The sequence below is a fragment of the Centruroides vittatus genome, unplaced genomic scaffold (assembly GCF_030686945.1).
Source record: "Centruroides vittatus isolate TY-2023 unplaced genomic scaffold, ASM3068694v2 contig_549, whole genome shotgun sequence".
Lineage (NCBI taxonomy): Eukaryota > Metazoa > Arthropoda > Arachnida > Scorpiones > Buthidae > Centruroides > Centruroides vittatus.
Window position 1 is genome coordinate 6,562,033 of NW_027122325.1, and position 144,179 is coordinate 6,706,211.

The 144,179-nt window shown below is 31.7% G+C and overlaps 6 protein-coding genes across 11 annotated transcripts; 3 read left to right on the top strand and 3 right to left on the bottom strand.

Annotated features, from left to right (window-relative positions):
* Nucleotides 1-12,227: 12,227 nt before the first annotated feature.
* LOC136978762 (WD repeat, SAM and U-box domain-containing protein 1-like) lies at nucleotides 12,228-39,297 on the top strand. The gene is made up of 10 exons (XM_067274585.1): nucleotides 12,228-12,282; nucleotides 19,835-20,137; nucleotides 21,542-21,687; nucleotides 24,027-24,226; nucleotides 24,911-25,094; nucleotides 25,591-25,624; nucleotides 25,721-25,761; nucleotides 25,835-26,160; nucleotides 35,403-35,561; nucleotides 39,126-39,297. Exons 2-10 carry the CDS (start codon nucleotides 19,859-19,861, stop codon nucleotides 39,266-39,268), a joined length of 1,512 nt encoding a protein of 503 aa, XP_067130686.1. The 5' UTR covers nucleotides 12,228-12,282; nucleotides 19,835-19,858; the 3' UTR covers nucleotides 39,269-39,297.
* A 153-nt stretch (nucleotides 39,298-39,450) lies between these two features.
* Pldn (Pallidin) lies at nucleotides 39,451-62,885 on the bottom strand. 2 transcript variants are annotated; one of them, XM_067274402.1, is made up of 6 exons: nucleotides 62,755-62,885; nucleotides 49,733-49,941; nucleotides 46,633-46,738; nucleotides 46,474-46,561; nucleotides 41,765-41,851; nucleotides 39,451-39,892 (listed from the first exon to the last, which is right to left on the bottom strand). In XM_067274402.1, the coding sequence occupies exons 2-6, from the start codon at nucleotides 49,926-49,928 to the stop codon at nucleotides 39,773-39,775; spliced, it is 597 nt and encodes a 198-aa protein (XP_067130503.1). In that variant the 5' UTR covers nucleotides 49,929-49,941; nucleotides 62,755-62,885; the 3' UTR covers nucleotides 39,451-39,772. The 2 variants fall into 2 exon arrangements, with proteins under 2 accessions (XP_067130503.1, XP_067130501.1); XM_067274400.1 differs by having other exon boundaries at nucleotides 46,633-46,741.
* On the top strand, nucleotides 55,808-56,506 carry LOC136978625 (protein GVQW3-like). The gene has a single exon (XM_067274363.1). It carries the CDS (start codon nucleotides 55,808-55,810, stop codon nucleotides 56,504-56,506), a length of 699 nt encoding a protein of 232 aa, XP_067130464.1.
* A 1,847-nt stretch (nucleotides 62,886-64,732) lies between the features above and the next one.
* Nucleotides 64,733-102,394, top strand: LOC136978763 (glutathione synthetase-like). 2 transcript variants are annotated; one of them, XM_067274586.1, is made up of 13 exons: nucleotides 64,733-64,856; nucleotides 70,696-70,876; nucleotides 72,253-72,328; nucleotides 78,631-78,773; nucleotides 82,310-82,352; nucleotides 84,548-84,621; nucleotides 87,590-87,754; nucleotides 91,252-91,318; nucleotides 95,929-96,120; nucleotides 97,805-97,886; nucleotides 101,792-101,981; nucleotides 102,064-102,199; nucleotides 102,274-102,394. In XM_067274586.1, the coding sequence occupies exons 1-12, from the start codon at nucleotides 64,739-64,741 to the stop codon at nucleotides 102,185-102,187; spliced, it is 1,455 nt and encodes a 484-aa protein (XP_067130687.1). In that variant the 5' UTR covers nucleotides 64,733-64,738; the 3' UTR covers nucleotides 102,188-102,199; nucleotides 102,274-102,394. The 2 variants fall into 2 exon arrangements, with proteins under 2 accessions (XP_067130687.1, XP_067130688.1); XM_067274587.1 differs by lacking the exon at nucleotides 64,733-64,856 and adding an exon at nucleotides 65,405-65,524.
* Nucleotides 102,395-108,706: 6,312 nt separating this feature from the next.
* Slimp (Seryl-tRNA synthetase-like insect mitochondrial protein) lies at nucleotides 108,707-110,220 on the bottom strand. The gene has a single exon (XM_067274403.1). The coding sequence runs from the start codon at nucleotides 110,213-110,215 to the stop codon at nucleotides 108,806-108,808; it is 1,410 nt and encodes a 469-aa protein (XP_067130504.1). The 5' UTR covers nucleotides 110,216-110,220; the 3' UTR covers nucleotides 108,707-108,805.
* Nucleotides 110,221-120,293: 10,073 nt separating this feature from the next.
* On the bottom strand, nucleotides 120,294-136,633 carry LOC136978753 (F-box only protein 22-like). Of its 4 annotated transcripts, none has more exons than XM_067274561.1 (4): nucleotides 136,622-136,633; nucleotides 136,153-136,349; nucleotides 128,740-129,043; nucleotides 120,294-121,297 (listed from the first exon to the last, which is right to left on the bottom strand). In XM_067274561.1, exons 2-4 carry the CDS (start codon nucleotides 136,333-136,335, stop codon nucleotides 120,477-120,479), a joined length of 1,308 nt encoding a protein of 435 aa, XP_067130662.1. In that variant the 5' UTR covers nucleotides 136,336-136,349; nucleotides 136,622-136,633; the 3' UTR covers nucleotides 120,294-120,476. The 4 variants fall into 4 exon arrangements, with proteins under 4 accessions (XP_067130662.1, XP_067130659.1, XP_067130660.1 ...); XM_067274558.1 differs by having other exon boundaries at nucleotides 136,153-136,365; nucleotides 136,524-136,624; XM_067274559.1 differs by having other exon boundaries at nucleotides 136,512-136,624.
* Nucleotides 136,634-144,179: the final 7,546 nt, after the last annotated feature.

The window sequence follows — 144,179 nt, forward strand, 5'->3', positions numbered from 1 at the left end:
ATGTGTAAATAATAACATTGAATACAATGTTATTTATGAACTAGTAATTGTCACTTGTAATTCTGACATATTAGCCTTCCTAACAATGAAATTTTTTTCATGAGTATCCCTGATGATAAATAGTATAGTTCAAAAGTGCTTGGAAATATTTTATTTGAATTTTATCTCCATTACAGCAGTTTTGATTTTAAGTGGAGTTACTTTACATTTTTCATTACACTGTTGTCTAACATGATTTCCTATTAATATTTAATCAAATATCTTATGGATATTTAATGATCTATTTCAAACATTTGTTTTTACTTACTGATTCAAACTTTAATCCAAATTATTCATGTTTTTTAAGAACTTTATCTTATTTCTACATTATCAAATAATCAAAGTATCTATTCATAAATAGCATATCATCTTTAAACATGTATCAATCAGGATTTCAATTTGTTGCATCAGTAAGTGCCTAGTCTTTGAAAAGTTATCCTTATTATCAGAGCCATAATAGAAAACTGTAGAGTCCATTGCAAAATGTTTTGGAGGCCCTTTCACTTGTTGGAGATCCAAAGACCATCTTTAACATAAAAAGACACATAAATGCAACTGATATAGTTTTTAATGGAGTCCACTTATATATATATATTAATAAATATAATTTTGTATTACTTTTTTTTATTTTTAACTAGTTGCTGTGTCAACCATACTTAGAATTTTAATTATTTCTATCTGCAAAAAGCAAATAGGGCTCACAGTATGCAAAAGTTAGTTTGGGAGAATAGCAGAGCTGTTTTCTTTCTGTTTCTTGTCCCATATTTGTTTTAGATGAATAACATACAAAGAATATTTGATATCAGAGTTTATGAAAAAAAGGATCTTTTGGTCTGCATCAAGGTCTAGACATGATACCATGATGCATAACAGCAGTTGCCATTTTAGATCAGTTTCAGGTTGTGTACAGTATTGCTAGAGGGAAGCTGATTGTTTCTTTTGATCTCAATTAGTTGAATTTCTTATTATATATATATATATTAAATGGTTTGTTATTCAGCACAGAATTGTAAAAATTCCACAGTAAAAGGTATAAGATTGTTTCGTTTTCTATCTGATAGATCCAGAAGAGTGATGATTTAAAAGTTAATAGAAGTAATGGTTTATTAATGATTATATACAGAAGAACCAAATTAATTAGAATTGAATAGTAATAAATTTTTATCATGAATAATTGAAGAAATGCTGCCTTAAAGATATTTTGTCTCAAAGTGATATTTATTGTTTGATAATGTACTCAACTTTCTTATTCCATATTTGTACATTAAGGAAAAAACATGATTTGCTTACATTTAAGAAGCTTTTATTAACAAATGTTTTTAGGACATTAAACATTGCTTTTTCAGATTTAAAAAAAATATTTATCACAGGAACCACATAATATAAGAAATATTCACTAATTAATTGTTATTCAAAAACATTTATATTTACGAGGGTGGATCAAATATAAACGGGATTTATTTTATGTTTTAAAATTATTTATTAAAAAATAAAAAAACATTATGATTTAAGAAATCAGCAAGCTCAGCAAGTAATTAGGTGTTTGTGTATTATTATTGGTAAATCTGCTGAGGAAGTAAGGATCATTATGATTTATTTTTCTACATAGCTTCTTGCTATAGAAATACATTTTTCTCAGCTTGAAGGAAGGTTTCTTATTCCAGTATCGTAGAATGAAGTTGGTTGTGTCAGGAGCCAATTGTGCACGAATTCCTCCACTCCTGCATCATCTTCGAATCGCTGCCCTCCTATAGCTTCTTTAAGTGGCCCAAACAAATGAAAATCGCAGGGCGATAGGTCCGGGCTGTAGGGAGGATGATCAAGTGCAGTCCAGTGCATTTCGTTAAGTTTTGAGACTGTTAGAGCTGCAGTATGGGGCCTGGCATTGTCATGGAGGAGAATGACATTTCGATTGCTTGACAGCTTCCATAACTTATTCCGACCTTCTCTGTAATTTCACAAACTCCGATTCATCTCTCCTCTTCAATAATGTCTTGAACCGCTTGAATGTTTTCGCTTGTGATTCTGGTCCAAGGACGGTGATCGTGTTTCTGATTTTCCACTTGTGTCTGTCCTTTCTTGAACTTTTTGTCCTTGACAGTGTTTGATCCCCAAACTGTGCAGTCAATCTGCAAAAAATTTCTGTCGCATTGACTCCTTCACGAGCAAGAAATTGTATGATTATGCATTGCGCAACAGAGGGGTGTACCTGTTGCTCCAACACCGTGAGCACTACTGACGAATTGGTTGAAAGTATGGAACAGCCAGCATTCCCCACTCCTAATGACCCTACCCAATCAGACTAGACCCGTGGGCCCTGTACTGCCAACCTTAGTTGCTCAGGAACAAAAATTCTGTTTATTTGATTCACCCTTGTAAAAATAGTAGTAATAATTATTTAATTATTATTATTATTACTATTTTTACATTATTATTATTACAATAATTATTTAATTATTATTGTGTAGATTTCTGCTGTATGAGATTTGTAATATAATAATAAATCTTTTAATAAATGATTACTTAGAAGACTGTAGAAAATTATGTTCCTTTTCTAGTTGATGTTTTCCTTTAGCAGGAACATCAGCCTTACAAGATTGCTTGAATATATTCAATAAGAAACATTCAACTGAAATTTAGTGCATATTTTATAAATTCATATTTTGATAGAAATAATAATATTTGCTGCATGTACTGTCATTCAGTGTGAACATGTGGCATTTTTTGAAGTAACGGTTCTAGTGAAATTGGAAAATACAGTATCAGGTTACTAATAGAGATTTCTTTTAAAAATATAATGTTATATGAAAACAAAAATCCAGTATATAAACTGCTTTAATATTTAACAATTATTCTAAAATGTTTGCAATATGCATCATTTAAGTGCTTTTAATTAACCATGTTTAAATTACATTAAAACAGGTTCTCAAATCAGTACTAGTCTTTAGACTGGTAAAGTTTTACTTTTCTGACAGGTTGTATAACAACATTATGTAATTTATTAAACAGAATAACAGAAACATTAGTATAACAGATTTATTAAGGAGAATAAATGTTATAATGTTTGTGGACTAAAATCACACTTTAAAATTTAAAATAAAATATAGTAATTGAAATTAAAACTTTCAGCCATTTAAATAATAATTCATAATAATTGAGAATAATGTAACATACTACAAATTGCATATTCTAATGAGTAATTGTTGCTTCATAATCATTTTATTATAAAATAAACAATAAATAAAGTTGTAGTAGATATTTCTATTTTTTCTCTACTGTTTAATAAATTTTTATAAATATACTTATTTATTTCTCTATAAAAATAAATAAATTTAGCTTGTATGCGTAAGAAGGTTCCTAAATAAAGGAAGTTATTATCTCTTGCAGTACTTTTGAAGGTTTAATGTACTGTACATAATATGTAAAGTTTCTGAGAATGGTTTTCTTTTCTCTTCATCTAATTTTAATTTATAAAAATGTTTAATCTGAGTTCCTGTTTGCAGTTTGTGTAATAATGTAAAGTGCACGTGAATATAGAAAACTAAATATATTTTTATTTTAACAAATATCTCCAAATTTCTCTAATTTTGCATTTCAAAACTAAATAAATTTATCCATGTACTGTATCATATGAACCATTGACATAGCTTTTTATTTTGAAACCTACTTTGAAAATACTACTTTTGAAGCCTTTAATTATATGTTAGAGTAACCTGTAATTTGAAATTACAAAAGGAATTCCGTGGCTCAAACTTGAAGGAACATGCAGTTTATAGCATGAAATCTATACTGTGACCTTGGAACTGCTGATCCAAAATGGTGGCTCCATACGGAACTTTGGTGTCTTGACCTTATGTTTATAAACCTTGTCTGCATGATCCTAGATTTAAAATTTGTTTTCATGTATTTTCATGAGTAATATTGACTGAGTACACAATGCATGATCAGAAGATAATATATAAATCGAACTCACTTGTGCCTATTGACCGGTGTGAAATAAATAAATTCAATTCAACTTCAACGAACGTTTTCTGGACGCCTTCCGTGTCCTTCTTCAGGTTAACTGCTGGATTCTATTATTTTTAAAAAACTGCGTTCCGATCTTTTAAGAACAAATTCAAATGAAGATAGTTCGAAAGCGCGATGACCATCGCGCATGCGCTATATCTGTCGTGCTCCTTGTCGTACTGTATCATATTCTTTTTAATCTTTTTATTCTTTTTTATCTTTGGGTCACATGATTTCATGTGTTATCGGACCCAAATAAATCTTTATGCATCCTCTTGTAATAAAGTTTGCCAAGCAAGCGAAAGAGTTATCTCGTCGCGTGAATTAATGCATGTTGTTTTAGTTTGCGCTTTATGTATCTCTATCGCTTCCAGCCATTTGAGGTGTTCCATCCGAGTCGTTTTAGTTATTAGCGTGGCCCCCGCGAAGTCCACATTAATGCCCGGTTCAGAAGCGTACACTGCAAGCGACGTGGTAGCTCTGTTGTATCTTATATCCGCCTCGTGTTCTTTAACCCTGACTTCCATAGAGCGTTTCGTTGATCCTATGTAGATCAGATCCCTATTAAATCTCTCGTCCTTTATCGGGATTCGGTATACGCCTGCCATTCTATTCGGGTCCGATGGGTCCTTTCCGTTACGTAACAAAGTGTAAATGGTTGGGCCTCTCCTATAAGCAACGGTGACCTTACGTCTCCTTGCGATAGACGCGTATACGGATTTCAAGGTCGGGTTATATGTGATGGGTATTCTCTCCACCTCCGTATTTTGGTTGTTACTTTGTGCCACTGCAGGTGCGTTTTGGCTCATTCGTGCTCTTTGGCGTTCCGCCATTCTTGGAATAATGTTGCGGTAGCCGTGTATATCCGCAATCTTCTCAATATGTTTCAACTCTTTCTTAAGCGCTTGTTGAGTGGAAGAGTGCGTGTATGCCCGTCTGACCAATGATCTAAATGCTGCTATTTTGTATTGGATCGGGTCGCATGAGTCACTCGGGATGTATGTGGGGCTTGCACATTGTTTGCGATACACAGAGGTATGGATGTTGTGCGAGTCAATCCTGATATCCACATCCAAAAAATGCACATTGGTATCACTATGTTGCTCAACTTCGATTGACAGACCATACGTGTTATCATTCATCTTTTCTACGAATTGCGCCAAGTTCGGTGTTGTCTTCCATACGATGATGACGTCATCTATATAACGTCTGTATAGTAGGATATCGTTGGTGAATCCCGGGAGTGTTTTGGATTCGAGTTGTCTCACCACCAACTCACACAAGTCCCCTGACAGTGGACTTCCCATCGGGACACCCCGCGATTGTGTGTATGTTACATTTTTAAATTGAAACACCGACCCGTAACACATGAGGTGCGCTAATTCCAACACATTCTGGTGGAGGGCTGTGTCATTTACTTTCGTAAACAGGAAGTCTCGAAGTGCGCAAAAGCACGGTGCTATCTTGATGGAAGGATACAATGATTTAAAATCCAGCACCGTTATGTAAGCTGGGGAGGTGATCTGTTTCAACTGAATGATTAATTCTTCCGGATTAGAGATGGTGAACTGATATCCGCTCATGTGTGGAACAATTATGTTGTGAATCGCTTTTTCCAACTTACGGGTGGGAGCCTTGGTTTTATCTACAACCGGACGAAACTGTTGGCCTTCTTTGTGCGTTTTCGCGAACGCAAATAATTTGGGTACGTCCGGGGTATCCATTGTGATGTTCTTTAGTTCTAGCGAAAACGCACAAAGAAGGCCAACAGTTTCGTCCGGTTGTAGATAAAACCAAGGCTCCCACCCGTAAGTTGGAAAAAGCGATTCACAACATAATTGTTCCACACATGAGCGGATATCAGTTCACCATCTCTAATCCGGAAGAATTAATCATTCAGTTGAAACAGATCACCTCCCCAGCTTACATAACGGTGCTGGATTTTAAATCATTGTATCCTTCCATCAAGATACCACCGTGCTTTTGCGCACTTCGAGACTTCCTGTTTACGAAAGTAAATGACACAGCCCTCCACCAGAATGTGTTGGAATTAGCGCACCTCATGTGTTATGGGTCGGTGTTTCAATTTAAAAATGTAACATACACACAATCGCGGGGTGTCCCGATGGGAAGTCCACTGTCAGGGGACTTGTGTGAGTTGGTGGTGAGACAACTCGAATCCAAAACACTCCCGGGATTCACCAACGATATCCTACTATACAGACGTTATATAGATGACGTCATCATCGTATGGAAGACAACACCGAACTTGGCGCAATTCGTAGAAAAGATGAATGATAACACGTATGGTCTGTCAATCGAAGTTGAGCAACATAGTGATACCAATGTGCATTTTTTGGATGTGGATATCAGGATTGACTCGCACAACATCCATACCTCTGTGTATCGCAAACAATGTGCAAGCCCCACATACATCCCGAATGACTCATGCGACCCGATCCAATACAAAATAGCAGCATTTAGATCATTGGTCAGACGGGCATACACGCACTCTTCCACTCAACAAGCGCTTAAGAAAGAGTTGAAACATATTGAGAAGATTGCGGATATACACGGCTACCGCAACATTATTCCAAGAATGGCGGAACGCCAAAGAGCACGAATGAGCCAAAACGCACCTGCAGTGGCACAAAGTAACAACCAAAATACGGAGGTGGAGAGAATACCCATCACATATAACCCGACCTTGAAATCCGTATACGCGTCTATCGCAAGGAGACGTAAGGTCACCGTTGCTTATAGGAGAGGCCCAACCATTTACACTTTGTTACGTAACGGAAAGGACCCATCGGACCCGAATAGAATGGCAGGCGTATACCGAATCCCGATAAAGGACGAGAGATTTAATAGGGATCTGATCTACATAGGATCAACGAAACGCTCTATGGAAGTCAGGGTTAAAGAACACGAGGCGGATATAAGATACAACAGAGCTACCACGTCGCTTGCAGTGTACGCTTCTGAACCGGGCATTAATGTGGACTTCGCGGGGGCCACGCTAATAACTAAAACGACTCGGATGGAACACCTCAAATGGCTGGAAGCGATAGAGATACATAAAGCGCAAACTAAAACAACATGCATTAATTCACGCGACGAGATAACTCTTTCGCTTGCTTGGCAAACTTTATTACAAGAGGATGCATGAAGATTTATTTGGGTCCGATAACACATGAAATCATGTGACCCAAAGATAAAAAAGAATACAAAGATTAAAAAGAATATGATACAGTACGACAAGGAGCACGACAGATATAGCGCATGCGCGATGGTCATCGCGCTTTCGAACTATCTTCATTTGAATTTGTTCTTAAAAGATCGGAACGCAGTTTTTTAAAAATAATAGAATCCAGCAGTTAACCTGAAGAAGGACACGGAAGGCGTCCAGAAAACGTTCGTTGAAGTTGAATTGAATTTATTTATTTCACACCGGTCAATAGGCACAAGTGAGTTCGATTTATATTTTATACACCCCGGTGTGTAGGATGAGGACAGAAGATAATATTAATGTACCGTACTTATTGCTGTAGGCCTTTTGTTGTTTTTATTTTCTAAATGAACTGTAGGTGTACTCCTTTCCAAATTTTCTGTAATTTCTTTTGTACTGTTTTATTCACATTTATCCAGCTCTTGCATTTTCAAAATCGAGTTTTTTCAGCTGTTGTCCATTTGAAAAATTAGTCTAGTTTTGGTATTTTTTTTAATTCTTTTTTTTTTCAAATATTCTCTTCTAAAAACCACTTTAATAGGACTCATTTTAAATTGTGTGCCATAAAATAAATAAAAATACCAAGTTCTCTGGTGTAAGAAAGTAAAAATATTTTTATATAAAATTTATTAATACCAGTTGTTCTTCTAGAATGCAGGAAACAGTTTAACTTTTCAGTAACTTTGTTCCAGCAATAGTTCATTTCAGTTCACACAATTTAAAATAAACAATAGTTCAAAATTCTTCAAGTTTAAATTCTTGTGATTCTGGATGCATTCAGACAAGCACTTTGCTTTTGTTACCAAGTAAAAGCTGTATTTCAGTCAAAACCCAGCAGGTTGTGTTCAATGTGCTGGCCACGTGGATGAGTTATCAATCATTCATCTAATTTTGAAAATTTTGTAAAATCAGAAATTGTAATTGAATATAATAATTATATTTCAAATATTTCTTACATTTTCATATACATTTTACAAGAAATTAACTAGAAGTTCTTAATTAAAATTGCTTCACAGTCTGGTGGTTGACCAATCAACTTTTATTCAGGGCAATGTTAGACTATTTTAGTATTGGTTCTATGTTACAATGTTATAATTTGTGTATTAAGATGTCAAATTTTGTGCAGATAGTTTGTTATTTGTTCTACTGTAGTAAAAAATGTCATATGGTTGTCAGTTTATTTAACCTGGGTCAGGATGCAACATCCCTGCTGTGACCTTTGACACTCAACTGACATTTTGATCATGTGTTGGGAAGGGAGGTAAGAGTAAGAGTTAGTGGTCAATCTTTTCTGTGTTGCTCTAAATCATTGTACTGTGTTCAGTTCACTACTTTGTCCTTATATTTACCAATGTAATTAGGTGCAATAAACATACTTAAGTTGGGTGTAACAAAACAAAAATATCTTCCAGTTGTGGGCTCCCTGCATTGTGGGTTCTGCAGGGTAGATTGTTACAAACCTGTTTATCATAGCAAATTCAGCAGCTATTTCTCATACTATCTATCAATAGTAATATAAATGATAAATGATCCTGTGGAAAATACATGTTTATATAACATTATAAATATTATACTATTCTTCTCAATGCTTTTGATTTTTTAATATTCATAATAGTTATAATTCCTTCCAAAATAATCTAAAATCATATCTTAAACACTCAAAATTAGTGCTACTCAAGTTATCTGATAAAATAGATAGGCAGGATTTTTTTCAATGTGCTAGTAACAAATATGTGAATTATGTTGTTATATTATTTATGTAAGAAATAAGCTATGTGAATAATATAATTATGTGATATCTTTATTGATGCTTTTAACAAATAAAGTAATAAAATCTAACTCTGTACATTATAAACGTTTTTTTTTGTATAAAACATGAAATTACTACAAAATACCAGAAATGAAACTAATACTACAAAGAAAGAAAACGTGTTCCAAACAACAAATTCGGATGAGATAACAATATAGTGTTTTTTACACTATATTGTTATCTCATCCGAATTTGTTGTTTGGAACACGTTTTCTTTCTTTGTAGTATTAGTTTCATTTCTGGTATTTTGGACAAGAATAATGGCAGTAGTAGTAGCATCAATGCATGCTTACACATCTTGTACAAAAGATTCTTGGAACTTAGTTTGGACTTTTTAAAAAATAATGATCAAACAAACAAGTGGGTCTATTTAAATCTTTATCCTTTTTAAAATTCGATTCAGAGAGAGATGGTTAACAACTTGAAGATAAAATACAGTTCTTTGTAAAAAATGACCGATGATATGACATTAAAAAAATACTTAATACATTTGATGCCAATCTTGCAGGATCCAACACAAATGACACACATTACTAAAAGTTTTCACAATATCACACAGGTCACTGTTGTATTTAAACACCATCTTAATTTGGTCACGTCCAAGGTCATCAATTGATTGCCCCTTCGAAACCCTACAACTTTTGTCTACACTTTTTTCCAAAATAATGAGATCCAATTAAGATATTTCATCGTCTCAAGATAAAAAACTCACCCTGTATACTTATACGAGGGTTGTCCAACAAATATTGCAATTGATTTACAGATAAATACATATAAAGAAATTACAAGTATTGTTTTTCAATATAGTCTTTTACTTCTAGGTATTTTTTGCATCTGTCTACCAGTTTTAGTTTTCTAGAACCATTTGTAACCATGTTTACAAATTGTTGCAAAAGAAATATATATATCAATCAATACAGTGTAAAATAATTTTTGTATGGGAACGTAATCAGTAAATGCCAAAATCATCATCTACTAGACTGAGTGCACTCTTGATTTCAAAAAGGCTTGCCACCCCTACTTTAAAGTTGATGTATTGTAAGTGTTCTGCAGAAAAAAAAGTCAAATGTTCCCTGACTTCAAAAGGATTGAGAACCACTGGTATAGAGGAAGGTTGTCTTAATCAGGGCTGGATTTACCAATCCAGGGGCCCTGGGCACAAATTCGGTGGGGGTCCCCCCTTTAAGAGTAGGAAAATTTGATGATTTAGAAAATTTACACAAAATACTATACTTTCAATTAGATTTGAACTAGGAAGTTGTAAATTTCATTTAAAAATAAGGTTATTGTAAACATACATATATTTTATTGTGTAAAACTAATTATTTTAATTTAACTGAAATACCTATGTGAAATTTTTTCCCGAAATTTTCCGATGTTTCATAGGTTTTTTCCCGGATTTGGTTTTCTCTGCCTGTTGCCCTCATGATTACGCCACACTAGGCTGTCGTGGTAATAGAAAAAAAATTATGTTTAAACATAATTTTTTTTTAGTTTTGTGGGGGCCCTGGGCACAGGCCCCAAATGCCCTTATGTAAATCCGGCCCTGGTCTTAATGCCCACAAGGAAAAAAGAGTTTAAAAAAAATAAAATGACAGTAAACAATATACAAGGTGGTCATATAATTCTCACCAAAACCTAAAGCCTGGTGTTGGAAAAAATTCACTGTTTTCAAGCTCCTCCAGTCATCTGTCAGTTACCAAAATGTTAGTTTCATCTACCTGTTCTAAAGCATGCATTCAGTGAATACTACTCATGATGACTTGGCTAAAATTGTCTCGTGTAGCAAAATTCTGTCTTAAGCAGATAAGTTAGGAACATTGCTATGATAATCAAAACTTTTGAAGTATCCTCATAACAAAAATCATAAGTCTGGTCATGGTGGCTATGCTATTAGAAATTATCAACTAATCACTCTTTTATTCTTGAAGTGTTGATGCCAATATCAGAGAGTACTTCATCTTCCATAAAGATTATGATATACAAACAATTTCATGCTGAAATGCAGGGAAAACAAAATTTTGAATGTGTGTCCATATCTAGTGGCATTGACAGAATGGCCCAGATGAAGTGTTTTCTTCAAAAAAATTAATTTCCTCATTAGGAAATTTTGGAAATAAACTTTTTATCTATAAAATCAAAATTCCATGATCAGAAAAGTATGCACATCAAATTTGGTTGCATTTGCATTAATAGTTCTTTCTACACACACAGCTCTAAACACCTCCTATTTAATTATAACCACTCTGTATAATAAATACAATTTTTCAAATAAATGAAAATTTATGATTATTTATACTTTAAATTAATAGTTAATTTTATTTTTAATTAATACTGTATTTGCTTAAATTCAATTTATAAAAATAACAAATACAAATTTTAACATATTACTTAGGAAATACCACATAGTCTTGATATGAAATTAAGTTCCAAAATTAGTTTTTATTTAAAAAATTCTATATTTAACTTAAAATATAATTTAAATTAAATAAATAATTTTGTAACTTTTTCTTTGTTTGATTATATAATAAAATCAATTAAATTTACTACTATAATAATAATTATTATTATACATAGTAGTGTAAAACTAATATCATTTGTTGATTTATAAAAACATTGCCATTTTGTAAAGCTATTAGTTAATAATTATATATGCAACATATAATTTTCAAATTGAGAATTTCAATGTTATATATACATATATGTATTAATAAAATTATTGATTTTAACAGGAAAGATGATTGTGGACTGCTGTTGCCAATGGTTACTAAAACTGTTTACATTACTTGCAAATGGATAATATAATATGAAGAGAATAATATAGTATATTATATGACTTGATTAGAACCTGTCAAAAATTCAGTTTCTCAAATGGTAAAAATTACTATGAAATACTAGTGATATATTTATTAATCTTGGAATAATTAAAGGTAAATAATTAAAAGTTTCAATTCTAAAGACAGTTATTTGCTATGATATAAACATATAATAATTCCATAATCATTTTTGTTAAAGCTTTATTGATTCATTTATATATATTATTCATAGTAAAATTAACTTAATAGTTATGAGTTGAAATTTCTTAACTATATTTAAGAATTGTCTATATATTACAAAATAAAATTTTTTTTCCAGATATTTCTTTTTTCCTAATAAAAAAAAAGAAATAAAGATCAGAACTCCTCTCCGTTGTTAGGTAAAATATTAATGCTTTATGAAATATGATTTAATACATAAACTTTTAAATATGCATTCAAACATATCTTAATACAATAATGTTTTGAAACAAAAATTCTGTGGAATATTTTATATTTTTAAATGTTTAAAACTATTCATAAAATATTTTAATGGATGAAATACTAACTAAAAATGTTTTTATGGTATATTACAAAAAACATGTTTAATCCTAAATTGTGAATATAACATTCTTAAATGTAACCTATATAATTACTAATTAGCGTGTTTGCTACCAGTTGACATGATTTTGTCTTGTGACCTTCACATGACACAAAATGATGACAACTGGCAGAAAACATGTTAAGGAAACTAAAAATGAACTTAAAAAGAGTTGAAAATGTTTTGTAAATAAAAGATTTTTGATTACCTTAATTAGCAATTATATGAATTATGTTCATATATGGTGCCAAGTTTCATAGATGCAACAACATTTTTAGTTAATATTCACAAACAATTTTTTTAATGCTTTGCATTTTAACTGATTTCAGAAAATCAATTATTGGTCATGAGTTTAAAGTAACAATTTTCAAATTCAGTTCTATCAAAATATTTATTTTATTAAAAATGAGGACCTTATTTCTATATGGACATAAGTGCATATGGAAATAAGAAACTACAGTAGAAAGAATATGTTTTTTATTAACAATCTTGAATTAGATGCTATTTTTCATATTGTCTATAGTTTTATATATATTTGACATACAAACTTAGTACATAAACAGTAGAGCTTGCAATGAGTAATATTATGGCTATAGTTCAAATATCACAAATTTGACACTTAATGTCCATTTTGAACTAAGCTCCCCAAATAATTAAATACTAGCAGGTAAGCCCGGCACTGCTAGCCCAAGCAAAAAGTAAGTACAAACATTAAGATTATTAGATTATTTCATAATTCTAACTAAGGATGCACTGATAAGCAAAATGGTCGATTACTGATTAATCGGTCGTGCATTATCGGCCGATACCGATTAATCAGCCGATTGGTGTTAATAATTTATTGTGTTAATGGTTAATTATATTATGATTATTGACAAGACTATGGCTTGTTTATAAAGTCATACTGCTTGCTGTCTTATCAGCTTAGAGGTATGAAGGAGTACATGTCAGGAGTTGAAATTTGGCAGAGTATTAGGTGCCCAAATTATGCACACATAAAAAAATTAGACTTGTAGGTAGTCAGGGCCAAGAACCGAAACACAATAAAATACAAAATGGCAACACTCTCTACAAATAGGCAGTAGTGCAAGATTTGTGTATGCATTGCTTGTTGGTAAGTTGGAAATACGAATATTGTGAAATCGAATTTTGATAAACACGTTCATTGGAAAGTTTGAAAAGCAAATGTTGTTAAATTGAATTTTGACGAACGAATCTTTGAAGAAAAACCCATTTACCTGTCCCATGTTATTCCCCACATATTTCTGGTCGCCACGTGCTAACCTTGACCGATTGACCGGAGATATCTCATTTCATCATCAGAATTTTTTAAAACTAGATGGCACGATGTTATAATTTTATATTAAAACTAACTTCTGAAAGAGAATTTTTTTTTCTTTTACATTTTTTAATATATATATATTAATATTTCATGTGTACAAAATAAAAAAATAATTGCGAACAATACAATAGCCACCATTATTTTTTTCAAAAACGGGAAATTTTCGCATTGACAAAAATTCAACCTGGGGCGTCATGCAACGGAGAGAAATTTCAACATTCGATAGGTTAATTTCAATGAAAATGCATTGTGGAAGACTTCGTGGTCGTGGCTGTGGCTGGCAAAGTTTGAATGATCACGCTCAAAACCAGCAATACCAAAGATGATTGGAGAATGAGACCCGCCTTGAGCATCGAAGTGATCCGCTTAGTAGTGAGTCTCTGAGACATAGTCTTGTTCCAAATACGGTCTTGCCATTTTACTTGTTTTTATTACAATGTTTGTCTACAAGGACTAAGGTTATTAATAGGACATATGGCACTTGTGTTTTGGTTTTTGCAAACCGAGGAAAAACTTATTCAAAGAAACAAACAATCTTTATTTTCACCTTGTATTATGCCCGTGCACACATTCTTTGTGTTTCGGACCTTCAGGTCCCTCCTCAGCATGTTTACAAGAGCATGGTGCTAAAACAAAATTTATAAAATTTAAAATAGTATACAACAAAAATTACCTGACCATAATATATAGTTATCAAAATTTACAATTTTCTTATCGTTAATTACTTTGATATGTAAATAAATACACGGAAGAATTCCCATCACAATATTACAAAACTTGTATAAAGTTAAAACACATTTATAAAATATAATGTACCAAAATTTGCATTACAAAGATGACCTGACAAATGTTGTTCAGATGTTAAAATGACTTACAATTTCTCCATTGTTAATTACTTTAATATATACATAAATACACTGAAAAAACCTTATCATGATACTACAATACTTGACAAGGAGAAAATTAAAAATTTGTATGTCAGAGCAATAAAAGGTAATTATGCAAATTTGACAGTAGCAGATCATTGTAATAAAGAGGGTTGTGAAATTGCTATAGATATGATAAAAATAAAGAAAAAAGAAGAAAACAATTTTAAAAGACAGTTATATGAACATATTAACATAAAATGTCAAACTAATAGAATAAACAATAATTTGGGCAGAGTATACTCAATAACAGGAGCAATAGAGTAGAAAGTTTATAAAGGTGTATGCTAAGTTAAAAACGTTATTTATCATCTGCAGCTGCAAGCATAGCTCTGTGAGTAGAAAATCCTTTTTATACGTTTTATATGATTATAATTTTTACAAAAAATTTTTAACCTTACACAGGTATTGAAGTATCATGATAAAGTTTCTCTGACATGAGCAACATGTTCATCAGTTGAAGTGATGCTCTATCAGGACATCAATGCATTCTCTGCCTTCCTTGAATAACTTGTACCACTTAAAAACTTTTGTTTTTGATAGACAAACATCATCAAAGGCTTTTTGCAATATTTTAAACATTTCTGTAGCAGTAATTCCATTGCTATCACAATATTACAAAAACAAAATTTAATACATGTTTTTTGCTCATTTACACTTGACATTTTGAAAAATTACTGGCACAAAAATTTATTACATACAAAACAAGTTATAGAACATCAAAAAATAAATGCAAATAAATGTTTTCATTTGCAAATAAATGTGGTATTACATGGTGTGGCTAGAAAATAACTAGACTGTGATTTCCTGCATGCAATGGTTGCACGTGGGTCGAAGTGAATGGGTGAGTAAACGACCTCAAATAAGTTAGAACAAGCACAGCAAGTCTCAACTTGCTACCTCTATTAGATTGCTGTGAGTGCCTGCTGCAAGTAGACGTGTTGTTAGCGCACATCGGAAAAATGGCCAGCTTGAAAGAGGAGCAGCATATGAACCTGAAGTTTTTAGTGAAATTGAAAAAACTGCCACTGAATATTTGCACTTGCTTCATGAAGCATACGGAGATGCATGTTTTTGTCTTGCATCTGAGTTTGAATGGCACAGATTTTCTGAGCGCCAAGAGGATGTGAAAGACGATGATCATTCTGGATGGCCCAGCATGTCAAAAACTGTGGAAAACACAAACAAATTGTGAACCAATACTACTGCAAAGAAGTTCTGGAATCTTTGTGGGAAAGGGTCAGAAGAAAGCAACGCATGTGGCAAAATGGTTTCATCTTCCATCAGGATAATGCACCAACCCATTCCACTCTGTCAGTGAAGCAATTTTTTGCCAAGAAGGGAGTCACACTCCTTGAACACTCACTGTATTTGCCTGACCTAGCTTCGTGTGACTAACTTTTCTGTAAAGTCAAGTCTGTTCTGAAGGGACACTGTTTTGATTTGGTTCTGCTGTCAAGAAAAAATGATGGAGCTTCTGTATAGTCTTACAGATGACCTGTAGCATTATTATGATGAGAATGCAGTGCTTTGTGGAAGCAGAAGGATCATACATTGAAGGTGAACACAACTAAAGTGATTAATTATTATGCCTTTGTGTCCTTTTTTAACTCTATTTAAAATTTATTTTGTATACTAGTACTTTCTATATATTAACAGGACTTATTATACTGGAAATTATGGATGCAGATATTTAGTCTTACCGATCAAATGTTCTTTATTTATTTGTAATGTTCTTTATTTAGTTCACAGGTGAACTAAATAAAGAACATTACAAATAAATAAAGAACATTTGATCGGTAAGACTAAATATCTGCATCCATAATTTCCAGTATAATAAGTCCTGTTAATATATAGAAAGTACTAGTATACAAAATAAATTTTAAATACAACTAAAGTGAGTATACTACTCAAGATTCAAAGTTCCAGCTTCAGTCTCATGATTTTCTAGCCACACCTTTTATAAGTAAATCTAAAATTAAAATGAGAAATATTGTGAAATTTAGAAATATTGTCTGGATTTTTTATCTTTACTTTATAAATATGCCTCATAAATTAATGAAGGAGCTACACATTTTATAATTTACCTTTATAATTATCTTATTTAAAATCATATGACGACTAATTAAATTTTAGATATTTATGTCTAATTGATTATTATATTTGTCATGAGAGAAAAGGAATTTATTTTAAAAACTAATTTTACAATAATTTCAGTAACAATAAACAGTATTTGAATTACAAAGGGAAATGAAAAGATACATGGCAAACCCCTAGGAAAGAGATAATTGCAGAAAGCCTCACACAGCATAGTAACAAATGGTTAACAAATTATGGCAAACTTCACATATGTTGATATAATTTTTCAACATTTCTATTCTTTTTTGTATATCTTGGCATTATATCTGTCTTTAACTCTTTAAACACGAAATCAGCCTAAAACTGCCTTACTCGTTCAAAATGAAATTGGCCAATGGAAAAGTAGTTTCACAGGTTTTTCTGTACAAGTTCCCCTTGTAGCCCAGGGGGTAACTGGGCTACAAGGGGAACTTGTACATGAATAGAAAACATTGAAAATGTTTTCTATTCATGTACAGTACCTAAAGACTAAATTGTTAAAACAAATTTTATCTAAATCTATTGAAATGATAAACCATTTCAATTGAAACTTTATTGAAATCACAGCTTTATACAAAGAAATGAAACTATTAATATTACATGTATGTTGAAAGAAATGTATTACCAGGGTCAGTTCATTCAGAAAATATGGTCAAACCAGAAGAAAACAGAATTGATGCAATAATAGAATCTGCTAAGGGGAAGGTTTATGTTATGACTATTTAAAACATTCAAAAATTATTGGTAGAAAAATAAGCTGGGAAAGCTGGAAATGCTATTGAAAGTAAACCAAATAAATTCAGAAGTAATAGCGAGGTTGCGGTTGACGTTTTCAATGCAAAAATGTGTACATTGGACATTCAGCGCCACCTCCCTGTAAGCCTAGAGGTTTGACAATGGCATTTGGAACGTCAGTGGAATCATGCTTGACGTTCCAAATGCTGCCATAAAACTTGTAGGCTTACAGGATGGCGGTGCTGTATGTTGGACATACAGCACCGCCATCCTGTTTATTACACACAAAACAAGTTATAGAACATCAAAAAATAAATGCAAATAAATGTATTACATGGTGTGGCTAGAAAATAACTAGACTGTGATTGCCTGCATGCAATGGTTGCACGTGGGCCGAACACAAACGTACACATTTTCACGTTGAAAACTTTGGCCGCAACCTCACTAATAACACAGATGTAAATTCTGAAGTTCCAAATTTTACAATAAAAAAAAAACCATAGAGAAAGACAATATCTGCTGAGCAATTATAATCTTATTTTTGAATGCAAATTCTTTGACTGGAGGAATATAGAGTTTAAAATAAAGTTTCAAAAGACTTAGCTTCCTATCACAAAATTTACAAATATCTACCTATCAAAAATAAACAAACCCAGATTATTGAGTTTTTTAAAGGGAGCAGAAGATACACAAAATCTAGATGCTACAGAAAAAAGTTCAGAAGTTGATATTCTGCAACAGAAAAAACATTATGATTTGATTATGCTTTAGCAATAATGAAGAGAAAGTAAATTAAATGAATGTATATTATCTGATGTATATGTATCATAATTTATAAGACATTTATTCATCTATTACTATTTCTAATAAAAATTAAGTCCAGTAATTATAAAAATAAAATCAGATATGTTTGTTAATTTTTGGAACGTAATCCTTTTTAAATGTACAGGTTTAGTTTTATATAACACAATTTCACACTACAAAAAATTATACAGGAACCTAATTACTGTTATACAAGGATTACTGTATTTTCTTGCATATAGTCCACTAGAACAAAAATAAAACCGTTGCATAACCTGCCTCACCACATACTCCATGACTATAGAACAACCATTAGTATGAGTTTGTAATTGCAATTTAAGGTCAGCATATAACCTGCCCCATTGCATAACCATCATTTCTTTAAAATTGGCTTTTAAAACGAGATAACTTGAGAATTTTGTACATGAAAACATGGGTGCCAATATGAGTGACAAAGTTAAAAATTTTTATTATTTAACTTTCAGGGACCAATTACCACTTAAAATATTATTGTGGTGCTAATTCTCAGGGCCATAACCCATTCCGCTTCTTAGATTTGGCACCCATGCATTCAAATATGGTAATTTTTAAAATTATTTGTAGAATAGGTTTTTGTATGTTGAATATTTTTAATTTTATCAAATATATAGCTTTTTCTTCATTAATTTTTCAGAGACATTGAATTATTAATTATTATCAATATAAAAATGTAAATATTGACACCAAGAATTATATTATTTATTTTTGTACTTATTACATGTAAATTGTTTACTATATTAATAAAAACTGAAGATTATAGGATTAGATTGTTTATTCATTAAAATATACAATCAAAGTGATAGTTTTTTCAATTGAAAAAATACAGTCTAAAAATTTAATGCATTCCAGCATTTAATTTTTGGACTAATTCAAAATATTAAAGATTTTATTTTCTTATTGATCTGAGTTTTGAGATTTTTTGATGGAAACTTGAAATTATGGCAGATGAAATGAAAGGAGTTATTTCGTATAATTTTCTAAATTTTATAGATTTTCTTATAATTAATTAATTATTAATTTATAATTAGAAAATTATAAATTTTAACAAATCTGTTTATTTTTATCAATAAACAATAACTCCAAATTATCATTAAGTAGAGAAAAATGCTTTTTAAGGCAATATGAAAAATAATAAATGAATAAAAAATGATTTTGTTAATGATATTATTTTATTAATGTACTGTTTTTAATGTTTCATTAAAAGTATTTTTTTACTTAATAAATCTATATATTAGTATTTATTAAAACTTTTGAAAGTTTATTTATTTATTTTTGCTTAAATTTGATCATTGAATTATTAAATCTTTTTAAATTTAAATATGTATTTATATATAGACTTAAAATAAAAATAAATATATTATTATATTATATTTTATTTGACTTCAAAATAGGTTTTGTAGAAAGAAAAAAGCAAAATGCCAATGACTGAAAACATTACTGCTGTAGTCATGCAGATGTTGGAAGGACATTTAAATGATATCACGTCGTGTGATTTTTCTGGAACCACTTTGGTTACGGGTTCAAATGATAAGACAGTAAGAGTATGGTCTAAAATAAATGAACAATATAAAGAAATATCTTTTTCACCTTTCCTCGGTCATACATATGGTGTTAACTGTGTGCGTTTTTCACCATTTGGAACTGTAATAGCATCTTGTTCAACTGATGGTGCTGTTATTTTATGGAATGCAGAGGTAAAATTATTATTTTAACTTGAATATCTTTTCCTTACACATTGCAAAAATTTTTAGTATATAAATATTACTACCTGATTTAGATAACTTTTACCATCAAGCTTGGTGCAGCATGGTGAAATGAACCTTCTGCCAAAAATAATTAAACCAGTTAACCAAATGAATTAGAAAAAATTAGCTGTTAATAGTGATATTCATTGCTATGCAAATTAATTGGATTTGTACTATTTTCATAGGAAATGCAAAATTCAAATGTAATTTATATACACTTTAACTGTAATTATTTTTTTAATTCTGAAATTAAATGGAAAATAGTAATATACTTTTCGTATATTCACTTTTTATTTATTTTATTATTTCATTTTACAATATTTTAATTTTCTTTTGTTTAAAAATTTCATTCTTTTTTAAAGTTATTTATTTATTTGATTTTGGAAGTCAATATTAATTCTGATGAACAGCTCTGGAAATGATTATTTTTATATAAAAAAATGAACAACTTTTTTGATTTTCTGTTGCTTACATTAACATTGATTACTGAAAATTTAATAGTACACATTAGTAATTGATTTTATTTATTCAAACATGATGATGATGATAATTTGATATACTTTCTGGATTCAAATCAAGTGACATAAGTACTGTTTGCCTATCCAAACATGTTTTTGCCCAAAAATTTTATAATTATTTGTATTATAATACAGTATTTGTAGCATGTAAACTCGATTAAAAGTCTGTGATATGTTTTTATAGAATGCGTAATTGCAATTCACTATATACTTATGTATAATAAATACAATAAATTTTTAAGTGTTAATATTAAATATTAATTACTACTGTATGTAATATTTTATTTTTTAACTTCATATATTTCTTGAAATCTCAACTTATATGTAATTCAAACATTCGCAATGTACAAAACACATGCACTGAAAAAGTCAGCAAGTACACAGAACTTGCCCAGGAAATAAGGCATCTGTGGAGGATGGATAGGGTGTTTATTGTACCTGTTGTTCTCTCCTTTACAGGTGTCATACAACACACACTACGCAAAAGCCTGGGCACATTACAATTGAATAGAAATACATATATCACACTACAGAAGGCCACTATATTGAATGCATGTCATATTGTGAGAAAATTCCTGAATACAGACACACACACTGATACACTTCTTTAATTTTTGTTTTGGTTACTATGCTTTGACTTTGGTCCAGCATAGTACACAGCCACCAGTGTTAACCGAGTATATCTCACATAATAGAAATAATATTGATTTTAAAAAATTTCATTTCATTCTTGTGATTAAAATTCAAAATATTTAATTTATCAGCTTTACAAAATTTCTTTCCTAAAATAAATGATTTTGCTATTTTTAATCTCAATTTTTAAATTTATATTCAGACAGGTGAACAAATTACACAGTTACAACATCCAAGTCAATCAGCAATTCGTACTTGTTGTTTTTCTCCTTCTTCAGCACTTCTTGCTACTGGTAGTGATGATGAGAATATTGTTTTATGGGATATAAGTACAAGATCAGCCATTAGGTACTACTTTATTATATACAATAAATATTAAAAAACTAAACTGAATTAATTTTTTTACAATTTTTATTTCAGAGAAATTGATTATTATTAAACTTTATATATATATATATAATTCTTTATTCATAAATAGTTAATAATTTATTGTTTAATTTAAATGTTATAAATATTTGAAAAGTTTTTAATAATAAAAATTGTCATAATAAATATAGTAGCATCCCAATTATCCAAGTGCCAGTTAATTGAGGTTGTACTGTATATTATCTGGGGTAAACCTGTAAGTGAATTAATTCTAATTTACTTATACTTTATTTCATAAGAGTTTTCCATGAATGCACAGAGCATGTAAATACTGTAGTACTTTAGATTAGATAGAGGGAATGGGTGACAATGCAACATTGTCACGAAGAAGGGAGAAACTGCTATAAAACAAAAACCCAAACACTTTTAAAAGCTTTTTTTGTAGCATCTTTAAAAAGTTGCAACAAAATGCATTACAAAATGATTTGTTCCTGTTATCTTTTATCATTTATCTTCAACATAAGACAAACAATTCATATTAAAATTATCTACAATTGTACACATTTTTATTCTTAAAACTATTGTGTTCTGTATAATTTTCATCATTTGCAAACAAATTCTTCAAGTGTAGTCGAGTTTCAAATTTTTCTGCTTCTTGAGTTCTGAAGTAGCTATATAATAAATGCTATAAAAATGTTGTTGTTATAAATTATTGAATTTGGTAAGGTATAATCTGTATGGTATGTAAATCTTTTATATTTGTAATTTTTAATCCAAAATGGCTGTGGCCATCCATTTTATTTGCGTTTTCAGTTATCTGAAGTAGCCTTAGTCCATATTACCTTAGAACATTGGGATTTTCAAACTGCAAATATTTACATTCCCACTGTTGTCTGTCTTTTATCTCAAAAATAGAGTTAGATAGATGAAAATCAAGATCAGATATACCTTGGAGGCTGGAAAACCTCAATACCTGTATTGAGGTTTTCCAGCCTCCGTGTATTGAGTTTCCCAAGAGTGGAGTTAGATAGATTACCCAAATGATTTGATTGCCATCAGAAGTAAGGTGCACAGGAGCAAGGCATTACTAAAATTCAGAACATATATGGAAAGCTTAGGAGCTGGATTAACTATATACAAACTTAGTATAACTTAGTATTTATTTAGTGTAAATTTTACAACACATATTAAGATGGGAATAGGATAAAATAAAAGAATAAATTAAAAGATGCACCACTTGTGCTTTTGGCGTTAACAAATCACGGAAAGCAGATGCCTACTTTGGTCAACTATATTGATTACACTTGATGTTTCAAATAGTAGAAATTACTGTAATCTGTATAATTATGTTTGCTGTAATTAAATTCTGAAAGTAAATTTAATTTGTCAAGTGTGAATGAAGATTTGTTTTAAAGTTAACAAACAATTAAAGACTATACAATAAAAAAGTCTTCCCTTGTCCTTCCTTACTCACCAGAAAGAAGTTTTGTAACGTTTTGCATAATGAGGTGGACAAGCAGCCTGTCAGACTTTGGTCGACTTTGCCATAAGACTGTTATTTTCCTGAGGTGTGAGAAGGAACAAGGGAAGACTTTATTGTATAGTCTTTAATTGTTTGTTAATTTTACAATTACTGTCCTGGCAACTTTATTTTATTCAAACATCATCTGTCAGAGGGATCTTAACAAACTTACAACATTAGCAACAAAGCTGTGCTTTAAGATACTTTAAACAATACATTTAGTTTAGAAATGTGGGGTTTCTGCTGCTTGTTTTATTCACTGAAAGTGACTCCTGATATTAACGAGGTTGAGGCCAAAGTTTTCAACACAAAAACATGTACGTCAGATGTTCAGCGCTGCTTCCCTGTAAGCGTAGAAGTTTGGCAATGGCATTTGGAAAGTCAGTGGAATCATGCTCAACATTCCAAAGGCCATTCCCAAACTTCTAGGCTTACAGGAAAGCAGGAAAGCGGTGCCAAATGTCCGACATACGGTTTTCGTGTTGAAAACTTCGGCCTCAACATTGCTATTGATGATGATATAGTGTCTGCTTTCATTGGTAAATGCACAAATACCTGATAAAATGGCTTTAATATCTGAAAACTGATGTTATGTGAATGTTCTTGCTGATTTTTGAAATGTAGCTTTCAGAATTGAGAAGGAACCACTTTTATTTTCCCAGGGGTAAAAATAATGTTGATTAGTTTAATTTTTATCTTTATGAATTAATGTTAATAAATTCAAAAATTAAATTTAGATTTTATATAATTTTTATGAATATAATAATTTAGTGTTGTTATATTTTTTCTTTTTTCTTAGAATTTTGGAAGGACATGAAGCAATGATAACATCGTGTGCTTTTTCACCAGACAGTACTTATCTAGTGTCAGGTTCAAGTAGAGGAGAATTAAGATTATGGGATGCTCGTTATGGTCATGGAAAATGTTTATTTTCTCAGATTGAAGCTCATGATCTTGGTGTTTCTTGTTGTGATTTCAATCCTCTCTATGAAATAAACAGTAAATATTCTGTCTTTTGTTAAATATTTTCAATGAGAAATATAAATTTAAGGAAACAAAGTAGAGAAATAGAGAATTTATTTAGTACAGACACCATAATTATGGATAGTTTTTAATTTTTAATTGTAAAAATTTGTATTTGAAATAAAATATATTTCTGAGCTTAAAATTAGTTTAAGTATTTGTACATTTTAAAATTTCTAAAAAATTATGTATCAAATATAAAGTAACTGATTTTATTATGTGAGGACATTAAACACTCAAATGCAAAATCAATAATATATTTTTATATTGAATTTTTGTATTTTCTATATATTTTTTTTTTCTTCTTTTCTATTTTTACAGAAAACATTCAATTAATTCATGAAAAAAATTTAAGTAATTAAGTGTTGTTAACAAAATTCTTTAACATTTGTTTTTTTTTTATTTATAAATAAAATATTCATTCCTTATAAGTAAATTAAATGAACTTATTTGCTTTTTGTTTTAGTAACATGATATAGAAAAATAAAATTATACTACAGTATTGACATTAAATAGTAAAATATTATCATCAAATTACAAATTTTATTTCATGTGAATAGTATTTACTATACATTTAATTAATAATTAATACACATAACAAGTATACACATATTTTTAATTAATGAATTTTACATTAAAATACAAAATTTATATTTACAGCTGGAAGTGACAACATGTCAACAGTTTATATTGTTGCTTCAGGTGGAAATGATGATTTAATAAAATTGTGGAAAATAAAGACTGGCATAAACTGTTCTATGCATTTATGTATGACATTAGAAGGGCATTCTGCAAATGTTATGTGCTGCAGATTTTCTAATGATGGATCTCTCCTTGCATCAGGGTAACATTTTACTGCAGTATAGAATTTATTTTAATAAATATAAATTTTCAAATATAATAAATTACTTTCTAAAATATTCAAAATTAATTAACAGTATTTCCATCATCATATTTTCTTTTTCGTAAAATATAATCCAATAATATTACAGTAATAATTGTATATTACTAATGTATTGTTTTCAAGAAATCCTGAAGCTTTTTTTTTTATTATTAAAATATATCAAAATGCTTTATGAATAATAAGGCCCTTTTGTTCTGCTAAATACAGATAAATATATAAAAGTTTAGATAAATTTTACAAATATATATATTCCACCTCAATATTAAAAAAATATGTAAAACTAATGCAACACTTACTCAAAATATCAATGTAAAGTATTCTTTATATTAATATTGATAATGGTCTAAAATAATTTATTAAATATACCTTTAATAATTTATATTGTTTCATCAACAAATTTAATAACTAATGTTAATAATAATTTTTTATCCATTAGTGCGGGTGATAAATCTGTAATAATAAGAGATGCTGTAAGTTAAATATGTTTATGATTGTACTGGATTCACTTATTAAAATATATGTAAACAATATATGTTTATAAACTTATAAAATATATTTAAATGTAGCAAACTGGAGAAATATTGACCCAATTAGAGAGACATAACAGGTAATATTAAGGCAGTCTGATTATTTAATGTAAACAAAATAAATCAAAATAAAAATGAGTTTTATATTTTCAGATATATTACATGCTGTGCATTTACATCTGATAATAAATATCTGGCAACTGGATCTAATGATAAGACTATTATTTTATGGTCTTTGATTAATTCTGAAATTGGTGATGAAAGTCCAAATGCAAATAATTTGAGTACATCACGTATTTGTATCGGTCCATCAAATCATGGAGTTAAATCTGTTTCCCAGTGGTCTGTAGATAATGTATGTAATTGGTTAGAAGGATTAAATTTAAAAGAATATGAAGAAACATTTCGTAATCATGCCATTGATGGTAAAGAACTTCTACATTTAACACATGACAATCTCTCAATATCTATGAAAATAGGTAAGAATATCATTTAATTACAATAAAATAATACATGTGGTATATATGTTATATATTTTTCCATTTCCTGACTTTTAAATATGAGAACTCATGGGTATTCTGTATCTGCTTTCAAATTGACTTTTATATACATGTGAGGTTAACCGAGGGTAGGAGATGGAGGATGATTCCTATCTTCTCTACCTCTTAACGGCACAAGACCTTGAGGTCCGACCTCGGTTGTCGAAAGGATGATTAAGGCTCGAGCGGTCAATGATTAGTTACGGGTTTGGGATCGTAAGATCCCGTTTACGTCAGGAACTGACACCAATCTATCAAACTTCTCGCGGATAGATACGCGTTTTTCGGAAGCATAAGATGCCGATGATGAGGGTAATGGAGGAAGAAACGCACACTCTTCTAATATTAAACAAAAATACCCGTTTATTTTGAGATTAATAGGGAATACATCGATTAACATATTTGGAATAATTTATATCATCGAATCGGATTATTAAACCGAGTCTCGAGTAATCGGAGAGAGAGAGTTTACAAAACATCGCGAGCAGGATAAATACCTTAGTGATCCGGAGATTTGTGATCCTGAGATTTGCACAAAGTCCGAGGAACGAGAGTTCGCTTGAAAATAAGAGTCAATGGACTGTAGATAGATGGGATGGACGGCTTCAACGGCGGGAGATGATAATCCACGGCACACACACACTTGACAGTTGTCGAAACTCTTTCTATCTCTCTCTCTCTCTGTCTGCGTCATCTTCGTTCGTTTTTCCTTTTATTTCGGGATCTTGGGTTCGAGATTTTGTGAAGTACGTCAAGGGTGGAAGTCCTTTTTGACCAATGGTGAATTACATGATATAATTATTTTTCAACAGTTAACTCATCTTCTACAAGGAAGTATTACCGTGGGAACGATAGTTTATGATTAATTTTTACGAGAAAATTTGTCGGTGTTTTTTCCGTTTTTTTGTTTCTGTTTTTGATTTAACCCTAACTGTCGAAAATCAGTTGGCAAATAAAATAAAAATTCGTTATTCTTATATTCGAACCTTCACATCACCGCGGGCTTTCTAAAATCAAGCTTACTCCTGACGAGCAAGCTGGATTTTTATGAAACGGATGAGTTAACGAAGTTGTTCCGGCTCTCTCTCTCTCTCTTTATATATATTGTACCGCGTTACAGTATTATTTCCCGTTGTGTCGGAAGTTATTGACACGTCGCGATTACGTTGTTAACAATTCGTTGTTAATTACTCTCTCTCTCTCTCTTTTTCTCTTTATTTAATAACACTTTATTTAATTTCTTTATTTAATTTAACACATTTAATGTCTCTTTTTTTTTTTATAACACGTTTTTGACATGTTTAGTGAAACGCTTAGCGTGATATTTGTTTGTAAGAAATTACGGTTTAAAGCGGTAAAATATAGTTTATTATTATGCAAAATTTTCAAAATTAAACAAGGTTATTGGGTAAAGTTAAATTTATTGAGTTCATTATTGCGTTCCCTCTTCGGTTTCTTGGGATCCTCTTTTTGTGATTTTGGGAAGTTGGCCATTATTTCCTTCTTTAATTGGGCTGGCCTTTCGTTTAGGAATTCGACTTCGTTTAGGAAGTGGGAGGACCCAAGGTCGATCCTCTACTGGGCCTCGACTCCTCAAGGCGTAAGATGTAGTTGGTTGTTCCTCGATAGAGGGTGTAATCTCTGTTTCTTGTTCTTCCTCAGATTCGGATTCAGATGAAGACTCGAGTTGAGATTGTGCCATTTCTGCAAAGATAAATTCGTCCCATGGATCAATGGTGGAAGGGGGTTCTTCCGAAAGGGAAGGTTGTTGGATAGTCGTGGTAGTCGAAGGTTGGTTTACAAGTTCTTTCTGGTCGAATTCTTGTCGAGCAATAACATGTTTGAGACGATTGGCGTGCACTTGAATTTGTTTCTTTGTATCTATATTTTCGATGATAAAATTGACGGGACTCAATTCAGTTACAATTCGAAATGGTCCTGACCACCTAGGTGCTAATTTACGTTTTAATCCAATAGGTATGGTAACCTCGTCGAGAAATACTCGGTCGCCTACATGATATGTGGGTATTTTGTGAGTTTGTCGATGGTGTATTTGTCTTTCTTGAGCAGCTTGCTCGGCATGTTTCTGTGCTACCTGATGAGCTTCAGCCATTCGGCATCTAAGTTCTGATGCGTAGTTGTCGGTGACGTCATATTTCGTTCGAGTGGGGCTGGTTACAAGGTCAAAGGGATAGGTTGGATCTCTCCCATATAATAAAAAAAAAGGACTGTCGTTGGTAGATGCATGAATGGTTGTGTTATAGGCAAAAAGGGCATAGGGGATCCATTCATCCCAGTTTCGCTGATCCTTAGCGACGTAATGGGCGAGGATGTCGATTAAGGTTTTATTGAATCTTTCTACTACTCCATTGCATGCAGGGTGATATGCTGTAGTAAGAAGTCGTTTGATTTGTAACAATTCGCACACCTCTTTAAACATTTTAGATATCAAATTAGGTGCTCGATCAGTAAGTAGTTGAACGGGAGTTGAGTGTCTTAAGATGATATGAGTAACGAAAGCCTTGGCTATAGTCTGGCTTCGAGTATCTGCTAAAGGTATAGCTTCGGCATAACGGCTGAAATGGTCTATAAAGACGAGTATATATTTGTTCCCTTTGGTAGTAATAGGTAAAGGACCTATGATATCCATAGCAGTTCGTTCAAATAATCGTGTTAAAGGAGGAAATAATTGTAATTCCGCCTCTTGTCGCTTGTCCTTTCTTTTTTGTATAGCGCAACGTTGACAGCTTTGACAATAAATTTTGATATCTTGTTTCATAGTAGGCCAGTAAAACAATGACTGGAGTTTTTGTTGCATCTTCTGAGATCCTAAATGACCTCCTATAGGTGTATCGTGATGGATACGTAGAATGTAAGGGATCAGTATAGATGGGATAACTAATTGATTTACGAATCTTCCTTGTGGGGAAGGAAATTCATGATATAACACTCCTTCTTCGTCGAGGAAATAGCGTTGTATGTCTTTTGCGTCATCTCCGTCTTCTAGACGTTGAATAATAAGTTTCCATTTCTCCTCTCGTCTTTGGAATTCCCCGATTTGTGATTTTGAATAAATGGGGTCAACATCGTTGACTGTAGAAATATGTCGGACAGGGATTCTGCTTAACGCGTCTGCGTTTTTATGACAACTTCCTGCCTTATGTTTAATATCGAAATTAAATTCTTGTAAGAAAATGATCCATCGGGCTATTCGCGAGTTTGTTGAAGAGTCCTTGTTGCTAATTAACCATCTCAATGGTCGATGATCTGTAATTATTGTGAACTTTCTCCCATATAGGTATGGTTTGAAGTATTTTGTAGCCCAAACTACAGCTAAGCACTCTTTCTCAGTTGTGCTGTAATTCTTTTCGGGTTTTCGGAGTATCCTACTAATATAGGCTATAGGTTTTTCTCCATTTTCATCCTCCTGGGATAAAACTGCTCCTATCGCTTCGTTCGAAGCATCTGTCGAAAGTATAAATGGAGTCGCAAAATCAGGAGATTTTAAAAGCGGAGCTGAAGTGACTATTTCCTTTAGCCTTTCGAAACTACGTTCCTGTTCTTCTCCCCATTGAAACTTGGTATCCTTCTTCAGTAGATCAGTCAGTGGTTTTGCTATTTTAGCGTATGAATCGATATGTCGTCTATAATATCCCGTTAATCCTAGGAAAGACTTAATGTCGTGTACATTTGTTGGCCGGGGAAACTGTAAAACGCATTTGATTTTATCTGGATCTGGTCTGATCCCTTCCTCCGAGACGTCGTGTCCGAGGAATTTTATCTGTCGCTGAAGGAAGTGACATTTTTTTGGTTTTAGTTTTAGTCCTGCATCTGCGAGTCTTTGGAAAATCTGTTCTAGACGAATCAAGTGAGTTTGGAAGTCTGGACTGAAGGTCAGTATGTCATCCATATAGACCAGACAAATTTTTCCTTTCAGACCGTGTAGTATAAAATCGGCAGCCCGTTGCCAAGACGCGGGGGCTCCGGAAAGTCCCATTGCCATACGATTCCATTGGTAATGACCGTCCGGTGTTGAGAATGCGGATTTTTCCTTGTCTCGTAACCCCAACTGCCAGAAACCAGACAGGGTATCCATGGTAGAAAAGTATTTCGCTTGCCCGATTAGGCTAAGTGCTTCTTGCACGAGTGGTAAGGGATAAGGATCTGTCTTTGTTATTTTATTTAATTTCCTATAGTCTACAACGAGACGCCATGTTTGATCACGTTTTTTCACCAGGAGAGCGGGAGCAGACCAAGGTGATTTCGAATGTTCAATGATACCTTGGTCTAAAAGTCCGTCGATGATTTTATTCATTTGTTCCCGTTGAGCATAAGGGATTCGATAAGGTGGCTGATATATGGGTGTAGCGTCTCCGGTGCGTATTTCGTGTTCCACGATCGGGCAGTATCCCAAATCATAGTCGTTGACGGCAAATACATGTTTATATTTATATAATAAGTCTAATAAAGGTTTCTTTTTGTCCTTTCCTATGTTGGACCAATCGAATAACTGTCCAAATTCTTGCTTGTTTAGAATTGAGGTAGAGGGTTGGGCGTTAGTGATTGGGTTGATGTTCGGAGGTTCTGTTTCTTCTACTGCCTCATGGAAAGTTCCAATGCAGTCCCCTTTTGATAATTTTTTTGGTTGAGTAGATAAGTTCGCTATTCGAACTGGGACTTGACCGTCCCTTGTCGTTTTAACTACAGAATCGACTCCCACTACATCTTCTCGATTGTTTATTTCTGTTTCTATAATTCCTATTTCACCCTTCCGTTTTATTCCGGAGATCCTTGCTGTGACAAAAATCTCTGATCTGGGAGGAATATTACAATCTGTCAATAATATTACTTGTCGGATTAGTCCCTCCTTGATGGGGTTCGTTGAAACGAGAGGTGTTGTTTTCTCATTTTGTGTGGGTGATGTAGAAACAACTTGGATTGGTTTACCTCTGCGATTTCGTTTTTCGCGTTTCCGGTTTGGCGTTATCCTTTCTACTCCTGCCTTCCGGAAATCGATTTCCTCTCCTCCTCGAAATAATAGTTTTTTCCGTGCCAAATCTATAGTGAGGCCTTGAGCTTTGATTATGTCTCGTCCCAACAGGCCATCGAACGGATAAGGTATTTGATCTTCTACCACGTAACATAAGTACGAAAAATGCAAGGGTCCTATTAAGAAGCGGAATTCCATGGCTCCATATGTTCTGATTCCGTGTCCTGTGACGCTTTGAAATAATACCTTTCTTTCCCTCTGTTCGAATTTGTGTTTAGTCGCTCGTTGAGCGAAGGATCGAGATAAAAGGGTTACCGTGGAACCTGTATCTATGGCCAGTCGAGCCGGGTAGTCATTGATTGAACAACATAAGCTAGGTTCAAAGTTTTTGGCCACTATTCCTACTCCTACTCGAGGTTTACATTCTCTGTGCCTACCGTTGCTGTTTGTAGTTTGTGAATTCGTCCGGGAGGAGAATGAGGAACCTTGTCCAACATTCCTGCAGTTTCCGCCATTTCTTCGCCAGCTCATTTTGTTAATTCTCCCTTGCGGTAGGGGTCGAGATTGAGATGGAGTCTGTCGTGACTGAAATTGGGTTGTTTGTTCGCTTGAGCTATTGTGGTCTTCCCGTCGGGTTTGTTGCCTTCCGCCTCGTGTACCTCCACCATAAAATTTGGGTCGAACATAACCGCGTCCTTCTGATGGGGATGAGTAATGTTGTCTCCCTCTATTCGCCGATTGTATTCCTCTCCGCCGCCGATTTTCCTCCTTGTATTTTAGATCATTCAATTGTTTTTGTAAATGCGCTATCGTTGCGGTTAGATTGCTATTTGTGTGTTCCGGATTATTAATCGTTCTAATTATTCCTCGAGGGGTTTCTGTTAATTGGAGCACCGTCTCTTCCCAAATGGCCGCTTTGACTGCATTTTGAAATGTTTCAGGATTTTTAGACATTACGGTACGTTTTATTTTGTCATTAAGACCGTTTACAAATTGGACGAGTAGTCTCTCGTCTCGTTCTTTAGCCTGACATCGCTTGATTATTTCCGTTTCCCGCGCGTCGGCCCCTGTCTGTTCGAGTATCGTTTCTGAAACTAGGCCTTGCAGCCGAACCGCGTATGTTTGTACATCCTCATCGCGTTTTTGTATACATGCATAGAATTTTTGCAGTCTAAGTGCATATGGCTCCTTTTCAAATCTCCGCGTCATCTGCTGTTTGAACTCATCATACGTGTCGATCGCTCGCATTCGCTCATCTTTCCACGCGAAATCTCTTGCTATGCCTGTCAGTTTTAGCTTCGCAACTCCGAGACATTGCGCTTTTGTCCATCCTGTCAGTTTTGCTATTTCATCTAGCGAGTCAAAGAAGTCCCTTATACGCAACCCTGATGTGTCTCCTGAAAATGTGGGAGTTAGGGGAATCATTCCCGACATTCCGGAGAATGCGCTTCCTCCTGGATTACCGTCTCCAGTTGTCTCCATTCTCGATTCTTAGAATCGCCGGAAAAGATGTATGGGGGTGAGATGTCGGAACGAATCGAAACAGATCCCACTTCTGACCACCAGTGTGAGGTTAACCGAGGGTAGGAGATGGAGGATGATTCCTATCTTCTCTACCTCTTAACGGCACAAGACCTTGAGGTCCGACCTCGGTTGTCGAAAGGATGATTAAGGCTCGAGCGGTCAATGATTAGTTACGGGTTTGGGATCGTAAGATCCCGTTTACGTCAGGAACTGACACCAATCTATCAAACTTCTCGCGGATAGATACGCGTTTTTCGGAAGCATAAGATGCCGAGGATGAGGGTAATGGAGGAAGAAACGCACACTCTTCTAATATTAAACAAAAATACCCGTTTATTTTGAGATTAATAGGGAATACATCGATTAACATATTTGGAATAATTTATATCATCGAATCGGATTATTAAACCGAGTCTCGAGTAATCGGAGAGAGAGAGTTTACAAAACATCGCGAGCAGGATAAATACCTTAGTGATCCGGAGATTTGTGATCCTGAGATTTGCACAAAGTCCGAGGAACGAGAGTTCGCTTGAAAATAAGAGTCAATGGACTGTAGATAGATGGGAATGGACGGCTTCAACGGCGGGAGATGATAATCCACGGCACACACACACTTGACAGTTGTCGAAACTCTTTCTATCTCTCTCTCTCTCTGTCTGCGTCATCTTCGTTCGTTTTTCCTTTTATTTCGGGATCTTGGGTTCGAGATTTTGTGAAGTACGTCAAGGGTGGAAGTCCTTTTTGACCAATGGTGAATTACATGATATAATTATTTTTCAACAGTTAACTCATCTTCTACAAGGAAGTATTACCGTGGGAACGATAGTTTATGATTAATTTTTACGAGAAAATTTGTCGGTGTTTTTCCGTTTTTTTGTTTCTGTTTTTGATTTAACCCTAACTGTCGAAAATCAGTTGGCAAATAAAATAAAAATTCGTTATTCTTATATTCGAACCTTCACATACAATGATCCAGGTTATCTGCTGATTTTACCCTGCAATTATGAATTCATCCAACAATTTTCCTTTTGTTTAAACTTTAAAGAGTCTTTAAAAGCATGAAAAATTCTTTGCATGAATGCTGCAAACATTTATTTACCATTTAAATTTTTTCTAAAATCACTAAAGACGAGGCATTATGCACCTTTAGTCTTTTTATCTTTAATTTTAATTGTTAATACAAAAATGAATGGAAAACAGCTTTTATTCACTTTCATATTTTGGAATTCTTGTTCTGCACCATTTTCTAAAAAATATTTTCTTTTAAATCAGATATTTTTCATGTTTTAAGAGAATTTAAAAAAATTTTTGGCAATCAAATCAGACTGAAAGGAAAGATCAGGTCATCATGGGATGTGTTCCAGAACGTGAAAGTGGATAAAAAGTTACTTTTTTCGATAGACAATTTTTTATTAAATAAAATCAGACAAATAATTTTGGATGGTAATTGATATTGTTAGACATTTCTACTTGTAACGTATCACAAAAGTTGCCAAGTTTCTGTAATTCCTTCTTTCTATATAATCTCACTGTTGACTATAAAGCAAATAATATTTTGTTTCTAACAGGAAAAAGTGATTAACTCTCAAAGCTGTGTCTTTGGACATAATTATTGATATTAGAAAAAAATTTTTTTATTTAATTGTGTATGATACTCAATTCGTTTGAAATATACTAGTAGCAGTTTAGAAGGTATTAACTGTTGTTTTTTTTTTCAATAGTTATTGGTGCAGAGTATACTACATAAAAATTATTAACATGCACCACTGTAAACAATGAAGAAGATATTTTTTTTTTATTGTCAAAATATGTTGTCATACTTGTGTGACAACATATTTTCCAGATAATGTTTTGCTCACTGGTTAACTCTGCAGAGCAATGTTATTATTAGTACAGGTGATTCAAATAACTTTTACATATATAGTTTCATATTGTTTATTATAAAAATGTTTTCACTTAATGTAAATTTAAGGTTTATTTTAAAACATAAACAGTAAAATAGATACTATCATATTATCCAATTTGAACAGTGTTACCTATATTTACAGTACTTGAAATGAGCTCATTGTAACAAATTTTTGTATATCTTCTTCCCCCAATTGAAATAAAATGCATGTAAATGATTCAATGAATGCCAATCAAGAACAAAATTATTCTAATCATAAGTGAAATAGATTGGAATTCCCACATGTTCTAATTAGATGGCTCTTGGGTTCCAGCTCCATTTTCTTACATTCACATTTTTCTATTATTTGCTGCAGAGTAATGCTGTTTACTAGACTGCGCAACTGTTAAAACAAACTTTGTAGTCATTGATTAATTTATATTACAGATCCTTCTATTCTGTTTTACTTTATTTTTATTTAATGGTAAGGAAAAAAAAAATTTTCACTATTTTATGTCTGATAGTTATACAAAGAGATCATTTAACAACTTATAAATGAAATAACTAGATTAAACACCTATTTATGTTAAATACTTTATTTGAAAAACATGCTGGAACAAGTTAGATTTTGATGTCAATGGAAAAATCTCATCCCTATTTGAGGTTTTCAGGAACAAGACACATTAAGAATGAAAATAAGTGTAACTTTGATTTATGTCATATGTAATACAGTAATATTTCAATAATCATTTAATTTCAAATGGCAAAAAAAATTTCTTTCAGATATTTTAGGCCATCGAAATAAAATTCTTCGAGGTATTCAAGCACTTAAAAATCCCTTATGGCAACACCAATGTCTTTTGGAAGAAAGTGCTTTAACTCCAGAAGAATTTTTTTGTCCTATAACACATGAAAAAATGATTGATCCTGTTGTAGCCATGGGTAAGTGTGAAATAACTAACTGATTGAAAAGAAATATATGAAGACCTCAGAGCAAGAATGATCCATGTCAGTAAATCCTAATTGAAATAATTGGGAAATATTGTGCAAAAGCTTTTGTTATAATTTCTTCTTTTTGGTCTTGGGATTTAGCAACAAATTTGACTTTGATCTGTACTGCATTAGATATGGAGTCTGCTTAAAAGCAACTGCTTTATGCTAAGGCTATAACACCAAAAACCAGATTTGAAATCACTTGCTCTGAGATTTTCATATATAGTTTTGTAAAAATAATTGTAAATACTGAAGCTTTTACTCATTATTAGCAAAGGTCTGACTCCCCTCAGAGGGGGTCATGTGTCCTATTTTATCTCTCCATCCAGACTTTTAACAACCAGAATTTAATAGTATCATCCCCAATACACAAACCTCCCTGCAAAATTTCAGAAAGCTTTGATGAAAGGAACAAGCATTAAGAATTCAAATTAGATTTTTAAAAAATCTTGCTCCCCATGTATAGGAAAAATACCCCCAACTTTTTTTGTATTTCTCAATGTTTGAAGGTCTTGAGTCCAAAAATGTAAAAATCTTGAGTGTCATTTTTTAACTAATTGCCATACTTTCCCAACTGTTACATAAAATGCTTTCTTTCCCTGTTATATATAATCACACTTGAAATTTTTTGATTGTCGATGAAAGATCAAACCATTAAATTGTGTATTAGCACTGATAAAGTTGCATTATTTCATGTGTTTTCATGTTAATATAGACTGAAGATGACTGATGAATGCTTCAATCCCACTTTTACTGTTAATTAATACACTGCCCTCAATATTGGGCATGCTGATCTGAGTAGCCAACTCATATGTCAGTCACTAATACTTATTTGTAGTAGTGGTGCAAGGGACATTTGATGGCACAGTAATATATTCAGAAAATCCTGCATCCTCATGTGTTGCCTTTTGTGATAAGCTATATGTAAACAACCATTTCCCAGCAAGATAATGCTTGACCAAACAGTTTCTGAAAAATGTCTCCTTGTGTCCCATCTGGAGACTGGATAGACCAACTTCAAATTGTGAGAAAGGAATCCCATATCACATGTATCCAGGAAGGGTAGTCCTACAAGATAACTTAAAAGGAACCTATTGTAATTTCCTGTGAAATACTAAAATTATACATAGCAAAGAGAATTGCAAATTAGTGCAAACAAACAATGATAAATGAATCAAAAATGTCAATTTTCTTTTCTAACTGGCAGAATGAGATTTTATAAGATGGTCTCTTAAACAACACTTTCCGGAACCTTTTACCGGTGTTAACGGAAATTCAATTTCGATTTTCGTTAACGTTTTCGAACTTGGAAGTTCTTCTTCAGACGGTAAAAAATGAGGAACGCAGAACGAATAATCGAACGAGTTATTTTTAAACCGAAATCGAATGCTTCACGATGCAGCTGTTCAGACATGCGCATACGGTGCGAGTAGATGGCGATTAAAGGTCCGTGTCGACGAGGGTCTACCAAGCGGAGGACAAATTGAGTTCCTCTCTATAGTTAATGCAGGTGGTGGTGCGGCTGTGTTTGTAAATGGAGATAGCCTCCAACCATCTCAGATGTTCAGGGTGAGGCGATGCGATGATAAGCCTGGCTTGGTTGAGGGCCGCTTCGATGTCTGGATCGGTGGCGTAAGTTGAGAGTGCCGTAGAATTTCTCTCATGTAGAATATCAGCATTGTGCTCACATAATCTGATCCCCAAGGATCTCTTGGTTGAGCCGATGTAAACAAGGTTTCTGTCAAACCTGTGATCCTTAAGAGGAATGGAATAAACCCCCGGAAGCCTGTTGGGGTCGGGGGGATCCTTCCCGTTACGGAGTATGTCCAAGATGGTGGGACGTCTTCTGTATGCGATCTTAATACGGCGCTTGCGGGTAATCTTATATAATGTCACCACATATGGATTATATGTGACTGAGATCCGTGTCTCATCCTCAGGTTGATTGGCGTGACGCGATCGGATGTCGGAGATACGTGCTGTGCGACGGTGACGGTTAACTAATCTATTAATAAGCTTGTGGTACCCGTGGATGGTCGCTACGCGTTTGACATGCTCCAATTCGGTGGCCAGTGCTGCTGGAGTGGACGAATGCAAAAACGCCCTCTTAATTAACATGTTGAAAGCAGCGGTCTTGTATTGGAAAGGGTCACATGACCCAACAGGGATGTATAGAGAGGGCGTACCAGGTTTGCGGTAGACCAAAGTTTGTATATATGGTCCTTCGATGCTGATGTTTAGATCTAAGAAATGGACCCTAGTGCTGTTAGCTTGTTCCAATTCCACCGTCAAGCCATACGGGTTGTCATTAACCGCTTCCACGAATGCCGACACATCTGGCACATTTCTCCATAATATGATTGTCATTGATATACCTTTTGTATAAGATGTCAGGGAGATAATTGGAGCAAAAGGTCCTGCCACACTGTCTGATGCCCATCTCGCACAAGTCTCCAGCTACTGGAATTTTCATTGATTCATTTTCTATACACTAGCGCATTTCTTACTGATAATTTTCTTATCTTCTAAAAGCAAGCAGTATATTATAATTACGCAAGCCTTTTTACAAATCTGCTTAAATGGTCCTAAAATTTAAGTTTTTTAAACAAATTTCATAGATCTTAGTTACTGTATTATATGTAGTTGTAATCATCTGCTTGACCATGGAGCTGCAAGCAAGGGGCTTATTATCCCTCTACATGATCACAGGGTGAAATCATATCGCACGCTGGCAAGAAAGGTGACAGAAATGTGATACTTGGGTCACTTCATATTATTTTGCAAGATTTGAAAAAATACAAGTTATTAGAAAAGCAAGAAAAGTGACATAACTCAGACTTCACATTTGATGAGAGCAGAGCTACAGATTCATATTCTATAATGTAGTAATTATGGTAGACTTTACCACCATAAATACTTACCCGAAATTTTAAAACAAAGAATACTAAAAAGCAGCTTATAGTATTCTTTAAGTAGATTTTTCTCAAATACTGCATTTTTGAATTGTGTCACCTTTCTTGCCGGGATGCAATATGTGCAAATATATTGGAGCCACTGCTTGATACCTGAAAATTAGTATATTGATGCTCCTGAATCCTTTTCAGAAGGGTCTCTCCACAACCACACTAGATGAAGGTCGTCATCAGCAGCAAATGTAAGTTAAACTTGACAATGCTCATTTATTACACCATTGTGACACCCCAGGCAACCTCAAACATCTGGAATAATTAAATTATTCAATAATAAAGGTGTCAATTATAAGGAAATGGAATCTCTTGCAGCTGTGTGGAGGACATTCGAGACTTATGGGATGTTATGTATTTTATATTTTGTAAAAGTCTCTTTTTAAATGGTTAATGCATGTGTGTACATCGTGAAATACATGAGTTTATATCTGCATTCTTTGAACCTGAGGATGCAACTTTTTCAAAAAATATAAACAGAAGAAAACATTTTCTGGTTTATTGTTATTTGGTGTTAATTACATTGATTACAATTGATTTTTTTTTATAGATGGTTATAGCTACGAAAGAGCAGCCATATTGGAATGGATCAAAAATGGCAACAACACCAGTCCAATGACAAATGAAAAGCTTTCAACAACAGAAGTCATTCCTAATAAGACACTTAGATTAATAATACAGAAATATCAATAATTTGAAAATCTTGTAAACAGCAATGATTATTTTTATACGTTGTAGACTTTAGAACTATTTATTTAAGATTTATATGTACTATATTTTATTACGAAATTAAAATTTTTTTAATTATTGCACCTCAAATTTATATAATGTTATATTGTATATTTAAATAATAACATTTATCATTAAAAAATAGATTAAGGTTACTCAATTGTTTTATTGAATACTTCAAATTACATTGTCACATTAACAATAAATTTAATAAGTTAGTAATCCAGTTACAGCAATTATATTTCTATGATACATTAGTGGCTTTCAAAATCAAACTGAATATTAGATTATGAATTTTAAAAAATACACATTGAAAGCTGTACATTTATTGGATAAGATTTGTTTTATAAACAATCAATTCAAAATAGTCATTTTATAAAATTATTACACCGATATCTACATAAAAATGTTCTATTAACATTTATAGATGACCGAAGGGAAATTACTACTACATAGAAATTCAATTACTTATTTATTTGATGCCAATTTGGGTATTAGCTGTTTTTCATATTCTAGCAGGCGTTCCTTTTGTTGTTCTCGCTGCAGTGCCTCCTTTTGTTTTTGCTGTTGTAATTTAAGAGCCCTCTTCTGTTCAACAATAATAATAAATTTATTCAGATTATATATTGAAAATTAAAAAAAAAAAAACTTTCTACTGTAACAAACACTATTTCAAATAAAATCTTGGATATTACTAGCACTTGCCAAGTCTTGGTAATGCTTCCCACTAAACATGGCACAATATTAAAGATTATTAGGCATAGCTCAGGAAAGCAATCAATTCGAGCAGCCTTTCATATTTTCTTGCTATTCTAGATTTTGCAATTTTTTCAATAATAGTATTCCTATTATATTCATCAGATTCTACTTTGACAGTATGCAGGTATTAAAATTCAAAATGATAGCAAATTTTTGATGGGCAAAGATTGGACCAATCCTAGTTTTCTGAAAATTAGTTTTAGTCAGTCACATGTGGTTCTATATCCACATATGTTTTTGATTAATTTGCAATTAGTAAGTTGTACTAATCAGTTAAAATATTTTCTTTTTGATATGTTGAATTCATCTTTACTTACAAATCTTCCGGTCCATATATGTCAGATTACTACATATTTACTATAATCTCTAATCAGTACAATCAAATACTAATTTTGTCCAATGGGAACAAACCTATGAATATATGACTAGTAAACATTTTTGGTATTTGCCGGTTATTGAAGTTGCATTATCTACGTACTGTTGCCGGGTAAATTAGAATTTCATATGATTTTAGAAACTGTTCATTAGCTACGAAACCATTTTTGAGGTGTCAAGTATACATTTACAAAATATAAATTTAAAGTAATGATTTTGCAAAATGCAGTTTCGAAAATAAAATTAACAAAAGCATATTTGAATACTCTTCATATTACATATTGATAAACTTTGAATTATAACAACTTTAAGTAATATTCAATACTAAATTATTTGTAAGCCATATAACTGAATTTTAATTTTTACTTTCAGTAGTTCTGTAACATCTTAAATTTAGTTTGTAAAAAAGTTTAATTTTTGCATCTAATATTTTTTGTGCAAAAACTAAAATAGCTTAAATAAGACAAAACATTAAAAAATCTCTCTAAGCATAAAACGAGCATTTTCAATATTCTATCTGTAATAATTGTTCATTTAATACTTATTAATACATTGTTTTTTAATATGGCAGTTAGATGCAGTAAGTCCTTAAAGTCCTCATATATTTACTCAACAGTATCAATTTTATCAACTAATAAAAGCAGCAGTTGAGTGGAAGAAAAAGGTATTGATATTATATTGAAATGGCAAACCAAAAGTAATTTATTAAAAAAAAAAAAATCAATAAAATATTAAAAACTGAAGATTTTTTAAGAGTCTGTTGAAACTGAATCACCATTTATTCAATTCCAATGTTCCAGTTTTAGTTCTACAACTGAACTAAAAAACATCAAGTTCAGAATTCTCCCATAACAAGCAATGATTTAAACAAGATGTTTATTACAGATTAACTATCTGTTGAAAGTGAAGAACCACTTTGAAGTTTCCATAGTAAATAAAAGTTCTTTAATGATGCCAAACTTAGATTAAGAATAAACCAAACTGTTTTTTAGCATTAAAGTTGTTTACTTGACTACACACTCAACCTGAAGGTGACCAGTTTAAAATGTCAAAAGTATTTGTTTAATTAAAAACTTTGCATGCTGAAAGACAGTTTTGGTTTATCTGTTGAATATCATCATATTTAGATTTTTCAAAAATTGCATTACTAATAACTTATTATAGATTCAAAATAGATTACCAAGCAAAAAGTTTTAAAAAATTAAAAACATAAAAATATAACTTAAAAGTATATAAAAAACACATGCATTTTTTTCAAAGTATATTTATAATAGTAATAATTATTGGGATTAATTTCTCATTTTAATATTTATAAAAAAAAATTACCTTTAACTTATTAGTTCGTTCATGTAAAACTGACATCTCTTTCTTGATATTTTGAAGTTTCAAATGATAATGCTTTGCTCTTGCAAACTATTAAAATCAAAAATGTAACTGAATATGTATAATTACCAAGTTTAAGATTTACAATGTTATGTTTTAAAATTTTCATTATATGCAAGAAAAAAACCAGCAACAAGTTAAGATTTTTTTTCTACTTTTATTTAGTTGATAGAAAGTTTTTAAAACTAAGCAAAATAATTTAAAATTATGGAGAGAAAGTTTAATAAATTTTGCACTCAAAAAATTTGCAATTTGTCAATTTAGAGGCAAAATATATAATACAAGTCTAACATTTTAGAATGTATAAAAATAATATATTTAATAAAATTTGAATAGAAACTAATAAATATTTCATAATTATCGAGTATTTAAAAAAAAATAATTTAATATTAATATATACATATTACAATTTTGTGTGTGTCCCAAAAGTTTCCATACAGTGATACAAATCAAAGTGGCAAAATAACAACCATTGAATACTAGTAGTTGGTCACCATGCAGTGTTCTGGGTTTTCTTCATGTGTAACACCTAAACAGAATCCAGCTTCCACATAGGAAGTCCTATCAGAAGTTACCTCATTGGCAGATCACCCATGTGTTCCTGTTGCCTTACTCCATCAATCCACCGAAATCTTAATGCTGACATTTTAATATTTTATGAATAAACTTACATTTCACTTTTGAATGTATGGAAACTTTTGGCACATCCTGTGTATATACACACACACACACCTATATATAAAGCTGGGGGGAAAAAAAAATGGGCATTTTCTTTGTCACGGTATGCCAAAAACAGCCACTAGGGCACCCCTATCATTTAAATTAACAATATAAATTATTTTATATTTTTACAGTATAATAATCAGTATATTATTATTTTTATTTCTATTATTTGTAATTTAGTATGCCCGATACCGGCATTGGGCCTTTCGACTTACGTACATATACATGCATACATACAGGGACAATGAAAACAAAAAACAGCAGTTAACAGATAACACATTATCAGCCTTAATTTTATGATCAACTTTTTTTCCTTGCCTGATTTACAAGATGTCCCCCGAGAATAAAATAGACCTGTCCGAGCGATTTGCTTAAATACAAATCCAACTATCCAAAAACTGCCGTTTTCGTTAGTCTACCGCGCGTGTGGGGGTATTTGTGAGAACACAGGCTAGTGCAAATTATTTGATTAAAGAAAACCTGATTTTATAAATTAATTTCACCAAACTGGAACAGGAAAAGAAAATCTCATGTCAGAGAGATAACGTTCAGGAACTTCAGAACTTTTCCTCGGCAGACTGTACTTCCTCCATGAACGACACGGGGAAATAAAACCAAAGTCACAGATTAGAGCAATGGGCCACATCACCAAAATGGGCATTGGAATGCCAGGGGAAGACCTCAGATAAAATGGAAAAGGAAAGATGACAATATGAGTTGACCTGTCAACCTTTTTATTCCCCATGTGTGTTCATCCCTGCCATGCTCCACTGCCAATCCCTTTGACCTCCTGTTCACCTGACCTTAGCCACCTTTAACAACTGAACACTAACTGAACTGGACTATCCAGGATTCCAGACCCACTCCAACCAGCGGAAGACATGACACTTTCCCTTCATCAAGACGACCAAGCTGATTCTACTGATCCAGGTATTTACTGACATGTGTAGGAATTTGTTATCTCTCTCTCTCCCCCCCATGTGACTAGAATATATTCTAGACACTCCCATTTATGTTTTGTTCTTGTAAAGTCATTACATAAAATAAATTATTGTTAAAATGCATAGTGAAGTGCGTTATTTCCGGATCTCCCGTCTGTCTAACTTTACCTTTTCCATTTGCCCACATTCATCCCCATATGTAGCCACTTGCATGCATTCCACAATAAAGGGGGGAATCTAAGGTTTCTCTGCTAACCAGAAAAAACAGTGGTGTAAGTAGCATAAAATAGGGGCTGCTTTTCGAACTCCATAAAATTATTAAATTATATGCAATTGAAATGTTATTAAATGAAAATCATTCAAGTAACACATTTAAATAATCCAACATATATGGAGATAACTTGCCAATTACACTACTCACATCTTTGATCTTCACTTTCAGATCAATTTAGAAGCTATAACCATGCACTTACTTCCTACAAATGAAATTTAACAGGATGGAAACTTTAATCAAATATATAGATATTAATTTATCAGGATATAACTTGGCTAATTATCAAACTAATTTGATTATTAATTTGTAAAATTAAATATTTTATAATACATTTTAAAAAAATGTTCCTGTTAGAACTATACACAATACATTTTTTTAATGGAAAAAGCAATACTTGTGGAAAAGAACCATTTATTATAAAACTAGGAGCCCTGGGACACCCCCTAGTGGGCATTCTTTACAAATTTCATGATAATTAAAGATTATTATTTAGCATTATTAAAACATTCTATAAATACTTTAAAAATAGTTTAATTTGTTTATTTACCTTTGCTGGTAACATTTGCTAGGGCACCCCTAGTGAGTGTTAATTTAAATAATTTCAAACATTTAAATTAACAATATATGACACACAATATGTTTAGGGACACCTCTAGTGCCCGTTTTCGGCATACCATTACGCAGACGGACAGGCACGCGTTTAATAGGTCATATATATATATGAGTAAAAACAAAGAGTGTTTATTTGCAAACTAAATATGTAGGCCTATTTGTTGTAAAACTATCAATTAAAAAGATTAGTGATAGTGAGAATTATTATACAAACAACTGAAGTAATTTTAGAGAGCAATAAATTTAATTTTAACAAGTCTAAAATTAAACTTATATTTAGTATTACAAAAAAATTTATTTCACACTATTCTGCAAATAGGCAAGGTCAACAGATAATAAAGTGCAGATATTTTGCTAACAACAAAAAACTTTTTAAACAAGTTTTTAATCCTCTTAATAGAATGTCCTCGGTTTAAAATTCTAATTCAAAATGCATTATAAATAATTTTTAAAAGACATTTTCAATCCATTTAGCTGGCCATTTGCAAGCTTAAAATGTTTTTCACTATTAAGATGTATACTTCTACTTTTAAATTAAAATAAAATTTTCAGTTTTATTTTTTACATTTCATAATTTCACTCATCTGATTAAAATTTGAGAAATTTCAAAAGTGCATTAAACTTTGGATTTGAAATATTTCACATTAACTTTACAATTTTTTTTAATCTCTTAAATATAACTACTTCAAATAGCATTACAGAAATAACTGAAATGATTAAACACAGTAAGACCCCGCTTAACGCTGTTTCGGTATTACACAGTAGTATTGGAATTAACCGAGATCGCACGCAGTGTTGGGATCAAGGCATAATATCAAATTTTAAAGCTTATTATCTGCGGTGGACATTCTGACAACTGATTGATAAAACAGATTAATGGATTGTTTATCTGCTCCGAGATTTTTGGAAAAACTATCATCATGGCTGCTGTAGACAACATCAATCTTTCCTGGAATGAGGTGACCGAGAAATGTTTTGAAAGGAGTATGGAAGAATGTGTGGCCGGAGCTAAGCAAGGACATTGACACAAGAGAATCCATTGTTGATGACGATGAAATTGTCAAGCTAGCTAATGAAACAGGGTTGGATAATATAAATGTGCAGGATATTGAAAAATTATTGCAAGTTACAACTGGAGAAAGTTTTTCCAACAACGATCTTAAAGAATTAGTAGAACAACAGGTGCATGAAGATGACGAAATTAACATTTCTGAAGATGAGGAACAAAAGAAACTTTCAACGGATTTTCTAAAAAAAGTTTAGCCAGTATAACGGAAATAATAGATCAGTTTATACAAAATGATTTCAATTTTGATAGAAGTTCAAAGGCAAGACGAAGTGTCATGGATGCAATGTCTTGCTATAGACAACTGCTTGCTGAACGAAACAGGAAAAGGCAAACGACATTAGATGACTTCTTCACAAAGAAACAAAAAGATGTCAAATGAGGAAGAACCTTCCTCATCACAAACATAACTTCTTTACTCAAACTTTTTTTTTATTTTCATGAATGTTTTATGAATAAATTTCAATATTAGCAATAAATAAGTCTATAATTAATGTAATAAAAAAAGTATTTAACAATAAATGTTACAAAATAAAACAAAAAACTGATAAATTTTCCTATTATCTGTTCTGTTTCACGTATCCCCCTTATTTACATGTCAAGACGACCCCGCTTAACGCTGTTTCGTTTAGCGCTCTGTCGTCTAGGAACGCATCCCCCGCATTAAGCAAAGTCTTACCGTATAGTTGAAAATACTATTCAATGTAATTCATTACTATACAAAATGTCAAGAAGTCTGGCATCGTAGGAAAAAAGATGAATTTTTCTCTCTCATTCTACAGGCCATGTCGTCTGAGCAAAGAAACTAAAAATATTTTATTTTTATTTCATCTAAATTAATTTTTGTACTGAATTCATTTGAATTCATGTACTGTGCTTGTTAACCATGTATTGAAAACAATGACAAGCATACTGAGTAACTTCTACAACCAAGTTTTTGTTTTAACTTTAGTTTCTTTATGATGAACTTGAGACACTTTTCATATGCTTTAAAGTAACTTAAATGCAATTATTTTTCTGCTTTAAGATCACTTACTAGATCATCCAAATGGTACAAGTTGGTGCATTCTGTAAATCTTGTATTTTCTTGCTGAATAGTTTCAATTAATATACTCTGATTTCTCCTACAATTTTAATATTAAAAGTATCAGTATTTACATATAAGTTTACAATACAAAATATAATATATACTTACGTAAGCTCTGTTAAATTACTAGCTGTATTTTGCAAATTATCTACATAAATGGATAATAATCCTGAAGAGAGTTTGTTTATTGCATCTTTATCCAATGATATTTCATCATCTGTAACAAAATTCTTTAATACATTTCTTAATTATAATTCTATAATTTCTTTATATATGTACACACATTAAATTTTGTTTGTATTTAGTTTAGTTTATATTATAAAAATAGCTTTATTTACAAATTTATATATCTTTATCTTTGAGGTCAAAATGCAGAGAGAGTGATGGCCACTGAGGCCTCTAGTTAACAGAAGGACTCATCCTACCTACCACCTTGAAAAGGCACTTGCCAAGCTTCTAAGTTGGCTACCTCCTTCCCCTTCTTGTTATATCTTCCTCCATTGCAGCCAAAACACCTTTATCAGCTGCATCAGATAAACTGTCCCCAATAGGTACATTTTCTACAAAATGGGTGTTGTCGCTCTACCCCTCTACCTCAGTCTGAGGCAGTTATGCTTGCCAATACACTACTCATCAAGGAGTGCTTTTCAATGCAGCAAGTCAGATTTGCAAGGCTTTATGTTACCGAACAATTATTTTCAGTTCAGTGGGGAAAATATACCTGCAAAAACCAATGGGCTCACCACTGTCTGACATACTAGCAGAATTGCTCAAGAGAGGGTTTTTAGTTTCCCCCTCATGATAGCATACCCATCGATATATCTGAGATATCGAGACGATAATCTTGTAGCCTGGAAAGACAGAGGAGGATTTTCTCATCCTCAGATACTTTCTTATGAATATTTACTCTACTATTGACTTTACCTGGGAAAAAGAAAATGGGGGAAAAATTGTGTTTTTAGATCTAAACATCTCAAAGTCCCAGGGAGGTATAACATAATCTGTGTTCCATAAATTTAACAACATACCCCCTTTAATCCCTAACACAGCATACCATCTGCAGCATTACATAAATGCAACTATAGCCCCTTTAATTAGAAGGGCCTTTCTGTTGCCTTCCACACAAACTGCTATCAATATCGAACTTACTGCCATTCACTCAGCAGTAAATGTGGCAGGTTATACTAATTCCAAATGTAAGTATATCTTGAACAAGGTTAAAAGATCTTTTTCCTGCCGCCCACACATCCCAAAGGAATGCACAATTGTCTATCCCTCATTACTGTTCTGTGGTCGCATCACTGCCCACATTTGCCATATTTTTAGACAACATATGCTATTTCTGCTGTTCACTCCATGACCAAATCTCAGGAGGCTGCTATGCCATGACAGGGATGCTACTTCCATATTAGAGAAGTCCAGAATATACTCTATCCCATTGGAAAACACATCTGGTATTCACACCCACTACATAGAAGTGACAACCAGAATGTTATCTTGTCACATCTCTGAACACCAACATTCCATCAGGGCAGGCAGGTGTGACACTGAACTAACAAGGATGGTGTTACAAAACCACCACACCCTGCTGTGGGACCATGTTATGATGTTCAGGTATTGCAATCAGAGAAGCCTGGTGTATGTTTGGGGAGGCCTCCTTACCTTTTACTAAATCCATGCAACTCCCCCACGCTTGAGTTGATTGCTATGTGGGTCAGCTTGTATAAAAGATTAAATCATCATCTCTAGCTCCTTCTCAGTGTCCATTCAACATATTATGGCACATGCGCATTGTCACCACGCGCATGTTAATTTAAATTCTTTACGTTTAGTTGTTGTAAGTTTAGTTTGTTCTAAAGGATTAATGCCATTAGTTTTAATTTGAAATCTTTGTTGTTCAAAGAAAAAAAAAATTCATTTGAGATTGTCTGCCTGAGGATGTTTTATAGCACATCAAAAGTGCTTGCAAATATAGTGGTATTTATATGTAATTAACACCTGTGTGATAATTTGCTTTTCTCTTGCTATATCTTTATCCTCTTGATATTTCAGGGAGACAAGCATGTTTATAAAAAAAATACACTCATTTGCTTTAATAATCCACTATGTTTCTATTAAACTACAGAAGTATCAATTCTGTCATACACAGTTGGTTTACAGGAAATTTCAAAAAAGTTATCCCATTTAAAAAATGAACACTGATCATCCAGATCATCAACATATTACCATTTAATATGATCAATATGCAATTCCTTTAACTAAAAAAACAACTTTTTTGGATAGATTAAATACTGGTGAAGAAGAGGATGCTATTTAATAATCCTAAGAGAAGTCAATGGTTATCAGGAAAAACTGCCAAAGTCATTCCAGCCAAAGTCATGGAAGAAAATTCCAGCTATGCATATGATAGATTTTAAAAGTTTAAAATCTGGAGAAATGATTAATGCAAGATTACAATGTGAACAACTAAACTGTCTAAACACTGCAATCACTAAAAATATCATGCAATAGCCAACAGAAGCCATTATGATTCGATAATGCTAGACTATTGCAAAATTCTGGGAAAGAGAAGTTGCCTGGGAAACAATTCTGCAATTACCAAATTCCAGATATCTTATCAAATCTGACAGAAATATTGCATGTCTTTAAAACAAAAAAAAATTTTGCTTTATCAATTTTTATTATAAACATACCATCCTGGAATAAATCATTAAAGACTAAATAAATGAGAGTAAGATAAAAAAAAATTGTATATGAAAAAAAAAATGGCCAGTATTAGAGAAACTGCCTACATTAAACACCTTCAACTATCATTTTAATTTCATGCTTATAAAAACAGAAAAATTTAAATAACAGTTGTGGGCAATCATCATCTGTTAAAAATAGGTTTACATTATGAAATAAAGCAAGGGACAAGGATTAGGTACACAAAACATTAATACAAACAAGACAGAGATAAAGGTTGACAAATAATTGGCAACTTTCTTTTTTCCAGCCAGTACTATTAGCTGCAGTCCACATATAAAAAAAGTAACAGTAGCCTAAGTTTACCTAATGAAAGCAAAAGCATACATGCGCATATATATATATTTATTATATTTGAGTACTACACTAAACTGGACAGCTATTATATTTTCAGGGGGTTAGTCACTTCATAGCCCTCCTGCAGCTTTGGTGCTGTTTACACTCACTATATCAAATTACTTACCCTTACTGTTCAAATCAAGTTTTTCTTTATCAGATTTATTGATTACTTCAGGAAGAGAATCCCTTTTTTTCTCAAGATTACAAGCATTATTTAATTCTTCTGACAATTTTTCTTTTACCTCTTCATTTTGTTCAATAACATCAGTTTTATTTTTACAAATAATAGTAGGTGAATTGAAATCTTCAGAACTGTTCATTTCTCACCTTCCTCTAGTAAGTAAAATAAGTTATAATAATTTTAAAAAGTTTAATATACTTGAACGCAAATCAAATATAATAATGATTATATGTTGTAATAAATATCACTTTTTAAATTCAAAATCTGAGTACTAGTAATAGTTGTTAATAATTTGACTTCGTACAGTACAATAGATTTTTCAATACAATTTGATACAATAGAGTAGACTGTTCTATAAAGCAGTCTTAATAAACTAAAAATTTATGGCTGTACTTGACATCTCAGACTAATATAGGCTCTCTCATCTCACTATTTAGAATTTTAAAAATATTTGTCAACACCCAACATGATATTATTCTAAGCTAATAAAGATTTTCAATACCTTTCAATAAAATGCCAATAAAGTACCCTGAAAATTCCAAAACAGTTTACACTTTATTCTGTATTATCTATTGTCTTGCATCTTAAATGGTTTGATTAATTATATTCAAATTTTGCACTTATGACTCCTGTAAAATACATTATTGTATGCTTAAAATCTTAGCATTTTTGATAAAAATCTACAGCAGTCTTGCTAACTTCACTAAACTTTAAAAAGCTGAAATAAAAGAATCTGTTGACTTTTTGAAAATTATACTTTTACAAAAGTTCTTCTAGCCAATTATTCTACTCCAACTTTTAAGTATTCAACTAAAAACAGTAAAACAGCTGTTAGGTTTACCTAGTTCTAAAAAGAAATTCAGGTCTCTTGGAGCACTTTCAACACAAATTTAAAGTCATCCCAAAATTTTGAAAAATCAAATTTAGAATATTAAAAAGCTTTTTAACTTGAATTTTCTTGGTTTACAGGAAATTTAAAAAAAGTTATCCCATTTAAAAAATATGGTGTTACAACACCACCACACCCTGCTGTGGGACTGCTATGTGGTGCAAAATACAAACATGATTACCATGTTTGTATTTTGTAATAAGTGACATTGCTGATGATCCTGATCCAGAAAGTTCAAAGTACTCAGGACTTAATAACTAGCACTTGTTTTGATTGTTCTCATTTATTAGAATTTTATTTAAAACAATAATTCAACTCTGCTTGATATTTTTTGTATCTTATGTCTTTTCAGATACATAATGAGATTATTGTTGTAATGCAACATCATTTAACTGAAAGTATTAACATTGTATTGGTAAAAAAAGAATTGTATGAAAGTATATTATCAATCTTATTGTTGAAATACTTCATAAAACAGGCTTGTTCCAGTTCAAAAATGAAAACAAAACTAAAATAGAACTACATTCAAATTAATAGTTATAAATCTGATGAGGAGACAAAACTGTTTCAAAAATTATTTAATTTTGATTAAAATCTTCAGATTAAATATTTTTTCATTTCTACATTTTTTTTAATAAGGAATTAAATAATAATCCAAACATTTCTTTTTTGTTTTCTTGTTCTTACCATTTTCTTGTAATCGTATTCTTTCTGCAATTGTAATCTTACTTGTATTTAGGACTGACATATGAGCTGTTGATTTTGAAAGTGGGGCAAGTCCATTTTGTGTTATTGCTACAATTTGAATGAGTTTAAAAATATTCATAAGCAGTAATAGACTTATGAAATAAGAAAAAATATAAAATAAATTTAAATATACAATAATGGTTATCCGTGTTAGGTGGAAAAAAAAATCATGGCTTTGGTATGCACCAATGGACTTTCCTCATTTTCAAAAGCAATGATTTCAAAACCAATGAGCAACAGACAGAAAGGCTGTTAGAAATGCCTTAGGGGTCAAAACATCAACCTCTCTTAACTGAATGTCTAAATGTAAAAAAGAAACGTAACACCTGATGAGGGGTGCAAGTTAGACCAAAGATTGCACCCAAAATGCATAGTAAAATAAAGAATAACGAAGATAAAACCCAGTAGTCTGTTTCTGATGAAATGTGGTCCAGATAAAATAACAATTGAACTTATCGTTCTTAACTGTAAAGTTTCATCAATTATTTTTTTAAAAAAATATTTTTTAAAGAAATTGATTTTTAAACAATATAAAGAAGCCACACAATTGATATTACATATCTGTTACTTATAGAAAGCAATGATTTGTTGAAAACATTGATTTTCTTTGAATGGAATATAATTATAACAACAAAAAAATTAAATATTTATTTACTTTATTTTATTTCAACATTTCATACTTCTTTCAAAAAGCTACAATAAAACAAAAAATAAATTTAATTTTATAGGAAGAAGTGGATAAAATAATAAAATATTCAGTAATAAGTTGCATGCGTATAATTATAGATGATGCAGATTTTTAAAGTATTCATGATGAATAGGTGGTACATAAAGATATGGCGGATTTATTACCTTATTTTTCTTTAGAGTGGACTTGCCTTGCTTTCAAAATCAACACACAATAAATATCGTTGATGGTATAAATTACTAGTAACAAATTTATGCTGATATTAAAAAGATATTTATTGTGAATTGATTAAAAACATAAATTTTGTTAATTTGTAATAATTAGCTTTAACTAATTTTTTTACAAAATGGACTTGCCCCACTTTAAAAATCAATGGCTCATATGCAGTTCAAAATCACAGCTTAAGTCACAGCTTTTAGACACAGTAAATAGTCAATTTTAGTCTACTAATTACTTTAAAGCAATGATTAGTAACAAACAGGTAGTCTAAGCCACAATATAAGATAAACTTCATCCTAAAATCAGCTTAAGGAAATCTTAGGTACAATGAATATTTGATATTTGTTAGTCTGATTTTTGTATATAAGATCAAATAGGAAAAACAATCTTAAATTAGTGCATATGGTAACTTTAAAAAATTTTTCAAAAATATTACTTTCTAAAAATCATAAATTTTACATTAAAGCAATTTTTCATGTTTTTAAAAATTTATATACAATTTCAAGATTTCACTTACTATTCATCTTATAAAAAGAAATTAAGAATATTTTTTAGAAAAATTATAAAAGTTCTGTTTTTAAAAGAAGTACAATAAATCCATGGACAGGGAAAGCAAATTTAATATTAATCATTTAGTTACTGTAAAGGTAACTAAAAATTTTGCATCTCTGGAACAAACAAAGACAAGATCAGATCTTCATAGCATAACAGATAATGTACCTGCCTAATTTGTAGCGGTTTAAGATGTTCCTGGTGGGGTGTGTTGACCCCACCAGGAACATCTTAGGTCGCTAGAAACCATAGCCATCTATAGAGCTAGCCAGTTAGTCACATGCGTCAACCAAAACAAGGAGCCAAGTCTATCACTGGCCTGGCAGTCCCTATTAGATGCCAACCTGCAGCTACCTCCTCTAGCACACAACCGCGCATGTCATGCAGGACTGACTTTGTCGAAATGACATTCAATCCCGTTGAATTCCATACACTCTGTTCAAAAGGATTCCTAAGCTAGTTGACCTGAGGAAGAACTGCATGATACTTCGAAAACGTTTGTCACCTGCTTTATATCTTATACACATTACGTATCAGTAACAAGTTTAAGAAAGTGCAGATTTTACTCTAGTACTGAAGTTGGAGTCAGTTCTGTATTTACCCTCAAAATCTTATTTTTGTGTCATTTGATTTGGTTGTGTGTTATTGCAGACTTAATAAATTATATTATTAAAATACACTTTTGGCCTTATATACAGGGTGCATGGAAAGTTCTATCAATTTTATTTTTGTGTGTTTTTGGCATTTGTCATTGCATTTTTTGTTATTTTTTATGATTTTATTGGATTGTACAAAAAAGATTGTATTGGAAAGTGCTCTAATCATTTTTTTAATCTTTAATTATGCTAACGTTATGTCTCATGAAAATGAACGTATCATTGTTGTTGAGTTGCACAAGTTGGGAATGAAGACAGCAGACATTGTTCGCACGACTACACAAATGCATTGAAGCTGAAGGAGGCAATTTTGAGCATTATTTGTAAATTTTTTTTGCTTATTGTTATTGGTTAAAATAAAACTTATTGTTCATTTAGTTTTGTAAAATTTATTTATTTGTACAGTATTTTTATACTATTGAAGTATTTCAAAAAAATTGACAGAACTTTTCACACACCCTGTATACTAGTAATAGAAAAAAAAAGGGTGCAATTTTTTTCATGGCAATGATACAAAACAAAACCCACTATATTAGTGAGTTATGTCTGTAGATTTTAAATCAAAAAAAATGATAAACTTTCATATATATCAGCTTATTAAAAATATTTTGCAGCTCTTAAATTTTAAAAAAATTTTAAGACATTTATTAAAACCAAAAAGTATACTATTAATAAGTAACAAAATTTTTAAAAATTTCTGTAATAAATCCTATAAGCATTTAAAGAATATTTAATCTCCCATTTTTATTAGTGACTAGCTGTGTTACCTGTCACTGATGAGAGATACTCTTTAGGTAAGTAAATATAATTTTACAAAATAAATATCTGCAGAGAATTGTTACAGATTCATATCAGAATATTCCTATTAAAGATGTGGAATATTTTCTACATAAACTTGTATATCAGGAGGTTATTCAATAACATTGTGTTTTATCATCAGGGGCATAAATAAAACAGATTTGCAGCTACTAACATGAGCATGCAACAGAGTTGGTCATGTGAAAAGCAACTGCATCTGAGGTCAAGTCCTGCAATTCTCAGGCTTTGGCTGTTGACTTGTTAATGGTCATTGCAAAGCTAGACTGACTGGAAATTGTAGACATTTAAATTCAAATGGGTAGTTTGTTGGGATTAATGGTATGCTATTAAAATGATATCTGTCCTTGAATTTGGAATGTTGGCATGAAATTTCTTTCAAGTATTTAGGTGGCACCAAAACTTATCATTTGGAAGGCATTATTGTAAGCCCTAATGTACTTTAAGAAATGTTTAGTGTCATTTAATAGTGATAGAAGAGGTTCAGGAGGGCAAGATCATCATCCAGTTTAACTTTGCCAGAAGAGCAGCACATCCTGTGATTCATTTTTCCACTTCAGAGAACTACAGTACCCAGATAAGTTATCCATAAACACAATATTAGCTGATAATGAATAATTTAAAAGTGTCATAAATGAAGGCATTTTGGAGCTTTTTGCATCAAGGAATCATAGTACTCCTAGACGGAAATCCATCACAGTTGAATTTAATTAAATGTAAATCTTGAGATGTGATGTGATAAACCTCCTCCTGAACAAACAGATTCAAAATATGAAGTTTGGTTAAAATACATTCAGGTATTTTCCTGTGATGCAGCAACAAACATTTTGACTGCTAGTTTTATTTATATAGATATAAAGGGGGAAAAAACATGCCACAGATCCAAGAATCTAAATCTTATCTACTGAAGAAACTGATTAACACCAACTTACTTCTAGCAACTTAGCACTATACTGATTCATAAATCAGCACATGCCTTAATAACTCAGGACAATTTAATTGAAACTTAGCTCATGTTTTCAATGACCTTTAAACAGCCTTTTTAAAGACCAAAGCACACTAGACCACAAGACCACATTAGCTGAAAAGTTTCTAATCATCAGGCTGTAAAAATGATGGAACAATGGAATATTTGATTGAATCAAATGTTCCATTATTTATCAATCATCATATTAATTAATATCATATTATAATCATTTGATGTTTGAGTTTATGCATGAAAACATTGTTCCTTTATTTTAACAAGCTGATTATACACAGTGCGGCAATTAAATTCTGGGACTGAAGCTATATCTCAGCAACCAGTAGCGACATCTGTTTAAATTTTATGTCATATGAAGTTTGGACATATATGAACATAACCTAAAACTTTTATTTAAATCGGTTGACATTTATCATTGTTTTTGATATTTTGTTTATCAGTTTATTTTGTTACATGTCGGAAAACAATAATGGAACAACGTGCTGTTATTAAATTTCACGCTAAACTTGGCACAAGTGCCACAGAAACGTTCAAAATGATGCAAAAAGTGTATGGAAGTGAGTGTTTATCACGGTCAAAGACTTTTGAGTGGCACAAGCGATTTTTGGAAGGCAGACAATCACTGGAGGACGACAAACGTGTGGGAAGGCCAATAACAATTCGAACAGCAGATTCGATTCAAAAAGTGCAAGAATTTGTATCCAATGATTGCAATGCAACACTGAGAATGATGGAACAGGCATTAAACATTAACAAAGAGACAATACGACAAATTCTTAAAGAAGATTTGGGCAAAACAAAAGTCTGTGCTAAATTTGTTCCGCACACACTAACCCAAGAGCAAAAATTGATGAGACTAGAACATTCCAGAGAGATTGTACGAACAGCAAATAACAGCTCAACCTTCCTCAAATCAATTGTTACTGGTGACGAGACCTGGTGTTTTCAATATGACCCACAAACAAAACGTCAAAGTGCCGAATGGAAGTCAAAATCATCACCTCAAGCCAAGAAAACACGAAAAGTTCCATCAAAAACCAAGACGATGTTCATTGTTTTCTTTGATAGCAAAGGCATCATCCACCGTGAGTTCGTCCCACAGGGTCAAACAGTTACCGTTGCTTTCTACTTGGGAGTTTTACAACGATTAATGAGAAGAATTCGTTGAATTCGTCCAGAATATCGCAATTCTGATGACTGGTGTTTGTTACACGATAGTGCACCGAGTCACACATCATTGATTGTTCGTCAATTTTTGGCACGAAATCAAGTCTGTGTGTTGAATCATTCGCCGTATTCCCCCGATTTAGCACCATGTGACTTCTCTTTATTTCCAAAAATGAAAATGAAGTTGAAAGGACGCATTTTTAATGATATTGAAACCATCCAAAGAGTCTACGCACATTAGAGGCAATACCAAAAATTGAGCTTGAGTAGGCATTTGAATCACTATTGAATCGCTGTAAAAAGTGTATTGAAGCAGGAGGAGAGTATTTTGAATAATTTAATAAAAGGATTTAAATAAAATTGTTTTGTTTCATTTTTATAGATCCAGTCCCGGAATATAATTGCCGCACTGTGTAGCCTTTAAAAAAGGCCAAAAACATTAGCTAAACTTCAACGAAAGCATCTGAGATATTGAGGCATGTGCTGATTTATACAAGTTCACTAGAAAACCACGCAGAAGTTAGCACAACATCAGGAACAGATCTACATAGGGACTAATAAGGCTTAAGCCCTAGACCCACCAAGTGTCAACGGCTCACAAAAATTGAATTGAAAAAGTATTAAAAATTTACGATATTAACAATGAGCATTTATTGTATAGTAACAAATAGTTAATAATAATATTATAATAATTTATAGCATTACTTGTTTTATTGTAATCAATGTAAAAATTCTTAATCTAACAAAAAATGGGGCCCCATTGGACTTCAATAAGCCCTTGGCCCCAAAAAACCTAGATTTGCCCCTGCACAACATTCACATTTGTGAACTAGCCTCTCTCAGGTGTACAGAAGATGCACGTGAAAGTAGGAACAAATAAATAACAATAGTTGGCTGCAACTATCACATGATTTTGACATCACATCTCTTCAGCAGGTGCACTTCCAGATATCACAGATGTTTAATTACAAGTCATGTTTGACTAAAAATAATCCATTTTCTGTACAAATAAAGTCTTCTTAAATTAACAGCATCTTAGAATTATTATTATTTAACAAAACAAAAAAATTACAGTTGATCTCAATTCATAATTCAACTTAGCAACTTTGAAGTCATAACTCAAAATCAGCAAATTCAAATTCCTCCAAATTTTATAACCACATCACCAAATCATATAACTCACGTGCTTGGGATATTTACTTTTAACCTGAGTCACATATGAGCTGACACATGGGAATGTGTCAGACTACAGGTAGTTTCTTTCATGAAAATTTGAAAAACTCAAAAGTTAATATTTTCCTAACTTTAAATCAGAAAAATCCAATGTACCATATTTACTTGCATATAGGACAAGGTATGACTTTAAAGAGCAAATTAAAAAGAAAATTAGATTTATTAATACAATTCTAATTTTATTTTGTTTAATCAGAAATAAAATATCAAATGTATGTAAATGCACACATTGTCCCACAAAAATTACTGTTATTTTAAACTTCAAGGAAAAATCTTGTAAAATCAAGAACGTAATTTGTTCATGTAAAGCTGGACAATCGGGAACCTTTTTTGCCAATTCTTAATAGTCGAATTCACTCTTTGTCGATTACACTTACGAGTTTCTCCGAATTCTGATTTCCAAATAATTATCTGTTTTCACGTAGGAATGAATTAAAACTTATAAAATCGAGTTTCCATGTAATTTTAGAATTTAATTCAAAAGCTTTGTTTTTCCCATTGCTATTATCTTTACTCCTGACAATACACAAGAACGATTCAAATGACCCAGATAAAATACTTTTGTTTTTAAACACCGGGTGAGAATCCGGTAAAAAATGTAAATACACAGCCAGTAAATACACAGGTCAAATATTATTGCAAAAATGAAAAGAATCCTCTGCTCGCACATATAGAACAACCTAGGGTTTTTAAGCAGTGAAAAATGAAAACCTAGTCTTATATGTGAGTAAATACAGTACATTTTTTACACTACATGACTAGTTTTCAAGCAAAAAATAGCTAGATTCTCAGACTATGCAATTCCTTGCATGTGAAAAGAATGTGTGCCTGCTGAAATGTGCTTAAATATTTCTTTTGTACCTTACATGGTGATAAAGAGGAACAATATCTAAAAAACTGGGAAAGAGTGGCACAGAAGTCTTACATATAACTTCACATAATCTAAAAGAAAGGAATTAAATGCACAACTAACTTGGTATTTAGCAGATAAACATGGTTTCACCAAAATGCCAATATGAAAAAAACTTTGATTTTGTTGTATACATTTTTCTAGTAAAAAAAATCATACAACCAAATGGTAGAGAACAAATTTAATAAGTTTTTAGCTGAAGCAACAGAAGTACTAAGTTGTACAAGAAATAAAAATCTACTAAATAAGGAAACAGAATTGGACGACAACATATGTATAATTCACTCATAGTATTCAGTTGTTTTAATGTTATTTCTATCATAGTCAAGTGCATCAAAATTGATGAGGTGTCAACTGTTTCTTTTTCTTGTCAATCTTTTCCCCAGAAAGATTGGCTGTTTTTTCCCCCTAGCACTGTGCACTGTTTTGTTCTTGCCAGGTCAATTGCTCCCAAATCCTTCTTTCCTTTCCAATTGGTTCCTTCTGTCTCCGGATAGAAATAGACCCAATCGTGATACAAGAAAGGTCAAATCACAATGTTAATGTGACACTGCATCTTGATCTTGGACAATGGGACATTTAAACAAACTGAAACTTTTGCTTTCTTGCCTGTCAAAACAATTTTTATTAGGCATCTTACGATAATTTATTGATCAAAATTTTTTTAGCACAGAGTTCACTGTAATTTTGTCCCATTTACTAGCACCTAGTGAAAGTTCTTCCCGATCCAACACAAACTTAGGTAATCCAACAAATACTTCTATTATTTTTAATCTTCACATTGTGTTTATCTTTTGAAATTTCTTTCCCTAGTGGAAAGCTTTTTAAACAAAATTTAGCAAGAGGGATCAAATCTATCCAGAACATCACACTTATATAGCTTAGTATTCAGATTACATAACCGTTTCCTTCAGGCTAATATTGGAGAATGGACATCTTGGTCTGACTAATACATGTAGAATATAGAACATTTCTTTTGGCAAGATTTTGTGAAATGTGCAGACCAAAAAGGTTAGAAGAGGCACAGCTGAAGTGTCTGGATATAGTAACAAAAGAAGTGATTAGAATAAGAATTCTGAATGAACTAGGGGAGAGAAAAATGCAGAAGCCAACAGGTTGGGAGAAATTGAAAATGACAAGAAAAAGCACAAATTCACAAGTTATAATTAAAAAGGATAAAAGTCTCTTAAGTGAAGTAAAGTTTTCTATTTTCTTCTTTTGCTTCATCAAAATAAAACAGAACACAATCACTATCAACTGTTCTGCACCAAAACTTGTTAAACTCACCATGTATTGGATACATTTTCTTCTTATTAAAATGTCTCATGTGTACACTTGAAATTATTAAAATATAGTACCTTGTTCTATTGTTTATCTAATAAATAATTGTTGTAATATTACTGGTTGATTCTTTTTCCTCTATTACAATCCAACTGAAAATCCAAGCCTTTACTTTTTGTTCCTGCATGCAAAACACAAAAATTTTCAATCTGACTATAAATGCCAATTAAAAAAAAAAACCCAAAAATAATTAAAAAAAATAAAATAAGGATATCAACATTTTACTTAATGGAGATAAAATCAAGCAAGTAAAAACATTCAATTATTTGGATACATCAATTATGGTTGACTAAGTTGTCCATATTTTCCATAGGCTAGCAATAACATGGTTCTCATTTAATAAATTGTACAAAATCTGAAATACTAATAAGATCTAAAAAAAAAAAAATTTAAACTAAAGTAATTTACCAATATCATAATTCCAAATGCAATTCATGGTTCAGCAACCTGGATAATTATGAAAGAAGCCAAAAAGCTAGAAGCCTTTGAATTGAAATGTTTAAGGAAAATAAATAGCAAGTGGACTGACAAAAAGACAAGCATAAGTTTTATTTGACTTCAATACTCTTAGCTGTTTAGGTCATCGCTTATATTACATATATTTAACACAAACCCTGTTTAAGAAATCAACTATAGACTAAGATATAGCTTCTTTATATACAGGGATGCTTTCTACGAGTAAGACTGAAGCTAAAAAATATTCTGACAATCATAAAATTCACAAAAAGTCAATTGCAGTAGTAGAAACGTGTGGCAAGATTAACATCCCAGAGATTTCCAAAACCTACACTGTATGCTATAATTGGCAGTGAAGTGAAGAAAGAGGGATACTTGAAAAAGTTTTTGAAGTCATAGGGAACTCAACCTGAAATGGATGTATGAGTATCATACTGATATAGGGCTTTCCCAGCAAAATTTTTAGACTGACTACATTGTTATTTATGGTTTAACTTTTTACAACATAGTTTATAAAATCAGAGAAACATTGAATTTTAATAAAATATATAAATTAATAAAAAAATTAAAACAAGAAAACCATAAAAATTAATTACATAATTTTCAATTTAAAAAAATGAATTAGCTTTTATAAACCATTTTAATTGTATTAACAGTGAAGGATATTGACAACTAAATTGGTTCAAAATGCCAGAATTCCTTGAACCGATACTGCACAAGTTATTAGTAATTACCATATTTGTCAATAAATTCAGATAAAATGAATTCTGAAATATGATTAGATGACAACTTATTACCATATTATTGTCATATTAGTTTGTAACATGTATTACTTAACTTCTTATAGTAAGAAATTAAGAACTTTGGGAAAAACTATATTTAAAAAAAAAAAAAAAAAAAAAATTAATTTAATTTTGCTTGTGAATTTTACAGGATAATCCAAACTTTATGTATTTTAAAGTATTGGGTTGGCCCATAAGTTCTGGTGCTTTTTTTTTTTAAGTGAAAATTTTGCATGAGAAATAAAATGTTTTGGCAATGTGTTTTATGTTATTCAATAGAGAATTGTGTTCTCTACAAAATAGTGTTTAGTTTTTTTATACCTATATACTTTTTGTTCTTTTCAGGTCAATAATGGAGTGTCAAGTTGACAAAAGAGCATTTTTGACACCTTCCTAAGAGGCATGCTTCTTCTCCATACACTTCACAAATCTCTCGAGCAGCTACTGTGGCTTTGGCACCTCGATTATGCAGAAAAGCACCTTAGAAGTGTCAAAAATGCTCTTTTTGTCTACTTGACACTCCATTATTGACCTGAAAAGAACAAAAAGTATATAGGTATAAAAAACTAAACACACTATTTTGTAGAGAACACAATTCTCTATCAAATAACATAAAATGTTTTGGCAATGTGTTTTATTTTTTACACAAAATTTTCATTAAAAAAAAAAAAAAAAAGCCAGAACTTATGGGCCAACCCAATAGAAAACAAAATCAAAACAGTAAGAAGTATATTAAAATGCATTTATGGAATTCAAAACTGCCAAACAAACAATTTCCCTTTACAAGAAGGTAAGTTCAAAATGGCAATATTTCTATTTAGAACAATAAAATTTTCACAGGTTATGTTCCTAATATCTTTTAACAATATATTTTATATTCCAATCATACCAATGTAATAGGATTACTTTAAAGCAGTTTTGTCTAGATAAGTGAAAAAAAAGAAAACAAATTTATAAAACCTGATTTAAGAAATAAACAATTTTTTCTCAAGTCTAAAACTGACGTCCCAACTACACCCAGAGCAAGATCCAGCTGGTGGCCCACGAATATATTCGATACAATCACTAATGAAAAAAGTAACTACTTTTTGCATATATGGAATATACACAAAATATTTGTACCCACCTATCTATGATTTACATGTAATTTAGCCTGCCAATTGAAAAAATATTTGTACCACTGGTCTAAAAACAAAAAGTGTAATTGACTATATTTTTAATATTTAAAATTCTGCAGACATTAATTGCTGATTTTTGTCACAATTTAAGATTCAATTATTATTATTATTAAATAATTTATTTGTACATTGATATTTAAGAGAGAAATATTGAAAATCTACAAAGCATATTAACTAAAAATCCTAGTTATAATTTTTATTTAATAAAATGAATCCATATAATAGTAAAAGTCCATAAAAAACATAACATATCTTTAACTTTCCTAATATTAACAATTAGACCATAATTATTCTTAATTATTATGCTTCAGTAGTTATAATATTATGTATAAAAAGAATGATAACTCACCAGAGCGCAACTTCCAATGATTATCTACATAAGTCCCATAACAGGATTTAAATTCTAATTGATGCGATTCACCATTCTCGCACCTGATCGTCTAATGACGTAATGAAGTCTTCATTTAATCCAATTGGTTGCTCTCGTCATATGACATGGATATTACGTAATGTTGCAATGTACGGATTTTTTACGAACCAAATCTTTCATAAATTTTAAGTTTTTAAAACATAATAATAATAATAATTAATTAATAATTGTTTAGATTTTAAATAAATTTAGAAAAAATTTTAATTTTAAAATATTTGTTGTTTTAAAATAAAATTTAAATAAAAAGTATGCGTTTATTTAAATATATGGGACACTTTAATCATAATTTTCAGTATTTAATTTTCCATCCTTTATTTTTAAGATATTAAACTTTTTATTATCGTTTGGCGTTTAGTTTATTTTTGTCGAATTATTTTCTCTGTAAAATAGAGGGGGAAATATAATAAATAAATAATAATTAATATGGTGGCTGGATAGCCTAGGGCGGGGGTAGGCGACCCTTGATACATGGCGCGCCAATGATATTTTTTCTGGCACGCAACCCAGAGTTCATTTAAAAATAAATATCCAACTTCTTTTATGTTCTTCGTGTTTTTTAAAGAATTTAGTCGGTTTCTAAATTATGTATTTATGCGAATTTTTGATCATTTGAAAAAGGTTTCTCAATATTTAATACTTAAATCCCCAAAAATTTCGGTTGGCACGTTAGAAAATTTTGTATCGTAAATTCAGTGATTTTGACATGCACACTAAAAATGGTTTCCAAATTCTGTTCTAGAACCTAAACCAGGTATGGCTAACCTTTTTGAGTCTGCGTGCCATATAGCAAGCATTTGTACAGTACATTTAAAATGTTTATGCGTGCCATAAGTTTGGACTGATAAACGAATAAACGAATTAATTAGAATAAATATAAGAATCTGATTGGAAAACGGATGATCGGGTGATAAACCGAAAGGATGTTTGAAAAAGAAAGGTGATAAATCGAAATCGCATATTACGTTACGTGTTAGATGATTTTTCTGACGTGCCATAGGTTCCCCACCCCTGGCCTAGACAGTTAAGAGGGTTAGCCTACAACAGTGTTTCTCAAACTTTTTTGTCCGGTGGCACACTGAAATTATTAAACAAAATTCACGGCACCCCTATTATTATTATTATTATTATTATTTTATTTTATTATTATTATTTTTTTTTTTTTGCTTTTTTACAGTTAGTAAAGATATGAAAGATGAAAAGTCTTTGAAAAAAATAAAAGTTTTTTAAAGTAAGTAAGTTTATTTCCAAACAACACAAAAACATTCAAAGCAAAAGTTATTATTATAAAGGTATCTGGTGATAAAATGAGCTCTCAATTTTTTATGATTTACTAGTGCTAATTGATTCCTTAGCTTTGCTACCAGTAACCACTTCTTGATCATTAGAATCTTCACGTTTTCTTTTTTTAATGAAAAAATTATTCATGATATTGAACGACATAATTAACTTCAATATTTTATTATAAAATTTAATTACACGTTAATAATTTATTTTTTCTTGCTGTAAAGAAGAAAAATATTTTTATATGATGCTTTTTCGTTATTGTCTGAACATATAACAATAATAAAAACAATTACTGCATTCGACGCATTTATATTGCGCTTCTACTCGCTGCAGGAACAGAAGAACAGACAACTAGTAACTAGTTCGTTTTTTTTCTAGTATTTACGTATCGGCAATTACCGAGTCACTGAGACAAGTGACGACGTAACAAGATAAGTAGAAAAAAACCAATATTCATTTTTTATAATTGTTTTAATTATTTATTTAATTTAATACTCTAATTCCATTATTTTAAGTAATTTTAATTTAATTATTTAAAAATTTCGCAGCACCCTTGTGGCGTACTTGCGGCACCCCAAGGTGCCGCGGCACCCGCTTTGAGAACCACTGGCCTACAACTATGGAGCTTCCGGAATCGAATCCGAAAGATCGAAAAATCCAAGACGATCTGTCGCGGATGTCTGACCCTTCCTTCACTATCCAGTGCTCCATTGTAGACTTGGCCCAACCCACAATGGGTATTATTAATATTTTATAGCATTCATTAACTAAACAATCATGCGTTTAACTACTACTATAGCGAACTCTCGTATCCAATACCAGAACGTGACGCTTCCATAATACTATTTATAATGGCAGTGACGTGTTTAACAAATGAAGAAACCGAAGTAACTTGTCACAATTAAGCGATCAATGGATGATGCTCATTAGTTATTACCCAAGTTGATTTTTACCATAGACAAACTATACCTGGCTACAATAGTCACATTCACAATTCCATTTTGTTTCGAAATACCTAAGTGAGCGGGATTACAAGCTGAGCGTCATTGTCCAACTTTTCCCTAAAGAAAAAATGTTTGCAGTGTAGACATAAGAAAAAGTTTATAGGCCTATATTTTTTTAATTAATTAGTTTTAGTGCATATATGTAGTTTTAGTATCTTAAAGAAGAAATATACAATAAATAAATGCATGGACGCAGTTAAAACTTTTTTTAGTTGGCTATAAATGGGCGATTTATTTAAACTAAGACAATTTCAAAAAATCGAACATGTGAGGGGCGCTGTAAAACATGTGATTTTGATAAAGTAAACATTGTGAAATGGAGGTATATTTGAAGACGAGAATTAATGAAGAAGAATTGAGAAATTTATCTCGTAATGCAAAAGATTATGCTTTATTGCATGGTGTGTGTAAATTATATTTATATTATTTTATGTTTTAATACAGGAGTTTCCAATCTTTTTCATATATCGATCCCCTTCAATATTGTATATATATTACATATTATATAATAATATATGCAATATTATAAAACATATATGCAAAAGGCTCCTGCATACTTTAAAGCTATCTTCCTACATTTACTTGAAAGCGAAAAAAAATGTGTAAAATTTTTAATATTTTAAAATAACTTTTTATATTTGCAAAGTTTTATCGACCACCTCAAACTTTCATGGACCCTAAGGGGGTCAACCTGGTGCTTCTCACAGTTGGATTTGTAACGCTGTTACTCAAGGGTGAGGGCCAGGCCTGCTGTAAGCGGGCGTGCAAAGTGTGCACCGCACGCGGGTGGCAAATTGGTATTGCTGGCAAGCTCAGTGTAGGTAGTCGTAGTTAAACAGGGGAGGCATAATCGGTATTGCACACAGGCCCTCAAACAGCTAGCAGTGCTGCTGGTGAGGGCCATGTTCACTGTACATATTTTCATATTCTAAATAATTTTTCTTGAGAAATTTTGCTAAGATCAGGAAGTTTTTTTGTGAATAATACACATTTTAATGTTTATTTTCCTATACTTCAGTTAGAATACATTAAAAATAATTTTGATATAGAAACAGAAATATGATACCTGAAATTATTGTTAAACTTAAATTTCTATTCATGTTCTGTTTAGTCTGGAGTTTTGAAATTGCATTGTTTACAGATTGTTATTATATAGTATTTGCAGATTGGTGCAGTATGCTACATGTTACATTCTTGGATACTGTTTTCCTATTCTTTTTTGGGCAATATGCACATTTTCATTTTGATACTGATGTTGTCTGTGGAGGATTTGGTTTCTTTCTCAATACTTCCAGGATTCTCATACGGAGATACTCATTCTTGTCTGCAAGGAATTTTCTTCCTCAGACTCCTCCTCAGGCCATTTTAGAAACATTTCATCACGTTTTATGAAAGTACATATATACAATATCACTTCACAATTAGAATTGTACCACTTTGAATGCAAAAAAAGACACAGCATTACTTGCGAGTGAGTGCCATCTAACTTTTTTCAACCTTCAGCAGATTGCTTCAAAATTTAAAATATTGTAGAATGGAATTTAAGTTCATTTGTTGCCCAGGCTGTAAGTTCTTTGTGATTGAGATGCACTTCAGATAGATACTTCTGAAGTAATTTTTTTTTTATCAGAAGATAACAATGTATGCTTCTCGTCTATCTTTCTCATATCTGAAATATAGTAATCTATTAAAATGTTAGTTATGAAGACTGTTATATAATCAAAGTGAATAAAAATGCATTTTTAATTACACTAAGATAATGCTTATAGCCTTTCAAAACAAAGTCAAAACTAATACACATAATGTTGACTTCATCAAGTGTGACTTTATATAGCATTGTAAATACAGTGTAGATAGGACTAGATTAATTTATAGTCCTGTCAGTTTACAAACTTTACAGAGATGTGATTTTAACATCATTGATTTGTATGGAAAGGGGACTGGCCATTTTGAGTGATTTTAAGAGAGGATGTGATGTTTTAGAGCAGTATTCTGCAACCGGTGTGCTGTCACAAGGTGAATGGTGTGATGTGAACTTTTACATTTTCTATTAATTGTCAAGTTTTATTTATATATTTTTATCACAGTTGCTGTGTTTCTTATGCTTGTGTTTTATTCTCTGCCAAGGAACTGATGAAATAAGATGATGTTTGTTTATTCTTTATTACAAATCATGCATTTTTATGTATTCTGAGAAATTAAATGTAAAATAAATTTGCTCACAGGTGTTGATATCTGTTTAATAATAATAATAAGAAGAAGAAAAAGAATAAGAATGATAATAATAATAGGTTAATTGCATTATGTAATTTTATTAATAGTATCATATCATACGTATTTTAGGGTAATAACATTTTCAGTGGCGTGCCGTCATTGGAAGCGATGGAAGCACCGATTCCACCTTCCAATGACCTTCCCTTGTATTTTATAAAATATAAATTTTCATATTTTAACGTACTTTGCATTAATTAAAATTAATATTTTATTATAACTGCATTATGTATCTTTTACAAATTTCTATACTACATGTGAAAAAAACAATAAGATTGCTATTGTATATTCGAATAATTCAGTGGTGGAAGGAGTGTCAAAACCAGGTCAGTTTCCAATCAGCCAGATTATATAGGCATTGGCACATGCGGTTTACAGAGCACCAACCTCACCCGGTTTAGCTGGTAGAAGCAACACACGCATAAAGCTTCTAATTTTATATCTCGGACCGGTTGTGGGCTGTTAGCCGCCTGCCTGCTAGATATTCGGTTGCCCTCGCCCGATTATGTGAATCACGAGTAGACTAGATCAACGGCGGGCAAGCCCCGGCCCGCGGGCCAGCTACGGCTCGCAAAAAGTTTCTATCCGGCTCACAAGATCTTTAATAGATTATTAAATTGGAAAAATATCAAATTCTTTGTAATTTTCGAAAACGATAAGAGAAATAAATGTAGTAATTAACTTTTTATTTATTTATTTCATATTTGCAGACTAAAAAATTACGAGTCACAAGAAGGCGTCAATTAACTACTACGGCCCGCGGAAAAAATGTAAAATTTATTCTGGCCCATGCTATAAAAAAGGTTGCCCACCATAGACTAGATTTATAACTTAACCCAACCGATAGGAGTTTACTGGCATGTTTTTATTAATAGTATCATATCGTACGTATTTTAGGGTAATAACATTTTCAGTGGCGTGCCGTCATTGGAAGCGATGGAAGTGCCAATTCCACCTTAGTTCTGTATAGTTGACAGGAGTTAAAAAAAACTCCATTAAAATATTTGATATATTTATTCTGCGTTTATTCTGCTCTCCCATCTTATATTACTGACGGATTTCAATGTTAAACCGGTGATATTACGATTTAGTATGTCCCACTGTAAGCGGATCCAGAAAAAACGTATACAATTCTAGTAGTGTTAAAAAATTAACTGTTACTTTGGCAGTATCGTTTACAACCAAATTTAATGAATGAGACGTACAATGGTGCAAAAAAAGCTCTAGAATTTATTTTCTTTAAATTTACGATTTATGTATCGGTTGTCATAAAAATTTCTTTCCCAAGACTACAGATATTCAAGTACAAAGTAACCGGTTTCAACTTTTTTCTACTTAAGAAGTAGGTAAATAATTACGCGATTAGGGAATTAGAAACATAAATAAAACCCCGATGAAAGAGCCGAAATTTTACTTAAACAGAAGCTTAACTGAACCAATCTCTTGCCGAGTACAGTGGGGTTTGATCTCTTCATAATATTAGATGTAATAAAGACAGAAATTTTTCCAGTTCAATGAGAGTGACCGAAAAGTTGTAAATTTTGGAAATTTCTGTGAACACTTGGTCCTAAAACGAATTAGTTAGAAAACGAACGACGGACAATCTGTTAAGTTTAACATATTTAGATTTTTACAGCTATGGTGAGAAACATTTAAAATCTACAACAACCCTGTTGCGTCCTTTGATATATACTAGTGATGTGACAAAAAAAGCATTTGACATTGACCGGTATTGGCACCCTCGGGATTTGGCAACCTGCATGCATGCACACGCCGCGCACCTACCAGGATGTCTCTGATTCCATTCATTAGCCACTTGTAGGGAGCTATTTCACTAAGTGGATTGTTTTAAGATTTAAAAAGTCAAGAATATTTTGTTATTTTTATGTACGTTTCTTCACAAAGTTATATTTAATTATAAGTTTCTTTAAAAGTATATTCATACGATTGAAGAATTTTTTGTACTAGGCATGTATATTCATCACACATTTTGTTTTACCAAGTAAGTTTTTCTGATAATTTTAATTTTAGCCCTTATATCGTGGCTAGTGATTCAAAAATTTATTTTAAAAAAGTTTAGGCTCAAGACCGTATAATGAAAAAGAAAACATTATTAAAAGAGAAAGACCAATGCCTAAATTAAATATAAATACGTTGACAAAAAAATTTCGACATTTTGACGATAAAATTTATGACGAATGACGATTCTTTTGTAAAATTGAAGCAATTTGGAAATCAAAGCGGAATAGAATTTAACATTGGTAGACAATATAAAATAAATATTGGAAATTATAACAAGATAATTACGATTAATAGATATATCTAAATTAATAGATGTTATATGTTTTTTCTCAAAGCAAGAATTGGCATTTAGAGGGCATAGGGAATTTATTGAATCTAATAATGGAGGTAATTATATTGAACTTCCTTATTTATTAAGTACATCAGATAATCTATTAAAAATACATTTAAAGAAGTATATGGTTTTTACTGGCTTATCGAACAAACGAATAAGAACGGGCCCTAACGCGCAATTAATTGATTGCCCCTGTAAGTTGGCTTCTTACAGAAACACAGCTTCCCTATCATCAAATGTCACGGCATGCCACTGACATTTTTGTATGCGGTGTTGAGTCATGGGTGTGCTGCAAGTAGAAAAAGGTTGCAGAACACTGTTTTTTTAGAGCAGAGATGGGCAACCTCTTTCTATGTAACGGCCGCATTTTAAAAAACTTTTGAACTGACACAGACTGCATACAAGAGAAAAGAGGGGGGGAAACAGTAAACCACAATTATTTATTCGTATATAATTATAAATTAGCATAGGTATACTTTATTTAGCTTCTGTAATTGATTTAAACGTAATATGTTGGAAATATTTGGTTAAGTATTAGTCACTGCTAGTTTTAAATTAGTTTTGATGTGTCTGTTAGCCGATTTCTTGTTTTAATTTTTACTAAATTCATTGCAGAAAAACTATTCACATACATAGAAAATAACGTTTGAATTTTTGCTGTATACTTTCTTAAACTGGGAAATTGATATATTTATTCATATTTTATGCAATGTGAGCCGCAAAAAATATTAATGTGGGCTACAGGTTGCCCATCCGTTTTAGAGGATGACTTCAGGCATGTCTGAGTGAAAGAAGCCTGGTTAAGTTATTTTTAAATAGGTTGTATTTACATATATCACTATATATATTAATTTATCGAATATTTATATTTTATTTATAACACATATTTTATAAACTATTTGAAAATAAATATATTTTTCTACTGTTTAATATTTATTTTCACAGGAATAGGTATGCGTGTTAAAGATATACCATTAGATGCAGTTGTTCCTTTATCTTGTACACTTTTACCATCACCTTTTCCTGAATATTGGTTTGATTATGCTAAAAGCATTCAAATTGATTTAAATGCTGTAATTCATAATGTGGCTTATGATGATGAATTTTTAATAAAAAGTCTTAAAAGGTAAGATTTTAAAAAATAAATAATTTATTACAGTATACATAAAAGCACGAACTTTTTTGTAATGTAAATATAGATGCATTTTTATAACTTGTATTATAACCCCAACAAATAAGATTATAGTATGCTACAATCTTATTTGTTGGGATTAATTATATTTATGTATACCACACAACACATGTTTCAAACTCAACAGTCACTTCTTCGATTAGATGAGAAGTGATCATATGTTTCCCATTAGTAGTACAGTTTGCAGAACTTAGTGTAAATTTTATAGAATTACCGTCTTGGAGAAGTTCGGATATATCATTACAGCTTTCAGAAACATTGATGAAAACATTTATCATGAATTCCTATAGATGGTGTTGGTTGTTTACAAACAATTGATAACTGCGCATATTGTTTTGCACGTCTAAGAACAATGTTTGTTCCAGTTTCTCTTTCGTAAGTTGTCTGACTACAGTATGATTTGTGATTAAGATATTTATGCTTCTATTTTATTTATTTCTTTCTTACTTCAAAACTGACTTCTGCATTTATTAATTTATTACTTGAATTTCTAAATCTTAAAAAAAAATGATGTTTAAATAGAATATAATAAGTATTTGTTAATGAACTTTGAATCTGTTCTGTTCTAATTATTGCAAAAAAAAAAAAAGACAATTTAGAAAAGTTATATATATGCGGATTGTCTGGAAGATAGTCATGTGAAATTTCATAATTCGTCTGAGATCAATGGAGTAAATTTGAAATTGATTTGCCCCTGTACATCATACTCTTCCTGTTAGCAACAGAGTCCTGCCAATCATTATCTAACCCCTTTCAGGAAAAAATTTTTTAAATTGAAATAATGTGACTTCTGGTTTGCATCAGAAATTTTTATATACTTAATCAGGGCCTCCTGCCCCTAAGCTTTCTATATTTGGTCTTGACTTTCATGTATTCTTGAGATTAAGGAAGGACTGTGGACAGACGACAGTGGGAATTTATAGGTCTACAATTTTTTTCAAATTGCAACCCAATTAAACTTTACTTGCAATAGTTTAATGATCTTATGTCATAAATTACATCAATTGTTAAATATTTGATTCCACAATTAGATTAAATTTTCTAATTTGGTTGACAAAAATTCATAATAAGAGTAGGGGTTGAAAACGTTAGCAGTTGTATATAAAAATACTGGATTGTCAAGGTTTTTCGTGTAAGAAAGAATTAAGTTTCATCCAGTTTACAGGAAGAAGTATAGTTGTTATAATAAGAGTAATCTTACAATAAGCAAAATAAACTTAATCTTAGATGAATAATAGCCATAATTTATTTTGTTTTTATTTTTCATTTGTAATTTATTTGCTTAATCACGTTTAAATTAAATTTTGTAGTACTGTTACAGTGGATGAATTTACTGCAAAATTATTTGAGATATATCAGACTGTTCTTCAAGAAGGAACAAATCAGGTAAATTGATACTTACTATTTGGGTTATATATATATATATATTCAGTTGGATCAACAGTTCTTTTCAAATAAAAATTGTATAAATCATTGAAAATATTTGAAATTTTTTTAGTCATTACTAATTATATTGATGATAAAAAAATAAGTAAATAAATGAAGTTATTCCTTTTATGTCTAAATTTCACAAAACAAGAATGTAGTAAAATATTTGGTAAAGCTTTACTTAAAAGATACAAAAGATAAACGTCTGATTACTGAAATTCTTAATGAAGTTTTACAATTAAAATAGTAAAGATTTAAATATTAATATTTAACAGCTCCACAATATCTTTTAACACTGAAACATAGACAAATATCATTCAAGAAGCTGAATTTTTATAAACTTTGAAATAATTTTGAGGAACTGCAATCCTTAGTCTTATTCAATTTTAAAGCCAAATGATTGCAGGATTAAATCGGGCTGTATTGCCAATTCTATTAATAATTAAATATGAGTAATTTGGCACTAGAAGTAGGTGTTAGGTACCATCTCTTATTAAATTTAATAATTACAATTAAATTAATATTTATTAAATAACTGAGAAAATGCCTACCTATAGTGCCAAATTATTCATTATTTAATTATTAATAGTATCTGTAATATAGCCCAATTTAATATGTCAATTGTTTGGCTTAAATAAAACTATCAGACTTACAGATGTTTATTGGTGTATTATTCAATTTTGGTTTCAAAGAACATCAACAGACTTTTTGCTGGAATATATACAATCATTTGTTTAAAAACAGTAACACAAACATTTATTACAAAGGTTTTTCTTAGATTATTCCAAAATGCACTGTATTGAGATCCTCCATGGATCCCAACACACTGCTTTTTGCATTTTAGAATCTATATACTCATTCTTCTAATTGAAACTTTTATGTAAATAATTGCATAACTGTTAAGATTTACATGTGGTTTTTCTTTTACTGTAGTCACTATGCACTAAACCAGTGTTTCCCAAACTATGTTCCATGGAGCACCAGTATTCTATGAAAAATAATCAAAATTAATGAGCCTGGAATGGTTTTAAATGCTGCAACAACTTCAAACATGTTTGAAAATCAGATGCTCCTCTCTTTGTACTGTATTGTGCTATTAAGGCCAGTGTGCACTGATCTTCATTCAGCTGCTGGCTGACATCCACCTGCAGTTGATACTTCCAAGCAAGATCGATGTACAGAGGCATCCATTCTACAAAATGTGCAGTCACAAACTGTGGAAATGTGCAATCACAAGGATTGACAAATACTTATGCTGACACATCTATGATTGGAGAAGAAATGAAGTTGCAAACTGTGATTTCTTTAAAATCTAATATTAAAGATCACGTTTCATTTAAGAACAGACCAAAACAGAAGTATGATGAAAGTTATTTAAATTTTGGATTAACATATTGGCAATACAGATGCTCCTGATGCAATGTGTGTTTTATGTAATAACATACTAGCAAACAATTTTTTGGCTCCAGCTAAACTTTTTAGGCACTTCGAAATGAAACACTGATTACAAAGGAAACATTCCACCCCCTTAGACCATAAATCTAACAAAGAATTACAGTATATAGGAGTCACATGTCAGCATTTAATCACTCACCTAAAAGAACACTGAGCCGACATAGCCAAAGGCTTTTTATCAATTGTCCTATCAGCATATGCCAGAGATCCAGATGTTAAAGTCCATTTTGTTCGCACAAACATTCTACATAGAACAGCAGATAGATCATCTGGAGTTAATGGAAATTTACAAGGTAGCAGCACGAAAACAAGCCATCAACTATAAAAAGGAGAGCACAATCTCAAACCCATGGAAAATATATACATTCAACAGAAATCTCACAACTCACACATGATGATAATTATAATGTTTCCACCAATCAGTGACAATCAACTATCCTTCAATCAACAATGGCAACATAGAGATTAAGATTCATTCTAAATTGTGCAATTCCAAATTAGAACACCAGCCTGAAGATGTTCTTTTAAAAATAGACAAAACATTTACTTTTCAGCAAGTGGTTCTTTTGCTGGTTTCTTGGTTATTGAGTAGAACATTCATTAGTAATAATAACCAGTAATTTGTTGTTGTTTTTTCATACTTTAAAATATTTTTGGGAACTGCAGTTCTATTTTCAATAATGATATAGTTATATGCATTATAAAATACTAAACAGAACAAACTATTCAAATCCAACAATTTGAAATAACTTGAAAAAATATTATTAATATTTTAATGCAAAAATTAAAAATGAAGAAATGTAATATGAGCAAAAACATTATGGTGATTTACAGTTATATAATTTTTAACATATCATCAAGCTAATAACTTTTAAATAATTGTAAGTCTCAAGGAATTCTGTATGGCGTTTATCTGAAACATGGATTATGTTATGATACTACGAGGGTGGTTTTTTTCAAGTTCTGATGGTCCATAAAACAAAGACAAGTGTAAGTAACAAAATGAATTTATTACCAAAAGTTAGGTACAAACATGCTTACTTCACATATTAAAAAGTTTCAAGCTGGGTGGAAGTCTGAAAGGTGGACGTCTTCACCACCTTTAAACACCCAGCATATAGCCCCGATTTAGCACCGAGCAACTTCTATCTCTTTCCTGAACAGAAAAAGTGGCTAGGAGGGCAGAGGTTCAAGACTAATGATGATCTTCAAAACAACATTAGGGCCAATCTCAAGTCATTGGCAGCAATATTGTATGACAAGGGGATGGAAAAGCACATCCACAGGTATGACAAATGCCTCAATCTTCATGGTGATTATGTTGAAAAGTAACCATGTTTGTACCTAACTTTTGGTAGCAAATTCATTTTGTTATTTACACTTGTCCTTCTTTTATGGACCATCGGAGCTTGAAAAAAACAGCCTATGTATTCATACAGCTACAAAAATAATTGAATTTTGATCTTGTTATAGGGAATATTTTTATTTATTTATTTGGAGTTTCGGGTGTTATCTATTGAGTCCAAAGTAAACAAATGTTCACATTAAATGTTTCTTGCAATGTGTAACAGAATAACAACAAGAATAGCCTTCTTGTGATGTCATCAAATATACTCCTGAAGAGTAAACTTTGTTCCATCACTCAGTATTGATGAATTTATTTTTTAAATTAAATAGATAATTATCATTCCATTGCATTCTTAATCACAATTAAAGTAATTAGTTTATATTATTATAATCTCTCTATGCAAAAATTGCACCTGTTTCCATAAAATTCATATTTCTATCTATAGTTTGCTGCACTAAAAATATCATCAAACCATTTTTATTTATATGGGCTTTATATTATTTTGTCCTATCTGAACTAACTTCCAAACTACTCTAAAATGACCTTGTTTTTGTTTTCAAAGATCTATCTTGTTTCTGTATATAATCTTTTTTAAATCTTGAAATAAGGCTTTTTATTATTAATAGAAGAATCAATTTAAATGAGCTATTAGCTTCGCAACTGGACTCAAGATCAGTGGCTTGAGTTCTCTTTTCTATTCAAGTAAACTAACTCAGCAAAATGTAATTCAAAACACAACAACATCTTATGTTGCTGAGAAATTTAATAAAAACAAATGTTCTCTTTTCTGTTGATTCCAAATTTAGTTTTTAGTTTTAAAAATGATTCTTGTTATATTATGAAGTGAAAATGAAAAAAAAAATCAAATTATCACTCTACTAACATCAAAGACTATTATAAAGATATGCATAATATGATTTAATGATTTAGGAAGGAATTACATTTATTGGATGTAGTAATCTAAATTTCTTTGAAAGGATTTTTGAGTAAATTAATACAGTATACAGTACATTCTGGTTAGTTGGGATGTCGGTCAATTGAGACAAATGTAGAAAGACAAAAACAAAAAAGGCAATATAAGGCAAATTTACATTGTTTACGTGGGACATACTGCTGCTTTATCAGGACAGCTTACAGTTGCATTAAATCGTGGACAGCTGTGAGGGCAGACAGAAGTGCAGGTATGGGGTATTTCTAGATGTCTCATAAAGAATTTTTATACATTGATAAAAAAAATCTTTCATGCTACAATGAAAATGAGGATCATATAAATGCAATTATTGAACAAGTTGTTTTGGAAAAATGTAAACCTAAAAATGTAAAAATAAGGATAGTGATGGAGACGATACTTCTCATCAAGATTTGATGTCTCAAGCCAGAAAATATGTTCCTGAACTAAGATGACACACACACACACACACACATACACACATATATATGTTCAGCCCATAATAATATTAATTATACAGTATTTTTCAATAAATGGTTTTGTCTTTATTGCCCATTTTTCATTTAAGATTTTATCTGTTCCCTGAAAATTTGCCTTATTTGGACAGCAGCTTTATCAGGACAAATTAGTCAGGTCCTGATGTGTCCCAATTAAGTGGAATTGACTGTATATCTTTTTAAGAATATAGTTGATTCTAACTTTAATATTTTCATTCTCATCATTGATACTAAACACAGATTACTGTTGAACTTTGCTTATTCAAACATAACAACAACAGATTTGTAAGATGTTTCAGAAAGTCAATATGACAACCATATTAATCTCTTTGGAACTTTCCATCTGCTAACTATTACATTATTACTTCAAATTAGGGCTGCACTTTTTTTTCCAATTTTTAAGACGTAAAATTAGGGCATGGCTTAAATTCAAAGTGAATATTTTAATTTCTTATTTCTGCCAATCTCCTACTCCCCAACAATTGGGTCTTTGCTTTACGTTTTATGCAAGCACATAGTATTACAATCATTGATAGCAGTTTATTTGGTGGTTCCCTGTTCACACTTTTCTGATTTAATGCAGTTGCTGTTTGATAGCAGCTGTGTAGAATCAAATTTTAAATCTTTTTTATTACCTGTACTCACTAATAATGGAAAAACGGTTTTCCTAAGATGCTGAATTCAAAAATATATTGTTAATGTTTAATCATTTTCATGCATTCTTATTATTTTTATTTTCTGATTCAAAACAATTGCATTAGAGTAAAATATTATAAAAAGTGTGTTTATGATTATACCAAAACAATGTAAGTCAGGACTAACATTAGTTACATTGGATTACTTACTTTAGCATCAATTCTGGAATGATTGACTCATGTATGATACATAATTTTAATTCTTTTTGTGAAGAACAATTTATGATTAAAAATTGTTAATAATTAAAGTTTTTTCGTACTAATCTACTGACTAATCTCTCTATATATAGTTTTATATTATAAAACAGTTATATTAGGCAGTATCCACAATGTTTTATATTTTGTTATTTATAGTCTCCCAAGCTCAAATGTATGATGCAGGTATGTTTGTCAAGTGATGGAAGTTATATAGATGGAATTTTGTCTACATTGGACATGCATACAGAGAATTAAAATGTGACATATATCATACATTTTTGTATATGAAATAGCTCAAATATTTTTACTTTTTATGATTGGAGGAAATTACTTGGCTGAAATTCATTAGTGATTACTTGAAAGTAACTTATAGAATAATATGATATAGACTGCATTTTATGATTTGCTCCCAAAGTATCAGAATGTTTGAAATTGCATATTTCTTGTTTACTTTAACCTACTATTGAAACTTTCTAACACCTAACTTGCAGAATATGAAGCATTCTCCATGCAAAACTTTACACTTTCTGACTTAACCAGGATCATAACAAAGAAAATGAAATTAAAAGATGATTTTGCACTGACTGAAAGCTTTTCTAGATCTAGAAACTTCTAAGTTGTAGGAATTATTTATTGAAAGGTACACAGATTCTACAGGATTTTGTTAAATTTATGGATGATCATGGGTGTAGCCAGGGAGGGGCATGGGTGGGCACGCCCCCCAGTTAACCTAGTGCCCCTCCCCAGAAAATTACAGCTTCTACTAGGCCTCCCCATAACAAAATCCTGGCTATGCCAATGTATATGATATATATTTTAATTCATTTTATAAAAAAACTGTGAATAGTTTTAATGAATAATGATTCATTAAAACTAATAATCTGATTAGGTTATTATAAATGTATAAGATAATTTTATGTTGATGATGATGATAAATAAATATACTTAAAATCAGTTATTTCTTTTTTAAATAGAAATATAAATTTTTTTTAAAAAGTACTTACGTATTAAATAAAAATATGAGAAAATATTTTTAAAAAATGTTTCCATAACATAAATACAGTAAGTATTTAATAAAACAATATTTTAAAACTATTTTTAATTTTATTTTAATGTAGGGCATTAGTCTTGGATTACTTCGTTCAGATTATTTATTGAATATGAAAGAGAATGAAAAAGATTTAGGATTGAAACAAGTGGAAATAAATACTATTGCTTCTAGTTTTGGTGGATTATGCCCAAAACTACAAACTCTCCATCAGTAGGTAACATTAAGTTTTTAAAAATAATAAATATAAGAATACATTTTGATTTATTTTTTTCAGAATATAATCAATAAATATATATTTATATATAGTATGGAAGTAATTTTTATATAAAGAAAAGACTTGAACACTTTAAATTGTAAATTTGTGTTTTTTTAATGAGTTAATACTCTGCTACAGACTTAATATATACAATGCTGTTCATTGAAATTGTAATACCATAAAGAAAACATCAGATTGGGTTGAAATTTTATAGACAAATAAGTCATATTGAATGAGATGCAAATGAATACAATCTCAGCACATCCATATCTGGTGCTTGTGCAATGCTAGCTGAAACATGACTCCATAGGTATAAAAGATAGTTCAGCAAACAAAATTCCAAACAATCTGTCAGTGAAATTGATTGTAATAGTGCTGCTAGTATCCAGCCATGACGTGTTGCTGAAGGAGAGAATATTATGTGCATTTGATAAGAGTTTGATAAAAGAAAGAATTGTCAGAACGAGATGAATTCTGTTATATGATATTGCTGCATGTGTTCAGCAAAAACTAGTACAGTTATGCATACATGGTTAGAATGAACAGTAGAAAATTTTACACGGCATTGTGAGGGATCTGGAGTTTCATTGTCCCTGTCTAAAAGGGAAAGCAGGCACTTGTACTATGTGGTGGTGACAAATCAGAAAGTGATATCCACAGCATTAACACAGCAATGGAAGATGATAAAATGTCAGGATATCTTTGCTAGTATTGTTCACTGTTGATTACTGCAGAAATGGTCCATAGCTTGTGACTTTCCTTGATGCTACACCATAGACACGAGAGGCTTTAATGTTGCCAAGAACGAAGACACTGGACTGCCAAATGAAAGTGAATTATGTTTTCTAAGAATCTAATTCAATCATCTGATACATCATGACAGTCAGACTCTTGCTCACAGATACTGTGGAGATTTTACTCCTAAACTTTTACTACTGTAATTTTAGTGTGGGTATTTTACATTATTTATGAGCCCTATCCCCAGTGTGATTGCTTGGGGTGCTATTGAATTTCATTCACTCACTCAGATTCTACATATTGCATGTACCATGAACAGTCAGCAGTATATCAAGGACATCTTGGAAGCTGGAGTCCTCTTCTTTTTTGTAAATCCCTGATGGCTCTTTTAAAAGGACAGTGCTTGTCCCTATTACCTGTATTTTTTAGACCTACATTCTCACTATGTTCAATGTCCTCTTTGACCTGCTCATTAACCTAATTATCACCTATAGAATATGTGTTAAGGTTAAAAGATGTTTTGTTATGTGTAGAGTGTTGTTTAAAATAAAGTTGTTAATAAACATCAGTGTCTATGTGGAAGAGAACAGTTATGGTACACAGAGAAAACTATTTGTGCCTGATATAGAACATTAGTAGACTTAGTAGATACAAGTATTAAATATTAAGGGTTTATTTGCTCTACTCATCATTACAGTGTGGGATATCAATACACAAAGATTGTCCTGTCTGCCATCACCTACAGCCACCACTGACAAATTATGGATACATGTAGATGCTGTATGGAACAATATTCCTCAGACTTATATCCAGAATGTTTATTGCTCAATAGTGCACTATGTACACTATTGAGTTATATCCATGGGTACATAAATATAGTAACATTAGTTTGTTAGTCTACACTTACAAAGCTGTAACTCTGATCATTTATATGTTGTATTACAAGTAATTCACAAATAAATTTAATGGCTATAATCCAAGTCTTTAGTGGGTGTTGCAGTTTTAGTGAACAGCAGTGTATATTTAAAAATAAGAACCCAACTTTTACAATATGAAGTATTTTGTAAAGAAGTAATAAATTATTAGAAATCTCGCTATTTGATTGGGTTTGAAATATTAAATGATTATGAAAGAAATAATTTTTCATAAAATAATATTTTGTTTCATTTAAAATGGCTGACGGTAATTTACATAATAAAAATATAATGAAGAATATAAAAAAATTTTTGTCTTCACAATCTGCCATTTCAGTTACCATTGACAACCTTTTATTTGAGGCTGTGTCTCTGTAAAATTATATTTAATATATTTATATCGTTATATTTTTATTATGTAACTTACTGTTGGTCATTTCAAATTAACTATGTGTTTTAATTTATGGTATCATTGCCAGAAGATGTATTTTTAAACCAATTTACATTTTTTATGGAGGCGTAGCCTCAAATGAAAGGTCATCTCTGTAAGTGAAGATTTGTGTTTTTTTCAGTTGGCAATAGTGACTGAAATGGCAGATTGTGAAGACAAAAATTTTTGTATTTTTCATTATATTTTTAATATTTTGTTTACTTTATTCCATGTACCATTCTTTTATGAAATTTGAGTTTTATAATGATTAAACTGAGCTTAAATACCTAGAGAGGAGGCCACTATAGGGCATAGCACCTCTTAGTGAGGAAAATTGTGTAGTAGTGGCCACCATGTTTTTGAATGTCAAGGAAAGGAAATAGCAGTTGGTTTCAGTCTTGAGAAGACTATAGAGTTTCCTAATATTTATGTTTTTTATTAAATCTCATACACTTGCATTTTAATCAGGCCTATTGTATGTGTTACATATGATTGTACAAATCATAGCAATAAAACTTTTAGTATTTCTTATTTTAAATAAGTAATATTCATTTTACAATGACAGCTTTAATTACTTTTTTCGTAGTGCCATTAGAACAGTGATATTCAACTTTTTTCTTCTTGTATTCTGAGATAATCCCCAAGGTTATTAGTACATAATTCAAAGTATTCAGTTGACCCATATATAAATAAAATCCACGTATCCTCTTACATGTCCCTAGGGTATGCATACCCCAGGATTCATCACTGCATTAGAGAGTATTAATAATTTTTTTTAAAAGTTATTTATACATATTCTCTCTTAAGATAAAAAATTGACTAAGAAATGGGTGACTGAAGACAATAATGACCAAATTAACTGGATTCATTTTGAACGGCTTGTGGGTCTACGAGAAGAATTACTTTGTGCTAATAAGATCAGAAAGCAGCACGTTCAGTGGGAATGCCAGAAAATGAAAGTGTACCTAGTTGCTCAGACATTAAGTCAGTCAGTTGTGAAACATGGCAATAGAAACTTCAGTTGTCTTGAAATATGACAGCTTAACAGCCTCTCTTGGTATTGTAGCTCTCTGGATTAAACATAAAGTAAAATTTGAAAATTTAAATAAATAAACTATTAAAAAAAGAAGTAAAGCAATATTTTCAAATTATTGCATATAATTTTAAAATGCTTTGCTTTGTTTGGAGAAAACTTTTAAAATTATACAAAAGTAATTTTTAATCAGTTGGAAAATATTTGATTTTTTGCTTAGTTTTGTATGGTTTGAGACTTTTTTTCTGAACAAAGTTTTTTGAATTAACAAATTTAATAAATTTTTGTAAAAATGAAACATTATATTTTTTTTATTTTTATTATATCTTTTTTTAAAATAATCTGAAAATATTAAATGTATGATAACATTTACAGATATATTTTGGGTTGTTTAAAAATAAAGACTTCTGAAAATGCTGTAAGTTTCTCATATCATATATTTTTAATTAATAAATAATAATAATTTGTAAACAAATCTTACAAATGATTATTGCCTATTAAAAATATTTTCAAGTGGCAATAATCCAAGTTTCTAATTACACTTATCTGATATCCAATATTCAATTCAGTAATAATAATCTCTACATTTTATTTTACAATAAACTGAAATAAAATATGTTAATTTTTCTTTACAAGTGTATTTGTTTCAATGTTTTCATACTCTGTTTGATGAAAATTAATATTCTCATAATTCTCACAACAATCTCAAAATGTTCAATATGACACAGTAGAATGCCAATTATCCAAACAATTGATTAATTGCAATCATAATCATAAACCAAGTACCTAATTTCTAGAATTAGAAGTTTTTATGTAAAAACAATTGTCACCAATCTTCTGTAGGCCTGCTATTGAACTATCTTGTTATCAATACTAGTGTTAGATTTTATTTATTACAGTACAAATAGAAAAGCATGATAAATGAGTCTTAGGTTTCGAATACATCAAATACTTCACTGTACCTACACACAGCAAAGCATTTAATGTATTAAAAGTAGCACTGAAATGGTTATAAATGCAACCTAAAGCTGGTTTTTTTCAATTCTATTGACAATCAGAGATTTAGGAGAATTGAAAAGAAAAACTATGTAAAACAAAGTTTCAAAACAAGAACTGTAATAAATAATTTTTTATGTGAATATTTGCTTTATTTGAAATTAATTTTAGTATTAATATACTTTTTACTTTGGATTTAAAGTTTCATCAGTATGTTGTAAATTGCAATGAAAGATGAGTGCTTGTTTTTAATAAACTAGACAATTGTTTTTATTTTTTTTATTTAATTATGTATTGATAATACAAGTAATGTCATAGGCAAAAAAAAATTATAAGTTAGACTGTATAAAAAAACATAAAAAGATATATATGTATAAACACAACAGAATTGTTTTGAATACAGAGATACACACTGACACACTTATTTAATTGTTGTCTTGTTTTGGTTGCTATGCCTTGACTCTGGTCTGGCATAGTACACAGCAACCAGTGCCAACCAAGCATAACTCATTAAACCCAACATAATAATAATAATAATAGACTTGGACTCACCGAGTCCAAAAAGACCAGGAAAACTAAGTCTTCCCAAATGTTAATTAAATCTCAAAGATACAAAATCAAGAGATACTAAACATGATAATGTTAATATTTTGCGGTTTGTGAAGATTTCAAGAATGGGTGAAAAAAATGTTAAATGTGAAACTACATCGGATAATGTTAGAGTTTCTACCTTATTTTACTACTTGACACCAACTGAAATATAAAATCCGTTTTATACAACATATTATAATATCACTTAATATTATAATAAATAATGAAGAAATATCAATGTTATGTGATATTTATTTTATAACTGTAGAATGGCCTTACAAGTGTAAGGAAATTATCTGATGGAAAATAAAAATAATCATATTAGTTCAAATATTTCTTTCAAATTTATGTTTGTAAAGTAAAAAGTCTAAAAATATTTGGGAATTATCCAGTCATATCAATGTTGTATTATAAAGTAAAATGTAAAAATAAATTTATTAATAACTTTTAAATATTTAAAAATTGTAATGAAATAAATTATGACTAATTTATGTTAATCTATTTAGTAGAGAGTTGTTTATCCGAATCAATTGGGGACTGGGGTTGTTCGGATAACTGATTATGTACGGAAAAATATATTAACCTGTCCGATGTTGAAATTTTTCTCCATTGCATGTCACTTCGTGTTGAATTTTCGTCGATTTTAAGCCTAACGAAAATTTTTATAATCATAATCGAGGCTATTGTATCATTAAAAATTATTTCTTTATTTTGTACAAACAAAATAAATATATTGAAGAATATAAAAACATAAAAATTATACTTTAGAAGTAAATCTAGTATCAAAAACGTTAGATTCAGCATGACAGTCCAACTGAAAAGCACTTGGATAACTGACGATTCAGATAACCGGTGTTCGGATAAACGACTCTATACTGTACATTATATGTTTTATAATATATATATATGTATTTAATAAATAATAATACATAATTTTTAAATAAATAAATATTTATATTATATACTGTGTACATGTAATTTTTTAAACTTCATAATCTGTATATTAATATTTTTGCATTTTTGTAGCTTCCATGTAATCCAGCAACAGAAGAGCTAGCTAAGGGATTTTATTTAGCCTGGGAAACATACGGAAATATTAAGTAAAGTTTTATAGTAATATCTTGTAATTTTTCAAAACATTTAAATATTTCAATTATTATTTTTCATATTTCATAACTTTAATTTTATTATTGAGTTTCTAAATATAGTTTAATAATCACTTAAAGCTACAAATTATAACTTCATAATCATTTATACAACAAACTTTAAAATATAAAAAGTTATTAAATGCAAATTACAATGCCAGACTTTATTTATTTTTTAGATTTTATTTTCAAAATGTAAGCCATTTCATCTTCTGCACTGGATGTGTAGTATTTAACTTTGAAGCTATTGTTAATGCTTGGATTGAAGCTTCTGAGTGAGGAATAAGTTTTGTTTTATCAAACCAAGGTTGTAATTTGCATTTAATCATATTTCAACAATTAATTTGTATGTAATGTATTGTAATAAAATATTCTTTAAGTAATTTATGATCACTTTGACTTGAGTTTTTACAGTTTAAAAATGAAATTACATTCAATACCTTATATCTTATGAACTAATAATGTTTTCATCATAAAACAAAACAGAATAATGCTGTATTTATTTGTATTTTTTATGGTTAAAAAATTTTAAAAAATGAAAAACATTGAATTTTTGTCAAAATCCTAATTTTGAGATTATTATTAAAATATTTTAAATTTTTATTCTGATATTTGAACAGTAGAAGAAAAATCACCTGATATATTTTTTATTTATTTATGGCATTGTTTAGTTACAGACCACTTAAAAAGATGTTTTCAACATTATCAAAAATTATTATATAATGAAAAATATCTGATGAAATGCAAAAATATGTGTTGATTTTTTTTCAATGGAGAATCATTTATAATATAATATATGGAATGCCATATATTATTTACACCCATGTTGCAAAATTCATGTATGTTTTTTAAATGATTCTCCATTGAAAAAAAATCAACACATATTTTTGCATTTCATCAGATATTTTTCATATATATATGTATATATATATATATTCATATATTTTATCAATATAAATATATGAATATATAAAATGTTTTAATAATGAAAGGAAATTTTATGTGAAAGCATCATTCTGTAATTAACCAAAAACAACTGTGTTCAAAAATATTAAAATAAAACCCAAAATGGGGAAAAAGCTGTTGAGATTATAAAGATTTCATAAGATCAAAATACCTCAGCTAGAGACAATTTGAAAACTGTCTCTAGCTGAAATACAGTGATATAATTTATGGCTCAGAATAGCAATGACATTAGAATTATTCTAATTACTTTTAGGATAAATAAAAAGATTCACACAAATAAAGAGAAAGGATGTTACTTAGAGGAATCCAAATGGATTTGTGACTTGTAGATAGTGACAAGATGTCTTGTTGACTTAAATTTGAAGCTTGAAAGGAAAAAACTAGTTTGTTAATCAATAATTTGAAAATATTCAGAGTAGAAGTTTGTTAGTCTGGCTCCTATGAACCTAAGTAATGCTAGATTACCAAGCATTTTTAGTTTTGCAAAATTTGATAAGTTATCTGAACATTGCAGACATTGCTATACATTTTATATCAGTTCTTGATGCTGTATGCTTCTGATTTGTTTAAGCATGCTCTTTAATCAATGTATAAATGATACAATTCATGCATTTGTAAAGACTTTGCAAATTTTTCAATTAACATTTACAATGATTTATGTGCAAATAATAATGATTTTCCAGATATACTATATTTCTGACAGAGGCCTTAAGCACACCACATGTCCAAACAAATTCTGATTCATAAAATTCTAGCATTCTGGATTATTACTGGACATTTCTGGATTATACACTACTTTTCAGAAAGAGCTAGATTACTGGACATTGTGAATTACTGGGTGTTGAATTAATAAGCTTCTATTGTATTTATTAAAAAGTTGATTCTGATAAAAATCATTTGGTTAATAATGTTTTGAAATAAACAACATTTTTTATCAAACAAGGGAAAAGACAATAATAAATATTGAAAAATATTCACTTTCACTAGGAAATTTAAAAGATGAATTTGAAGAAAATGATCTACTTATGAAAATCTTTCCTCAATATTTTGGAATGACTCCAATTACAACTAATTACTTTTCAATACAATAGTTCTCTGAAAATAACTTACATTGTAAATGATTTTTTAATGCTTAAAATATATATATAATATATATATATATAAGTTAATTATTCTGACCTTACAAATCTGATCCTTTTCAAAAAGTGATTCTATTTGACAACACATATATTACTTATGAATAGTTCTTTTCCACAACAAAAAATAAAACAATGAATCAGTTAAGAGATGATGATCTGACTAGCGTATTATATTGAAAATTTCACCTAACTGTTAGTATGAGTGATCTGTGTTTAAATTTAACGGAGACAATAAAAACATCTTGTAGGAAGATCCGTATTTGACAAGGTATAAATTAAAAACAAACTACATAAAAGTAATTTTATAGTGTTTTTAAAATAGAATCTGCAGCAAGTATATGAAAGCATTAATTATTTTATAAGTGCAATAAGGTATTGTATATCTGAAGAGCTAGCTAGGTGAAAAGTTGACCATCCCTGTATACATTAAAGTTGGCAAACATACTATTTTATGACAGTCATAATCTCAACAATAATTTTTTCACAAAAAGTTAATAAGTGTCTCATTAATATACACAGAAATTTTATTTATAATTTGATTTTATTTAATTTAATAATTAAAGCATTGTCAGGAGTTTAATGAAGTTATAATTAAAGATTAAAAAAGATGGAAAAACTTATTTTTTCTACTTTGGAGTGAGAAATAATGCTTAATGTTGAATTTGATCCATTATTTATTTGGTTTGACATCCCTGCTTTAGAGTGTTGCTGACATTGTATCAAAAAGTACAGAAATATTTTCCTATTGAAATAAAAACTAATGACCATATTTTAATATTTTATTTTTTAAATTTAACATGATACTATTTTTTTTTCAGTGCTGTTTTGCTGTTTATTGTTGAAGAAATAACATATAATATCTGTGATCAGAGAGCCTTAGAATTTTGTATTTCCGAAAAATATAGTCATAAAGTTGTGGTGCTAAGACATAAATTTTCTGAACTATACAATACAGTCAGTGTTAAGAATGGGAAGTTATTTGTGTGAGTAATTTATACAAATATAAATTCTTGAATTATACATAAATAATTTGGAATTTTTTTATTAGATTACATGCTAATGTTTTATTATCAGATCAGATCAATTAGTTTATTCCAACTTAAAACTTTATATTTATTCTTGTAATCTATAAACTTTATATATCCAAAGCATTTAGTTAAAATATGGAAGCAATGATTTTTCAATATATTTAAAATATACCAAAATAAGGTTTTAATCAAAATTTTTTTAAACATTTCATGAAAAATTTTCTAATGATTCAGTTAGGAATAATAATGATTAATCAAGAATTATTAAATTTCTTTTTATTAATACATGTATTGCAGTGGCGTAGCAAACATAACTGGCGCCCGGGGCACGACACTTTATTGGTGCCCCCCTCCCCCCAGAAACACATATAGTTTGTCTTGGAGACCATTTGGGCGCCCCTCTGCGAGTGGTGCCCGGGGCATGATACACCCCCTTGCCCCCTCTCGCTACACCACTGATGTATTGTACAATATTTAAGAAGTCAAGAAATTAATGAGTATTTTAATTAAAATTAAATAAACTATAAATACTGATAACTGATATACAATAGAACTCTGATTATGTGAACTAATTGGGACCAGATGTGATTCAGATAACCAAACAGTGAATTGTATTTGCTAGAAAAAGTTTTGTGGGTGTAGAACCGTAAGTGGCTAACTGTGAAAATGTAATTTTCAAAAAAATGGGATTTGAAAATTTGACTAAACAAAAATTTTCTATTTTACGTAATCATTTGGAGTTTTACATATCTGCTTATGGTTCCAAATAAACATGTTGAATATAATAGGAATACTCTATTATTGAAAAACTGAAAAATTTAGTTAGCCATTTAGAGTTCTATACTCACAATTTATATGAATGAATTGAGTCAGGATAATAAAATAAAAATTACAAATGAGCACTATAAAGGGATATTTTCTATTGAAAGAAATAATCACTTATTTTCCTTTGCGCTAATATAGTTTCTTTGTGAATTACTAAATATATGATTTTGCATTACAAACACATCACTAAGTCAAATCAAACAAATTAGTTTTATGTAAATTTCATTGCTATATATTATATTTATTAGTTGAGATACTTCAGTTTAGTGCCAATTTCAGAAATGAAAAATAGGGATGCTAAATCAATGTTTCACTATAGACTTGAAATTTTCATATACAGTAGAGTGTCATTTATCCAAATCAATTGGAGACTGGGTTGTTCGGATAACTGATTTTTCGGATAACCGATTATGTACGAAAAAATATATTAACCTATCTGATGTTGAAATGTTTCTCCATTGCGTGTTGCTTTGTGTTGAATTTTCATCGATTTTAAGCCTAATGAAAATTATAATAATAATCGAGGCTATTGTATCGTTAAAAATTATTTCTTTATTTTGTACAAATAAAATAAATATATTGAAAAATATAAAAACAAAAAATTATACTTTAGAAGTTAATCTATCAAAGACGTTCGATTCGGCACGACACAGTCCGACTGGAAAGCTTTCGGTTAACCGACGTTTTGGTTGACCAGCTTTCAGATAAACAACGCTCTACTGTATTTATATAATTTCTAGCTTTCGGAACAGAAAATCTACAAATCCTTTTATAGTATAATCTCTAATACAACTTCTAGACAAAAAATTAGAATATTCACCTAACTGAAAGTTTAGTGTACATTTTCTCATGAAGAACACAGAGTATGAAACTTTTTTTCAACCCTACATAAACAATGTCTATGTATATTTATTATACTCATTAATCAGACAAATTAACTCAAACGTTTTTTTGTTACAAATGGAAATGAAATGACAAAAAAATAGAATAACAGTTGGACCATGACAAAAAATTAGAATATTAGCAAAAACAACCAAACAAACAGCCATAAAAAACTAAATTGTAATGCAAATTTCCATATTGCTGGGCAGAGCAGTATAACATTACAGCATGGGGCGTAAGCACGACATCAGTGACAGAACTAAAGATATTATCATAGCCTTGTACAAAGTAGGAAAAACACAAAAAGAAATTGAGAATTACGTAAAATGCTCACAGCCAACAGTCTCTAGAGTACTGAAACAACAAAACCGTGTTCAAGTTTTAACTAATAAATGCCAGAAATGTGGACGTAAATGAGAAACAACTGCGATGGATGAGAGAAACTTGAGGATTGTTGTGCAAAACTGCTTTAAGAACGTTACACAGTGGAGAGCAACCGGAGTGAACATTAGTAGCTGAATCACATGTCAAAGTTTGCACAACTTGCACTTCAACTGCTGTGTTCCCAAGACAAAGTCATCTCTAATGAAAGAGCAATGACAAGCAAGTGTTAGATGGTGCAGAGAGAGGCTCATGTGGAACAAGACACCTGGAATAATGTTTTCTTCAGTGACAAATCCCTGGTTTGTCTCTCCTGTGGTGACCAAGACTCGTATTTATAGAGAACAACCAAAGAGGCCTTCGAAAGGACTGTGTGAAGAGATCCATGAAGTTCGCATCATCTGTCATGATCTGGAGATGCATGAATGCTAATAGCATCGGACAACTGTGCATTCTTCGGGAATGTGTCAATGCACAGATATGTCAAGACATCTTACATCAGCAGAGGATTTAATTGAGAAAACATTTCTATTTCACAAGACGAAGTGTCCTCTCATACTGCCAAGTCAATGATATGTTGGTTACAGGAATGACAGATTGCAATCCTGCCTTGGCCAAGCAATTCTCCAGACTTAAACCCATTGAAATTTTGTAGGGAGTCATGAAACGACGACTTAATGAATGGTGATCAACTTCTAAAGAGGAACTAGTGACATGCAGTCAACACATTTGGAACTGCATCACCAGAAACGAATGTGAAGCATTAATCCGCACCATGCCCGACAGATTGTGAGCACTAATTATGGCAAACAACGATGCCACAAAATATTAAGTTTATTTTATTGTATTTCCTATATTTAACTCACATTTAACTAATATTCTAATTTTTTGTCATGGTCAAACTGTTATTCTATTTTTTTGTCATTTCATTTCCATTTGTAACAAAAAAACGTTTGAGTTAATTTGTCTGATTAATGAGTATAATAAATATACATAGACATTGTTCATGTAGGGTCAAAAAAATGTTTCATACTCTGTGTTGTTCATGAGAAAATGTACACTAAACTTTCAGTTAGGTGAATATTGTAATTTTTTGTCTAGGAGTTGTATATTAAACAATAGAAATTGAACCTAAATACTTTTAATATTTTTTGAGCTCAGACTAGCATTATTCATAAAAACAGAAGAAAAAATACTGTTCAGTTATTGAAACTCCATAATTATAGCTTTTGATATTTTGATATAATGAGAAATTATTAAATTTACTAATTTATCTGATTATTCTTTTAAATCACTTAATCTCATTGATTAACTAATTATTCTTTCAACATATGGAGAATATTTTAAATTTTGTTTTCTTTTAGTCAAGATTTTGAAGTTGCAGTTGTATATTATCGCACAGGTTACGATCCATCACAATATAATGCAAAGGTTAGTCTTAAAATTACATGGTTGAAAAATATCTATACTATTTTTTATGTTAATTTATATGTGAATATTGCCATTAAATTAAAACAGAATCTGAAATTATTATTATTATTATTCAAACAAATTTTGTATTGCAAGAATAATTTCAGAAGGTTTCAGTTCAAAACTGTTTAAGTAGCAAATTATTTATAGACCTGGTACTCCAGTATTTTGCCAAAATACCCTATGGATCAATTTACAAATGCAGTTTCAAATGTGGTACTGACTTGTAAAACCCTTGGGCCAGAAGGTACCAATCGAGCAACTGGGAAAGAGCAACGAGTTATTATTTGTAGCAGGAGCATTGATGATGTGATCAGACTAAATCCTAAAGGACACCTGACTGCTGATGTAGCTCGTAGTGAAAAGAGAACTCTGCACTGTACTAAATTATTTAAAATTGGAACTTGGAATGTGAATGGGTTACACGTAGGAAAGTTGAACATCATCAAAAATGAAATGAATCAGTTGAAGATAGATCTTCTAGGCATCAGTGAAGTTCACTAGACTGGAAGCAGATTCTTTAATTCCAATGATTACATCATCTACTACTCTGGAAATGATATCATCTGGCAAAGAGGAGTAGGTTTCATTCACAAGATCAGTTGCACCATAGAAAGCTTTCAAACAATTGATGACAGAATAATAGCAATCCGTATCAAAGGGAAACCTCACAATTTTACGATCATGCAGGTTTATGCATCCACTGCTGATTCAGAAGAAGTAACTGAGGCTTTCTTCAATGAACTCCCAAGAAACACTGTGTCAGACACCAAGAAAAGATGTTGTCTATGTCATCAGAGATTTCAATGTGAAAGTAGGTGAAATGGAAGAATCGTACATTGTAGGAAAATTTGGTCTTGGAGAATGAAATGAGTCAGGTGAACAACTGATTCATTTCAGCCAAGAACAGCAGATGACCATGATGAATACACGGTTTGGATGGCCAAGGTGGCGATGGACTTCTTCCAATGGAAAATATCATAACCAGATCGACTACTTCCTGTGCCAGAAAAAGTGTAAGAGTTCCATTTTGTCTGTGAAAATGTATCCTGGCAACAATTGTGGAATGCATCATGAACTGCTCATTGCCAAAGTGAAACTAAGGTTTTGTAATGTCAAGCAACCATCAGCGATGCCAAAATTTGATGTTGAAATGATCCCTGCTACCTATGATATAGAAATAAAGAATATATTTGACTTGCTCAATTTTGCAGAAAGAGAACCAGAAGAACTATGGAAAGATATAAAAATACAGTACATATCAATGATGTAGCGCATCAACTCATTCCATACAAAAAGATGGCAAAATCGGCAAAATGGATGTCAGAAACTAGGATAGAAGTAGCAGAACAACAAATAAAGGCAAAAATCATTGATAACGAGAAGAAATGTGAAGATTAAATAAATGCAAAGTTCCAAAAAGAAGCCAGGAAAGATAAAGGAAAATTCTGGGAAGAACAGTGCAAGAAAATGGAAGCAGCAGCTCAGAAAGACCACATTAGACAATGCTTCGCTTATATGAAGAAAGCCGAAACACCATTTATCGCCCAGTCAGTCAGTATTATTTATTAAAGTACAAAGTACATACTTGGTGTTGCGTTTAGCATGACCAAGGTAGAATACAAAGAGATACCAAAGATATGTGACAAAGTAGTGAATACACAATAGAGTGATATAAAATATAATAATAATACACAAAACTAACCTAAGCATTACAAAATACAGAAAAAACAAAACAATACAAAATTCAATACATAACAGAACAAACAATACGTAACAAAACAATACAAGTTACAAAGACAAAACAAAATACATATGTAAATAGTATCAAAACCAGAGTTAAAGTATATACAGTAGACAGCAGTATGGCTGGGAGTTATATGTGACAATTTTAAGCCATTACAGGTGACAGTTGGCAGTATTTCTTCGTTAGTCTGGAGAAGGCGAGATAGATTTCCTTGTTAACAAGTAGGTCGGAGTGATGGCATGGCTAAGGGGTGCCAAGGTTCTGTAATAGAATCCTAATCTCCAGACACACTGCTTCAAGAATGGGACAGTCAAAAATGTAATGAGTCCCGCTGTCCTCAACATGACAGAAAGGGCAGAGATGTGAAGTATGGTTGGTGAAGCGGGAGAGATAGGTGCTGAACTTTCCATGTCCAGTAAGAAACTGAGTTGTATGGTAGCTCGGTTCAAACCACTCAAGCTTCATAAAATCATTTATGCTTGGTATATAGTTATAGGTAATGCAAGTGTTGTTACTGTTCCACATGTTTTGCCAAGAAGAGAGGGTGTTCCTCCAGAGAAGCTGGCATAAGGTGTGCTTGCTTATCTTGTCATAGATGACAGGGATGGTATTGTCCATGGTGGCTGCTTTGGCAAGCTGGTCAGCATGCTCATTACCAGAAGTGCCCTGATGGGCATGTGTCCAGGTAATGGAGATGGGATTACTAGTGCTGTTGATGATGATCCTGATCTCTGTGGCAATTGGGTGTAGATTATTGCCCTTGATTAAAGAGTAAGCACATATCACACATAAGGCAGCTGGCCAAGATGGTCATGAATTACATGATCAACATGCAATCAAAGAAATATGGAAGGAATACACAGAACAACTTTACACCAGTGAAATGGAAGTTGATACCCAAGGTATCAACTTCCATTTCACTCACTGGATCCAGATATCTTAAAAGCTGATGTTCTCCCTCACTGTTTCCATCACCCGACCTACTTGTTAACAAGGAAATCTATCTCGCCTTCTCCAGACTAACGAAGAAATACTGCCAACAGGAAGAATGCCTTAACAGGAAGAACTGACAGAGCTGGATCCAGATATCTTAGAAGAAGAGGTGGCATGGGCACTCAAACAACTGGCTAACCACAAGGACCCAGGAGTCGATGGAATACCAGCAGAGTTACTGAAACATTTACCAATTTGAAACATTTAAAAGTTTTGACAGCACTGTGCTGAAGTGTGTGGAATAATGGCCAAAGGATTGGAAAAGATCTATTTTTATTCCCATACCAAAAAAGGGCGATACCAAAGATTGCTCCAACTATTGCATCATTGCTCTAGTAAGATTCTACTGAAGATCATTCAACAGCATATGTACTCAACCATAGACAGAGAGATGCCAGATGGACAGGCAGGTTTCTGAAAAGGAAGAGGAACACATGATCATATCACTAATCTTTGTTGGGTGATGGAAACAGTGAGGGAATACCAAAAAGATCTATACATGTGCTTCATTGATTACTCAAAGGCTTTCAATTGTATTGATCACGACAAGTTGTGGAAGTGCCTCAATGAAATGGGAATCTCACCCAGCTCATACGATCATTATATACTGGACAAGAAGCCACTGTAAGAACACCGTACAGTGATACAGACTGGTTCAAGATCAGAAGGGGTACCCACCAGAGCTGTATCCTTTCACCATCACTATTCAATCTGTATGCAGAGGTGGTGATGAGGAAAGCAGATTTTGAATGAGTCTAACATTTGAGTGAAAATTGGAGCAGGAACATCAATAATCTCCAATATGCGGATGATACCACGTTGCTCACGGAAAGTCAGGAAGATCTTGAGCAGCTGTTTCTGAGAGTCCAGCATGAAAGTGCAAAGGTAGGACTGCTTCTTAACTTCAAGAAGACCAAAATAATGACTACTGCATGGAATACGGAAGTTAAAATAGTGATCAATGGTGAAGAAATTGAGGTAGTGGAAGATTTCATATTCCTCTGGTCCAAAATCAACCATAATGGCGATTGCAGTCCTGAAATCAGAAGACGCATAGCCCTTAGACGAACCTTGATAATCAGCATGAACAGCTTTTGGAAGAGCAAAGACATCTGCCTCCAAATTAAATGCAGATTAGTTAGTGCGATTATTTTTCCTATTGTCATATATGGATGTGAAACTTGGAATCTAAAGAAAATGGACAGAAGGAAGATAGATGCTTTCAAACTGTGGTGTTGGAGATGGCTTTTGTGCATTCCATGGACTGAATGGATCACCAACAAAACTCTCTTAGACAGAGTCCAACCAAAAATCTCACTGGAAGCCCAGATAACCAAACAGAAATTGTCCTTTTTTGGTCATATAATGAGAACCAGCTCCCTTGAGAAAGTGATCATGCTGGGGATGGTTAGTGGAAAAAGAGCATGAGGCTGATCACTCAGTGGCTTGACACAATCAAGTGACACTGAATTATCTATAATGGAATTGAAGGAGGCTGTGCAGGATGGAGAGCTTTGATCCACAGAATGACCGAGAGTTGGACACGACTAAACGGATAGGATAGGATAGGATTATTATTATTATTATCAGCTGTGTAATGAATTAAAAGCAAGAAAATCTAAATATATACAAATAAACAACTACTAGCCTGTTATAGATACTGATCAAACCAATGCCGAATTATAGCCATTTGCTAGCCTGATAATTCGGCATTGGTTTGATCGCTAAATATATACATTATCAAATATCTGATTTTAAATTAAAATAATTGTTGTTTAACGTTACATGATATGAAAATTTTAATTTATATAAAATTTTAAAATCATAACAGGATTGGGAAATCAGACTCTTAATAGAAAAATCTAAAGCTATTAAATGTCCATCAATTCGGTATCATTTGGCTGGTACAAAAAAGATTCAACAAGAACTAACAAAACCTGGAATATTGGAAAAATTTCTCCCAAATCTATCATCAGCAAGTAAAATTAGAGAAATATTTGCAAATCAGTACTCACTTGATATGGTTAGTATTTACGTTTTGTCTATTTTGAAATTAGTTAATTTATTATATTAACATTAAACAATGTGCAATGTATATTATTATAATACAGTTTCATTGCATAATACTTGAGTTTTGTATACATTCTCATAGTAAATCATTTACAGGACATACAGAATCTTACAGATATTTGTTACTCTGGTTTGTAGGATCTATAATACAGAATTTGAATAATGAGCCATGTAGTTATAAAAGAAATCCAAATTTCTTCAAAAAATTATTTTAAATACTTACTTTTTAAAAATGTTCAAATTTGATTTTAAATAAACTAGAATACCAAAAGTATAATTTTCTTTACTTTCAAATTAATATTATCAAATAAAGAATGTCAATTTTTGTTTAAAAGAAAAAACATTAACAAATTTTATTGCTTAATTTCTATTCTTTGGATGTGAATAGTGTTTTTTCATTCTACTACAATATATTTTAAGATAAAATTTTAAAAATTCCTGGTAAATCTGCTTGTAGTTAGGTAATTTAAGTTTAAGATTGAGTGGTATTTTGACACTTGTTAATCTCAGAGCACTGTAGTTTGAGAATAACTATTAAAAGTGACTATATGCAAACTTTACCTACAAAATTTTATCATTTTGTATACAATGTATCAGCTTCTGTAGAACTGAAAAGTTGCTAGTTTCATTTTTCTAAACATTTATATTAGGACATTCACTGTTTTCTTCTATGTAAATGTGGGTGCGCCAGGAGGTGGACAGAGTCGCACCTCCTTTTTCTCAGCTAACAGGTCAGTGAGACCTGCCCATGATCAAGATGGTGGCTCGATCTTGTTACGCGTCACGCGTTACGCAAGTGAGAGTGTGGAAGAAGATGGGTTTGACGGTAGAGCAGCAGCAATACTCGAATAAAGAACATTAACAACATATAAAAACAACAACAACCATTTATTTAGACTAAAGCTACAGATACAATTAGGGGTGAGCTACCGTTGCCTACGGTTTAGCCACCAGAGGGAGAGTTTACACAAATTTGGGGAGTCATACCTCGTGGTCCAAATCGGTCTTGTTACAGGGTTGAGATATCCTTGGGTATCCTTTCGTTAGACGTCAGGACGCACACACACTATCCAATGGACACTACGTAACAGACCTGGACGGACACTATGTAACCGTCTTCGAGTCGATCGGACAGACACTATGTAACCGACCCCCTTTTCCTCTCTCGGTCACGTTTCTCTCTTTCACCAACAAGCACTATTCGAATGTTGTTCCTCGTGATTCATGCTTTCTCCGTGGGAACCAAACAATAAAACATTTTATTGCTAGCATTTGGTTCCAGCGGGTTTGAATTTTCACATAAAGTTTTTCTAAAATTCTTATATCATTCTTTAATAATCTACGTATTTCCTTAAAATTTATTCTATTAATCTTTCATCAACACTCTCCATTATTACACTCTTATGCTTTTTTATATCTTACATATTTATGAGAGATGAAAGGATATTATATGATAGTTCTGTTTAATAAGATAATATTAAATATATAATAATTAAAAATAAAGAAATAATTTTTATAAATAACAAATTTAATATAATGACATATTTATTATTTTTTAATGATAAATAATGACATGCGAATGTAAACTTTTATTTAATAATCATGCATTTTGTGATTAGAAAGTTATTTTATTTTAGAATGAAGATGGTAATAAAGTTATTAAAATGGCCTTGGAAACTCCAGAAAAATTTGTTTTAAAACCACAACGAGAAGGAGGAGGTATGTTATGAAATTTTATAATTTAAAGTATATAAATAAAAAATTTAAACTAATTTTATGATAAGATTTGTGCATTATATATTTTCCAATTGATCATTTGATATCAGTCCACTTTCTTATATGTAGAATAAAATGGATTTAGTAATATGTTAACTACTAGATATGCAAAAATAAATATATTAAAATTTAGAAAAGAATGAAATAGCATTACTTTTCATTATTTCATACTTGATAATTTTAACTATATTTATGTATTTCTTTATATTATAACTGATTGGGCTTTATTGGACTGCAATTTGAAAAAATTGTAGATCTATAAATTCCTACTATTGTCTGTTTGTCCATTTGCCTGTGTATCTGTTCTCAAGATTAAGGAAGGACAGAGTTAGATAGATGAAAGCTGAGACCAGATAGGGAAAGTTTAGGGGCAGGAGGCCCCGATTAACTATATACAAACTTCTACTGCAAACCAGAAGTCATGTTATTTCAATTCAAAAATTTCCTCCGAAAGGAGTTAGATGACTGGCACGACTATTGCCAATAGGAAAAGCATGATGTACAGGGGCATGACACTACTAATTTGAGGTGGAAAACATATATTTTTAATTAAATAAATTAAAAAATATGATTAAAACTTGCAGTTCAGCATTGTGACAATGTCACAATAAATAATTGCTTGTAATTTTTAGATGTTTTTTTTAAATTCTTAAACTCTTTCTGCCTTGTGGGTACTAAGAAGACCTTGCCTATTGTGGGTTTGGTCAGAACAGAACCACAATGGGGGAGCCAGTGGTGAGGAATAAGACCTGACAATTCCATGACAGAGTGCCCATGAAAAACTCTTGGGGGTTCTCCACCAGATTTGATCCTGGGTTCCCAGAGCAATAGGCTAATGCCTTAATCATCTCCGTGATCCATTTGACAATTTTTAGATTTATGAGAGCAAAATGAAATTGGAAGCTTTCTATATATCTTATATGCTCTATGTAAATGTATTAACTACAGTGGTATCTTCTACTTCAAATGTGGCAACTGTGAAAGGATAAGCAAACTCAATAATAGGCATTTTATAGAAAACACACACCTGAAATGCAGAGCCCTCGTTGACTTGACAATGCCTCACTATGTGTCAACTACAGAAGGGGTGTTGTGCACTAATTTTTTCCACCACTGTGAGTGAAGCAACCTGTTATTCTTACATGTCATTGAGAAAGGGGTTGCCTTATGCTTCCTATAAAGATGGCTTGCCTAAACCTGCTCTAATGGACTAATTACGCTTGGATATCAACTTACATGGTTGACTACTAGAAGCGGTTGACAATAGACACCCTACCCTATATTTTTGCATGCAGACAGGCAAAATTTGTACATATGAATTATATTAGTCTGGATTGAGTATAATTTCAATAAAGTTGTAATATAATAAGTATTCATTTAACATAAATAACGTTAAGAAAGTAATTAATTCTTTATTACATAGTGTGGCCTATAAGTCACTTTACTGAAATTTCAAGTAAAAATTGAATAAATTTTTTTTGTTAATTATTTGTATATAAAAATAATTTTAAAAATTCCATCTGTACTTTATGTACAGTGTGTCTGTCTTATAATATATATATTTTCTATGATAGTACTGTACTTTTTAAAAAAAGGATACTTTAAAACCTATAAATATTTTATCATTTCTTAATGTGTGGAAAAAAAGTCCTACAAATTTTAAAATAGATTTCAAGTAAAACTTTTGGATAAACTATTTAAACATGACCGACTGTGAAGCTGTCATATTTGAAGTTTCCACTAACTTGGTATTCTAGCTTGCTGGATAAAAGAAACTAAAATTGAAAAATTTATATAAATAAGCTATTAAAAGGAAATAAAGCAATATTTCCAAATGATTGCATATAATTTAAAAATACTTTGTTTAGAGAAAGTCTAAAAGAATGAATGACTTTCAATATGATACAATTCTTTCACTGTTCAATATGTGAGATCTGGAAATTCCCCTGAATGTAAAATTATAATAATTGTTCCCTATATTGAATTGAGAATTTTCCTATTATAAACATCCTCGCTAGAAAATGTCCTGGCCGAGAAAATATGCATCCCCGGCCGTATAATTGTCAACTATCCATTGTTCTTACGCTGAGTACAGATCATCTTGCAATGTAAGTTTATAGTTAGCGCCCAAATTCGCTGTATTGTTTCCAATCCCAGGAACACCTATGGCCCGATCACATCCACGTGACCGATTTTCCCATCAAAAAGCTATATAAGATGCTTCCTTCCCCCCCTCAGGGGAGTTGATCGTCGTCCAGCATCACTTGTGCCAAAAGAGTTATCTTGTGCCTTGTGTCTCTTGCCCTAAGGAATTACTGTCTCTTACATCGAAGGAATTTGGATATCCTACGGATTTAGAATTCAGAACTACTCTATACAAAATCGGATTCTCTAAGAGGTATGGAACCCACCAATGTGAACTCTCTCTCTCCTCGCGTGTTAGGGATATATAGATATATATATTAGACATTTGTAACGTTTTCTCTTGGTTCCAATAAATTGTTATTATCCTGTTAAATGGTGTCTTGTTTGCTCGAATATTCGCCTATCGCCTTACCACGACTCCACCTTCCCTCCTACACTTGACCGGATGAAGAAGAAGTCCTGTCCCTGCGGGAAACCCTACTGACAAATAAGCCATCTCTGACTCGTGGGCAAGTCCCTCCAACTTGTTAGCCGAAATTAGACGGCAGTCCGACTTCGTTGTACCTCCTCAGTACCCACAAATATGATAATGCGTATTGCATGAATTGTTTCATAAACAATTGCTGAGAAGCTATCAATGATTGTTTATGATATAGTTCATGTAGTGAACAATTTGGGTGAACAAGAAAATGATACTTGCTATGAAAAGCACATTGAGCAAGAGAAGTGAAGCTTTGAAAGAAATGAAATAAGATTTAAATGAGGAAAACAAGAAAAGTAAGATAACTGCTAAGAAGCTGAAAAAACTCAAAGTGAAAAAACAGAAAATTCAGTTGCAAAAATTGAACTCCAAGCCATTGACAAAGAAATTGAAAATAAAAAAAAAGAGAGAGAGAGAGAAGTTAAATAGTCAGTATCCTGTATACATAAGTAATAAGGAAAAAAGTTTTTCATTGAAACTGTTGTTAAGGTAAGCTTCCTCACTAGTTACAAAGAATATTAGCTTTCAATTTTAAATATATTAAAATCATCAATCATGTAATCAACTGTCATTTGCATTGATAAAAAATAATATATTAATTTAAGTTATGATGAGGATGACAACTTTATTTGATAGCTATACAGTGCACAGACTAGTAGTTTTACTTATGACATTTTTTATCTATATAAACATCACTTTTTAAAAATAAGTTCTCTAAAATGTTTAAAAGTAATTTTGAAATCAAATTTCAACAGACACACTGATGTAAATGACTAATGTATAATGTATGTATGTACTAACGATGCCATGTAAATGACCTCCATTCTTCACTTTGCAAGCATGGGTTCTTTCTATGGCATTTTCCATAACAGTGTTTGATATATTTGCCTCCAGTACTTAAAGAAAAGATTTGGGGAATAATTCAAATACAGGATGGTTAGGAGCTTAATGACATACATGTGGTCCTTCAGAAGAAAAAAGAAATATGTCTGACATTGTCAAATTGGGCAAATGCACATATGCTCTATGTATTAGAGCAATGAAGTGCTGGTTTTAAAAATAAAATTCAAGGATTTTTATGCATTGCTTCATTGTGAATTTTTACATAGTAAATTTCCTGGGAGTACCTTTTCAAAATCTAAAACAAACATTTAAAAATATAAAATAGCAAAAATACTTTCCATTTAAGAATGTAATAACGACTAAAAATTTATATTTTCAGGTCATAATGTTTATGGTAAAAATGTGAAGAAAGTATTAGAAGAAATATCTTCATCTAAAGAAAGAGAAGGCTATATTCTCATGGAATTAATCAATTCACCATCTGTAGAAAATTATATCATTCAGTGGAATAAAGATGCAATTCCTTGTCAGGTTATTTGTGAATTAGGAATATTTGGAGTAATTTTAGGGTATTTCTCCTACTCTCATATTTAAATTTAGAATAATAATAATGCAAATGAAAATCATATTGAATTATTTTATTTATATTAGAAGTAAAGATTCAATTCTACATAATTTTGATGCTGGTTATATCTTACGAAGCAAAACTGTTGACTCAAATGAAACTGGAATTGCTGCTGGTTTTGGAGCATTAGATACACCATTTTTAAATTAAAATTCCAATAAGGTATTTGTTTTTTTAATTTATAACTTAAATAATTTCATTTTAATTACATATATTAAAGTTTTCTATAATTTCAGTTACAGTTCAGCAAGTCATATTAATCCAGTGCCTAAATATTTCACTACAGAAATTATTGTTCATATTTTTTTTATAAAACAGTTCATACAATTTTCAAAATAAAGATTGTTTACAGCTAAATCTGGTTTTGATTCTGTCAACTAAGAAAATAACTTCAGTTAATTTTTTTAAATGTTTCAATGTAAATTGATTTAATATATGTGTTGACAAAATTATCTGACAATTAAATTTTAGTTAATAGTTACAATATATGGCTCATTTCAGCAATTAAGTTTATGATGTACGCTCTCCATGTAAATATATCGTAAGTACTTGTAATATTAAAATTTATATTTTTCCGTTTGATATTAAAACATGAAATTTAATAATTAACACTGTAAATGACATATCAAAAAATTTTCAATTTTATAATGAGAGATTTTTTTAATATTTATTGACACTGATTATTTTTATGCTTGTCAAATTGAAATAATGTTTATAATAAAAAGTATCAAATAATTATATTGAAAGTTTATTGCAAAATTTATCCATGGTGTAGTGATATAAATGTCAGGAAAAGGCAAGTAGCCTGCTGGCCAAGCAGGCAGAGAAGATCTTGCCAAGTGTATTAGATAAAGCAATAGGACCCGCCTTCAGAAAGGCCACACGCAGGCTCCAAAAAACCATGAACATCAGCTGGGCCCTCCTAAACAGCACTATAACCATCACCTCAGCAGGATTCCCCATCCCCAAGCACGCTACCTCCAAAACCTTAACCAACCTAGCCAAAAAACATCTCCTTGGCAGGTTACTCCAAAAACCAGACCAAGGTAAGGCTTTTAAGCTCACCGCACAACACCATGCTAGCAACCACTTCCTTCAAAACGGCCACTATACTTCGTTCGCCGACTGGAGGTTTATACACAGGGCTCGTCTAAGCGTCGTCCCCCTGCACGGCCACCGTCGGTTTGGTAATATGTCAACCAAATGTCGCCGTTGCGGGTACCCCAAAGAAACGCTAGCCCACGTGCTCAACCATTGTGGTAGGAACCTCCACCTGGCGACCGAATGCCACAACGCCGTCCTTACCAGACTACGCCATGCTATCAACGACCAAAATCTCACCATCAGATGCAATCAGCGGGTGTTTGAATAACAATATTTAAAGAAATTAAATAAATACAAGGTCCATTCAAAAAGTTCCTGAACTTTATTTATTACAAAAAAAATACTTCTTACAATTTATTGGTCAGGGTCCCCTTCAAAGCAATCTCCTCCCCAACTTTTTGAAACAGTCCTGGAGTGCGGAATGTTCATAAGCTCCTCTGTTGAATTTGTCTTTATCTCTGGAATGGTGGCAAATCTTTTTCTTTGAGTGGGTTTTTTAATTTGGGGAACAGGAAAATGTTGCATGGGGCCAGGTCAGGTGAGTAGGGTGGGTGGGAAAGCACAGCGGTCTTGTTTTTGGCCAAAAACTGACAAGTTCTGAGGGACAAATGAGCCAGTGCGTTGTTGTGGTAAAAAAACCACTCGCTGTTCCTCCAAAGTTCGGGTCATTTTAGTCTGATTCTGTCTCTTAGGCATTTCATTTCCAGGTAGTACTCCAAGTTGACTGTCTGGCCCCCCTTTGCATCGAAAAAACAGTCAACATCACCTTAACATTTGAGTGAACTTGTCGAGCTTTTTTGGGGCAGGGACGTTTCACCCACCCTCACCATAAGCCTTGGTAATCAACTCAAAAGTTTCCTGAAGGATTTCCCGAATTTCACACATAATTTCACAGAACAATGCCGAGCTCATTTCCGCAGATCCGATTTTTTTGCCGAACCCCACAAACAATATCAGACATCTTCTGCCTAATCTTCACATAAACGGCTGTAACTAATCACCAAAACAAGATATCAACAAACGGATTGAAGGAGGTTACTGAAGAGGTTTCTGCGGACACAACGCCTTCAAGCGGATTAAAAAATAACCAATTGGAGGCGTGCTATTCAAAAAGTTCGGAAACTTTTTTGAACAGACCTCGTATGCTTTAATTAGAATAAATGTAAAAAATCTGATTGAAAAAAGAATGATTGGTTGATAACTGAAAGAATAATTGAAAAAGACAGATGATAAATTGAAATTGTATGATATGTTATGTGCCATAGGTTTGCCACTCTAGAAGAAAAACTAGAGAGGTATCAGATGTCTGGGATTTTCTCAACAAATGTTTCAGGTTTGGTTAAACAGGTGAAATAACATAGCCATATTGTTTCCCAGATTTGACATATCTCAAGTTTTTCTTCCAAGGTTTCATTATACTGTATTTAATATCTAGTGTTTATTCCACCTTGCATGCAAATATTACCAAGTTCAAAACTTAAATCACCAGCGGTCTTGTTTTTGGCTTTAGTATCTGCAAATACTAAAGTGGAGATACTAAAGTGACAACAGATATGGTGTTTAGTTTGATAAGAAATGGAATTCAGTGAGATATCTGTCATATCATCAATGGCATTCACATCAAACTAAAATGACTATTTGAGGTAAAACTTGATGTGTTTGCTATAAATAATGCCTCAACCAATTCTGTAAATCTGATTAAAATTCTATTACTTTCAAAGTTGTAAAATTCTTTTTGAATTATCCTGTACATTGATTTTTATTTAAATTTTAAAGAAATATTTAATATACTGAATATAAAATTTAGTGAGATTGGAAAATATTTAATTTTGTTTAATTCTAATATATGATATCAAAGTGGATAAATTATTTATACAGTGGGTGATCGGTTAACGAACATAATTCGTTCCAAAACCATGTTCACTATCCGAATTGTTCGTTAACCAATTATCAATTTATCATAGATTTTTCTGGGAATTTGATTAATTCTTTTTGGGAACCCCAAAAAATAAATAAATTATATCCTTTCATACTATGTTTATTTACATGTAATAACAAACTAAAAGCAATTTCTCCATTTTTTCATGGATGGCACATCTTTGTTTCTCAGATGCGATCTTCATTACTCCTTTATCTGCTTGAGTCTCTTTGGTTATATCTTTTTTAGCTAAAATTGAAGATGACTTCAACAGGTAGAAGTCATCTGCCTACAATATCAGACATCTTCTGCCTAATCTCTACCTTGGCTATTATCTCTTGCTTAGTTTCTATAGTGAACACAGTTCTTGACATTCCACTTTTTTAGGCCTCATAATATTATCAGTTTTTTTAAATAAAATGTTCAGAAAAGCACTTGCAAAACTTCAGAGAATAGAAATTAACTATTGTAAAAAAGTTTATGTATACAACTGTGAAAGTCTCATTCCATTAACCATGTATAGATGCCATTAAAATATAGTTTTATAAATCTTAAACGCAGCATCACTTCTTGTCAAGTGTTCATTATCCGAATACGTGTTTGTTGTCCGAACATAAAAAGTTTTCGCAAAAGTTTCATTGTTCGATTTGTACACAATCCAAACTGTTTATTAAACAATCACCCACTGTATTATCAAAAATATTTTTAACCAATACAAAACAAGTGGTATGTATAGAGACGTTTCAAGGTTGCATGACACATGATAAAATGCATGTTTGTTCTGCCTCTTTGCCATGTTTTTGGTATAGCTTCTGCTTGCTTAGCTTGCATGTGATTTATTTGACAAGTTGGCAGCACTTTTTTCTATTTAAACTTAATAGAACTGCAGTGTTTTTATATCAAAAACAAAGTTTAAAAAGATGCTTTTCTGGCAGGCTATTCTCTATCTGACAGGAAAGATGCTGTATGAAGAGAAAGTTTCATTATGTCAAGGTATCGATCCATACGAAGCAGCATCTTTGTTGTAGATCAAGAGTTGTGGCCTAAAGTAGAATTTTGTGACATCATAAAGTATTTGGTTTTGACAACAAATTACTACACTCTTTTACAAATGAAAGCTTACAAATCTTTAGAGGCCCATAACTATCTTGTAAGTGGTTGGATTTCTCCTGATTATGTGCTCTTTCATAACACTCATGTTATGCGGTTGGGTTGTAACCACTCTCATACCCCATGTATAATGTTGGCAATCAGTCTGGTGATGACCATATGAGGAGGTTTTCCTTAGGAATAAAAATCTTTTTCACTAATTTATTATTATGACAATTTAAATTTAAATTATTGTTGTTAATATATATAAAATTATTAATATTAAAAAGAACTTATCATTACAGTATGTTATATAAAAATAATAAATGAGAATTTGTCAGAAACAACTTGAAGGGTACTAAGTAATGATTAGTTATTGCTAATGTAAAAAAATCATTGTAAAAAGTAGCATCTTAAAGAAATGTTAATGTTGCTCAACAAAACAACCTAATTTAGCTATTTGTAAGTGACCAATGAAAATTATTGGTTTATATCTTTAAAAGTACACACACCTTTATTTATGTAAATTATACCGGAAGGGCAATTGGTTCAAAATGCATTTCTAATTCTTCATCTGCTAAGTGATTATCTTTGCTTAACACTTTAATATTAACTCTACTGTATATTTATCACAAGCAGACACTAAGAAAACAAATTGAGAGATGAAAAATAAAGTTAGAACACAATTACTGTCTATTCAAACTAAAATTTGCAGTTGTTAAAATTATTTAACTTTATTTTGCCAGTATTAACAAAAGGATTTATGCAACCAGCTTGTACACACTTTATGATACTCATGCAAAAGTTTATCTAATCATTTATTGATAACTAGCAACCTTGTTTATTGCTTACCTGAAATGAAATGTTTCTAACAAACTCATGTATTGACATTCACTTTATCCATATTGAATTTTTCTGATTGATTCTCGAGAGCCATGCAGATTGCCTTCGTCATGAAAGCTCCTCGGTTTGGGATCCTTGATGACAAATAATGCTGGGAATTTTACAAAATGATATTTCTTTGTTCCTTCTTAAGTGAACTAGTATTATACCCGATTACACAACAATTCATCATAGTGATATTTGCAACGAATAAACAACACAAGAGCTCCAGCTAAAACAATGGATAAACACAAATAAAATGTAAACAAACCACAAAGATGGTGCCGAACAATTACGCATGCTCACGACATCACAGGTGATGTCAACTTGAAATCTCTTTAGAAATTATTAAATAAATACACCTATTTAACTTAGAATTTAGCATTTAGAAAATTTTTTCCAATTACTTCAAATTCTGTTTTTAAAACATAGATATGTTCTTGAAAAGTCTGTGAAAAACCCATGTAAGAAAAAAAGGTACTATCCTAATATAAAAATGGAAGATTGATTCTAGTCCTTAAGAACAAGAAAAATAATATGATAAACCAATTAATACAATAAGATGTGTTTAAACAAAAACCTTTGATTTTAGTTAATCCTTTAGTTAACTTACAAAAGTTCATTTTTTGGTTTATCAACAAAATTTAATAAACTTATATTATTTGCACAAATTTTAATTGAAAAAGTCAAATAAAAAATAAATACCAACATACCTCTAGCTTTTAACACCAAATGACTTACAAAAACTATTCTATATTGAAATAAGAAAAAACAATCATACAAATTATCAAACTTCAAATTAAATTACTGCCTACTCTCTACCTTGGCTATTATCTCTTGCTTAGTTTCTATAGTGAACAGTTCTTGACACTCCACTTTATTACAATTGTGGGATAAAGCTGAGATGACTGTTGGTGAGCTAAAAACTCTACTGTAATTTTTTCCTCTGATATCCTAACATAAAAGGTTAAATTGCATATAAGCTTTTGTATTGTATTTAAATATATAAAAATATTTATTCTATTAATTGCTCTTTCTGTGATCAAGTATCCTTCTCAAAATTCGAAATTCACCTTTTATTTTTTCAAACCACTTGATATTAAGAGATGATACAAAAACAAAATAGAATGACATGAGAATGTTCATCTGCTTTTAATAGAAAATAATTAATATATATCAATTATTTTCTATTATTTATATGTTTATCAATTATTAATTAAAAGTATCTATTGCAGAAATATAGAAATCTCGTAATGAAATTATATCAAAAATTTTAAGCACTCACTAGTTCCTGGAATTTGCTATATAGAAAGGGAAGCTATAAGAGAACTGGCTATTTCAGAGATCATAAATATATATTGAATTTATGAACTTTACGGAAAATACAGTTAATTGTACTGGGTGGACTGTAATATTACTCAATATACTAAAATGAATCAATTTTATAGTAATTTAAAATAAATCTTTTAATGTAATTTATGTAATTTTTTAAAATATTACTTTAATGTGAAAAACTTTGCTGGTAAAGTAATAAATTTTTACTTTAATCCATTACATTTCTTTGAATAATTTTTTATTTATTTTAAGGAATTATTCCTTTATTTTCAGTTTTCTGAAAAGGAAAGTTTGCTGTTAAGAAAATTAGTATATGAATATAACAAAATAAGACATTATTGACAATATTGTAACATTTAAATTTTATTATAATTGCTTATAACTATAAGTTCTATAAAAACAGGATCTATTGGCATATTTACAGTTTATTGTTCGTAATTTTATACTATATTATTAAAATAAGGTATAAGAACATCTGGAATTGAAAATGTCCCATCTATTGTTTGCATATTTTCCATAATGCAACCAATCAATGTAGGAAGTGATGCTATTGTGGATTCAATGATATATACATAATTTTCTGATTTTTTACCCTTTCCATATTTTATCATTAGTCTTTTACTTATATAGTCTGTACAAACTGATATATGTCCAACAGTTACAAATTCATTTTTATGTACAGACCACAGTTCATATTCTCTTCTTAAATTTTCTGCTCTTTCCAATTTACAAGAAGATACTTGTACAGTTTGGTACGGAATACCAATTTCTCTATAACACCGGTCTATTAGTTCACAGAGCCGACTAAACTGATCCATGAATTCTGAAGGTAAAGTAGATATAAGGGTTTTAACAATAACATCCTGACAAACGGTAAAAAGCGTATCGTCCGTTCTGCCGTCGGGGGATTTGTAATAGCGACCAATATTAAAATAGCAGAGAGGTAAGGACGATTTGTTCGTGAGAGTTCTGGCTAACGGCGCAATAAACGACGGTAACGAAGCATTTCCCGTAACGTAGTACGACTGACCTTCTTTTTCTACGGTTATCATCTGACAAATATCTTCGGGCGTCTCGCCACATCCTTCTAAAGTGACTTGTTTACAAAAGTCGGGTCCGACAACGTTAACGAATCCGGCCTCGGTCAGACAATCGGTAAAATACTTAGTCAGTGCAAATTCGAGTTTGGCCGCCTCATTTAGGAGGTAATACGAACGAAACGGCGTAAATTTCAAGCATCTATTTAATTTACCCAATTCGGTATGTGCTTTCACGGTAAATTTAAATTTGTTAGGACGACCGTATCGATTTATCACCTTATTTTCCAAAGTTACATCCGGATGTAAAGTATTCGGAATTTTTAATAAATCTGGGATTGCAGCATCTTCTAAATCCCACAGTTGTTTTGTTAACGTTTTCAATTTAATTCTTAATTCCGTTTGTTTCTTTATTAATTCGGACCCCTGAAATGAAGATTTCTCCCCATCTGAGAGTTTATTCAGTTCGTTTCCAATGTCTCTTTCGCTTTGCTTGAAGTTTTTGATTTTTACCTGTAATTTTTTAATCATTTTGAGTCTTTCGGCTAGTACTTGTATATCTATGGAAATGCCTCTACTTTTAATGAGTTGTACAACCTCATTGCTACTTTCTATAATATGATTTGGATTTAAATTAGGTGAAACAGCTAAATAAATACCAGAAGCATCTCTTCCGGAACACAAAAGATGAGAAACGTAACGTTTCTTCGACTCGTCGTGTTTTACTTCATTACATTCAGAAGAAATACAAAACAATCGAATTTTATGAGAAATTCGGCTTCGGCTACACCTAAGAAATTTTAATAAATCCATCCTTAACTTCATACTGAAGCATGTGTCGAGTTGTTTGCTTTCGTCGTCAGAGGGCACCTTTAAACGGTTTGCCAATTAAAATTACAAGTTTATGTAAGAATTTTAAAATGATAAGACGTTATAAAACAATTTCTATTTAAAAATCATTTTGTATATAATTATTAATTTATCGGAAATAGAGTGAATTAATTGGTCAGGTTTCCTCTTTACATCAACGTCAATACTTCGAATCACTTATTCATTGCAATCGATGATGATTACATTGTATCGTGAATGAAACACGGAGAACGAAATAGAGATCAACTTGAACCAAGAAAGAAGCAATCTATAAATCTCGTTTACATTTTTGATCTATTTTTCACACCTTGTATATGTTTTTGTAAGACCTTCCCTTTCATTACGTGTACAACAATTCATGGATCTCCTGAGATTGAATAAACTTTTAAAAAGTTTCTGCAAATACTAGTGTTTTCTAAGTTCATTCAGATGACTAGCGAGTAGACTTATAAGAACATTCGTGTGCCACAAAAAAAAAATCCACCACTTCTTATATAGACCAAGGTCTATATAAGAAGGTCAGGACGCGTACGGACATGGAGCCGCCATTTTGGGGTTTTTTTGAGTCGCATGTTTAAAACAAACTTGTACGAGCAGTCAGTTTTATACGACATTAAACTAATTTATGCAATTTTAGTTAAATTAATATCGTATAAAACTGACTGCTCGTTTAAACAAGCGACTAAAAAAGTCCCAAAATGGCGGCTCCACACGCGTGTCCTGACCTTATATAGACCTTGACGTAGACAGTGTCTTGGCCCGCCTCCTCTTCCTCCTAATCGCGCCAATGATTTACTTTCGCGAAATCCCTTAAACTGTGCTGTACATGTATGCATGATCTCCGAAATTAAAAACGATCTTTCGTGTTCTTGGCGGTAAAAGTACATTATTATGTTTTACCCCATTACAGTGGGTGTCAGCCGCTCGGGGCGGAGGAAAATTTCGCCGCCCCCTTATTTAGTTATTTTTGCATGATATTATTATTTTTTGTGAAATTTTGCCGCCCAATAAAAGTGCCGCCCGGGGCGGGCCGCCCCTGCCGCCCCCACTACGCTACGCCACTGCCCCATTATTAGTTGGCACGAAGTATAAGTTTTTATTGCTTCCAGTTTCTTATTCAAAACTAAAGTTAACAATATGAAACGCATTGGAAATTCTTCTTCGAAAAAAAATGATGATAACCGTCGCATCTTTCCGACTTTTTTCTCTACGAGATGACAAAACCGTTTTCAAATTCCTTCTTCGCATCGCCGAGATCTCAAAGGACGCTGTGCCTGTTTTCTTATTTATCCGGAAATGTCAGGAGTTTTTGATCTCTCGAGCAAAGTACGGGGTGAGCAGAGAAACGGGAGATTTTCAAAGTTGATTTTTTCGGGATGGCGCAAACTTGCCCACCGATGCTTTGTTGTCAAGAGTAATCAAAAACCAATGGACAAGTGCGCAGTGTCTGTTCACGATTCAGACATATAAAAATAGTGATTGTATCGTGGCCACTTCACAGTTATTTCGCCGCCGGTTCAACATCCATTGAAATAATCCAGTGCCGTGTAGACATGCCATTATGACACGGATTAACAACTTTTTATAAATATTTTAGTGCAGAATTAGTTTCTTTGAGGAAACTGATTCTGCACTAAAAAAGAAGCCTTCAGGAGCAGCAAGAACTATATGTACCCCAGAAAATGTTGATTGACTTAGTCCACGATTCTTTGCATACCGCTTGCAGCTTGACAAGAATTAGCCAAATTTCCTTTTGCTAATGATCACACACGATTCCAACAAGATTCGGCGACAGCTAATACAGCCAGAATATCCACGATTGCTAAGACAGTTGTTTTCCGTTCGTGTCATCTTCAAGAATGGTGATATTTCTTGGCCTGCAAGATCGCATGATTTGTCGTCGTCGTGGTTTTTTGTGGGGATATTTGAAAAACAAATTTGCATGCACAGTGACTGTTATGCCTCTTCTCATTGGCATCTCAATAACATCGACTTTGTTTGCAGTGGTGCCTTGACAGAAAAGCATAAACTGCCACAGACTGGGATCAAATAGTATTGTCTTTGGTAATGAATCCTAATTCTGTTTGGGAACAGATGATGAAGAATACAGAAAAAATAGTGATCCCGCCTTTAGTCTTGAACAGCACCCTGCTCCCACTGCTGGCATACTGGTCTGGGAAGCCATTTCGTATGACTGTTAACCACCCTAGTAGTAGTATGAAGGACATTGGACGCGTTCCTTGACGGAGACGCGGAGCGATCATTATTATCACGGACGTGCGCTGCTGTTTGTAGGCATTTGAAAACAACGGCGAAAGAAAATGATGGCGGCGTCGTGATGAAAGGATCTACTTTGCCTGTAAAAACGCATATTTCAAAATTAAAAGCAGGCTCCCAATTATAAAATTTAACCTTAAAATTGATTGTTTTGCCGACAGAGCATTCAAAATAACCACGAAAAAATTAGAATGCCAGCTACCATTCGAAAAAAATTCGAGATAATTTCATCGGCGCGTGCACTAATACGCGAATTCACAACTAAATTTTCATTCATAAAACCGTACAGCGGACACCGAAACGAAACTATCCGAGCGACAGATGACACGTTGCTTTCCATGGTAACCTACTACTACAAACAGCCGTTTTTGCCGTCCGATGTCGCGCACTCCAGCCAGAATACATAAACGCGTTCTGCCGGAATTTTTAAATAAATTCCGCGCGCGTGAAGGAATAAAAGAATATACCCATTAATCAGTGGCGTGCCGTCATTGGAAGCGGTGGAAGCGGCGCGTGCCACCTTCCAATGACCTTCCTTTGTAGTTTCTAAAATATAAATTTTCATATTTTAACGTACTTTGAATTAATTAAAATTAATATTTTATTATAACTGTATTATGTATCTTATTACAAATTTCTATACTACATGTGAAAAAAACGATAACATTGCTATTGTATATTCGAATATCAGTGGCGGAATGGAAGCGCTGTATTGTCGAAACCGGGGCAGCTTCCACGGCGAAAATAACAGAATGGTGTAAAGCAGCCAGATTATAGGCATTGGCGCATGCGCTTTACAGAGCACCAACCACACCTGGTTTAGCTGGTGGAAGCTGCACATCAAAATATCGTATAACGCTTCCAACGCTTCTATCCCAGCGGCCGGATGGCCGAGCGGTCAAGGTGGCAGCCTACCGCTCTGGGGGACCCGGGATCGAATCCGAACGGGTCGAAAAATCCCCAGGAATTTTTCGGGGGGGTGGTCCGTTCGGATATGTCGGGCCCCGTCCCTCACCACCCGGTCGCCCCATTGTGGGCCTGGCCGAACCCATAATGGGCCTACTATAAGAGGCCCTCTTAGTGCCTACAGGGCGGAAAGAGTTTAAAAAAAAAAAAAAACGCTTCTATCCCTTAGCCACTGGCAGAGAGCTGATTACGTAAATTGTTTTAAGACTTAAAAAGTAAAGAGTATTCAATGTTATTTTTATGCAAGTTTCTTTGCAAAGTTATATTTAATTATAATTTTCTTTTAATCATACTGTAATTATATTGACTGATTTTCAGACAAAATCTTTAGAATTTTTATCACTTTTAGATGTTAATAATTTTATTATTATAAAAAACAATTTTTCCAAGTGTGTTTTAATTCTATAAATTAAGTAAATTTTATGGGAAATTTTTTGATTTATCTAAATTACGTAGTGAATCGCAATATTTAACCATATATCGCGGAAAGAAGTCCTATGATCGGTGGAAGATCGAATTCAAATTCGATTTTGACTTTTCTCGCGCTCCAGGTTAGAGTATCGTTACGTTTAGTAACGAGGGACCAACCACTCGGGAAGCGTAATTGAGAGAGAACGACCAACCGAAATGGACGAAAAGAACGGAGATTGATATAATCCCGACAATCGAGGACACCTCGCAGTCGGTTAACGGTACGAATAACCAAAACGCCGTGTGTCAATGCGCGGAAAAAAAAAACAATTTCTCGTCTATTATGCCAACCTGTAACCCGTGCCACTTCGGACTTAGACCGTGTCCCCGACGCCAACGAACGAAGTCTCCCCGTGCCTTACAGACTTGTCAAAGCCACTGTCCCCGGACCACCTTCGATGGACAATCAAAGAACCACATTGGCGCCCAGGACGTCCGAACAACTGATTGTCCTAAAGCAAACTATTTTGTACATAGTGTATGTTTATTTTATGTTAAAATAAACGGTTTTTGTCAGATACTTGTCGTCTTTGTCTTTTCCGCCACCACGCACCTACGAATGGACCCTAGACCATCACTGACGCGCAATTAACTGATTGCCCCTGGAAGTCGGCTTCTTAGAGAGAAACAGCTTCCCTATCATCAAACGTCACGGCACGCCACTGACATACCAGTATGTTCAGAAATCCTGTATCCTCGAGTCCTTGTCCTTACTTGGCAAGGCTGTGAGGTAACAAGAGAAGAATTTTTTATTTTATGCATGAAAAAAAATTTAAACAATAATAATTAGTATAAAACTCATGTTACCAATTTTGATTCAGCAATTACAACAAAAAAATCCACTATTAGTATACTTTACAAAATTACAATTATTTCAAAATATCAGTTGATGGGACACATCAACTGGGCACAAAATAAAAGATGAATAATAGACAAAATAGAAGATTTTTTTTTAATTTATTAAAATTGCAATTCTTTTCTATTGACCTATTACCGATAAATTTAAATAACATTTTTTAAAGAAACGAGTTAAAAAGAACGATTTTATAATTAATTAACAAACATTTAAACAGTAAGATGCTCCAAACATTTCCTAAGCTGAAAATAACTTGGGGCTGTCCATAAATAACGTCCACACTGGGAGTTATGACAAGTTAAATTTTAATGGACGTCCATTTTATTTCATTAAATTTTATACAATTTATATATTTTATTATTCATAGAGTGATAAAAATTTTGAGGGTGGTTTTCTGGACGTCCAAAAAGGGGAAGAAGTTACAGAAACTTGGACAATGGGAGAGAGGAGTAAAAATTTCAAGAAAAATGTGAACATAATTTATGGACAGCTCCTAACTTTAACTGGTACCCCATGTCTTAACCATATTTATATTTACTATATGAAGTGTGCAATGCCATAATGTTGTAAATGCCAAAAATCAAACTTTTCAGGAGAGAGAAAAAACACTTTTTCTAATGAACAAACTTTAATCAAATGCTATAAAAATTATTTTAACAATTTACACTTTGGAATAAAACATTGGGTTTAATTTCAAACACCTAAGTATGATGGTAAGAAAACAAAAAAAAGTTTAAAAACATGGTTAGAGCCATAACGTTGTAAATACCAAAATTGTGCAAGTGCATAAAGTTGTAAATGCCAAAAACAATTTGCAATCATAAAATTAATGTTTCTACAGCTGAAAAACAGTTTTGAATACCAAAAACTTACATTTAAATTATTAAACACAATTTACAAATTCAATAACAATTTTAACATTAAAAACTGGCAATAATCTATTAATGACTGTTTCCTGGTTTCAGCAATGTTGGGCCCACAGTTTTGGTACTTGAACTGGACTGTAATCTTTATTAATTGTAATATAATTATGATAAATAAAGGAAAATATAAACAATAAGGTATTAATTTAGTGTAATAAAAGTTAAAATGTATTTAAAAACTTCAAATTTGAAAGATTAATGGAAGTCCGAATATCATTCTGAAATATCAAATAATAAGGTGATACAGGTTAACTATTAATAAACTGGGATTCAGTTATCCGGTTCTGTGTTAAAAACTCACTTCGTTACAAATTGGAATAACAAAATGATGTAAATGTAAACTGTAACATTTTATGTGCCAAAAGTCACATGGCTTGCACTTTGTCACTTAAAACGTTATGGCTTGCACATAAATTCATCTTCAAAATATAGCCACTTAGAGCGCCACTATCGCCACAATATTTTTTTGTAGGAAAAAACATTGCATTTAAAATTCATTTCTTCAATAAAACGTATTTTGAGAAAAATGGCATTGCACGCTTCATATATATGTAATATTGGTGTGTGTGTGTGTATATGTATATCCACCAAATAGTATACTTGCTAACTGTGCAAAAATTTTTAAGTTTCTTTTGCCCATCATGAATCTCCCAGTTGTAATATTATATACAATATGAGCAATTATTTATTGTGACATTCGGCTGCAATTTTTAATCATATTTTTAATTAATTTAATTTAAAATGTATGCTCTCCACTTCAAATTAAGTGTCTTGCCCCTGTACATCATACTCTTCCTGTTAGCAATTGAGTCTTACCAGTCATCTATCTCAGTGATTCTTAACCTTTTTGAAGTCTTGAAACATTTTTGAATATCAGAAAAATTTGCAGAACAGCAAAATCACTGAGATCAGAATAACAAAAATATGCATGAACTTATCTTTTCATTAAAAATTATGAATTACAGAATACATAAGTCAAAAAAATAATTTAAAAATTATATTTGAAAAAACTGTAACTAAAATATAAAACTTTTACAAAATGGATCTTCTTTAAGTCAATTGTAATGCAATACATGAGCTTGTTGGTTTTTGCAGATTTCATCAATCTGCAAAAACTATATGATACAGCTATCCTCACTTCATCTATACTGTATTAGTAAGTTTCTCGTTTTTTGAGTTTTTTATGTTGGTTAATGTGAAATCTGAGCTCACACAAATATGTTGAAAACTGTAACAAAATTTTTAGTGCCTTGTGTTGAGAGCTGGTTATTCGGATTAGACAAAAATCCAAAATTCCTCAAGAGTTATTTCAGATGATTTCATTTTTAATGTACCATCCGTTGACAAGTTGTTCTTGATTAGAAAATTCACAACTCAATGTATTAACTGCACCAAATGGATTTTGTATTAAGTCATAATTTTCTATATTTAAGGAAGGAAAGTAACTTGCAATCTTTTCTTTCAACAGTATTAAATATTCTGTTATAATGGAAATAATTCCCTCAGCATTTTTATGAAGTTTATATTTTTTATGATATGCAATTTTTCAGTGATACTTTTTCTGAAATGACAATGTTTATCAGTGGATATCAAAATATTTTCATGTGTTCCTTGGATATTTGTATTAAGCTATTCAACTACCGTATTTTACGAACTATAAGACGCACCTTAATTTTTAAGCAATTTTTTTTAAAAAATACCTATAAGACGCTACGGAGTATAAGACGCATCTGAATTTTGGAGGCAATTTTTCGAAGAAAAAAGTGCGTCTTATAGTCCGTAAAATACGATAATTAAAACTATTGGCTAAGTACGCCATTTTAACAATCCAAATATCATTTTTAAGACATTTTATATCTTCGTTTTAGAAAAAGGCCAATGACTCACTCTTAAGTACTAAAATTAGACACAGCACATGGCCATGAATAATAATCTTACTTCAGCATGCAAAAGCAAAGATTTATACTGAGCTTCCATAGATATTGAAATTTTAAAAAAAGCATCTTAAATTATCTTGACTTGATATAAGTTAACATTTGTACAACTTGGTGTAGTATAGATTTTAACATTGCCTGCAATATTTTTGAAACTTTGGATTCTCTATGTAAAAAATATTGTTTAAATATAATATTTGAGTTTCTTGTCTTTGCAAGGGTAACAAGAGAAGTTCACTGCAAAATGCAAGTTGTGTCTTATCTGCATTGTAAACTGCAAATGTATGCTAAAGTTTATCTAATCATAATTCAGCTAGTACACTGTTTCATAATTTATTGCAATACTGATTAAGAACCACTGAATTTCTAACTCCTTTCAGGGAAAAATTTTTTAATTGAAATAATGTGATTTCCACTTTGCAGTGGAAGTTTGTATATACAGTAGTTAATTGAAGCCTCCTACCCCTAAGCTTTCCATGTCTGATCTCGGCTTTCATCTATCTAACTCGATTCTTGAGATTAAGGAAGAACAGACAAGTGAATGGATGGACAACAGTGGAAATTTATAGGTCTACAAATTTTTCAAATTATAGCCCAATTATATTAATAAATTTTTGTTATTTAATTTAACAGATATACTATAGATCAGGGGTGGCCAACTTTTGTGCGCATAAGATCTACTTTTTATCGTAAAAATGTGTCGCGATCGACTTGTTATCATAGGCATAGTCTAAGTGGGGAGGGGGAAGTGTGAAATACATACTATGTTCATACACTGTTTCAGTATGAAGTGTACTCACTGCTTATGAGTCGAGTCATAAATGCATGCATACAGTTGCGTTTGGTTACAAATATAATACATTAAGTCAAGACATCGCTAGCGATCGACCAAAATTGGCTTGGCGATCGACTTGTTGGCCACCCCTGCTATAGATTACTCCCTATGGAATTTCGGGATTTTGAGTATATATCTGAACTCAGGGGACCGAGTTCAGATATATACTCAAAATCCCGATTCAATGACACAAGTTCAACGATACCCTACTTTTGGACCAGAGAAGAAAAATAAAAAAGTTACCATACTTTTTTCGGCAATCGGGTGATGATTGGGTGTTGCATCACTCTCTCCGCTAAGCTATTGCATGTTTAACAGGCAGTCCGACAATTGGCCATATATACCTTCAGAGTCAGACGGCAGACGTTGATCCACAAGCACACTGATCATCTGCAGTTCAAGTTAAGTCCTTTTTGCACACCCTTGCACTTCTCGATCTTGGGGCCTATGGCTCCTCAGCCACTGACAGGCTCGCTATTGCTCGCAGTTGGCTAGTACTACGCGCCGCTATCACAGCTTATCCAACAAACCTAACCTATCTCTCCAGGTGATGACCGTCACTGCTAGGCAGCAGAAAAATCTGAAATGGTGTGGAATGCACTGTGAAAGGCAAGAAATTGTAAATATGATAACTTTCTTATTTTTCGTCTCCGGTCCAAAAGTAGGATATCATTGAACTTGTCTCGGTTCCAAGTTCAAATATATACTCAAAGTCCCAAAATTCCATAGGGATCTAATCTCTCTAATCTATAGTACAGCCAATTTAACTTAAGCATATTTAAACATGAATTATAGGATGCCATTTACATTACATGAATGTCAATTAACACAGATTTTATTAATTAATTTGATTTAATTCAACTTCAGCACATACTGAAAAACAGTAGTAGTATCTTTCCCACATGTGCATTGAAATTTAATTTAAAAGGTAACGTCATTGATGTCAAGTTGTTACTTAAATTACACATGCATCATTAGACGTCACAATTTGTGTCATGATGTCTAACGATGCAAGGAAATCTTGGTGCCACTAACTTCTAAATCAGTAGTTCTGTTGTTGGTTGGTTGGGCCATCGACTTTCTTTAACATAGGAAGTATAGGTGTTGTCCATCTCTCTCTAATCTGTAGCTAGTTCTTGCTGAGTAGCTTGTTTGGCAACCAAGTTATCATACGGCAACTGGCACAATTATGAGTTTGAAATTCTGTTTGTGAACCAAATTGTTCAAAAAGTAAATTGATCAAAAAACCAAGGTTTGACTATACCTGATAAACCCAATAGCTTGATAGTATTTGAAACTTGTTATAATTGCTTCAGCTTCCAAATGAAACAGAATATACTTGATGGTAAATATACTATTTTTACCCAAAAGATAACTTTAGTATTGTAGTACAGTCAAACCTCTGGTTACAAACACCCATTTATGAACAAAATTATGAATGCCATATTTATTCCAGTTGCCATATAATAACTCGGTTTCCAAACAAGTTGCTCCACAGAGCTGACCATCGATGATCAACTTCCTATACTTTCTATGTTAAGTTCTTAGAGTGAGGTTTGATTGTATTTGGTTACATACATTCAATCATCATGATTAAGTTGTTATCATAGTTCAAATTAATAAATGAATGCATAAAATTATCATTGTAATATTTATTACTTGATCTTTGCTTAAAACTTTGATATTTTGGTCTGCTGTCACATATGTTAAACAAAAATGAACTGCAGAGTCAAAAATCATAATTATTTCAGTTCTATCCTACATTTCATATATTTTTATTATAATACACTGAAAAATTAAATACAGCAAGAATAATGTTTACAATAAAAGATTCTCTTAAATTATAAAAATATATGTTTTTAACATAGGAAACTTTATTACATAGCATAATATGTACTACATTATATATATACTGTTTATTCTTTCTAATATTAGTAAAATATTAAGATACTAATGTTTGTAGAGAGATGAGGACAAATATAGTTGTGTAGCCATGATACCAATTATCATCTTTTTCAAAATTTGAATGAACTTTCTTTCCATTCTGTGGTAAATATTCATTTCCAATTTCTCCTCTCCCAAATAATCCAAAAAGAGGAACATTTGGAAAAATTTTATGAAATGCTTCAGCTTCAACATTAGACTTATTGTAAAGACCACATCCTCTTCCACAACATGCAAACATGAAAGCAATACAATTATTTTCTGGTATGTTACAATTTTTTAATTTTGTAAGTTTAGCTAAAACTTTATCTTCTGTGTTTATGTCTTTGTCTAAAATTATCGAAGCAGTTTGAATATTGTCTCCTGCAAATGCTAAACCAGTAAACAATTTATATGCTTCTTCTCCATTTTTAGTTGGTGCAGCTATTTTATCAACTACAGCTCCACCTATTGCCAACTGATAATCTTGTTTTGTCAAATAATGTTCTATTATTGTTTTAGCTGTTAATAGGTTATCTGGATTATGTTGAAAAAATACTAGCAAACAACCTAAATGTTTGTCCTTTGGTATACCCATTAATTCATACACAAATGTATTGACATTGTCATTTTTTCTCAAGGCTTTCTCGTGGCTTTTTGATATACTAAACTGATATATTTCTATTCCAGGCAACATGGGCAAAAAGAGAGCAGATAAACCAGGTGCGAATTCTGCTTCAATTGGTGTTACATTATATATAGGAGTTCCTACTATTCCTAATCCTGCACAACTCACAATCCTACAAGATCTTGGTAGATTGGATTCTAGAAAATCTGTCACTGAAAGTTATTTATTTTCATTAGAAAATTAAGTAATAAAAAATTTTATAATTGTTTTAACATTTTATAATGTATTTAATTGACAAGAATAGTTTAATACAATAACATATTAAAATTTTTAAAAATACGTACATAAAATTTTGAAACTAATCCATAAAATTCAATAAAATAATATCTAGTTAAACTCTTTAATATGAAATTAAAAGATTTTTATTACTTTAAATAATTAAAATTTTAAATAACATTTTCAGATTTCTTTACACAACTTATACTCATATTTAGAAATTTTTTAATAAACACCTTGATTTTAATAACTTTTTATTGATTATACTTCTTAAACAGTCATAACTTTCTGTTAAATATGTTTGCATGATTCATAATTCCAAAATTTCACTGATTCCATAAGGAATTAAATATTAAAATAATAATTTTATAAAATTTGCTTGACTAGTTATTATAAAAATTGTTATCAAAAAGTTTAATAGAAACAATTTTTCTGATATATAATTGCTTGAAGCAATCCAATTGCACAATGAAAAAGTTTACATATCACATAATTATATTAATTAATTCTAAAATAACTTAAATTTCAAATAATTTATATTTAAAATTATTAACTGTCTGTTTATTGGATATACAGTAATCTCCATTTATGCAAGTAATTGGTTTCACAAATATAGCACATAAATGGGGATATTACTGTAAATGAACTATTCCTACCCTGACATTGAAAGAGAACATATCCCTCTCCAATTACAAATGATCCATGAAATCAGAGATAATTTACATCAAAGCGAAATTTAATACATTTATTTTTATGTTATGTTCATTTTTTTAATTCTTCAGATCAAATTACAAAAAATAAACATAAAACATTTTTCTCAATCTACATGTACTGTATTTTACATTGTTAGAAAGGATACAAACTACAGGATTAAAAGATAATCATAGTTTCTAATGTGACGCTGATAATTTCACAATTGTGAATAAAGGATGGTGTTTGAGAGACATCATGTGAACTAGATGCTTATGCACACAAAATATTTAGATGCAAAGATGTGACATCAATATGATGTGGCAACAATAAGCACAGTACATGGAAGCAAAGGAAGCATCATCACTTCAGCAACTTGTCAAATGTGCATTGTTCCATTTGCATACATGTACTTGTAAATGTTGCTCCTAGTGTCAAAATCTTAAGTCTGACCCTACTTACGATTGTTACGATATGTACTGGTGGCAACACCAGCGGCGAACGAGAGCATAAGTCGTCAGTCGTCTGTCATACAACTTACCGTGTTTGTGTCCACTTGTAATGTATTTAACTAATAGTTTATAATAAATAGTTCTTAAACATTACTAGTCTTAAAGACAACCAAGATCCAACATTATAACATGGTGTCAGAATTATAGTCGTTGTCGTCGTCTTCCGACTAGCAGCACCTCGAAATAATGAGTTCACTGGTCAGTAACACAGATCAGCCATCTTTAACTTTGTCCCGTTTAAGTGATCAACAGGAACTATGCGGCAACCTGGTTCCATCGTTATTATTAGAAGGAAATTTAGCTCATAACTGGTCAATCTGGTATCAGAAATTTAAAATATTTTTGCGGACTAGTAATTTAGAAAGTGAAAGTGATTCCCATAAAGTCGCCATATTTTTATGTTTTGTCGGAGAAGATGCATTACAGGTTTTCAATTCCTTTAACTTGGATATGGACAATTGTCGATATTTGAATGTAGTAAAAAAATTTGAGTCTCATTGTAAACTTAAAACTAATCTCGCAATTGAGAGAGATAATTTTTTGACCAGAAGACAAAAACAAGATGAGTCAATCGAAGACTTCGTAACTCACTTAAGAACCTAAGCCTAACATGTGAGTTCGATAATTTCCGTGAGTGTTTGGTCCAAGACATGTTTATTGTTGGTTTGTCGTCAAATAATAAAGTCATCAGAGCTAGGCTACTTCAGGAAGAAGGCTTAACCTTAACGAAGGCCATCAGCATAGCCAAAAGCATCAAAATTACTCATCATCAGGCGGAGCAGATTAAAAAGAACAGTGATGCTCAGATACTCAAAATCGAGAAGTTCAATCACAACAACATTCATTGAGGAAATCTACAAAATAAAGCAACAAGTAGCGGAAGGAGGACAGTCTTAGGTGGTCATAGAGAATTGTCATCGGCAAAGTTCTCGAGGTTTCGTCAAACAGGTCAGGACAATCAATTATTATGTACACGTTGTGGACAGGTACACCGAAATAAATGTCCGGCTACTAATGCTGTCTGCAAGCTTTGTAACAAAGTAGGTCATTATGCAAAATGTTGTCGTACTAGACAAGTGACAAGTAAAATATGTTAATGTTAGTGATGATCGTGACCATGGTAGTAATAAGTTGAATCTCTTTGTCATTAGATCTATTAGCAGTTATAACAATCGGTTAAGTGAGCTGTGGTTTCTAAAACTAAAGATTAATAACAAAGTGTTAGAATGTAATTTGGATACGGGTGCTCAGTCTAATGTAATGTCAATAAGAAATTATAAAAGTTTAAAAATTGCTAGAAAAATACAATCTACGGCTGTAAGGCTTACGTCATTCTCAGTAAATGATATACAAGTTTTGGGAACGGTGTTAGCCAATGGTATAATCAATGATAATTTGTCAGCTAGTATTCATTTTATAATTACCAATACTGATAGTCAGACCATTATAGGGCTACCTACAATCCAAAGACTAGGTTTAGTCAAAAGAGTATTTAAAATTAATAATCATGAGTCATTCCTGTCGCAGTACAAAGATGTATTCGAGGGTCTTGGTTGTCTACCAGGTGAATATGATATATCTGTTAACAAAGATATAGTACCAGTGATAAAACTGCCTAGAAAAATACCGTTTATGTTAAACGAAAGGTTTAAAAAAGAACTGGAACGTATGCAATCTTTAGATGTTATAGCAAAAGTAAGTGAGCCTACCGAATGGGTAAATTCAGTCGTTATTGTTGAAAAGAAAGATAAGTCATTGCAAGTCTGTCTAGATCCAAGAAATCTGAATAGAGCAATAAAGAGGTGTCATTATCCATTACCAACTGTAGAAGAACTGAGGTCAAAATTAGCTGGTGCTAAGTATTTTTCAACTTTAGATGCACAGTCTGGATTCTGGATGATAAAACTGAGTGAAAACAGTTCAAGGTTAACCACATTTAATACGCCTTTTGGTAGATTTAGATTTAAGCGTCTTCCTTATGGTGTGTCAAGTGCCCCAGAAATTTTCCATAAAATCATGACTGATTTATTCTGACATACAAGGAATCATGATATATCTTGATGATATACTGATTTATAGTCAAACATTAGAATCCCATAACGAAATACTGCAAAAAGTCCTAGAAAAAGCTCGTCAAATTTATTTAAAGTTTAATAAAGATAAGTGTCATTTTCTAATGAGCGAAGTCAAGTATTTAGGTCATATTTTTAGTCAAAATGGTATGTGTCCTGATCCAGCTAAAGTTAGTGCAATATGTCACATACCGACACCAAAGGATATAACAGAACTTAAACGTTTTTTGAGAATGGTAAATTATTTGGGATCTTACATTGATAACTTAGCTGATAAAATCATCAACCTACGTCTATTGTTAAGAAAGAATATAGCGTTTTCATTGGTCAGAGAAACAGCAGTCAGAGTTTCAATTATTAAAGGAGTTAATAAGCAATGCCTCCAGTCTTAACTTATTTCCATCCTAATCAGCCTTTAACATTGTCTGTGGATAGTTCAAAGGCGGCAGTTGGTGCAGTCATACTACAAAACAAGAGACCCATAGCCTATTCATCAAAGTCATTGACAGAGAGTCAGTCCTGTTATGCTCAAATAGAAAAAGAGCTGTACGCAATTCAGTATGGTTGTAACCGGTTTCATCAATATATTTACGGTCATAGGGTCATTGTGGAAACTGATAATAAACCTTTGGAGACATTATTTAAGAAACCATTGTCTGAAGTGCCAGTGCATCTACAGCATATGATGCTGAATCTGCAACATATCATCTGAATGTTACATATAAACCAGGCAAATTCCTGTTCATAGCAGATATTTTAAGTAGGGCTCCAGTAGATCCACCCGATGCAGAGGATTCTCTAGAGGAAGATCTCCGTATACATGCAAACTTATTGATGACTAATCTTGCAGTGTCCCCTGAACGTCTAGAAGAAATTAAACTAGCGACCCCGATGGATGCAGATCTCCAAATCATTATGAAATATTGTCTTACTGAGTGCCCTACATCAAGAAACAAGCTTGATTGTCAATTAAAACCATACTATAATATATGTCAAAAACTACATGTCATAGATGGTTTATTGTTTAAAGGTCATCTACTTGTAATTCCTTTAAGTCTTCATCCCAAAATATTAGACATTATTCATGAAGGTCATTTAGGCATCAAAAAATGCCAAAGACAAGCAAGAAGTATTGTATATTGGCCAAACTTAAATGTCGATATAAAAAACAAACTAGAGCAATGTCACGCTTGCATTAAATTTAGAAGCGCAAAAACTTATTATGACCAACACACTAAAGTCTTATCTCCTTTAAAGGAAGGTGATGAAGTATACTATAGAAAGAGTCCAAAAGAACCTTGGTCACCTGCTTCTGTTGTCAAAGTTGGTCCAATGCCTAGAACATATGTCATTACAACACCAGATAGAATTCACTATAGAAGAAACAAACATCATTTATTGAAGACTCCCAGAACAACAGAAATGCCAACTTGGAAAATAAAAGATACAGTTAACAGCATGCCTATATCTAGTCCAATTACTCCTGAGCAGGCAAACAGCCAAACAGAACCTGACAAAATAACTGAACCTGTCTCAGCACAGCCCAGAGTTCTGACAACCCGCTCTGGCAGGCAGATAAATAAGCCTCGCAGATTTTCCTTTACTGAGAATGACAAAAGCCCATAAAATTTGTAAACATACTATATTGTTTATGTTTGTATTTTCAAAAAAAAAGGGCATGTTACGATATGTACTGGTGGTGACATCAGCGGCGAACGAGAGCATCGGTCGTCAATCGTCTGTCATACAACTTACCGTGTTTGTGTCCATTTGTAATGTATTTAATTAATAATTTATAATAAATAGTTCTTAAACATTACTAGTCTTAAAGACAACCAAGATCCAACATTATAACAAAGATATGACACACAATCCCAGTTTATTTGCCCACCTCTGTGACCTTTAACCTCCAAAATTTAATAGCATCAATCCCCTAATACACAATCCTCCCTACAAAAGTTCAGATAATTTCAACAAAAAACACAGGAGTTATTAAGCTTCAAAGAGGATGAACAAAATCATGCCCCCCACACACACTAACATTCATATACATACAGAAAAAACACTCAAATTTTTTTGCATCTTGATGTTTCAAGGTCTTGAGTCCAAAAATGTAAAAATCCCTGTTGTATAAAACAGCCAGAAAAGTAATAAATTAAGGTCAGCATTACATGGGATTAAATGTGACTGGTTTAAAAATGAAGTTAAAATGACACATCAAACCATTTTAAACATAAGTGCAAATACAGGGTGACAATAATTAACCCGTACAAGTTTTTTGTATCATAAATTTATTAAAGAAATGAAAATTAGCAAAACAACAGCATATAACAGTGACAATACTTTACGTATTAATCGGATATTCAGCCAGTTTTAAAGTGGCCTACTTTTGCTTTGATGCAGAGCCCCAAACGCGTTTTGAAATTCTCAGCGATGGGCCGCGCTCTTCTGGAGACAGTTTGTCTCACTCCCAGCGCAAGGATTGCTTCAGCGACTCCAAACTTTCATGGCGCTTAGAACAGACCCTGGCCTCCAAAATGGACCACACACTGTAGTCCATTGGGTTCAGATTCGGCGAGTACGGTGGCCATTCCGCAGACGAGATGAAATCGGGAAAATGAGCCTTGCACACTCTTGAGTCTTCTTCGCCCTGTGTGTCGGCGCCGAGTCCTGCTGAAACGTCCATTTCGCACTGCCAAAATGCTGCTGAGCCCACAGAAGTACCACAGCCTCGAGAATGTCATGATGGTACACATCTTGATTGATTTTGGCCCCTTGATCGACGAAAACAAGGGGTGTCTTGCCGCTCGCACAAATTCCGCCCCAAACCATGACTGACATTGGATTTTGTGATGTTCGATGACGGCTGAGCGTCCAGGAGCCCCGCGGACCAGTTCCTGTCGTTTTGATGGTTGTACGGAGAAAAGCTTCTCGTCTGTGAAGAGAATGCACTCCCATTGTTGACCTGCGGCCCGACGCTTGAGTTAACGGGATCTTTGGAGTCTCATGCACTTGTTTTCATCGGTGAGGAGCTGAATCTTTTGGAACTTGTAGGGCTTGAGTACAAGTTCCTTTTTCGCCATTAACCGCACCGATTTGAGATTGATTCTGATCTCAAGAGCAATTTTTCTCATGGAGACCTTCGCATGTCAGTCAACTCACTTTGTGATGATCTTGCGGTTCCTAGACGTGTTGACAGTGCGCTTTCTTCCACGTCCGGGACGGTCACCATTGTGGCCAAGCTCCTTGAATCGCCGAACTGCATCTGAGACTGTCGTTTTTGGAACACCGAACAGACAAACAATTTCACATTGATGCTTTCCTTGCCGGAATAGCTCCAAAATTGCACAACATTTGTTCGACACCATTAAAAAAATAAAGAACTAACCCTTCTTACATCGAAAGTATATCTACACGGGCAGGAAATCATGGAGAATTAAACAATATTATGTAAATTGGTGACAGTAAAAAAGTTCAGGTGCAGCATTGCTACAAACTTTGTACGGGTTAATTATTGTCACCCTGTAAATGTCTTATCTGAAGAAGAGTTATTACATTGAAATATGTATGAAACAAAAAATAAATAAATTCAAGATGTTTATGTAGATCAGTGAATTTTTCTTGTAAATAATAATATATATGGATGAATAAATATAATCATTCTGAACATTTGCTTTAAAAAATATCAGCAAAAATCACTAATGGCAATAGTTCTAATTTTTTCCTTACAATGCAAATGAGTTCACTAAATGAGCAAACATTAAATAAAGAGGTAATAATATTTTAAAAAGTGTTATTTTATAATATAAAATTTAAACATTAAATTTGGCATATTAAATAGTTTAAAATAAATCAATAATATTGAAAATTTGAATCATACATTGTTTATCATATCACAGATTTACTTCAGGTATAAACATTTATGTTTAATCCAATTAAAGTTTGAAAAATATAAATATTGATGTCTGTCAAACTTTAATGGAGATCACTAAATGACAGATTATAAAGTATAGTCATAGTAAAATGTAACATTGTTCCTCATTAAGTAATAATAAATGAAAATTTAAAACATAATTTATACATATATTAAATAACCTTACTTACATGAATCATTGTAATGATTTCTATCTGACACAGTATAGGATTCTTCAGCACTTTTACTTTTACGTTTTCTTTTTCTACATATTGGCTCAGAATTTGTATAGTTTGTGAAGTTACTAAAATAATGTTCTGGTTTTTTAAATATTTTGTTTGAACCAAACAAGATTACTAATTCAGGTTCACTTCTTGCTGTTTTTAATACATCATAAAAATGGACACCAATATCCACTTTATTCTGAGCATAACAGCTTTGTTCAGAATTATGAACAGAATGGGAAGAAACACAACATCGTCGTCCTTCATATATCTAAAAACAATGAGAATAATCTGTTAATAATTATCAAATTTTAAACTTAATAATAATTTTATTTAAAAATATATTAGAGCAATTATTATATTTTTCATTACAAAAAATCTTTAAATATATAAAAATAAATTCAATTTTAATATAACAATTCACAAATAATACTAAATACACAAAATCAAGCAATTACTCATTGTGACGATGTCACAATAAGTAGTTGCTTTGTTAATCATATTTTAATTTTAAAAATCACATGATTTCCAGTCCAGACCAGAAGTTTTTATGTAGCTAACGGTCATTCCATATCCGGACTAAACACCTACCCAAAAACCTTTAAATAGTGCAGCCGAAAACGTTCAAAATATTAAAGTTTGGCTGCACTATTTAAAGGTTTTTGAGTAGGTTTTAATTATATTATGTAGTCCCAGAAGAATTCCATATCTGGTTTCGATTTTCATCTATCTACTCTGTTCTCAAAATTAAGGAAGGACAAATGGATAACAGAGGGAATCTACAGGTGTGCAATTTGAAAATTGCAGCCCAATAAATAGAAATGTGTAAGAAAATTATTATTATTTATTAATCTGGAAAAGAACAAGTTGTTGAATCATAATTCCAGTGGTCTCATAAATTTCAAGCTGCACAATAAAACAGTTACTATTGCAATTCCCAGAGAAAATTAATTATAATGTTTCTTACATTGCGCTTACAAAACAAAAGTTAACCCCAATCAAGCATTTAAACCCAATAAGCTTTTCTCATTTGAATAGAATTGAGTTAGCTAATACTAATCACTTTTCTAACTGGGTTCTTTTAACACAATTTCTGAAATGGAATTAACCTTCTTTGGATTGATCAGTGGCATGACTTTATTTCAATTGTTTTGTATCTATATGGACATTGATGGACATTGTCTTTTGTAACCAAATGATATACCAGATTTTTATTCGGCTTTAAAATCTAGCACATTATTTGGTAATACAAATGTATTGAATTGTTGTATACTGTATGTTTTTGATTATTTATCTTGTTTTATTAAAAACCATTCAATTGCATGTAATATTTTACTATATATTAAAAGTGAATAAAAACAGATTGTCAAATTATATTGAGAAAGTTTTTACATTAATAGAAGTATGAGCTCTTTTAGATGAGCTTGGATTGAATATGCAAAATTTTACAGTATACTTAAAAATTGCAAAAATTTAAAATTTTTTTGTGCAAGGGGGTTTTCAATAAGTAATGACTTATTTTTTTAAGCAAAAGTGATAATGTATATGGAAAATACAGAATATATGAAACGAAATATGTGGATTAGGCTACTTCTTGACATAGGAACCATTCAGGTTCAAGCACTTGTCCCAGCAGTGCCCCTGCTTGAAGATGTCAGAGTTGTAGAACTGTTTCCTGGCCATACAATCATCAGCAAACAGCCAATTTAACCTCCTCATCAGAATGGAACCTCTCTCTAGCTAGGAATTTCTTCAAAGGACCAAACAGGACACTGAGCAATTTTTCTGATAGCATCTTCAAGTGAATGCAGAGGTTGCTTTGAATCCTTTGATCAACAGCAACTGTTTGAAGCAAAGCTGCACTTACCGGATGGCCTGACTTGTGCTTATCAATCACACACTGACAACCATTTTTAAACATTTCACACCATCGATGAACGTTTGAATAGTTCATGCAACCGTCACCATACACTTTCTGTATTTCCGCATGAATTTGTTCACATTTCTTGCTCCCTGCCCATAGAAAACAAATAACACTTTGCAGTTCTTTTCTTTCTATTTGTCAGAAATGTCTGACAGGCAACACAATTGTGTTCCAATCTTGCAATAGTGTTGCCAGAAATTCAAACTTCATTTACTATATTCACATTTTTGTGTACACATTAAAATGTTTGTTTAAAAAAATAAAAGGCATTACTTATTGAAACACCTTTGTATTATTAAAAACAGTAGTGTTATTTTTTCCCTCCTCCTGACCTTTGGGCACTAAGAGTCTTTTTTTCCCAAACCTATCATGGGTTCGACTAAGTCCACAACATGGTGGCTGGGTGTTAAGGGATGGGGCACAAACAAGATATCTGGGATGGTTTGACCATGAAAAATTATTAGGGTTTGTCAACCTGTTTAGATCCAATCCCAGGTTCCCCAGATAAGTAGGCTGGCACCTACATTTCTAGAAACCTACCCCCAACCAATTATTTTAATATTTAGTGTCAGCAATTGTAACAATAAAACATCCAATTGCAAAATTCTCATGTCTATCTTAGCATACATTTTGCTTGTGCTTTCTGCTAGAATTAAAAACTAAAATGATATCAAGTTAATCTAAATCAACCTTGAATTCCAAATGAACACTGTCTTAATTTCTATTGTGATTATTTCAAATCAACTTTCATTCTGTATATGTAGTGTTAGGGGAGAGAATTTATTTGAAGAAACTTTTAAGGTTTATGCAAATCTTTAAACAATTTTTCTTCAAATATATAATACATAATGCTTTTGTCTTCAACTTTCAAATTAGGTCTACCAAATTTTCCATATGTATATAACTTATTAAAAATGGAAAAAAATATATCACACTAACCTTATGAGGCTTTGCAAAATTTTAACTTATCATGAATGTTTTTGGTCCCCTTAGGACCTTCTTCAGGTGGAATTCTAGTAGAGGGGGGAAAAATGTATATATATTATATGTTTAAATTTAAAAGAAAATTCAAAAAAAAAATTGGAACACATCCGAAACAGAAATTAGAACGATAAGATTTCTTTTTTCTTTTTTCCCCCTCTACTAGAATTCCACCTGAAGAAGGTCCTAAGGGGACTGAAAACATTCGTAATAAGTTAAAATTTTGCAAAGCCTCATAAGGTTAGTGTGATATATTTATCAACGCTTTGTTTTTAAGATGGATTTTAATGGAAAAAATATTGATTTCTGTTATGAATACAATTTCAATTAAAAATGAGCTGCTAATTGAGATAAATCATCATTATGCAATTTCATATGGAGATATATTTTTTTTGTAACTCATTTATTTGCTATCATCTGTATTTAATACAAATATTGTGTATTTGTATTTAACATACATAAAATAACAATTGCATGATCATTAGCTAATTTTCTATATACTTTTTGCCTTAGGACAATTTTATTTTTTTAAATCAGTAATTACTGTTTGAAATCTGAATATCTAGAATATGATGACAAAACTGACACTATTGTATTTAATATATATTATGATATCTTATATTTTATACACCATCTAATTCAAAAGCTTTTCATCATTATCTATCCACTCAAGAACAGAAAATTTTTTTATTAAAAATTGATTATAATTGATAGTTTAAATGCAAATTTTAATCTGTCAGGTAGAAATATATCATTGGTTTTCATTTCATTTAAATAATTATGAATAGATGACAATCAAAAGTACCATATTTGTAGAACATAGAAGATAATTAGAATTCGCAATTAAATTCACTAAATTTTGTTATATCACTACAGTGAAATGTGGCTCAACATTATTCTGATAAAAAAAGAATACTTTCCTATTAGCTTACAATAATTATTTTGATTAAACTGCCTACTTTGAATATAAAATGAAACAAAAATACAAGAAAATAAAATATTTATCTTGAAAATATTCATCGTAAAAAATAAAACACAGTATTTTATCTCCCAAATAGCACAATAATTGTAATAAATGACTCATTCTTCAATTATACTTATGCATATAAATATTAGTAGTTTAATTATCTTATTAGTTTAATTGCACATTACATATTTTGAAACTTGAATGTTTAAACACCTAATCATTGCCAACTGCTTTACTGATAATCATGTTTCCACTGGAAAACAAACTTAACAATGTAACTTTTTTTAATTGAAAAAGTTTATCTTGACGATTAAAAGTAAATAAATTAAAATGTGTACAAAATATATTGTGATTAAAACTACTTTTCAAATAATTGTAATTATTAAATTAAATATAATTACACTTATTAAATGTATTCAAGATTTTAAAAAAAACTGCTTAATTAAATTGCATTATTTTTATAAAATATTTATGGTTAATGATGATTTGAAAATAAACTGATATAGTTCAAACCTCATACAAAGTTTTATAAGAATTAAATCACTTACAGTACTAAAATATTTTAATTGCATTTTCAAAATATGAATTCATGAATGAAATTAAATATGTTGTTGATTAAAATTAAAAAATGGCTGATGTATTTGCATAAAAATATATTTTAACCATTTTACATTTTTTACAGAGACATAGTCTCAAGTCATCTCTGTAAGTAAAAATTGTTTTTGGATTTTTGTAGGCAATTGCAAACAATGGAATTATAAAGACACTTTGTATCTTCAATACTGTACTATATTGTATTTTTATAAATTTATTGTTATTTAAATACTTTTTGAAACTTCTGTTTAAGAAAAATGTGTTTTATTTTGCAGTAAACACATCTTTTTTATCGAGGACAAATATTTTATCAGATGCTCAATCTAATAGTGGCAAAGAAATATTCAAAACTGTCAAACAGTTTGAATTTAAAAATCTGAAAATTATCTAGCTCTAGTTTTTACAATAATTTCTTGTCTCTCTTTTATCTTCTTTTATTAAGCAATTCATAATTTGTTTCTGTATAAATGGACTCAAGCATTCATTTTTATATAGTTACATTTACTTGCTAGTCATTTATCACTTTAAACATAACTTGATAAAGCTCCATGTTGTTTATTTTTTAACATTGAAAAGATGAGTATTTTCATAACTTGTCTATGCATTTTTTTCTTAATTTGGAAAAATATTTAAATTATGGTAAATTGACTATTTTCATATTGATATTCTAAAATTTAGATAAAGCCAAGACTATAAATTTTTTGTAGTCTTTGTTCTACTTAAATTTGGTTGAAATCTCATACTTATCAATAAAAAGTGAGATGAAAGTTAATTAATGAGAGATACAAAATAAATTAATAAATTCAATACGTTTATATATAATAAACAATTGTATAAATTTATTAATGTATGTAATGTATTTGATACATATATGTAAAGAGCTGGTATATAAATCATACAGTACAAATATAAAGCTAAGGATTGTAAACTTCATATCAAAATATTATTGTTCTTAACAAAACAATTTGATCTAATTATTTTAATGTGGCAGTATCATTGCTGGTAAGCAATGATATTGCCACATTTTGCATGAAATGTAAAATGTATTTGTAATCTCAAATGTATCAACCATATAAATTTGCCCAAACAGATCTGCTAGTATAATAATCATCAGTGACCAATAATCTAGGTAAGTAGAGGCAATATAGCCAGTTTAATTCTAACACAATGTATTTATATGGGATTTTTTCAAATTTGAGTACAGAATGTATGATAGTTATAGATTATTTTATTGACATTTTAACAAGAGCACAATATTGGTATCCTACCATGTTTTAGCAAGAGCATAATATCCACATCCTACTGAGTTTTAGCGAGAGCACATGACGGAAACCAAAGTAAATTTTCAGTTATTTTAAATTATAATATCTCACTTGAAATTCACACCATATATTTTTAATAAAAAAAAAAGACATTTTCCCGACAATTATAATATTATTTTTGTCAAGAGACCAAATTATCATTTGCATAAATTTGAAATTTAATTAGTCAGCCTATACTTTTATCATTATACATTTGTATACAAATACATATTGAAACTGAATACAGTAAAAACTGCTTAGGCAACCACCTGCATTCGACAGGCATCTGTCAAAACAGGCAAAAATTTCTGGCACGGAATAGTTTATACATAGAGTCTTTGTTTAAGTTACCCATATTAAACAACCACCTGTGTAACGCAACTGCGGGCATCGATTTTTGGTCCGAAACAACATACAACAATTGTAATAAGCAACCACTTCTGCAAATATATCTAGTCTGAACTATTGTTTGAACCCACCTTGGAGAAAGAGGGACTTTATCTCCTACCCTTGAAATTAGGTGCAAGCGTTAATGAATTAGTCTAGCAACAAAAGAAATTCATTTCAGTTTGTTCGAAATTGTTCAAAAAACGAAAGAAATGAGAAGTGCCGTCATTAGAAGATCGGGTTAAAGTTATCAGAAAAAGTGAAAATGGTTTATCACAACGGAATTAGCCGCGAAGTTTAACTGTGGAAAAACGAAATTTATTTTACCGTAGACCTACAGTATTTTCCTTAGGCGTATAAAATACTGTATACGATACAATTAATTGGCTGGTCTCATCATCTGATAAAATTTATTTTATTTTATTTTTTTTTGAAGCTCATTTACAGTACATGTGCAATAAATAGTTTCTGTATCAACCTACCTTATTTCCACAATATTTTTATAAAAACAATATTCAACTAATTTTTGCAGGCAAACAATAAATGCATTAACACAAAATCAGGTTTACAGGCAACCTTCCTTTTTCAATTCTGCAATTGTCATTGATGTAATGAAATCGTATTAGGAGAAAAAATAATAAAATCGTTTTATTATTAATTAATAATTTTTTATTGTACTTAAGAAATTATTAAATATTTAAAAATAAGATTAAACTAATAAAAACCAAAACCAAAGTGATAGAGAAATACCATGCGCTTTTATATCGACGACATAATACATGTAACTGAGGAGCAAACGAAGAGAACCAACTTGAATTAATTATCTTGGAAAAAAAGAAAGTGTGCATTTTAATCGAGAAAATGCGAATACTGTATTAATCTTTAAAATACTGGTATTAAATCTGTCTTATAAAATCATGACAAGTTCTGTTAATCGAGTTATCCGATAAGAATAAAATACAGTCCCAATGTAGCTCTATCGTCGAAAAAACTCTCTTATTTTTGCTCGCCTCAAGTTTTGCTTAGTATATATGGTTTTTAGCCATATCCGTGTGCAAAATACGTGCGGAAATATGGTGTTACAGAACCACTTGTATCGAACGACCACCTGTCTAAAAGACTACTTTTTGAAGGAACCGTGGGTGGTCGCCATAGGCAGGTTTTACTGTATTTGTCTCTTATGAAATAATAAAATTTTAAGTTACATTAAATTTATTTTGAATTACCTTAAAGATCCTAAATATATCATGTCTCTGTTTTGCAATCACTTTAGAAACATTATGCCATAACTTGCATACATTTCCACATCGTTTTAAATCCTTAATACAGAAATTTTTTAGAATATTTTCTACAATTGGCGGCATCGACGACAGCACTATACCAATCCCTTCGTCGGTAATCTTTGACATTTTCTCACCTGAAACTAAAAATTGAAAATACTTTCACAATTCGGCTTTTATCCACATTATAATTAAACTAATTTTTAATATTCAATGAATATCTTTCACGTGACATAAAACTCTTTTCTTCAGTAAAAGTTTCCTTTCGTCTAGATTTTCCGTTCAAGATATTCTTTATTACTTACCGCTACCGAAACTACAACTGTTTATATCGTTTACTTATATTTACAGGTTCTATTCTAATAAATGCAAAACTTTATTATTAATGGTACAAATCTATCCTGCAACTCCGTACCAAAATGCGGGAACTTTAAACAATCGCGCCACCTGGCAACAAAAGATGCTTCGTATTTTACTGTAATATTTTATATAATTTTGTTATCTGCTTTCGTTCATCCTGGATTAGTATAAATTTGGCAATTATATTAATAAGAAATATAAAATATCCCTGAAAAATGTAATTTAAATTTTCTATATTAGTTGTTTTTTTTTTTTCCTACGGAATGTTGTGTATCGGAATTCATACATGGCTTTGTATATATAAATATAGTGGCGAGTACGGGCGTGAGCTCTTTTTATCGTGTTTGATGCCACCGTGAGAAGTAGATGGAAACTGATGATGGTAAATGCGCTATAGTATTCTTTCTTAATTCATTTATTGTGTGTGAATTGTTTTATACACGACTCCTTTGAGATACCCAAGAAAGAAAAATCTGGCGATCGTGGGGACCACAATACTTTAGAAATAAGATGATCGCAGAGAATTCTCGTAAGAACTGCAGAATTCGGATATTTCTGATGAAACTCATCTTCAACGCGTGCGGAAAGAGCGACTGGCGAAATAATGCTCAACAATGAAAATCCGTTGTTCCTGCGAGAAAAAAACAATTTCTCTCTCGATGGACAAAGCAATACTGCAGCCAATTACACAAAAGTCAGTTTCTACTAATAGTCAGCAGTTGCTATGGTGTTATCTTGTGACGGGAAGAGACAATAAAAATAACCGAACAATTTACAGAAACGAATATTTTGATTGTGCGACTTTTCGATCACCCTGTATATAATTTGTATTAAAACAATGTATATTCGGTTAATGTTCCAAGACAGAATATTTCATTCGAGAAAGGCGCCAGTATACGAGGTAATTCAAATAAGAAATGTTAGCATATTCTTCAACTATACTTGATATTCTGAAAAATGTGGCGTCACTTTTCAATATAGTCTCTCTGCTTCTGAATGAAGATTTGCCATCTTATGAGAAATGCATGTGTTCCAGCAGATAAAAATTTTTGGAGTGTATATAGCTATTCACGCACTCGCCTGTTAAATTTCTTTATTACAAGGAAATTTCCTAACCATCCAGCTACCCTATTGTGGCCTAACCGAACCTATAATTGTCTTGCCAAAACAAGGTTCTCTTATGTTTTAGCAGAACACCCTGCGTGAGCAGTTTACGTTTTGTTCTGATTACTGGCTTTAAATGTGTCTTTAGGAGATCAGTATACAATTCACTATTTATAAGACGTTCTCGATGATTGTAATGATCGATATCGGATTCCTTGTAATCCCCGAAAACATAGTAGTTGTGTTTTAGTGATGAGGTGTGACTCCATTCTTCGTTTACTCTTTTGGTTTTGGGTTGAAAGTAGTGTACCCAATTTTCATCACCAGTAAACGGTGTTAGGTAGCATTTCTAAATTAAGTTGACGTTGACTTTAGTTATTTGAAACGATCGATTTAATAATTTTATTATTTTATTGCTTTGTTTACTGTGCATTTTGCATCTTTGTAAAAATAAAGAAGTTTTTATTCTAACACCAGGAGTTTAAAAAAGCTTCTATTTTCTTCTCGTAACGTCTCAGAAGGGCCTGAAATCCGCATCACTGCTTCCATTCTTTCATTTCTTGCGTCAATTATTTTGGAACCCATCTTTCAACACTTTTCGATACTGCTGCTCGTCATAGGTGTTTCAGATCCAACGCTCGTATGCAAAATGTCGGCCAGTTCATTAATAATGCGTCGGTCTTGAGTTTGTTCAGCCGTGGAGCGATGGCCTCGGATGTCACAACATCGTCCGTGCGATCCGATCGTAGTGTCACTCACACCTGACTGACCTGCTTTGAACTTCCATTCATAGAGGACATTTCTAGACTCCACTGTGTGAGCAATACCGTTCACCTCATTTCGGAGAGAAAAGAAACGACTTGTTATTACCACAGTTTGGATGCTGCTGAATGATGGCTGATACTGTGTGTGTTTATTCGTTAAGCTAATTGTTTTTGTATATAAATCATTTAATTGTAAAACTACGTCTTACATCATGTATGGAAGAAGATATATGTTGATTCTAGAAGTAATAGAAGATAGAAGAATCAAAGGCACAAAGTGTGCTAAGACTTGCTACTGCAGTGATATGCAGGACTACCATATTGTGCCTTCATTTGACAACAAATATTGATAGATTTTGTCTTCATTTGTGAAGAAACGGATAATTGATTGCTTCTTCTTCATACACACCTCCAAGGAGCCGCCATGTTTGCAAAGATACCACATGACCTCATGAGTGACGTAAACTATAAAAATCGTACATATGGGAGGAAATGTATATCATATTCCAAGCGTGATCGCGAAACTATAATTCACGAATTTTTATAACATTTTAATCCATCCTCGTCTTTAGTCCTTTTTTTCTTTTTTCTTTTAGATATAATCTGAAGACTCATTCGTTCGTCCAATCGACGAGTGAGTTTTTTAAATACAATTTTTGCTCTAAATTTGGTAGGACCAACAAGTAAGAAATAATTTTTTCTTTTTCTTGAAACTGGGTCTTTATTTTCTGTTTCTTTTTTGAAGCTCACGATGAAGTGATATTCTAAGATACAATATTCCAATAGATAAGACAGATTAAAAAGTTAGAAAAATATAAAAAAGTAAAAAAAATAAAATGAATTACACAAGAAATCATAAAAACAAAAATAAGTAAGACGAAATTATAAAGCAGGGTGTAGTATGTAAATACAGATAATATGCAGCGGCCGGATGGCCGAGCGGTAAAGGTGGCAGCCTACCGCTCTGGGGGACCTGGGATCGAATCCGAACGGGTCGAATAATCCCCAGGAATTTTTCGGGGGGTGGTCCGTTCAGATATGTCGGGCCCCGTCCCTCACCACCCGGTCGCCCCATTGTGGGCCTGGCCGAACCCATAATGGGCCTACTAAAAGAGGCCCTCTTAGTGCCCACAGGGCGGAAAGAGTTAAAAAAAAAAAAAAAAAATACAGATAATATGTAAAAAGTACAGATGCGAAACGAATGTTAATAAAACATAAGTGAAATTCTTTATTTTTGTGTTGGAAAAAAATAAAAGTTTATTGGGTATGTGAAACGTATTATAACGTAGACATAAAAGACCAAATAATTTAATTATAGTAAAATTTATAGAAATCAATGTGGTCCCATTGAAATTGTAAAATTGAAATTTTAAATTATATTTAATGAAATTTTTAAATGAAATGACAGTTGTCCAAGTATGTCACGATTTTTAATGAAAGTTTAATAATGTTCGTATAATATTGTAACAATAGAATATATTTTTAGTCAACCGAGGAGAAGTAGAAAACTGAAAATTTTGTATTAAGGGATAGATGTATAAATACAAAATAAAATAAATGGTGGTATAGAAAATCGATTTTTTTTACTCTTTCCGTTCTATAGACACTATCCGTTCTAAGTATTTACTATTATTATTAATATTTTAATCAAGCCCATTGTGGGTTCAACCAGACCCAGAATGAGACGACCAGATGGGGAGAAATGGAACCGACATATCCAGGACGAATCACCCTCTAAAAATCCTGGGCTTTTCGATCCGTTCGGATTCGATTCCGGACCCCCCCCCCGAGCGATAGACTGACATCTGAACCACTAGGACACACAATGGACCAAGTGGATAAAACCACTGAACACTGGTAGTTTGTCGTGGGTTGGCGCGCCTAGCCAACGAGCTGATCACGTAAAGTTTTCTGGGTTTTCTTCACGTTAATAACCCCAAAATAGGGATTAGTTTCCCATAGAAAGTCTTCGCGGGAAACTTCTTCCTCGGCAGATCTCCCGTGTTGCCATAAACAAACTAACTTAATAACGAAAGAGATTTAAAAATTCAATTTGCACAAAATTTCTATTTTATTTTTGAACACTGAAATACGCAGTACTGTGTTTTCGTGCACAAAATTGACCATGTACTTTAATCGCATCAACGTAAACAAGTTGTCTAGATGATTACAGTATGAAATTCTGCGACAGTGAATTATCTGGGAGAGAATCGTATATCTTAAAAACATCATGAAAGATTTTAAAAAAATAAATAATGAAGTTAAAAATTTAGTTGTTTATTTTCTTACCTACGTTGATAGATTCACCGAGAATTCGAATAGAGTTGTGTTCGTTATAGAAGGTTCATTTGGAAAGTAAGTCCGGGTTGATCATAAAGAACATACAACACAAAAACAAACCATTTTTGATATTCCTTTAATGCAGGCAAAACAATTTTTATTACATTTTATTTATATTTATTTCAGACGTCTTCATTTATCACTATTCGTTTTGTTATTATACAACGTACTGAATAAATCAAATACATTTTACGTTACTACAGTATTATTTTGCTCATTGCGCTAATGAAAATTTGATAATTTGAGCATTAAGAGGATGAAGGAGATAGTGAGAGAGATAACTTACGAAACTTTGAGGAGTGGTGTGTCGTAGAAAAATGGTCGAGAACCTTGTCCTAGGTTTTCGGTGTGTGCGCTGTTTGGTGATGCTAATTGAACCAGGTGGAATGTATTTGGGTCCTAATAAGTGGAGACTAATCTTTTATGAGCAAGTCCAGCATTGCAGCTTAATTGCAGCTTAACCAGTTATAATAACCAGTTAATTGCAGCTTGACCAGAAAAAGCTTTCTTACTCTTTATAACTCTATAATATTGTTCTCTTAGAGTAAATCATCTTTCTTTACATAAAAGTCCGGCAAATAAAAATGTAATTAATATCTTGACATTTCGGATTCAAAGCTTTCCGATTCAGTCAATACATAAAATAGTATCAAAGCTGTATTTGTACGTATGCCAAACTTATAATATTGTAATATAATTCTATTTATTGCTCACAATAGATTAAATGCTTACATTAACGTTCAGTCATATTGGGTCATTTTACTGTGATCCATTAAAAAAGAAGTATGCAATGCCATAATTAATGAGATGCTAATAAAGGCGATGCCAGTGCCAAAACGAAAAGATTGTCATTGATTTTTGGAATTTATGAAATTTTCCAAATTGTCTAGGTGTACTAAATGGGAAACAGAAACTAAAGCTCCTGTAAACAATTCACTTTTTTCCAACTATACAAAGACTTTCTGTAGTATTACTAGCATCTGTGGAAACTCAATATAAATTTATTACAGTTAATATGGGAACATATGGAAAAACAGTGATAGAGATAGCTTGCATATATTTAAGTTTAGGACAACGATTAAAAAAAATCCAGCAACGAGTTGCTTAACTCGATGCTGGATTTAATATTTTTAACTATTATAAGATGGCAAAAAACTTAATTTTGAGGGTAGGGGTGGATTTTATAAAAAAAATTGCAAATGCTAATAACAAGAAAAACGTCAAAAGTCTGACCCTACTGGAGATACACACGACTCCCTTTATCTCCCCATCCATTCGACCTTTAATCACCAAAATTTAATAGCATCAAACCCCCTAATAAAAAGCTCCCAGCAAAATTTCAGAAATTTTCGAAAAAAAGCACAGGAGTTATTAAGCTTCAAAGAGGGTAAACAAAATCGTGCCTCCCCACACACCCACTAACATACATACAGGAAAAAAACCTCGAATTTTTTATGCATTTCTTGAAGTTTCAAGGTATCCTGAGTCCAAAAATGTAAAATCTTGGGGGTCATTTTTTGACCGATCGCCATACTTTAATAGACAAACTTTAACTACCGTTTATCTCGAACATGCAAAACCGTCGCGAATGAGTTTGGCATTCGCTCACAGAGATTTCGTATCTATCGCAGACAACTGAAATCTAAACCAGAATATGTAGACAAAATAGTTCTTACCAGTTTTATATTACATAACTATAATAGAGACTTTAATATAAAGACTACAGACTCTGATAGGCAAACACAAGGTACTGTACAGTACTCAAAGCACAGCTTTTGAAGTATGAGAAACGTTTAATTTTTTTCTTTTTTTAGTTTAGATCGGATTACTATTGTGAACAGCATGTAGAAATGACCAATTCTATTATTTGTATTTATGTATTGTATTTTATAAAATTTTGATTAATTTTAGTGCAAAGTTTTGTAACAATCTAAAATTTTTATTTAATACATTTATTATGTGTAAAATTTAAAAATTGCCTGGCATACGTATTTCCTTTCCAATCTTCTTCCATAACCTTTCTTTCTTGTGATTATCACTGTAATCCTTGTGGCTCGTGTTATTGATATATAAGCATTCCTCATTTTGTACAAGTAAAATTAATTTTTCCTCGTTCATCTTTACTTAGAAATACAAAAGACGGATTAACAGTAAAAGCAACAATACGGAAACTAGACGGCAACCGACTGCTTACACTACCCCACGTGACCAGGAACGGACAGACACCGACAAGCAAAACTTTTCCGCCAAAGACGGTGGCGGACAACTGTTGATGACAGCCACCGGGCTGTCGGTGTGAATACTTTCATTAAAATCTCACAATACAAGGTTTTGTTGATCCCGTAACGGTCGTTAGCTCGCCACCGGCCAGCTGCATAAGAGTGAATCAGCCTTATTTCGTATAAAATTTTTTCATTCAATAGGCTATATATTATCATATTAATGTCAGAGGAAAAGCAAAATTATAAATTTAATAATATACAAAAATTTAGTTTGATATGATTTTGACATAAAACTGGAGCAAGGGCATAAATCTGTCTAAACTTCTCTTATCAAAGGCAAGCTTGATACGCGAAGTGATCGAATAGTATAGCCTAAACGAGAAAAGAACGTGTGAGTGAAATGTAAAACGCGAAAAGAACGACGACCTGAGAAGTGATTGATTCCGAACAATACGTCGTTCGGAATCACTCGCGAAACATCACTAAGGAGAAGTCCACAAATTACGTCCGCACTTTTCTTGAAATTTTTACTCCCCCTCCCCTCTTGTCCCAGTCTGTCCAAGTTTCCCTCCCCTCTATGGCCGTCCAACAAAACTCGACCCCCTTAAAACTTCTAACACTTTATGAATGATAGATACCATAAGTAGAAACGAAACGTACAAGAAATTTTTAAATAAATATAATAAAATGCATAAACTGTATAAGATTTAATTAAATAAACAGACGTCCACTAAAGCTCAACTCCTCACCTCTCCCTTGTCCGACTTGTCTTCACCCCCTCCCTCCCAGTGTGGGCGTCATTTGCAGACAGTTCCTAAGATCGAATAGAATTCGAATCTGAATCCTTTGTCTTACTGCATGGCCTGAATTAGCAATAAATTCATTGAATATTTTTAATAATATTAAAAATATAATTAATAATTGCTTTTTATCTTAATTAAATAAAAAGAATAAAAAATGAAGTTTCGAAAGAACTTCATTTTTTCCGATTCTTAACTAACTTTCATAAACAGAGGTTTGTTCACCCCTAATTTTTATCATTATAAATCTTGTGTTTTGATTAATATTACAAAAATCCTAAATAATAATATGGTCTAAATGTTTTGAAAGTATTTTTATACGATAATTCGTTCATAATTTTTTCTTAATTAGTTAAAGTATATTTTTCCAAAAATTCGAATAA

Excerpts from the sequence above, each read along its gene's own strand:
- LOC136978763 (XM_067274586.1), top strand. The coding sequence starts at position 64,739 with ATGGAGCTTCCGGAATCGAATCCGAAAGATCGAAAAATCCAAGACGAT. Across the intron at positions 82,353-84,547 it reads TAAAGACTTCTGAAAATGCT|CTTCCATGTAATCCAGCAAC; the intron begins GTAAGTTTCTCA and ends GCATTTTTGTAG. Across the intron at positions 101,982-102,063 it reads ATATTTGGAGTAATTTTAGG|AAGTAAAGATTCAATTCTAC; the intron begins GTATTTCTCCTA and ends TATTTATATTAG.
- Slimp (XM_067274403.1), bottom strand. The coding sequence starts at position 110,215 with ATGGATTTATTAAAATTTCTTAGGTGTAGCCGAAGCCGAATTTCTCAT.
- LOC136978625 (XM_067274363.1), top strand. The coding sequence starts at position 55,808 with ATGGAACAACGTGCTGTTATTAAATTTCACGCTAAACTTGGCACAAGT.
- LOC136978762 (XM_067274585.1), top strand. The coding sequence starts at position 19,859 with ATGCCAATGACTGAAAACATTACTGCTGTAGTCATGCAGATGTTGGAA. Across the intron at positions 21,688-24,026 it reads AGTACAAGATCAGCCATTAG|AATTTTGGAAGGACATGAAG; the intron begins GTACTACTTTAT and ends CTTTTTTCTTAG. Across the intron at positions 25,625-25,720 it reads CTGTAATAATAAGAGATGCT|CAAACTGGAGAAATATTGAC; the intron begins GTAAGTTAAATA and ends ATTTAAATGTAG.
- Pldn (XM_067274400.1), bottom strand. The coding sequence starts at position 49,928 with ATGAACAGTTCTGAAGATTTCAATTCACCTACTATTATTTGTAAAAAT. Across the intron at positions 41,852-46,473 it reads TGTACCATTTGGATGATCTA|TTTGCAAGAGCAAAGCATTA; the intron begins GTAAGTGATCTT and ends TGATTTTAATAG. Across the intron at positions 39,893-41,764 it reads AACGAACTAATAAGTTAAAG|AAGAGGGCTCTTAAATTACA; the intron begins GTAATTTTTTTT and ends ATTGTTGAACAG.
- LOC136978753 (XM_067274561.1), bottom strand. The coding sequence starts at position 136,335 with ATGTCAAAGATTACCGACGAAGGGATTGGTATAGTGCTGTCGTCGATG. Across the intron at positions 129,044-136,152 it reads ATATATTTAGGATCTTTAAG|ATATATGAAGGACGACGATG; the intron begins GTAATTCAAAAT and ends CATTGTTTTTAG. Across the intron at positions 121,298-128,739 it reads AAATCATTACAATGATTCAT|TGACAGATTTTCTAGAATCC; the intron begins GTAAGTAAGGTT and ends AATAACTTTCAG.